The sequence below is a fragment of the Scomber japonicus genome, chromosome 4 (genome assembly GCF_027409825.1).
Source record: "Scomber japonicus isolate fScoJap1 chromosome 4, fScoJap1.pri, whole genome shotgun sequence".
In the NCBI taxonomy this organism is placed as follows: domain Eukaryota; kingdom Metazoa; phylum Chordata; class Actinopteri; order Scombriformes; family Scombridae; genus Scomber; species Scomber japonicus.
In genome coordinates this window covers 25,116,298-25,248,075 of record NC_070581.1, presented here as the reverse complement: position 1 = coordinate 25,248,075, position 131,778 = coordinate 25,116,298, and the positions used below count along the sequence as shown (strand labels likewise).

Here is a 131,778-nt window from a genome sequence, read left to right as displayed (position 1 = left end):
CTGCTCTTGTGGGTTTTTTTATACCAAATGTCTGAAATCTTGTTTATATGTGAATAATGGTGAAATATTTTATCTCTCAAAAAGCAATGAGAGTGACTTTACGATATATTTTTTTTTTACAATCTCCAAGCTGTGGTTTTTGTGATAATATGTAAGTGAACAGATGTTTGCTAACTGTGAAGAATAAGATCAATGTCTATATTTGAATCATCAAAAACATGACATGAGGATCACCTAACATATAAAGTGAACCATTATGATTTGTCAAATAAAATTAATTATACATCGTTAAATCCCAAATGTTAAACTTTTAAATTTAACACTTAAACTGGACCCAACATACAAGACTATATACAACTGAGGCAACAGAGAAAAAAAAACACAAAATCTTTTTTTTTTTATATCTTCCTGCAACGTACTTCAAATGCACCGAAAAAAGGCAGATTTCCATACATCAAAAATGGTAACATCTTCAAGCATGTTTGTGTAAAAGGCAACACAATAAATAAAACAAATGGCACAGAAGGTTTGGACAATCTAAACTGAGAAGCACAACGTCGTGTGAAATATTCACAAGAAACTAAAATACTAAAGCAAGCACACACACTCACACACACGCACAAAAAAAAAAAAAAAAAAAAATCTTCCGAGCCGACGTCCCTGCAAAAACACAAGCTGGACTAAACAGAACTGAGATAAACAAAAACAAAAAATTTAAAAAAATCACAACCTAATTACAGTGAGAGGAATAAGAGAATGACATTTATAATTCAATATAGTATTTCTATTTACAAGCATTTATACAACTGAGGACATTAAATGGGGGTTCAAGCTTATCACTATATTTAGGACAAGGAGCAGAACAATCAGATCATATAATGCACTAAATATAAACCTTGTAAACATCACATCTCACCTTTTATCTTGGATATCAGTCAGATTATGTTACTATTTGCCAGGTTCATAATGTATTTGTCCTTACTTTAAGGCATAGGTATCAAGCTTAGGAGTGAGACTCTGATAAGATTTTATTTTTTAAATAAAGCCAGATTTATTCGGAAGGTTTCACTCCAGCGAGGAAAAACCTGCTCGTCACAGCAAACCCCCCAAAAAAAAGCAAAACGTCCCCACTTGTCTCTGGATGAGCTCAGCTAAGCAGTACAGTTATAAGATCTCCTCCACACCGTGTGCGAAGATCATGACCAGCCCGGGCTCCAGGATCATATCCTCCCCCATATGCTGATTCTCGCAGGCCATCACCACTACCGCCTGCTTGCCAGGGATACGCTTGGCAACGTAGTTCTCATAGTAGCGCCTGTTCATCTGCCGTGTTTCGAGAGTGGCCAGTCCCTGCGGCCAGTTGCGCTCATGGGCGTTTTCGATCAGGTCGTTTACAATCGATAGAGGGCAGCCGCTGTCGATGAGGGAGCGCTTGATGACTGCCTGTAGCACGGCGTCTGGAGTGGAGATCATGCCGCCCCAGCGTGTCACCCTGGCAGGCTGCATGGAGTTGACCCACCTGTGGATAAGATTTAAAACATGAGGGAGTGAGCTGTGCCTCCTTGACTAAAGTTGAATACCAAAAGGGAGAGAAAACAGATGTTCACTTACTCCAAAATCTCATTGTACTCGATGCTCTCCTCGAGGTTTTGCAGGTTGGGGTTAGCACTGCGGATTGCTCTCATATAAGCTTTTAGCAGCTGAATGTCCCGTTTCTGGAGTGGAAATGCGCCATAGTCAGTGAAACAAACACTCACAAAAATCTCCAAAAGCTTAGCAGGGATTTATTTATAACTGGATAAATAACTAGCCAGGTGGCCACTTTGAGAAGTTGCACAAATCAGGATGTAACACATTTTTATCTATTTCTTTGGATCCAGTATTCTGCCCTTAAATCTCTTTTTTGGGGACAAATACTAAAACCTCAACTGTTTCAAAAAGGGAAGACTCAAAAACCATCTCTTTGGAATATACAGTATGTTATATACCTGTACCAAAAATTTAAAAAATTGACCCACAATCTCAATAAAAATACTGTAAATATTAGTCCCAATTTTCTCCATATCTCCCACCAACACATATTAATACCTCTTTTAGAAATATATTCATGAGAGAAATAATGCTGTAATAAACACAAACAGATCATAAACACAGATGTCTTTCAACATCACAATACACATCAAACCCAAACACTTTAAATAGATTTCGTCATACAAATTATCAGATGTAACCACATGTTTCGAGACAAAAAGCCCTCAAGTATCAGAGAGAGAGTTAGTCAGACATTATAAAGTGGTTGTTATACAAGATAAATATGCTCTTGGCTGTTTCTAAATGAAGTATTTCGTGGTAAATGTATCACTGAGTAGGAAAAATGTTCTTACTTGTTCGCCCAGCTGGTGTTTATGCTCCGCCACAGTTTTCTCCAGGTCTGAAATTTTAGTTTGTTGCTGCCCGACGACGCTTCGCAAGTGTTTGATACAATTATGGTTGGGGAGCTCATCTTTGGGCATCTCAAGGCTGCCCGAGAGAAAAAAAAGAAACAATAACGAGAGAGAGAGAAAAAAAGAAAACTGAATACATTTTTTCCAAATCTTCTAGCACAATATTTAATAGTGAATATTTATTGCTGAGCAGCTGTTGAGTCATAATCTGCCACACCTTAGAAACTGGTTCTGAAGGATGAACACATAAATTAATAAGTGCACCCAACTATAACAATTTTCACACGACTCAAAGTCACTCACCCACATCCATCCTCGCAGTTGACTGGCCGTTTGGGGTTGTGCTCGCAGTCCTTGAGGTGTGACTGCAGCTGGTCCAGTCGTAGCGTGGCCACGCAGCCGAAGCTCGCGTTGTCACAGCTGATCTGCAGTTTCGACAGCATGTTGCGCATGATGCGTGGCACAGGCCGGAGGTGGGCTAGTGTCACTACTGTGCGGTCAACAGGACAGATCTGCTGCTGGGCGAACCACTGTGTTATGCAGGCATTGCAGAAGGCATGCTCGCAGTGTGGGGCCTGAAATGAGAAAAGAGAACAAATATAATGATATAGTTGTCGTGTTACACTCACTGGTCTCTTTATTAGATACATCCGTGCAATCTAACTCAATCCAATATAACAGCTCTGCTTTAAAGTCTACATTTATGAAGGTTATACATTTCCAGTTTTTGGTGCCATTGTCAAAAAGGTGATAATTCTGCTTTATGTTTATTATTGAGGTCATAGTGGGTGATGGTGGTGTATTAGGGTGCTTTATATTGACTAGTGTTCCTACTATTTTGTCCACTCCATTAACATACATGAGAGGGGCAAAATATTAGGAACACCAGTCAATATAATGCACTCTAATACCAAACTACCACCTAGTACAATCTCACTAATAAATATAAAGTAGAATTATCACCTTTTTGACAATGTTAACAAAAACTGAAAATGTATAACTCTCAATAAAGTAAAATTTAAAGCAGAGCTGGTGTATTGATTGAATTAGATTTACATAGGTGTACCTAATGAAATGTCTGGTGAGTATATATTTGCATATAAGGATTTTAAGAAGATAATTTAACTTTTTGTATAGTTAAATCATGTTAGACACACATTAGTAGTCAAATTACAGTATTTTATACACATCTTAAAACACATCTGGAAGGGCATCTTTAATTTAAATCCTATTTCATGACACATTGTTGACTATATTTCATGTATACACTACAGAAGAGAAACACTCTACTTCAAAACAGTATAATTTAAAGCAGAGCTGTTGTATTGGATTGAATTAGACTGCACGGGTGTACCTAATGAAGTAGCCGGTGTGTGTATATATCAGAGGTTAACTCACCTGCACAGGTTCTTCTAATACTCCACTACATATAGGACACAGCAGGTCTTCATCCACCTCCCCTTGGAACCTCGTAACGTCGTACCCCATGGTACATTACTAGGAGCCACGACCTCCTGAGCGACACAAGCAAAATGATATTACATCCAGACAACTAGATATGACTGCGGATATATTTCAACACAAATTCCTTTAATGGGAGGGAGAAAAACATTTTTGAGCCCACCTCACTCACAAAAGGCCTCAAATGCTTCCATTCAGCTCTGGATGTGCTGCTGACGGCTCACATTGGGCACAGGTCATCTGTCTGGTGGAAGAGACACAGAGACTCCCTGCAAAAAACAAATAAATACATAAAATAAATATATGACACACTAACAATTTCAGTTTTTTTAAAAGATGAATGGTTTCTGATGGTTTATATGAAGCTGAGTTATGCTTTGTCATCCTGCCCAACATCATTAACAACATCAATGCAGACATATTTAAAAAGCCTGAAGCATGATCTGTAAAAACCATTCACTAAAATCTACGTAAAGGTAAGTAATAGCAGAATATTAATATCTAATATACACATATTTGCCACTATTTGTCCTCGATCCTGGTTTTCTAGTGTTTTATCATCGACGTGTGAAAGCTGCCACATCTAAGCAGAGGATCCTGTTGCCCCTCTCTAACTGGTGCCTGACCTAATTTCTGATGGAGGCAACAAGCGCGCGCGCACACACACGCATACACGCGCACACACACACATACACACACAAACACACACACACACACCGGTCTGGAGGCGAATTTTCAGACCCTTTTTTTTCCTCCCATCTCTCTCCTCTCTCAGCATGCCTTTGCAAACAAGCGAGCCTTTCATGCTAACGTCAGGCTACGTGTGTGTGTCCTCCATCGTTAACCCCTTACACCAAAACCACCATGTCATTAAAAAGCCCAAACTGGTGCCTCGGTGCCTACGTAAAAACACAATTAAGTTTAGGTTTCGGTCTAGTTTGCTCGTCATTAAATAAATATGGCTAACTTAGCTTTCCTCTGGATGTTAGCAACCGAGCTAACCAGACAGAGCTCAGTCAAAGCTAACTAACACCGACTCACGACCCTTTACGATCAACCACGACGGGATGAAAATATCATAACCGAGTCATTGACTTACTTCAGCGTGTGGCAAAACAGATCCCGGTCACGATTTTTTAATGTAATTTTTTTCGGACGTCCTACTCTTCACTACTAGCTCGCTAGCCACGTCCTGTGCTACATCCTACACTTGCGTCGTCGCTACGCAAGCGGGCGGTGACGTCATGACGTAAATCACGCGCTTTGGATAGGTCAGATAGTCAGATCTATCTATCTATCTATCTATCTATCTGTCTGTCTTACTCTTACTTTAACCAAGTACTGTATTTAAGCACAATTTTGAGGCACTTGAGTATTTCCATTTCACTCAACGTTATACTTCTACAAGGGAAATATTATACTTTTTACTCCACTTACATTTATCTGACAGCTTTAGTTACTTTTCAGATGAAGATTTGACACCATATAGATAATATAACAAGTTTTTGTTGTTTTACAAAAAGCAGTGTGTAGTCTGGCTCACATTTCAGATGTCTATGAGTTGTTAACAGCTAACAATTAACAGCAAATAGTGTTTTTTCCCTCTACACTTCTCACATGGTTTCATTTCAATAAATGTCCAAAAGATCCAATATTTCAGCAACATTCACAGATTAGAGAAAAATTCCAAAAACTGAAAACAGTTTTGTGTATCAGAACTTTGTTTTTTCTTATTTTCACAACCCCTCAGATTTATGTGGTGACCCTTTGGAGAGGGCCAACCCTAAGTTGGGAACCACAGGACTTTTTGTCCTTTGACATCTTACAAAAAGCTGTGTGTAGTCGGGTCACATTTTCAGATTCTATGAGTCTATTTCCAACACATCAGCATTTTTCAAAGCATAACTTGTGTTTTAATCAACAGATCTTCATTTTTAGTAGTAGGAGTATTTATTCACTATAAAATACTTGTACTGTATATCCAAAACAGTTTGAACTCGAAGTCCACACCCTTGTTTTCAGTGTATCTTAATATATCTCATCCAGACTCATCACTGCAACATCAAACAGCCCACAAAGACAAGAATAAAAAGACTGAACCATGCACAAATAGACCTGAAAATAATGCTGAATGCAGAGTACAAAGGATGAATCAGTACTTTTTCTTCAAATGTCAAACACCAAAAGGGTACCAAGCCCTCATCAACTTACAAAAAAAATATTTGCATTACATAGAGAGTGTGGATAATTATATTTGAGTACTAACAAGACCTCACGATTTGTTAAGAGTACTCATGCAATGTGATGACATTGGTTTTTGGCTGTGTTGGAACATGTGATCACACTGGTAGTGAGTGATGACTCATGTTTTCAATGTGTCCTTCTGTTAAACCATGTCCTCGCAGTCTGCGTGCTGGCTGCTGTTCTTTTCCTTCCTGTGTAGCTTCTGTCACACACTGAGCTCTGCTGCAGTGCCTGTCGGAGAATTGCTTTTATATGTACATGTGTATAAACAGTATGTATCGTGTTTTGGTGAGTCAAACCTGTCGTGATCCTTTACTCAAGTATAAGTGCCAATATAGCGATGTAAAAATAACCCATTACGAGTAAAAGTCCTGCATGAAAAATCCTAAATATTAGCAGCAAAATGTATTTAAGTATTACTGTAAAAGTAGTGATTTGGTCCCTCTGACTGATATATTATTATATATGACATCATTAGATTATTACTAGTGAAGCATCAGTGTTAGAGCAGCATGTTACTGTTGTAGCTGCTGGAGGTGGAGCTAGTTTACACTACTTTATATACAGTTAGCTAGTTTAGTCCAGTGGTTCCCAACATAGGGGTCAGGGCCCTCCAAAGGGTCAGCAGATAAATGTGAGGGGTCATGAGATGATTAATGGGAGAGGAAAGAAGAAAAAACAAAGTTCTAATACACAAATCTGCTTCCAGTTTCTATTTTCAGACTGTTTCTCTTTTGATTTCTCCTAAAATATTGGATATATTGAAATTAAACCACGTGAGAAGTTTAGAGAGAAAACTCACTATTTGGTGGAGCTGTTAACAACTAATAGACATCTGAAATGTGACCTTGACTACACACTGCTTTTTGTAAGACGTCAATAGACAAAGGTTATACAGATTAAACCACTGGCTTAATCTTTAACAATCAATCAATCTTAATCAACCAGTCTTTATTTACATAGTTCCAAATCACATCAAAAGTAATCTCAAGGCACTTTTCACATAGAGCATGTTGTGGAGAATTTGTTTGTTAAGCTCATCAGTGGAGAAAGTTCCCAGGAGTCCAGGATGTCTGAAAATGTTAATTAAAACTTGGCTGAGGAGAATCAAATATTATCAATACATCCGTCTGATGCAGGACGCCACCACGACTCTGAGAAAACTGTCTTCTGTGGATAGTCTTTAAACCTTCACAGATAGTACAATAGACACTCTTTTCTCGTTAATAGCCAGACTCGATGCATTGACAGTAATTTGCCCACTAGTTCCTTATTTTCGAAACAAGGAAACACCACTTACCCGTCTGTGGTTTCAAGGTGTCAGAAAGTCATATCCTCTGACCTTGGCTTCCACGGCGACGCTGCACCACCGTTATCAAAGTGACTCCTGCTTTCTCCAAAACATCACAGACAGTTGCCTTCACTGTCTCAAGGAGAGAGAGAAACAAACACACTGTGGGACTGCTCAATGGTTCTGGAAATCTTTGAAAAGTGGCTCAAAATAACTCCACTGCCATTATCTCCACAGTTATGTTTGTTAGTGGACAAAACACGTGCCACGAGGCCTTACTAAAGCTTCAACTAATGTTTACAGGTTTTGTTTTGGCTGTCAGGCTTATCCTACGTAATTGGAGGAGAGTTTACAGTATGGCGTAAACTTATGACGGAGACTGCTGCTTTTGAAAACATGATCGTATGATGACTCAAACATAAACCAGACATGCCAGACTTTCATGGCTCTTATTACAACATCTTGAGAGAGGGTGTAGGATGTTAAACAGATTATGACTGTGTATGAGTGTACAATGAACATAAAGATACTGGGTTGGGTAAATGTGGGGTAAATGTGGAGCTCCCCCCCCCCCCCCCTTTTTCTTTGTCTATATGTTGTTTTTTTCTGCAACTTTCTCAATGACTGAATTCACTATGGTATTCTTTGTATCAAGCGTGTTTTGTCCTCAGTTGAAATTAATAAAAATTTAAATACAAAATTAAAGGACAGGACGCGCAGTTGGTCGAGTGGTTAGAGCTCATGCCATATACACAGCCAACCCCAGTTCGAATCCCGATTGGAGGTCCTTTGCTGCATGTCACCCCCTCCCCTCTCTCCCATGTTTCCTGTCTGTCTACTGCTTAATAAAAGGTGTCTATGCCAACAAAAATAAATAAATAAAAGGACAGTGACAGTATGTCTCAGTATCTGCCCAGATGATAGTGCAGCTTCTACTATGAACTCAAGGACCAAGCTTTAGCCTAAATATGAAAAATTCCCTAAACAGAGCAGCTCTAGATTATACTCTTTAAATATTGGCATTATATCCATTACGTCATATCTTCACCTGAAAACTAAATAAAGCTGTCAAATAAATGTAGTGGAGTAGAAAGTATAAACTAGCTTCAAATGGAAATATTCAAATACCTTAAAATTTTACTTATGCACAGTAGTTGAAATGTTCTTGGTTACTTTCCATCACTATAAAACACCTCTGTGATCACAAATGTTGATTAATTAGTAAAAAAAACAAAAACAACTCCAGACACAGTAAATATTTAGCAATAGCACTTTATTGAACACAAACAACCCTAAGCCACAATACTGAATGACAAGACCAATTGGCTGCAGCAAACATTTTATAAAATAGATTCAGGTTTAATGTCACTAAATTGTTTTTTTTTTCCTTTTCTTTTAACGTCAGAAAGACAGATGCAGGTTTTTCCAAAACAGTGAATGATCTTTTACATATTTAACATTTTTGTAACAAATTATCATTCACATGTTCACACAAAGGAATAACAAGGCAAAGTGCTTTCAGGATTGCATTGTCGAAAAAACAAAACAGAAAAATGAATGGCTTGAGGTTTAGGTGAGACAGCGGGGATGGGGTGATGATGGTGATGGTGGGGAGGTGGGCTGGTCCTGTCCTGGAGTGGGCATGGGTGGGGAGACGGAGAGTATGGTGGTTGGGAGGAGGAGGGGGGGGGGGGGGGCGCCTGGTCAGAAAACCTCAAACCTTTCACCTTGTCCTGTACCCCTTGTAAGTCAAACTGAAAGTAAAAATGTCGGGGCAGTGTGGAAAACGAGACGCCTATGTAGCAGATTTTGGTTCAGAGTGGACAGATGGATTCAAAAAGGCATACGGCTCGAGGGGCTCAAACTCGCCCTCGTACTGAATTACAAATCCACCTTACATCATCATCATCTTTTTTTTTGTGTATTATTCTCTTTGTGACAACCTGTGGTATCGAGAGTCCAAACTGCAGAGTAATTAATGGCTGACCCAGAATGAAGCTGTAAACGTTGAAATACTGTACACTATAGGGCTAGACAGGGAAGTATATGCACACGAGGAAATCAAAAAAGTGATAGATGGTATTTTTTTTTTTAAAAACAGAAAAAAAAAAAAAAAAAAGCCAATGTGTGGTTATTCATTTTCTAAACAGATGACACTCCTCTGACCATTCGCCACTGAATGTTAAAGGGGATAGACTATCATCATAATCTGCATCATAACATTGTCTGGCTTCACATTCCAGTGGTATTTTGTCGTATAAATGCTTCTCATAAATATTTTTTTTTATTATCATCATCATCAACGTCAAATAGACATATACACATACAGCACAACCAAGCACACCTTTTTTTTTCTTCTTTTTTTTTCTCAATGTAATAACTACCATTGCTTTATGATAAATCTGTTGTTTTTTTTTATCTTTGTGAGAACAGGTGGAGAGACAAACAATACTCAAGGCTGCAAAACAAGGAGGTAGGAGAAATGCTACTGAAAAAACAGTAAGTGATGCTAACATGATCGTTTGCTTTAAATAAAATCGTGAGATACACCAGACTTCGGCTGGACTTCTTTGAACCACGCTAGTACCCCCACAGTTGCTACTCCAGACAGCCTTTTTTTGTCCTTTTTTCCCCCCGGAGGAACGCTTGATTTGACAACTCCCCCCCCCCCCTCGCCAAATTAAGACAAAAAAAAAAAAAAAAAAGTGTCATTGCTTTTTTCCTTTTAGCTCATGACACTAACTGGGATAGCAGCTGTGGTGATTACTAACTGAAGAAATCTTAGCGGACCATTCGGCTTTACAAAAAAATTTTGAATCGTGTTTTTTAACCCTCCCACCCCCTTTTTTTTTTTTTTTTTTTTTTAAGTCTCCAGACTAGTCATATATCAGATTGGCTAAGTTCAACAGAGTAACTTCATTGGTCCTGTTGTCATCACAGGTCTTGAGACCACGCTGCTGGTGATGGCATTGACTCCTTTACACACAGTAGAATAGTATATTTGCAGATTTGTAAATGAGGTAATCAGCGTTAGGCTAAAATAGGGAACCCTGTCATTGACACACATGCCCACTTCATTCAACTAGCAAAGCGAAAAAAAAAAAAAAAAAAAAAAAAAGATTTCCTCAATCAGCGGGACAGGACTGTGGAAAATGAAATCAACTTTGGAATGTTGGGTGGACGAGCCAACGTTATTTTTTTTTTTTTAAAGGTTTTTATTTATTTTTTGTGAAGGTGCGCTGTGAAACTATTTGATTGTAACTCATCACATGCCCTGATTCAGAGTCCTTCTACTCATGATAAGGGCTCCTTTGTATTTCCCCAGATAAGCCACTCAAAGTAAAACAGGCAACCCATTATCTATCGTCATTTTTTTCTTCTTCTTCTTTAATTTGCGATGAATTAAGGCTGCCTCAGCAGCAGATCAATGCCTGCTTTAAGTCCAGTATTGAGAGGATTGTTAATAGCTTGTGAGTTGCAATGAGGTGGCAACATCTACAGTGAAGCGGACTAAACATAAAAACATGAAAGGGACTAATCACTACTAAAATGTCACAGAACATGCAGTATACATCCTTTCCTACAGTAGGCTATTCCTAATAGCACATTCAAAGGGGGGCTCCTAATGGGCAAATTCTCTGATATGGCTCTGCTTTAGAGTAATGAAGCTTGGTGTGAGACTACTTCCATCGTGGGCTCACGGAAGGAGCAAGTCGATAAGGTGCTCCGTCAGAAGATTGCTGCCTTACTTTCACCTACACAAATACTTTGTGTCATTCAGTTCGACGACAAACACCGCAGAGTGTTTGTGAACATTTCATTTGTTTTTCCTTCGTGTAAATACTACATTTATTTCCCCCCCAGACATATCCTCTGCTGGTGAAAACAAACGGCACTTTTCAAGGGGAATGTTTCTCTAAAACCACAATCACAGGACCTCCAAGTAACAAATTCTGAAAACACATAGGCTATACAGTAGATATAAATCTCATGAGTTTAACTGTACAAGCTTTAGGCTACACGCTGAAAAGGGAGGGACACATAAGAACCCTTAATGCTTAACATTGAAAACAAATATAAGGCATTTCATAATTCCTTTTATCCGCATACATCACTGACAGCAGGTCTAAATATTTTTGAGAAAACATTTCATTCAAGGAGGAAGAGGATGCATATACATCTACACATGCAAATGAACATGTCTACCGGCTATAAACCAGAATTCAAGGAATTAGGTCTAAGTCCAAAACTACAATACCATCAAAAGTCCATCCATAAAGAAGAAGAAAAAACAAAAAAAGCACCTACTCATATCTATCAGTCAACTTGTGCACGGTCCATTCTCTGAGCAGGCAGCTTTTTAAAGTCGGATATTGATCACAGTTTTTTTTTTTTTTAAAGAATGGAATATCACACACTCCACTATCAAACACCGCCTCTCTGAACGCAAACAAGAGGACCACTGAAAATCCTTCATTTGCTACAGACGAGTGACTTTTGGTGTTCACAACAAAAAAAGAAAAAAAAAAAAGAAAAAAAAAGAGCATATTAAATAATTCTTTTTTTTTTCAACTGAGGAAGCAATGATAAACAAAAGGTTATTGCACTTTTATCTTTTGTCTATTTCAAACGAGGTCAGCTTGAGAGAAGAAGATGATTCATGCCTTAATGTTGTAATAAGACAACAAAATGTTACGTCACTTCTATTAGTATGATCACACCGTTATTAACACTGCACACAGCTACTACTGCAACCCTACTTGTGGTCAGTCTACCCTAAAAAAATAATAATAATAATAACACAAAACAAATCTCCACAATCAAAAACTTTTTTTTTTTTCGCAACACAGTCACAACAAACAGCTTGCCTAAATGTAGTCACTTGATCTTGAACGCAGGTACCGCATCGTTTCACAACTCGGTTCGGATTGTGAAAGTTTTTACTAATCGTCGATGAATATACCCATAAAAATAAAATACAGTTTTTTTAGAAGAACAATCAGAAGAAGCTCTGAAATTCCAACTTTCTACAGTTAATGTGTTACTGACAATCAAACCTCATGTTTTCTGCACTTTAGAGGAGTCAGATGTTTTTTTTCCCCTCCTCACGTCTGCGCCTAAATTTGGTCTATAGGCTCCTTCACTCCGTGGTGTTTAGGAGAGCCAACTGAGCCCCGTGGTGCCTTCTTTGGATTTGTGCTTTCATACCATTGATCCCCTTTCCCTTCAAAATGTTTGATGTGCCCTAAATCGCATCAGTAATGTGCAATTTATTCTGCCACCCTAAAGGGAGCACTCAGTCACTGGAAATGCATCATGAAAATCCAGATACAGAAGGAGGAGTTATTTAGGCTTTTCAAAATAAAATAAAAAAAAAAGAATAAGAAAGAAAAAATACTTAGATCACGTAGGGTTGAAATGATCATCTCAGAGGGAATATGAGCCTATCTACTGTAGTCGTTCAGTGTAATTTCTTTTTTTCCCATTATAAGGCTTCTGGGAAATACAAATGGAAGACCGTACCTTTCGGTAGTAACAAATAAAAGGCACCAAGCCACCACTGTGCTCGATATTACACAGGTCCTATTGGTGGGGGGAATTAATAACCAAGTGTTCAGGCAGGGAAGGCGGTCAAACTAGCATTAGTCATACAGTAAAATTGTATTGTTTTGACTTGCAGAGGTAAAGTTAAAATAGCTACCTTCATTTCCCACCTTGAAATTAGACCGTACCCTTCATGACTGCATCTTATACGTACATATAAGATCCAGTCATGTGTGTACCTTATATATGACTTGCACCAGGTAACAGACTCATCTGTTGCTCGTTGTAATGAAAAACATGTTCAAACAAGGTAACTATGCTCTTCCGGACTTAAAAAAAGGGACTTGTGCATGTTTTAGGATCGACATGCATATTGAAAAGTCACTCATACACACGCGCACACACTCACACACACACAATAAAGAGAGAAATCTACACGACTGGCATCAGGAAAACAAGAAGAAATCACAGGAGGATCAATGTCAGCGTCGTCACACAAAAGATCATTGATGAGGTAAAACTGCAGGTCCAATAAAAAGTACAAAGTGCAGTTGGCTGCCCCTTTGTAAAGGTAGGAAACATGAGATATCCGCCGACACTAATCTAACACTTCAGCGTAGATACATTTCTGATTTAGGCTGGTTTAAGCAGAATTACACTACCCCACGACAAGATGGATCACAAGATTTTAACTCTTTGTTAGCATAGCTGTACAAGCATTTTTCATAAGAACTTCCTTTCCGTCTGAATTTTTTTTTTTTTTTTTTTTTTTGAGGTACACCACTTTAATCCCCCAGTGTCATTTGGCTCTGGATAGCAGAGAAGCCAAAGTTGATTGTTTACGAGTGAATTCTGAATTCATTCATTCATTCACAGTGGCAAATATGGCGTTATCCTAACCTCTCAGAACAATCTCTGCACCATGGCAACCTTGAGCTATGTGCTACCTCAATTGATTCGTGTGCTTCTCGACACCTGCTGATGTCTGTAAGGACTAAATGAGCCAAAATTGTTTTTTTTGTTATTTTTTAAAATAAGCGATCTAACCAAGTAGCATAACTCTACAGAGGTGATGCGACTTTATCAACAGGTACTGCCAGGTTTCATTTTCCTTTTTTTTCAGCTTTTAAGGCAAAAGGTTCAACAGTGGATCAGAGAGTTGAATTGAAATTTGCCATTTATCAGCGTTACTTCAAGTAAGAACCGAGACATCCATTGAGGCAAATCAATTCTATACTGTACACCATGCTTCTTTTTTTTTTTCTTTTTTGGACATCAAAAACTCATTTCTTTATTTTATTCCTGGTAACACACACACACACACACACACACACACACACACACACACACACACACACTCACACTCACACTCACGCACACACACTTTATAAACCATCTTGTTAAACAAACACACAACCTAGGGATTGCTTTGCCAATACCAAAGGGACTAGCTATGTTATTCAAAAAAAAAAAAAAAAAAAGTCCAATTATAAAATAGACTTCTACCAACACCAATTTTTTAACAGAATACTTGCATTTTGAGTGATAATATTCCATGCAAATATTTATAGTTTTTTTTTCCTTTGACTAATATAATTGGCGAGCAGACATGCAGCTCCTAACACAAAACTGTAATAATCCTGCCTACGTCTGAATAAGTTACTGACCAAGTAAAATGATTTATGTCTAAAGGCAAATAAAGGTTTCTATGGCACTAAATGGGTGTAGCTTAGGTGCATTTTTGTCAAATATAGGCTATTTACGAGTATGTGTGATCATATCTACTGTAGACCTTTTTGTCCCTCTTGTTTAACTGTGCTGTAAGGCAATCTCAATGAAATGGATGAACATGTGTGTTAATATTCGTCTTTAACTCCTTGTCCTCTGTTCACCTTGTAGGCTACACTCCACACAAATATATATAGATATATGTATAGAGAAAGAAGAGTGATATTTTACAACAGCAGGCCTATACTCCCGACACTAATGCCAAAAAAAAAAAAAACCCTAATCCAGCCTCTCAATGCAGGAAGACTACTACACATACTGTATAATATGTAGAGAAGTAGGTTATTACATGCTACCTGTATAATCATATCTATGCAAGACAAATGAAGAGCAACAGTTTTAAAGTCAGGAGAAAGCAAATTGTCCTGCTCCAAACTGACCCTACATTCATTTCAGTCAGAAAAATTCATGGCTCAGATTTGATGGTCAGACTGTAAACTGCTTGAACATATGCATAAATCCATTGCTGCTTTACTAAGAGGTTTGGTTTTTTTTTCTCCCCCACCTTGCCACACATTTTGGCAAACAGGCCTTAATTGTGACCAAAGATTATAACATCCAACCCGCATTTTAAAATCTTCCATTGGCATTTATTATGCTATGATTTACTGAATTGGCCTAAAATGGATGGCAGTGCAATATTTGTGCTGCACACGATTACACACACTCTCTATTGCTACAATTGGACCTTTCATTGCTTTCGGTTTCTGACTAGAGATATATATATATATTTATGTATATATGGTATATGCTCCGCTTGTTTCATCGTCACTATGTCAAAAATTGTGATGTAGCTCCATGCACAATCGCTCAGTTATATCAGGTACACACACACACACACACACACACACACACACACACACACACACACACACATATACATACATACATACATACACGCGCACACATAAAAAGCATGTATAAGAATACTGTGATACAACAAAAGGATTCAGTTACAACTTGTGTAGTTGAAAAAAGAGGGGCAATGGCTCCATTTACTGGTAAGATAAGGACATCACGAGAGAGAGAGAGAGAGAGAGAGAAATCCCTGCCTGAACAGACTGGTCTGACAGCACCTACAGATGGCAGAGTGAGTATGAAGAGTATTTTTAGGAGCCTGCCTGAGGTGTCTGTTGGATCACTGGACTGACTTTAAGTGACTTAGGCCAGAGTCTGTATTGTTAAACACAGTAGGCTGGGTAATGTAACCTTGTCACTTTTGTTGGACCGTCTGGCCCAGAAATAGATGCCCCCAAAAAAAAAAAAAAGTCAGTGGGCAGTGGACACTGTCCCAAAGTGCTTAGAGACACTTGTTTTTGTTGTTGTTGTTTTAAATTAATGCATTGAGTACAATTTTTGTTGCAGCCTTTGCTTCGTCTCTTGCAACCCGACCTTCCTGTATTCAGCAGCAACACACATGCATGTAAACATAAGTACATACATTACATCTGCTCTATTTTGCACACTTAGAACCTGAATGTACTAAAGTGCGTGCTTGACTATCTAATTAAGTGCTGTGGGATTCAGGTTTTAAAAAAGGAATTAAATTATGGAACATCTCATCCCCCCAAAAAACACAACAAAAAACAAAAAAAAAACAACAACAACAAAAAAAAAAGGTAGACATATTTATCCTGCTGAGATCTGATTGGATTAATAAATTCTGTCTGCTGCTCCAGCACAGATCCTGAGATTACAAAAAAATAATTAAAATGTACCTATCCCTAATATTAATAACCGTTCTCCTGACAAGAAAATCAAAAAATGGATCAAGAGAACAAAGGCTGGGGGGTCACCAATTAGTTTCATTTCAATTCAGTCAAGTTATGGAGGTCAATTGAAATGCAAACTCCGAATCTAACGACATCAAATCGGTGCTCTGTAACGGCATTCATGTCAGTTTTAGTATATCAAGTAAAATACAACAATGCGAAAGACTGTTTTTTTCTTTTTGTAAAAAGGGGAGGTGGGGGGCGTGGGGGGCATGGCAATTAACGACAAAGCCTAGTCTAGGTCCTCATCTCTCATCCAGTCAACTAATGTGTGCAATTGTGCCACTTCATTACCAGTGGATATGAAGTTTATCACGCCAATGAAAACAATCTGACTCAGTGTAATTTAACCATCGGCGGATGGTCAAAAAAAAAAAAAAAAAAAAAAAAAAAAACACGACAAAATAGCATAGATATAACATCGAAAAGTCACAAACAGCTCTAGTGGTCCGATACAATCATCTTTAGTATGCTTAGTACCAGAAATGGGATGAGGAGACAACAAAATGAACACCAAAAAAGCACATATTTGGATTTCTGCTATTCCTGAAATCTAAACAACAACAGGTATTGGCCTAAGCAAAGATCCCTCTCCCTTTCCTCTTAGCCCTATTTATACTTCTGTAAGGGAAATCAAGTCCCTGGTCATTGATAGTGCCAACACATATAAAAAGGTTATTATATGCTGGGCAATGCTTTTTTTTTTTTGTTTCTTTTTTTTCTCCCCACTAGATACTAATGGTGCAACTGTGGTTCAATGCTGTTGCTTTCAAATATAGGTGGAAACATAAATCAGTCTCAGGGCTCCTCATACTCTGCCATTACGCTATCCAACTGAAATGATGTGTTACGGAAGGCATGGGTCAAAAGGCATTTCATGAGATGCCATAAAGGCAATCCAGTGCATTTGTGTTGACACTGACAGTAAAATGCCCGGCACACACAGAGCCATTCGTTTAGTCTTTAGGTAAATTTTTTTTTCATGAAATATTAAAAAGAAGGAAGAAAAAAAAAAAATTAAAATAAAACAAAAAAAACAAATTAAACACATTCCAGGGAAACAAAAGCCCTTGTGACAGTGATTGTCTATTCAATAACGTTAAACAAAAAAAAGGCCAAAAAAAGAAAATATTGCTTGAAAACTGCCCAATAAAAATAGCAGACAATACTCTTTAGCTGTTCAAATTGATGACCACCGAGAAGTTGAAATATATATATTTGTATATATATATATTTATATATAGCTATTAGATGTTTTAAGACTACTTCACCAGCTACGAGTAATACTCCTTTAGTGAGAGCTTGTTAAAACCGCGACGCTGATGGCCAGTTCAACTTCAGAATTTAGAAACACAAAAAGAACATAATCGTGCCTAAAAGAACAAAAAAAAAAAAAAAATTGGATTGCTCCCTTTTTTTTTTTTTTTTGATAATTAGGCCACTCTAATTCTGAAATCTTCTCCAAAAAAGGAAAGAAAGCTAAAGAAAAACCACTGTTAAAGAGATGGGAAATAAATTGAAATGGCTTGTTCATTTATGTGCTCAGATATATGATGCTTTGATGAGGTGTTGTTGGCAGATATTACTAGTAAAGCCTTCATCTAGAAATAAACAAGGCCTCAGTCAGTCACTATCCTACAGTAGTTCTCTAGTCCTACAAAAAGAGAACATTAGGCCTACGGACCCTGGGTGAAGATGAAGCAGCTGCTAAACGAGTTGACGAGGTATATCAAGATCTATTGTCTTTCTCTATACAGTACAGTTCATCTCAAATAAATAATTTATAGCCATAGTAGTGTTGATCAACTTTGGTCATAACTTATATGCTTAGAAACATTCTAGCTTAACAAACACTTATTTAGCATCTTTAAAACAATTAAGTCAGCATTAAGAACAAATTGATGTTACAACGCTGACCAGCGCATGGCCCTCCTTTGGAAGGAGACACGCTAATGTATTCAGCAGCATTATCCAAATTATCTTAAAATGCCAAACGATTCTAGGCCGTACATTTAAAGTACACTATGGAATTAACATCTTTGTGACCCTTTTCCAAATTTTCGGATTGTACTGTAGTACACAAGCATTGCACTCTTAAGCAAAAAAATTTAGATTTTTTTTTTCTTTCCCTTGTGTGGTTCCTTCATAAAAATCTAGGCTAACGGACATTTAAAAAACAAAAACAAAAAAGGAAAAAAAAAAAAAAAAAAGAGAAAAAAAAAATCTCAACAAACAAAGAAACTCTTTGATCATTCTTTTGGGAAGGCTGTTCCTCTACAAGGTCACCACAACTGATTAAACATGATATGACGTTTATATTGAATGATATGAAGAGAAAAGACAAGTCGAGGATACAGAGATTTCCATGCTCTTAGATGTCGGTTATATAATTATGTTCAACATGGTTTTAAAGGGTTAAATGATTTTTAGAGATGGCCAGATTGCTAGTGTTTGTTTTCGGATGCCACACTTCATCTGAGTGACCTTGTAGAGCAGTCAGCCTCTATGTATTAAGCACTACTAGGAGATGGAGGAATGGGATCTAATTGCATATTAGGTTTGACTGCACCTCAAGAGAAGACCAAACACTCACGCACACACAGACGCACAAACACATACATACACAGAGAACAGACATGTGGGCGGGTGCTCTCCTGGTCCTCTGGGCCATGTTAAAGGGAGTCGCCCCCTGGTGGTGATGATGGTGATAGCAGCTGACTGAGCGGGGGGGGCCACAAAAGACCTCACTCAGACAGACACCCGTCCAGGCCAACCGGTGCACCGTGACGGTCTTTGACGTAGCCGTTGTGGAGGCCGTTGCTGGGCAAGGGGGCGCAGGCGGCGGTGATGCCGCAGTGCTTCAGCAAGTTGAGACCCGGGGAGGGGGAGACGGTGGGAGAGGAGCAGGAGCAGGAGGAAGGGTCCCGCTGGGGGAAAGGCTTCATGGTAGAGAGGATCAGAGCCAGGCAGTCAGCCACGTCCTTGTTGGGAGCACAGGCCAGAGCTGGAGTGTGGCCTGGTGGACGGGAGAGTTCACATTAGCACAAAAGATAAAGCTTCAAAATCACGTGAATTATAACTTTTAAATAATCATTCTTAAAAAGGTTTTTGCTTGTTTAAACACATTTACCATAAATATAGACACCCCATTCTTAAACTCTGATATCAGAAAATCTAACTCAAAGATTAGACAGCAATAAAAATATGGTTGTTTCTTTGATACAAATGTTGTCTGGCATTCGTCTTCAAAGAAGCCAACAAGCACAAGAACACAGATGACTTAACATTTTGCTTTCAAATTTACTCCCACACATTAACTTGAAAGCTCACATGGCTTTTATTTGTAATTGATCATTTATCCCCATGAGTTTCAGGTCTTCACAAGTTCATTTTCACAGCAAATGGCTATGTAGAAGGTAGCAAAATATATTCAACATCTAAAACTACATTATGAAGTGTGGTGAGGAATGGTTAGCAGAAAAAAATCCACATAAACAGAGCTCATATAGTTAACTCACCTTCCTCATCCACAGCCAGCACAGTGGCTCCTCTACTCAGCAGTGCCTGCACCACCGTAGCCAGGCCATTACGTGCTGCAAGATGGAGCGGCCTGGAGGAGAACGAGGGACAGTATGAGACACAGCTGGCAAAGTATTCACCAACTAATCTGCTACTCTAACATTAGAACATGTGGAGAATAACCTAAACCTAAGATCCAGCTGATAAGTAGTGAACAGATATAAATAAATTAAATTGATTGGTTATAGTAAGAAAAGCACAGATCTTAACCCTCCTGTTGTCCTCAGGTCAAGGAAGGAAGAAAGGAGGGAAGGAATGATGAAGGAGGGAGGGAGAGAAGGAAGGAAGGAAGGAAGTGAGGAAATAAGTATGGAAGGAGGAGGGGGCAAAGAAAGAGGGAAGCAGGGGAAGAACGAAGAAAAAAGAAAGAGGGAGGTTGGAAGGAAAGAAGGAACAGAGATGGGGTCAATTTGACCCGGGAGGACAACAGGAGGGTTAATAATCACATTAACGGTGGCTTTGTTCAGGTTCAGCCATCATTTATTTTTTTATGTAACCTGTGCTTTTCATACTGTGACATGTCAAAAAGGCTTTAAGTGTTGTGTGTGTGTAAATAAACATGTCTCCAATAAAGTCAAATACTGCATGATTAAAAAAGAAGATTTAAAACATACATTATTACTAACATTACCCCCCAAAAAGACACTAGAACTTCCATTACAGTATTTCTGAGACTGTTGGCCTCAAAAATTTAGCCTTGCAATCCTCTAAAAACAACCCCAGATAAAACAATATGCTCTTTGTCCTCTTATTTGTTTTTTTGCTTAGAAATGTACTGGATTCTCACATTTGCAGAGCACTGTTGGTGGCATTTATAAGAGTGGGACTGTGAATCTCTCCCAGAATCAGCAGGGCACACATCTCATGAGCCTGAGGGATGAAACACAAAGTCAGTAAAGAAATACAATTGTTTTTTTTTTTGTTTAATATATAATAAATTATTACAGAGAAACTATTTGCTTAGGTGCAGAGGTGCTTTATGATACTGTGAATGATTATGATGTGTACCTTTCTGCAGGCCAGGTGCAGGGCAGTGTTCCTGTTCTCATCCAGCAGTGTCAGGTCAGCCTTGGCCCGGTGAAGAAGGATGGCTGAACAACACAAAAACACACAAAAACACATTTATTTCCTGAGACTAAACATGTTGCTATTTGGCCATTACAGTCAGGTGAGATGCAAAACAGACCTATTCAAGACTAGTGTGAGACATGCAGCTCTGTATTCTGAAGAAAAACACGTTGCTCTGAAGAATCTCTGAGAAATAACACATTGAAATGATATATATACAAAACCAGACAGAACATTCAATCAATGTATTTGATTCAACATTGATCGATCACCCAAAAGCAGACTTACCCACTGTGCCACTGTGTCCCTTATCAGCAGCTACCATCAGAGCAGAGCGTCCACTTTTGTCCACTGCATTGATCTCTGTCCCGTGGCGAAGCACCAGCTGAAGTCCTGCAACATCCTCAGCAAATGCAGCAGCATGCAGTGGGGTCCTACAGGCACAGACCGAGACAGACCAACCAATTATTGTTTGATCGGTGTTACAGCTATAAATAGAAAAGGTCTGTGGGAGCTTTCGATGAGAACAGCTGACAAAACAGAAAACAGGAGGACGAACAGATGCAGGTAATAAATCTGACATTAAAAAAAGTGTTCTGCAGTCTCACCTTCCTTTGGCATCTCTGGTGTTAATCATGTGGACCCCAGCAGATTCAAGCAGCCTCTCTGCAGCACCGCTGTGGCCATTCATCCTACGAGCAAAAACAGCCGAGCTTGTTAATGAAATGATGGCTTTATCTAAACCTACAGAAGGTTGTTTTTTTTCTTTGAGGAAAAAGGTAAGTAGTTGTGACACACTGACACACAAGACGAGAAGTTAATACTCACAGAGCACAGTGCAGGGGGGTGAAAGGGTTTCCCTCTTCATGGATAAATGTTTTAAATTCAAGTAAAACCTCCAAACAGTCTTCATGCCCTGAGAACAAACACACTCAGCATCATAAACAACAGATGTTACAGTGATTAATTACAACATTTATGCTCGGGGATCAGGCAATTTCCACTCAATCAAACTGAGCAAACCTTTGTAAGCAGCCCAGTGTAATGGGGTGTATTGTTTGTTGTCCAGCAATTTATCTTGTGGGTCTGTTGCCATGGCGGCCTGCACCAGACTGGCCAGGATCTCCGTGTGGCCTCTGGATGCTGCGTAGTGCAGCGGTGTCCTACCCTGGATGTCCCGACACAGTGTAGAAGCTTTGTGCTCCAGCAGGGCTGTCACACAGTCGTCATGGCCCAACACCGCCTAAAAAAAACAAAAAAAAAACACCAAGGAGCGATGAGATCATTTCAATCTACACTAATTTAAACAACAAAATATGATCACAAATTCTTTACTATAGACAGTTATGTATTTTGCTCCTGGATTACAGCAGTATTAATTAGATCTGCAATACTTTCCTGGAAAAGGACTGAGTCTATTCCTAGATCAAGAATGTTATTCACTTATGAATCATCCCTGGACCTCATATTTGTTTTTTTTCCCTGTGTTCGGTATTTGTTTTTTGTTTTGCTCTTTTTAGTTTCTGTATTTAAAGCTTGAATTATGTCTCTTAATAAAAAGTAAAAAAGAAAGAAAGAATGCTATTTAATAGATGCTGAATCTTAATTGAGATTTCTTAAAATCTAAGATCACGATCAAACTGGCCACCAAGTACACCTGGGCTCTGTTGATTTGAACATTAAGACTCCTGAGCAGATGGCACTATTAGAGATAGTAATATTGGATTGGATTGATCTAATATTTTCCAACTTCTTTGGACCGATTGCTGGGGTACCAGCTATTCCTTATTGTAGAGACAGTCTCAGCTGCTCCTAAATAGTGAATGGAGAAATGTCCGGCTTCTAAGTCTCCTGAGTGTTGCTGCTGTGGTGGTTGTAAATTTGTTTTCATTTTTAAAGACATGCAGAAAATGATTTATGTGTGCATAAAATATATACATATTTCCTTTGAGGCATTACAAACACACTCTCCCCTAATATATAAAGGCACCTGATGTTTTTAGAAATCTAAAATTCTCCCAAAAACTCTTCAATCCCACTAGTGTACATAAGCTGGGGTGTGTGGGCTACGTACAGTGTTTCCCCTATAATTATACAAGCCTGGCGAGCTGCCAGGCCGATGAGATCCTGTCAAAAAAAAGTGGGGGTGGTGGGCAAGTCATGTAATCGGTGCATGTCTGAACATCGTGCATCACTGGTAACAGCTTTATACATATACCAACATCTTCAGAAGCCTCATGTGTTTTGGAAACAAGTGCTGTGGACCAATGAAGTTAAAATAAAGCTCTTTGGCCTCAATCACAATCAATCAGCAAAGGTATGTTTGTTTAAAAAAGGAGCAGCATTTCATGAAAAGAACACCTTCAAATTGTTAAACATGGGGGTGGATCTATCGTGCTTTTCGGTTGTGTTGCAGCCAGTGGCACAGGAAGCGTTGCAGGGGTGGAGGGACGAATGGATTCAACTAAATAACAGAAAATAATTCTGGATGCAAACATCAGAGCATCTGTAAAAAAAGCTGAAGCTGAAAAGAGGACAGCTTCTACCTCAGGATGATGGTCTTAAACATACCTCAACATCCAAAGAGACACAAGCTGAAGGTTTAGGAATAACCCTCACCATCATCTGTTTTTAACATAACTGAAAATCTGAAAAGCCAGAATATGAAAATTGAAACAGACTTTTATCCGTCTGCATAAAGTGTTTGCAAGCTGTGATACAGAAGGTGTTGATAAGTATTGACTACGTAGGCTGCCCAAACATGTGCTGATCCCACAGCTGATTTTGTTAAATCTATGACATAAAAAGTAACTCCATTAATGTTTGCTGAAAATGTGGCGTTTTATGTTCCGTGTCAGGGTTATAGTTGTGGTGTGGACGCTGCCATCCACATGAATTAGAACGACTTTTAAAACTATGTATTTATAGTTATAGTTGAAGTTCTTGGTGTGGACAGGCCTTAATAATCCACAAGTAAATTGGGGTTTCTCATACAACACACTGCTTCTTCACTTTATTATTGTTACCTGTCTGAGCATCCGGAGCATCCTAACCCTAACACTGTTTGAGTCCTTTTGGGTCCTGCTGGGTTTTTTTGTGCACTTTGAATGATGTAGATTTAAGTTTTAGCAGGCATTCAGCACCGGTGCACACACTGACTGAACATTAATATAAATCACTGTAAATGTGAGCAGGAATTATAAGTGATAGCTTTGCATGCAACTATGCACAATGCCCGCATTCTACACTGAAACTCAGGCCCTGCATGTGCTGCAGAGGCTGTTTACAACATTATTTGTCAAGTGCCACAACTTTTGCATACAGCTATATTAGTCAAAGTGACCAAACCACAACAGTTACTTTCATACTTCAACTACATCAAGCTGACAATACTTTTATGCTCTTTTGCTTGAATGCAGGACTGTTACTTGTAATGGAGTATTTTCACACTGCAGTATTGGTACTTTTACTTCAGTCGATGATCTGAACACTTCTTCCACCTCAACATTAAAGCTGGATAAGATCCAGAGACAGTCAGTCCTGCAGCTCCTCCACGCTGCACCAGTCAGTGCTGCTGCTGCTGCTGCCTGTTTCTATCATGGAGGAGAACTAAAGCTGCTCATGTTAACTACTGACAACAAAATAAATTCAGTTAATCTACACTGTTTGATCTGCGGTGTTATGGAGATTTAAATAAAGCTGACAGTTAATATTTCCTTGCAAGCTGCCGCATTCAAAGCCATCACTACAACAATAACACTGAGAATGGATTTAGCGCCGAATCTTTCTCAGGACATTATGCAGGAAAAAGCAGGGAGAAATATAAGCCATATAGATTAATCTTGCAGTTTAACTTCATGCATTAAACCCCTTTTTCCTCTTCGCCTGGCAGCCACATCCTCATACATGAGTCCAGCAGCACAAAGCTAGCCAGCTAATCAGAAAGGAACTGCTTGGTTACGCATATAAATAACACAGGAGTAGAAATCCTCCGGGTGCCTCCATTTCGCTGCTTTTTAAATAGCAGACTTGGTGATAACATCTACCAGCAAGAAGCGTGTTTACTGGACAAGCAGTTTGACAGTTCATTGGGCATTTAGTCAATGGTTTGCATCACATTCGTATAATTAAAGTACCATTTTATTGGCATGTCATATTGACAGAAATGTTCATTCTGATATGACTGAGATTTAATTTTAAAGACTTAATCTCCTGACACCAATGATGTGCCGATATCATTTTTATGCCTAAAATTAAATGTTTTAATTAAAAAAAAGGAAAAAAAGGGGAATTTTAATCTTCATTTCATTCGCCTCTTCATTTTTTACTCCTTTAATAACGCAGCTTTACAATTGAGGTTTTTAAAACAGGTACCTATGAGCGAGAACAAAGGTTAAAATACCGCTCATGTGCATATAATAAAAGCACCATTTTATTGGCTTGTCATATCCAAAATCTAAGATGATATGTGGTCTCATATTATGATATAATATCAATATACTGCCCAGCGCTAAGTGCTTGTGTGACTTCTACTGAATAATCTAACACTTGCACTTTACCCACCAATTATTCTTGAATGGATTTTGTCCTGCTGCTAATTACTCTTGTATTAAAGCTGCAGCCACAGTACAGTGCAGTGGTGTGTTGGACCTACCCCTCTGTGCAAAGATGTGCTGCTCCTCTTGTCCTTGGCATCTGGCAAGGCACCCTTCTCCAACAGGTAGTGAACACAGTCAGTGTGACCTCCCAGAACAGCTAACATCAGAGGGGTCCTGAGGGGCACAGAAGTGACAATAAAGAAGTGTTCTATCCCCTCCACTGTGGGCTCATTGATCAAAACAGCTGAATATACAAAGTGAAGCCATTCTCTGCAGAATAAACAACTTGTAGTAGTAACACAAAGAGAACCACTCACTGGCCAAATTTGTCTGCGACGTTGGTGAGATCCCCCTCCTCCCCGTAGTCAATCATCATGCGCAGGCAGTCAGAGTGACCATTGGCAGCTGTTATGAAACAAGGATTCCTTTTAAAATATGCATTTATCTATATCATGTTATTTACTCTATCTGGGTGGTATGAAATCTTCCAGCGGGGGTTAGCAGCATACCTGCAACATGAATTGGAGTCCACATGAGACGGTTGTCATTGAGGAGACAGGAAGCCCCCTGAGCCAACAGCACCTCCACACAGCGGGCGTAGCCTTTCTGGGCGGCCAAGTAGAGCACAGAACGGCCTGCGGCGTCCTGCATGTCCACATAGGCTGCAGTTTCTGTCAGCACACGCAGAGCCTGCCAGTGACCCTTATCAGCCTGAGGGAGCAGAGGAAGAGAGTCACAACTTTGCATTCGGTCAAGATTAAGAGGCTGATTAGAATCACTGACAAAGCAGATAGTTGTTAAAAATGTGAAACATTTACAGCAAGATGCAGAGGACTGACTGGTATACTGCTCTCTATGTCTCCTAGTGCATTAAAGGACATCTCCAGGAGCTGAAAAACATGAACCACAATGATGGATTTAGTGTTACTGAAACAAAACTACACATATTAATATCAATTAACACTTCCTTTACAAGATGTATGAAGTGTGACATTTGTGACACGTGATGTTCGTGATTTAAGAGAGTAACGTACCAGCTCCAGGTTTTGTTTGTTGCCATGGTAAGCTGCATAGTGAACAGCACTGTAACCCTTTGAGTTGACCATCGATGGATCAGCACCATTGTCCAAAAGATGCTCCAAGCAGCTGTTGTTAGAAGACAACATATGGATGAAGAGAAAGGGGGAGGAAAGTGGCAATTAATTTGTTTTTCCCGCAAGCAAACATTGTTTCAGTTCATTGAATCATAAGCCTTAATCACATTACAGCCATGGAAAAACTCACAAGTATGATTCCTTGGCCTCATCCTCATCATTCTGATGGTTCCCAGAAAAATGACGATCAACTCTAAAAAAAGGAGAGAAATTACTGGGTGTGTGATTTCACTATGGAGCCAAATATTTAGAGCATTTATGCATTCATGAAACTTTATTTTAACATTCTGTGAACTAAACAGACTAAAGAATTGAGAAATACACCGCAGGAGGGTAAAAGAAACACAAATTTCAAAATCCACCAACCAAACTGACAGTTTTACAAGTCAATCTGTGTTCTGTAACAATGGTTGACTTTCTGCCAGACTTGGAACAGTCTCGGACTTCGAACATTTTGTGGCTTGTGTTCCTTCTCCCGTTTCTGGGAGAGAACACATAAGGAGAGAGGTTTTGTCCCAACCTGCTGAAGGCTTGGGAGGCGGCAGAGTAGTGCAGGGGAGTACAGCCTGTCTGGTCAGGCTCGTTGACCTCAGCGCCAGCGCTCACCAGGGTCACAGTGCACTGGTACCTCCCATTAGCAGCCGCATAGTGCAACGGAGTCCTAAGGCGAGGAGGGAGAGAATACAGTTAACCTTTAGTTCAGCTGCACAGACATGTTGTTACAGCATCAGTAAAAAACTAAACAAAAGGTGACACTCACCTTCCCATTATGTCCCTCTTATTCAAGTCGGTACCGCTACTTAAGAGCAAGTTCAGACATTCAACATTTCTGTGGGAAAAAAAAAGATGACCAGGGAGAGGAAATTAAGTTGGAGCAACAGATGCCATGTGACAGAAGAATATTTTAAGCAAATGCAAAGCAGATTCTGCATCCTACCCTCCAGAGGCAGCAGCGTGTAGACAGGTCCTCCCAAAGTTGTCAGGGGTGTTTATGTCAAACCCAGCAGATAGTACGTGCTCCTTACTCATGGATGAAACTATACTATACAGCTGACCTGTAGGGTAATGAAAAAAAAGGGGGTGAGGGTAACAGCTTTGCCCAAGTGTAAATACAAATATGGGAGGACATAGTTAATCAGAGACAAACCTGAGGAGAGTAACTTGCGACAACAGTCTGAAAACCCGTACAGCACAGCTAAGTGCAAGGGGAACATTCCGTGGATCCCACGTCTGGAAAACCAAAATAAGGGCGTTAGAAGCCAAATGGTCGATATCACGAATGTTAACCCCACTTAAACCCGACAGTATCACAGCATTAAGCAAAACCAAAACCACTTGGAGGCTTTTTCAATACCTGGCTGTGTCTGCTCCGTTGGTCATCAGAGTGCTGATCAGAAGTTCATGGCCGTACTTAGCAGCAACGTGGAGAGGAGTATTGCCATACTTATCCACACAATCAATCTCCCCACCTGATGGAAAGTGAAGAAGAGAGAATGAATCAAAGAGCCTTTACGAGAAGAGAAAATCCTGCACCATCAAATTGTTAGCAATAAGTGAGACAGCACAGTCATGGTTACCGTTTTGGATGAGGATCTGAGAGCGTGTGAAGCGTCCGTGAATGGCTGCCATGTGCAGGGGGCTCTTCCCTTCTTTGCTCTAGATAAAGGTGAATGAATCATCAGAATAATTCATTTTAAGTGTAGGTCAGAGATCATAAAAATACTGCTACAACAACAATATGTTTAGTTCAAATATCAACAATCTTTCTCCAGAATAATGTACTCTACCTTTAACAATCACCAGATTTCCTGATTATTAATAGCAGGAACAGAGAAAGGAAGTAAAACTATAATAAAATGCTTCAGGTAATTACATACCTGCTGGTTGACATCTGCCCCATTGTTGACCAGCAACTCCAGACAGAGGGCACCGTTGGTGGAGACGGCGGCCAAGTGCAGAGGGGTGTAGCCGCACTTGTTGGGCTGGTTAACATTAGCTCCGTGGTTCACCAGCTCGGTAGCAACAGCCTCCTGTCCCATGTAGCAAGCCACATGGAGCGCAGTGTTTCCAAAGCCATTGGGCTCATCAATCTGACACGGCAAAAGACAAACGTGACGTAAGAGTCAGACTGTGCCCTGAGCCTGAAAGGAAGGATTCTCAGAGATCTTAAAATAAGAGTCCTTTGATCAGAGGTCAGCTGCTGCCCACAATCAAAGACTAATTGTTAGTCCCTATGACATTTAATGACAACAGACAAGGAGAGGGGGGGTGGGTTACTTTTAAAATGTTCTGTTAATGAACTCACCTCAGTCCCCATCCTCAGGAGGTACTTTACAATTTCGATGTGACCACTTGCAGCAGCAGCGTGGAGAGGTGTGTAGCCCTGCTTATCCTTGCAGCATTTGTCTGCACTGCGAGACACCAGCAACTTCACAACCTCCACATACCCTACAGGACGCAACACAAAAAAAATAAACAGGAGAAAACATGTCAGCGTTATTTCTAGAACAAATTCTATTTATTTCCACAGATTCAATCCAATAACATCCACAAGCAGAGAGGTTTAAATAAATGAAACACAACCCTCAGTTCTATTTGGTTATTGTGGTGTCCTTTCGCCCACAGACTGTGACACAAGGACTTCTCCATGTTATTGCTTTTTGTTTAAGTAAAACTTGCTGTGAACAATAGGAGCTTTTACTGCTATCTGACAATGGGAATTTGTGTTGTGCAGCACTGGCAAGAGAATGAAACTCGCTTACCCAAGTAAGCAGCACAATGGATAGGCTGTCTCTCCCTCTTATCGATGGCACTCAGGTTGGCCCCTTTGTTCAGCAGCAGCTTCACCATCTATGAGACACATGAAATAGAAGTCATCATTTCAGGAATCTAAAAAAGAAAAACGGGAAGCGATAAAAAGAATAGATGAGCGATTGTGCCTCGTCTCACCTCCTGGAACCCGCTCTGAGCTGCGTGGTGCAGCGCAGTTCTGCCGGTGCGATCTGCCATGTTCAGGTTGCTCAGCTGGGTTAGCAGGGCCTCTGCGCAGCGTGTGGCACGGTTGGCAGCAGCCACATGCAGTGGTGTCTGCCAGAACTTGTCTCGTGCATTTGCCTCTGCTCCGCGCCTCAGCAGCAGACCCACTGCCCTCTGGGGAGAGGGAAGCAATAGCAAGTGCTTAAAGCATATATCATATCTGCGGTTTGCTGCATTTCTCATTGCAGTCAGTGCAATATTTTGGTGCATGAATCTAAATGAGATCTATAATCATTGTGGAGGAATACATAATAGAATTAGAGAGTGAAGTCATCAGACAGAGAGATAATTAGACTCTAAGAAATGACAGAAGAAGAGTTTATTGCTCACTTCATTCCTAGAGGCAGCCGCCCTGTGCAACGGGGTCAACCATACATGGTCTTTAGCATTTACACTGGCACCTGGAAGACAAAAAAATAAATAAAATCAACCATTATTGAAAATTAATCTTGCAGGTGAAAGGGCAATGCTGCTGAACTGGTCATGCAGGGGAATATTTGCTGGTGTAGTGACAAAGATTTAAGTATGCATCACATTTCTTTAACCCAGTAGAGGTTAAATTCTCACCCAGGGGTCAGGCATGCATGCAGCTCACTCACCTGATTCAATGAGGAGGTCCATTATATGGACATCACCCACACAGGCAGCAGCATGAAGTGGCGTACGGCGCTCTTGGTCCTGTGGGGATTAAAACATATAGTGCTTTAAATTTCCCTGTTTAACTGATAAGTACCTGGGGCCCCAAATCCTCCATGATCTGGCCCCCATTTTGCATTTAAACCTAAACGCACATCATGCATACATACATACCAGTGCATTGACATCCTCCTTTTTGTGCAATAATAGTTGAACTTCTTCAGCATTACGATTGAAGATGGCCTGGACCAGAGGAGGCTGCAACACACAAAATACCTGCTCAGTTAACGCTGCATTAAATCACGTTAAAGCTGATCCTGCAGCGACCATCACCGCTCCGTCTGACTCCACTGAGCGCGTCATTATCCCTCATTACGACGATTAACTACACGGTGAAATGGTTAAAACGATAAATAAGCATGCTAATTGTTATATCTGATGAGTTTACTGTAAATAAACCGAGTGCAGTGCTTGTTTTCCCTCCAGTAAATACACGGAGCCCTGGCTGAGGCCTGCAGCACAGGCCGTTGTCTTACGTCAGCTAGCTGAGCGGCGGTGGCTAACATTAGCTGGCCGTGACCCAGAACTGGGCCTGCACCGTAATAATGAGCACCGAGGATCACTAGCTGTAGGGGAGGTCTATCATTATGATGCCTGATATGCAATTAAAAAATAACATGCACGGTTTATCGGGTTAAAACCGAAAACAAGCAGTTCGGCGGTGAAGACGTAGTACGCTGCGCACAAGAGCAGGAATGTTCCCAGCAATTAGACTGCGCCACAAACACGGAGCGCTTTCCTTTCAGCGTACCTGGTCTACAATGTTGAGTACTCCCATCTCCCAAACTCAGCCAGGACGGAGCTCCTTCATGAGGATGAAACTTCGAGGTATATTGCGGTGCGCTACTGTGTCCACTTTTTTTTTCTTCAGACTGCACCCATAGCTGGCTGCAAACTGTCAGAAATGCGGTCTTGATCTGTCACTGTTGTTGTCTGTATCCGATGTCTGGTCTGACGAGTCTGGCTACGACGCTGCCGCTCCGCCTACAGGCGTGGCGGCGGCGCTCTGCTCCCCGCTGGGGGGGAAAGAGCGACACCGTGTGGCAGGAAGCCGCATAGCATGGTGCTCCTTTTTCTGTTAAATCTCTGCTATGACTATACAGTTTTAGACTAGCTTTTATTACACTTTATGTCTTTTAATTTAATTTTACTTTTCTTAAGTCTTTTTAATTTATTTTAACCTAGTTTTTTACTCTAACTTTTGAAAAACTTTTTTTTCTCTTATTTATTTCTTATTTACTTTTGTACCTATTTATTTATTTATTGTATTTACTTATTTTTATTTATTTATTTTTAAATTTTAACTTACTTTTTTCCCATAACATTGCAACATTTCAAAATATCATGACCTTAATGTTCTTCCTCTCAGTGTGACCCCAATAGTTCACCATACTTTACGCTGCAAAAGATGGAGGGAAATAAACATATGTTGTTATGATGGCACCAATTTTCTCTATGATGTAACTTTTTGGGGGGTTGTGGTGCATACACAATATTAAAGGGCAGGTTCACACTTTATCCAAGTCTGTCTTAAAACAATACTCAGGTGCCCAAGTGAACATTAAATCATGTTTTTCTTGCCACAATCATTCCTCATTGTGCTCATTGTGCTCATTGCTGTATACCTACTTTTACTAATTACTAATTTTTTTAATTAATATTTTTCATATTTTGTAAATAAATCATGAGTTATTTGGAGGATACATGGGTTTAAATGGGTTTATATTCTGGTCACTTTCACATATGTTTGATTCAATTTGATGCTGTAACAAGTGAATTTCCCCATTGTGGGAATAATAAAGTACAATCTAATCTAAAATAATCTAATCTGTAACCTATTACATTTCCAAAGTAACCTTCCTAACCCTGCATTTACTTGAAAATCACCTGAATTTAGATGTTGGTGCTTAATGGGTACACTTACCCTAACAGCTGAAAACATTTGTTGGACTTACTTTAATTAAGTAATTGAAATGTATTATAAATAAATCATGGCATGGGTTTAAATGGTGTCACAGTACCAATTAAGCTCCATGCCAGACATTTGACTTTTTTCATATCTTTATTTAGTTATTACATTTTAAATAAAGTAAAGTAAAGTAAAGTAAGTAGAGGATCTGAGTACTTCTTTCAGCACTGTTCAGAATGAAATAACATAAAATAAAATAATATAATAATAATGTTAGGTTAATTTACCCTCCAGTACAGCAGGGGGAAGCATTTCACCCCACAACCTTAAACTCAACCCTCAGACCCGAAGAAAGAACAGTTTGTCCCACCGGCGTTTATTTAGCAGCAGAAGGTCGTCCGCAGCTGGGCGGTATTTCACAAAAAAAACTCCAAAACCGAAACTAGCACAAATAATATAAAACTTTGCAGTACATTTGGGGGCTTGAGAGTTGGAGTGATGTGAGTATCACTGGGTAAAACAGAGGACCGCGGCTGCTCGTCGCGTTTGATCGGACTCGTTATGAAACCCTGCTAACCTCAGCTAGCTATCGTTAGCTAGCAGTGAGCTGTCGTAACTAAGGCTAGTAACGTTGACAACCGGCCGGAAGCTGCTGGTTAAATCAACCGGGCCATTCCTAGCAACCAGTCCTAGTTACCATTCCAAGTGGTAAGGAGCAGAAGGAAAGAGCGGGTTGTTGTATCTGGAGTGGAAACACCAGGACTCCGCTTCACAGAGACAGTCCAAAGGATCTGCCCCGGTTTGATGGCAGCCACGGCCGGTGCCCGGAGGTTACCCATGGGTGTGCGGACATTCAGTGACTATCTGCAGATTGCCGCTGTGGGCTCCTCTCGGTCGGCTCGGACAGCGGTGCCGAGAGGATGCATGAGACAAAGCATCAGGTGAGCCGGGACAAGGAGACACTGAGTCTGTTATTTTAAAGGTGTTACTGTGGTTTGAGAAGTGGGGGACACGCAAAACAGGGAGTCCTCCACCAAATAACTACTACTACATACATTTAGGGACTATGTTGTGAGACAAAATCCAGGAAGTAATGAAAGTATAGCACCTACCAAGACTGATCAAATCTGGACCGGATTATTTTAGAGAGGCTCAAAGTGTCTTTAAAACACAGTTTCAGAATTGTGAAAGTTTTATTCTGTTTGTGAAAATGCAATAAAGGCACATTTCACTGGACACTGTGCTTGAAGCAGCTTTGGAATTAGGTTTAAGTCCAAAACTACAATACCATCAAAAGTCCATCCGTAAAGAAGAAGGAAAAACAAAAAGCACATACTCATATCTATCAGTCAACTTGTGTACGGTCCATTCTCTGAGCAGGCAGCTTTTTTAAAACTGAGGAATCAATGATAAACAAAAGGTTATTACACTTTTATCTTTTGTCTATTTTCATATGTAGAAACTTTAGAACATGCAGGAATAGATGAAAAAACAGTGATCATGTGTGGAGGTGACACCATGCAGTTAAAAAATAATAATAAATGAAGGGGACACAAACAGGCATGTCCCCCCTGTCCGCAGTGTAAATTACACCCCAGTATTATTATACATGACAGACAGCAAGTCCTTTTAATGCATAGTGACTGACAGACTCTGTTGTTTCCTGTGGATCAAACGGTGTAAAAGAGGAAAAGGTCACTGGATAATGTTATCAGGGTAGTCATACTCATGTTTTCATGTGTAAACAGAGTGACAGGGCAGGAGGGTAAGTGACTGTTACACCCTGGTCGCTACTGTAATTTCACAGCTTACCCTTTATTACCACTAAGAAGGAAAGACTTCTTAGTGGTAAACCCTTACATACTGTTCATATTCTGACTCATAATTAGTCTCTACACCAATTCACATTCATAAATCTCACGTCAGTCATTAATAAATGGTTGATTAATCATTCAAAATCACTATATTTATGGTCCGGGAAAACATTTGAACACATTTGAATGCTGATTTTTGAATCAAATTTGTACATTTACGTATATAAAAATGTGTATCAGCTGCACACAAAAAACAACAACAACATGCATTTTATAAGCAGTTTTGAGCACCGTTGCATAGAATAGAAAGCTATGTTGTCATTATATTTGACCTATAATGAGATTTACAGGTGCCGCTGTACTGTGAGTCACATTAGGAAAAGTCAGGCTAAAAGAAATGTGTATAGGTGTTTTTTTTTCTTATAGCTCTCAAATGTAAAAATGGGTCCAAAGTTGACCCTAAACAATATGTAAGGGTTAAGTAGTAGTTGTAATAAAATATGTTGTAATGATTATTCTATGATATATATTTTACTATTATTGTTCTTATTCTTATTGCTGCTTTTCTATTCTACTGTCCACTTGCTGCTGTTGTAACGCAAATTTCCCCATTGTGGGACTAATAAAGGGATATCTTATGTTATTAAAGCCATTATCAATATCCAGTACTATCTTATCAACAGCCGATGATATTGGAGATACTATCACAAGGTGTTTAATTGGTTTGCCTAAAAAAAAAAGATAGTTTAGAAGTTTGATTATCAGATAAAACAACTATAATACTGACATGATCAAATTAACAACAATCAGCTAATTTTAAGGGCTTATACAATAGTACTTGTTTAACCTTGCATCAGCTGACAGAGTTAGTATACTGATGCACTGATCCAGAGTCAGTATTGATGCATTTTTCTAGTCATATGCGTCATGACTCATTAGCTCAGTATCTACAGGTCACCTACCAGAAACCACATTGTCTAAGTGGTGCAACTAGAGTGAGTGAGGGTGTGACTCTAAATAGCTTTTATTTTTCTATTCATAACTAAAGGCCCTTCTCAGAAATTACCAGCACACTCACAACATGTCACGGTCCCAGCATAATACATGTGTACTTAGTGACATTTGGTGGCTGGAAACTGGAATGTAGTGGGCTTGTTTTGTTGTGTTTTTTTTTTTGTGCCTGGTTGGGTTGGGTTTTTCTCTTTCCAGAATGAGGCTCATGGGATATTTCCTCTTAACTTTTTTAGGCACTTGTCATCATGTGGCATTTTGATGACGAGAACTCCCAGGCTGCTTTGCCTCCAAGATTGGGACACAATGGCGGCTGTTTCCCAAAGCAGAAACTTCATCAGCCTTACCAACAAAAGGAAGGAGTACTCCGAGCGTAGGATACTTGGGTAAGTTTCCAGTTTAAGCTACTAATTAACTGTATCTCTGTGTTTTTTTTTGTTTTTTTTTAATTTAATTTTATATGTTAAACTTCTAATACTTGCTGGGGTTTTTTTTAGGTATTCTATGCAGGAGATGTACGATGTTGTGGCCAATGTCGATGATTACAAGCTTTTTGTGCCCTGGTGTAAGAAGTCAGAGACCATCATGAAAAGAGCGGGCCACAGCAAGGCTCGTCTCGAAGTGGGATTCCCTCCGGTGGTGGAGAGATACACGTCTATGATCACCTGTGTCCGACCCCATCTAGTCAAAGTAAGTGCCTACCAGTCTGTGTGGATGGGAATTGTGTTTTAATATTATATGTTTTAGTTGAAGTGTCTCCCAAAATTCCCATTTCTAATCACAGTGTTTGTGTTTTTGGGTGATTTTTAGGCAGTGTGCACTGATGGAAAGCTGTTCAATCACCTGGAGACGATATGGCGCTTCAGTCCTGGCATTCCCGGTTATCCTCGCACCTGCACAGTAGACTTTTCTGTAAGTAGCCAGTAGTCACTTTCTTCTTTGTGTGTTTCATAAAGTCTACCATTTCCATATTTTATGACACGTACGCTAAAAATAGATTGTATTTGTGTGTTTTCACCAGATATCCTTCGAGTTCCGCTCTTTGCTGCACTCCCAGTTAGCCACCATGTTCTTCGACGAGGTCGTAAAGACGAACGTTGCTGCGTTCGAGCGTCGAGCCGGTAAGCTCTACGGCCCAGAGACTCGTATCCCCCGAGAGCTGATGTTCCACGAGGTGCATCAGACGTGATCCCAGCCACTGTAATGTCCTCATCATTTGGCCTTAAGAACCCACACCGCCATGCCAACCTTTTATTCCCCCTCTCTCTCTCTCTCTCTCTCCACTCACACGAACTTGCATGATGCTGCTTAGTCGCCAAACCCCCTTCGAGTCTTCACCGCTGCACAGACATCATAGCGGCTCCTGAAACTCTTGTAAAGCGTGATGTTGGAATATCAATCTTTTTTTTTTTTTTTTTTAAATTCCAGCCTCGACAAATTCTCATTCGTCTCCTCCTCATTCGTCTTTTGTGTTAAGTCTTTCTTTCTACCTCCACTGAAGGGATCCACGTTTAGCTGAAAGAGCCCCGCCATTGCTCTCGCTCCATGGCAGTTATGAGCTGTATTTATGTAAAAATAATAATAATTGAAAACAGTAAATAATTGCAATATCATGTTATCAATGATAGAATCCACTATTATTTTAAAGAACAGCACAAGAACACTGAACAAAAAACCCTTTTTTTATTTTTTTGCACAAGAGGTGCAGACACAGAGGCTCTTTGATCCAGACTTTTGCTCTGGATGAAGTCTTTATAGCTCACTGTGACCTCGCTGACACGTTATCAAGTCAGCCTCACTTCCACACTTGGATCATCTGATTATACTGTATCAGGCAAGCGTTATTCTCTTTTGCCTTTACTTTTATTTTGAAATTTAGGTTTTTAATATATATTGTTTGACATGTAGGTAGTGAGCTCGGAGCAAAACTTTAGATCCTTTTTAATTTATTCAGCGGTGGTTTATGTAAATTAAATGTTGTTATCGGGTTCAAATTAAATGTGCCATGTTTGGGACATTGAGAGAGTGTTGTTACTGTATGTTGTGACAATTTCATTGAAGTGCAACTTTTTTGCAAAGGGGGAAAAAAAAGTTTTTTGTTTTTTTTTCATTAGCCAGCTGTGACCTCAGTCGACATTGAGGTTTTGGGACATTTAGCTTTAACTTTGGCTCTTTTGTTGTGCAGTGAAGATTGTGTTTTTGGACATTGAGACTTGGCCTGCCAATCTTTTAATAATGTTTTATTTTACAGCCCAGCAGTAAGAAACTCAACTTAATCAGAAGATTAACAAACACGAGGGAATCTAACTCTGTTAAACCAAGGTCACAGCACAGTTTAGAGCGAAATCTCTAATAACAAGAAAAAAGTGTGATAGAATAACTTACTTTATATATGATACATACTTTGTTTGTACAAACACACAGCTAAAGATAAATTGTTAAAATTGCATTTCTGTAATTCAGATTATCACATTTAACGCTGCTTTAAATAATGCAGATTAGTTTCATCATCAGTTAATCTACTTTTTTTCTTTTTAAATGAGTAGTTTTGTTTGTAAAATGAGAGAAAACAGTAATATCACAGTTTCCAAAAGACCAAAGTGATATCTTCAAATGCCCAAAAACTCAACCATGTTCAGTTCACCATCACAGAAGACTTAAAAGAAACCATCAAATATTCACATTTGAGAAGCTGGAACTGGAAATCCTGCATATTACATATTAGTCATTACTGGAGAGATCAGCAGCAGCAGCAGCAGCAGCACTGTATCACATGTTGTATTTCATGGTCCATTCATCCATCTGAAGAACAGCGCACGTTAATCTTCTGTCATGTACATTATTCAGTAGTTCAATATTACTGTTGGGCTGTAGAATAAAACATTATCAATCATTTATCATTGTCTATGGGTTTCATGCTTATTACTTTTTTTTTTCTTTTTTGGAAAGTTTTAGCTTTTATTTATATTCATGCATGGATGTAACTTAACACAGAAGCAAATAGTTACTATATACTGTTTCTGTGTTACATTATTAGGGCATGACTACATCATTTTTTGTTGGGATTTATATTAAATATCTAAGCAGCCCTTATTTTATTTTTTTTCTCTCTCGTTATTCCACGCTTAAGGGCTCATAATTTGCCAAAAAAGGTCAATGAAAGAAGTCACTCACAGTGTATTTAAAGTATTGTGTCCACGTGTTCCCAAGTCTCATACTCCAAATAAAACTGAACTGTGGTCGAGCACTTTTTTTTTTTTTTTTTTTCAAAGCTGGATTTTTTTGGCTTCAGTGTTGGTTTAATTTGATCCGTTAAGTGTGAGGTGAAGGGACACTTAATCATCAATGCATGAAGAATGTGTATTAAATCAACGTGGGTCTGTGAATTACTGTTACATAGTAATTAAAAATAAAAACAAAAACAGCTTATAGTGTAATTTATTAGGAGAGTGTTATATTTTTAAGCGATTTTAAAAGAAGTCAATTTAACACCATTTACTGGGATGCTGTTCAGCGGTCAGATATATGGTGTTCACGTTGTCGGTAATGTTGCATCATGCACGAATCTCCACTTTTGAGTTGTGTTTTTTTTTTTTTCCCCTCTCCATTATTGCCACTTACAGATTCAACTTCATGTTTCACTCTGTATCGTTGTTGGTGCTAATTCAGTGCAAATCAGAATCACACAGAAGAGAAATATTTTAAGTTTAAACAGAATAAATGTTTTACAGTATATATAAATATATATAAAAGCAACTTTTCCTGCATTTCCACATTAATTGCAGGTGTATGACTGATCCTCTTGTCTAATACTGACAGCCTGGTGTTTATACTATATATATATAACAGGGCTGAGGAGTTGCTACAATAGAAGATATTGCCATACGTTTTGCAGTCCGATCACTTTGTTTTACGTTGCAGGCTAAAAATGTATCATTGTAAATACTGTCAGTGCATTTCAGAGCTTTTATTTAAATTAAAAAAAACAGAACCGGTGTTATTGTGTGTGTGTGTGTGTTGTTTCTGAGTCCTTTTCCCAAATTGCTTTTAGAGTGACTATAGGTGAGTGTAAATGTGAAGGCTGGACGAGGCTCGGCTCTCTCTCGGCAGGAGGCAGCTGACCAGAGAGAAACCAGAGTGGGGTGCTGGTATGTGGGCCAGTTATTAATAACAGCACACAGGAGAGGTGGGCATGTGGACTGTCCTTTCCTTGAACACGTCCATTGCATGTCACATTAAAAAAAAAATCATGCCCCTCTCCATACTTCAGTCTTGTGATATAGGAAGAGATGTTTGAGGATATATTTAGATTTACACTAGTGGTCTTGAAATGTAAACATTATTAGCAGATATACTTTTCACTTTAAGTATTGCATTCAAAAACTAAATGTATCTTCAAAATTCCACTTTCTGATGAAGTATGTTTGAACTATTTTCCTTAATGTGTCATTTTATCATTTTTTTTTAGGTGGATATTTTAAATAAGCTCATTCAGGTTTTCTGTCTCTCCCTACACTGTAGTATCCATCTATATATTTGTGTAAATTTTAACTTGTGCAAAACAAACTCAACTAAAACAATTTTTTTTAAGAGTATAAATCTGCTCAATAACAAGGCAAGCATGTTTTCAGTTGACATGTCACATGACAGTCGGAGGGGAAAAAGATCATCCATCATTCAGACAGAAAGGACACTGATCTTCTTCTTCAGTGACTGTTTTCAGCTCTACTAATTCCAGATATCAGATAATCACAATTACATCCTGGAGCATAAGGTGAGACCAGATGGGTGTTTATTCACAGGTGCTAAAATATGAACCCTTTCACACATAAATGATGATAACCTCAGTCAAGATGTTTTTTTTACTTCTTTAGGCATGAATTTTAGTTTTGACTTCAATTCTTTAAAAACTCTAATTTTTCACATCCACTCAGGTTGACAGCATGTGTTTGAGTTTTCAATTAAAGATAATGTATTTTACAGAGCACCCTGGTGGTCAAGTGGTTAGAGTGCATGCCATGTAATAGCAGCGTCCCTGGTTTGAATCCAACCAGGGACCTATGCTGCAGATTTTTCTCCTGATATTTTACATACACACACTTCTCCCAATCACAAAAGAAAGAGACAAGACAAGTGTTAATAAAAACCTTTATTATTTTTCATTTTTTGTTAGGTTTTCCAATATTTGCTTTTTGAGATTTTCTTGCCCGTTTGACCCATCCAGCCCCATCCCCAAAGTGTTTCTCTGATGAGTCCTCCCAGTTCTTATTACCATGTACAACCTGTTTACTATGCTCCTCTACGATCAAAATAACCACACTTCCTGAACAGCAAACCCGCCACGTGGAACGAAACACTACAGTAAAAACACAAAAAACACGCCTGGTGAAGCCAGAAGGAAGATGGTAGCAGAAGGAGAGAGGAAGAGAGAGAGAAATTTGAACATCTGAGTGAACTACTGACTAAAACACAGCAAGAGTATTGTTTGTATGTTTTTGGGGAAAGGGGGAGAGAAAAAAGACCCAAGATGCAACTTAAACTACACAAAACTGGAGTGTTGACAAACCCAGAGGCAGCAGGTAAAGATGGTGCACAACTTAAGAGCAAGCTTGAAACATTCAAGTGAAACACCTGAACAAAAAAAAAAAAAAAACAGACAGAGCTAGGCAAGAAATTGTGTGTGTATATATATATACAAGATAGCTGCAATTTTTCTTTTTGTTCGTACTCAAAAAAAAATTTTTTCACAGTGACCAGTGAGACTGAACGCTACAGTGAGACTGGACACCACTACGCTGTTTGGTAAACTATGGTAATCATTGTGGTTATTATTACAAGCAAATGGTCGCACAGAGCTTATACATTCAACCTATACATATATATACCTATGTACACAAAGTATAAATAAAACCACAAAATGAGAACCCAAAGATTATACTTTTTATACATAATCAACACCAAAAAAAAAAAAAAAAAACTCTGTAAAAAGGGGACACATTCAATCTGGGGTTTGTTTTTATTTCTAATGCTACAAATTAGGAAATCCAATCAAGCAAGTGCTCATTTTTGGAGTAGTTGTTGTTTAAAGCGCTCTCCTGTGGGGATAACATAACATACACTCAAATAAGACAGGACTTGAACAAATACAAAGCCCCCCCCCCCTCCCCCTTCTCTCACTTTTTATTTTTTTTAATTTTATTATTCAAGCTTGCTCTTAAGGATTTTTACTACAGACTGCCGATTACAACACCATTTGCTCAAAGTGATTGTTACTGTACATTATTCTTGATTCTCTACCATTCAGAAGACCTCTTTGAGCCGAGAGCCCCGTTAAAAATAGTAAAGCATGTTAAGGAAAAAAAAAAGTGTAAAGGAAAAAGTAATCTCTATATAGACAAGACAGTTATTTTGATCATAGAGGTAAGACATGTCATCATTAAAAAGAAAAAAAAACAACTAAAAGTTGGAGAAAAGAGGGGGAGACCAAAGATTTAAAGGGGCAGTATCTTTTAACTTATTTTCATGTGTTTTCTTTTATCGTGAAGAGTTTGCTAATTTCACTGGTGAGGACCTTTTTATTTTATCTAAACTGGAGTGTTCATTAATGGGAGTGAAACGCGTGGATAGACTGGCTGGGATATCAACTGGGATAATTGCATAGAATAAACTAAATTGAGTCCTATATTGTGGGGGTCTTTTGATTTGGGGATGTGGCCTAAAAACTACCAAAAAAAAAGAAAAAAAAAAGGATCACAGCATGAACCGAAAGCAGCGAAGGTTCAGTCAGGTATTTAAACTTTAAGATCTTGAAAACGAATACAAAGGAAGTGTTAATTCACTCCCACAATTCCCTTTGAATGCCACTGCCTATTCGTGCCCAATGACAAACTTTGCAGGCACTGCTCAAATGTCTCAGGGGGAAAATCTTAGCGATGCTAGCAGACTTGTAATGGTACATAATTTGAGCCTACGATGGGTTACATGTATGTGTGTCTTTAAGTTTTCGCCTCACGTTCTCCCAAATATGGAGACGCGCTGGGAAAACTTGGATAACTAAACACACTCAAACACTAATGGTGTGACGATTTGAAAGGCCCTTCTTTTGTGAAATGACATTAAAAGCGTACTGTCTCTTTGAATCCCATTGAATCCCTGGGGTCGGGAATGACAGGGGGTCAACTTATGTCTGCCTTTTGATATTTCAACCTCCTCCCACCCTTTACACTAACCCCCAACTCCTCTTAGGTTGTTCTTCAGCCTGACTTTACTCCCACCAGTCCCATCAGTCCATCTGTGCTCATGGACTTGGGGCGCTCCAAGGGGAAGCCCAGGGCTCTACTCCATACCAGCTGAGCCAGCACACCGAGGGCTCGGGACACACCGAACAGCACAGTGTAGTAATTCATCTCAGTCATGCCGTAGTACTGCAGGAAGTGAACAGACACACATCAGGATCCATATTTGCCATGAGACGATACAGATGTAAGATTAAAAGCCGCCTTGAGTCTTACCTGCAGCAGCACTCCGCTGTGGGCGTCCACATTGGGCCAGGGGTTCTTGGCCTTACCCTGCTCCAGGAGCACGTTGGGCACGATCTTGTAAAGCTGGGCGACCAACTTGAACATGGGGTCGTTGGGCAGATGCTTCAGGGCAAACTCACGCTGGCAGGCGTAACGTGGGTCAGTCTTCCTCAGGACAGCATGGCCATAGCCGGGCACCACCTACAGCCACGAGAGAGGAGAGATTGTCCTTAATGTTTAAACTGTGCCAGATGCTGCCACTATTAATTTTAATCTTTGAATAGCAGTTAAGAGTTGATGGAATTAAATAAAAGATAAAAGCTAAGTCATAGACAAGTCTGTCATTTGAAAAAACTATTTCTGGGAGTGCAATCCCAGAAGTCCTTGTGGCAAAGGCCCAGTCACCTTTGGTTTTAGAATATATTTCCTAAATTGAGGACTAAAGGCACATTTCGACGAAAGGAACCTTCCCATAAGGGCTAAAAACCTGTTGAAAAACTCATTTCATCGACCTGCCTTTTCCACTGGAGAGACCAGGGTCTAAATTAAGTTCCAGGCAGATTGTTTTAACCCCTAAATGAGTCCCTGCTGAGGGGTGTGGGGCGGTAGTACTTTCCAAAAGTACAGAAGTACAAAAAGCACAGCTGCCTCAACTTATGTACCGCTTCATTCAAAAAACAAGGAAGTATTCTAGTATCGATTTAGGACCATTTATGATGAGTGAAGAACATTTCTCTTCATTTGTTGACATTAAAATTTAAGTTGTTGTCAGAGCAAGAAGAAGAGTGTGTAAGCGAGCTAAGAACACGGTGAGAAAGACAAAGTGCTGCAGCGGTCGAGCGAATTAGAGAGTGAATGAAAAGAGGGTGTGGTGGCAGATTTACTGTTGAGTCACAGACTGCTAGTTTCTCTTCCATTTTCCTTTGTATTTCTCCTTTTCATTCATTCATTAAATACAATTCATGAATGAGTAGATACAAAGAACAACAGGACTGTTTTTCCTCGTGTGTGAATGCTACGTTTCAAGCGTTGCTGTAATTTTTTAAATTCCTCATGTGTCTAATTTGCATGACCGATGTAGTTCCTCAGATTGCACAACAGGGACTTCAAGTTTGACGTTTAGTTCCTCTGGTTCAAAATACCTGGAACTCATTATTGAAACAAGTTCTTCAAAAACAGCGACAGTGTGTCAGATAAAGCAGCCGTCATCCCTACCAGGTGTAAGATTGTGAGATTGCTGAATGTCAGTGACGTTTTTACTGATAACTAGAATCGGTGGAGGACACGGTTTCTCTTTACCCTTCCAGACTTGAGTGTGTTCCAGATGTAATCCCTCATCCTCTCATCAGACACCTCTCCTCCCATCTCCTTCTGCAGGGCAGTCAGCCACACCAGCACCTCCTGTGATACGCAGGAGAAAAACACACATGGATGAGTTATCAGTGTATACAGTTATTCGGCACAACAATCATCATCCTGAATCTAGGCTCAGGACAAATACCCCTGCAGGGGAGTGTAGCAGAAAGTAGAAAAGCCAGTTTCACACTTTCATCTATACTGCGGGTGTTCTGGCAATTTTAACTGTTGGCGTCATATTTAAAAGAAACCTCAAGTCATGTTGCTGTAAAAACTCATCATTATGTGACCAGTTTAGGAATAAAATAAGAGCCAAAACTGACACCTTGTTTCAACTGTAGAGGCTTGGAGGCTGTCAGATGTGTAAACTGGGCAGCAGAGTCATGATATTGAGATGATATGAATGATACAGTCAAATTTGACCCCTTGTTTTGTTTTTTCACATTTGAGAACTTTCTTTTAGCCTGAAATTTGATTTAATGTGACCCAGAATATACAAAAGGTATGTAACACTGGACCATAATATAGTGTCCTTGAAATAGTTTTTTTAAATCATAAAAAATAAACTCTCTCTGAAAGCATAATTGATGATAAATCATGTTTATTTGTAACTGATTAGGTCTTTATGAATGATTTGTGGTTCAGAAGTTTGGTATAATTAATTAATAATTATGTGATGAAATATTGTGATGAGTCACAATATGAACGGTAACATAATACCAGCAGCGTTGTATCTTCCATATGTGAAAGTGATGAGCTGTTAGCTACGAACCTGATTGGCCAGGCCGTGCAGAGGACCAGCCAGACCATTCATGGCAGCGCTGAAGGACAGGTAGGGGTCAGACAGGGCACTGCCCACCAAGTGGCTGGTGTGGGCACTGACGTTGCCTCCTTCATGGTCACTGTAACATTAGAAAAAAAAAAGAATAGAAAATTACAAATGAAGCAATTTTTAAAAAAGCACCATGACATCATCATTATGTCTGTTGTGTTATGTCTGACTTTCTGCCCACATCAACACTAATATCTGAATGAGCTTGAGTTAATAACTACTGAACCTGAATCTCAAATTGCATGTCAAGTTGTTTAAATCTCAATGACTTTTACAGGTTAGGTTTGGGCTTATTAACAAGATGACAACATTTAACCAAAGGAGCGATCCTGAGTCACCACATTATCTCATTATTTTAGCATTTGGTTAAACATTTACCTAATTAAACAATGAAAGGTATTATATATATGCATTTATCATTCTCATGTTTGACTCTCTTAAGGCCATGCAAGAATTTCTAACTTTAATACAGTCATGAATAAAATCTATATCATCTTAGTTCTTGAGCACAGAAACATCAAGAGAGACCTATCTGTTTTAAGTTGTTTCCAACTCTTATAACTCACTTCTCTCGACATTAAATTGATTGACTTTGATCAAAGTGGGACTAGAAACAATGTACGCTGGTTTATAATATAATGAGATGTGTTTCAAAGTCGCACCTGTGGATAGTGAGGTAGAGCCTCATAAGTTCAGTGAACTGCTGGGCTTCACTGTAACCCAGCATGTTGGTGAAGTTGTGGGACCAGTCCAGGTTGGAGTCGATGGCTCCGATGCTGCTGCCTTCACGGTACAGGTTGCGGTAGATCTTGGCAGCGATGCAGGGCAGCTTGGCAATCAAGTCCATGGAGTCTTCATAAACAAACTAAGAGAACCAAAAAGTTCGATTAAGTTTTTATGATGTATTTAAATCATTGTCAAGGTTTAGGAAGGAGAAGATTAATCAGGTTACTGTCATATTTGTGATGCTATAATATGATTTACACACTATAAAAAATTATTTGACAATCCATCTACTGGTTGTCAAGATATTTCACATTTCCATTAGTGCCCCGTCACTAGTGTGCTTTCAGATAAGATAGGTTTTGTGTGTGTGTGTTTGTGTGTGTGTGTATGTATAGGTGTTTGTGTGTGTATAGGTGTGTGTGTGTGTGTGTGTGTGTGTGTGTGTGTGTGTGTGTGTGTGTGTGTGTGTGTGTGTAATCTCACCTCCCAGTACTTGCTCTTGTGGACACCCTCAGAGTAGGCGCGTGCGAAGCTGCTCTCGCTGTTCAGAGCTGTGATGGCAGCACTGAACTGGGACATGGGGTGGAGGTTTGTGGGGAAGTTATCCAACATGGTGACGACGTGAGAGGGAAGCGCTGCTCTCTTCGCCCATTCTTTGGACACCCAGTTCACCTGAGAAACAGGAGCACTCAGTGTAAGTGGGTGACCTCAATACTTCTTTTTCTGACCTTTCTATATAAAGCTTATGCTATGGATGAAAATGATGAACATGACTAGTATTTGGAGCCATTTCTAAACAAGTGACAGTTAACACATTTCCAGTGACGAAGGAACATGTCACCCAGTCCAACGGTGTGACTCACTGACATGTTAATAGCTTTTGGAGAACTACTGAGGTCTATGGCACAGATGAATATGATATATCAGGCTCTGGATACACACACAATACTTTTAAGTAAAATGAGTTCATTGTTGGTTTGGCTCAGCACATCAGATTTGTGTACAATAAGAAAAACACAGAAAATAGCAGATTCATTTAAATAATTTTAGTATCAAATGGGTGAAAGGTATTCTGAGTGAAAAAAATGTATTATCAGCTAAAACAGGAAGGCTTATCAGTATGGTTGTCAAGGTTATCCTGCCCTTATTCAGTAAAGGTTAGATAGCTGGCTGCAATAAAAAGGCCTATTTAAAAAGAGGTACATAAAACAATCTAGTTTACAGGAGGCAGTTTTCTGGAGTCATGGATGATTGACAAGTTATATGCAAAATATCAGCTGCCAAACATCTCGTGCTCCACCTTCCCATGTTCATAAATGTGTATAAATGTGACCTTTATCTGACATTTTCATTGCAGCAATATCTATATTTAAAAATGCTGAAACACAGGGATGACACGTGAATATTTTCTGCCAGAATTTGGATAGCCCTCCCTCGTTATTAGGATGAGTGGAGAATAATGGTGTTTGCAGCTGCAGTGCCCCCCCCCCCTCCCACTCACCTGCTCCTCAGTGGGCACCTGTCCTGTGACCAGCAGCCAGAAGAGGCCCTCGGGCAGCGGCTCCTCGCCTCCGGGAGCTTTGGGCAGCAACTGCTGACACTCAGGAATGCTGTAACCCCGGAAACGGATGCCCTGTGTATCATTGAAGGAAGAGGACAAAGACACAAAACTGAATAAAGTATGTGATTTTTATTTTAAGTTCAGTTTTCTTAAGATGCACAATCAAAGAGAGTGTGAATTTGGACGATCCTATACCGCCTGCTAACAAGATATACGACAGCTGTGACACTCTGCAGCTGAAGGCTCTCAAGCTCAGTGAGGGAGCAATCAAGATAAGTGCTTAAAAGGCAGCCTAATCTCCAAGGTGCAGAGGGTGTTTAACAAACAAAACACAGCAAGAGTGTCTACCATCTTGATGCTTTGTGCTATTTTTGACTATCAGTACACTGACCTCCTCAGGATCCAACACAGAGGTCTCATACACCAGACCCTTCATGCCCCTCATGCCTCCATAGACCTGCGGATCAGAACAGACAAAACATGAGCATATATAGAAGTTTTTTATAAACACAGTTGTACATTTGAAATAACTATAGTTATGTAACGCTTGACCTTTTAAGACAGCGTCAACTGACTGTTTTACTATTATATAACATTCTTGAAACTTCAGTCTTCTGTCAAGTTAACAGGAATGTTTGAGTATTAAACATAATGAAATAACGGCTGCATTTCACACTTATTTTTCATTACCTATTAATCTACCTTTTATTCCTCAATCAGCTGTTTAGTCTATAAAATGGTGAAAAATGTTGATTATTGTTTCTTATATAATATTCTTGAAACTTCACAGTTGTGGTCTCTTTTACATTGAGAGTAGTCATCTTCTTCCTGTTATGTTGTTAACAGCTATTTTATAAAAATGTAACTTCATGTATTTAACAAATATGTAATGAACACTTATTGTTCTTTATCTATTCATCCTTTTATTATTTTCTCAGTTCTTGGAAGCCAGAAAATATTCACATTGAAGGATTTAGAAACAGATAATTTAGAAATTCTTTAAAAATTGACTGAGAACAATTAAATCAATAATCAAAGTTGTCCTAGTCAACAAAGTAACCTCATTGTTGCAGCTCTAATTGAAACACACGTTGTTTATTAATGCCAATGCAAATCATGTTTGTTATGTGGAAGTGAAACAGGGAAAGTCGACTAAAATCCCTGCTGGAAACCCACCAGAGGTCAGAGGTGAAGGCAGTAAATACAGAAGAGGATGACGCTGCTGTTGTTGAGTTTGAGACCAGCAGAGAAAGGTTTGAGTGACTCAGCTAAAATGTGGCTGTTGTTAGAGGAGAGCAGCGTGGCTTCATGTTGTGACCTCTGGAAGACGACCGGGCAGTGATACCTGACACAGTAAATAAGGCTGAGCAGGCCTAGACGGATTAGGTAGACTAGCATGCCACGTCTAATCTTCATCACGGTTGAGGCCTGCCATGCTACTTCCTCTACTAAACGTGTCACACAGGAAACTAGCAAACTTATTATTTAGGTTTAGTATTTAACTTATAATTCTTTGCTATTTTTATTGTTATTGTGTATTATTTCTTATAAGGTGAAGTTTTAAGATTTGCCCAGAGTGAGTTTCTACCTCACCCGCACATGTTTTATTTTTATTTAACTATTTTCCTCTGACTTTTATTTTACAAAATGTGCAAATAAACCAATGAACCAATATTTATGAGTGGTTTTGGAGCTGAAGAGTTACTCACCATGTCGACAGTGATCTGACCTATGTTGGTTTTGCCATACTGCTGCTTAAAGTTCTTGATCCTGGACTGTTCTTTAGGGATAAGGTCTGCCAGGACATCCTTCAAATTCTGTAGAAAAAAAACACACATACACAAACATTCAATCAATAAATAGTCTTAAAATAAAACTTCCTCTGATGTGAACAAGGGTTAATCAAACAGTTTGTGTAAACATTTCAGGGGTAAAAAATTGATCTGTGGCTCCACAAAGGTCAGCGCGTTGAGAATACAGAGGGAAAAGCGCCGCCTCCTCTGAATGCCATGCTCAGATCACCACAGACTTTTTAACCACAGAAAGAAATAAAGCAAGACAACCTTTTAGTGAACTTACTGTTGTTGATGCGCTAGCATTTCTGGCAGCCACGAGGAAGTAAGCGGCATTCTGTGGAAAAAGAAGACAGATTTGGTTTTAGTGGCACAATAAAAAACCCTAAAAAAAAAAGGAAATAAAAGGTCATTTACTGGGCATGGCTGCATTTCCAGATAACTAAATCTTCTTACACATGAATTGAGAAAACCTTACAGCAGCTCAGATGTTACGTCATGTTAGAACACAGCGGATAATTTGGACATGTTGTGACTTCCTTTTACTCCCCAAATCAAATGACCTTCTCACCTTCTCAAACACAGAAAACTGCAGTTCAAACATCTACGAACTGAGGAAATCAATAGGTTTAAAAGTCATCATCATCATCCTTAAGTAACTGGATCATCGTAAACTCCTTTACATCTACGACATTTTACAGCTCTTCACAATAATTTTTTAAAATTCTAGCAATCAATCAAAGCTCTAAATTATTCATCCCTCCTCTCTTATTATCGACAAGCACTTCATTTCTCATCTGTATGTAACCTCAATTCCTCTGAGCGTCTTTTCTAAAGCATATCAAGTGTCCAGTTGCAGTACTGGCCCGTCTTGTGGTCAATTTTTACTCCAACTTTATGGTAAATTTATAGAGATGAACCGAAATGAGGTGGTCGGTCGGTCTGTCTGTTTCACTTTTCTATTTTTGTTTCTTCTTCTTCTCTACATTGCTTTTATTGACTGTGTTTTATTTTGTAATTTGTCTTTGGGTTTTGTTAAAAGTGCTCTACAAAATAAATGTGTTGTCATTAATAATATTATTATTAGTACAATGAGCCGCAGCAAGTAATATCTGGTGACGACTATTCCTGGCTATGCCTCACCTGACACATGAAGAATTACCCTGCCAAAAATAAATAAATAAATCTCTTCAAGAACAGAGAGCTTAAAAACTGGCTGCAAATGATGTGAAGGATGTTGCAGACCTATTGCTCCAACTCTGGGGCAATATCCACTTCTGGGGCAATATTTTTGGGTGCCAGTTAAAAAAAGAAAAAAAAGAAAAGCCACATCATGATCACACCATCAGATCATAATATGCCGGTATGTGCATTGATTTATGTGCTTATGTGGTTCATTCTGCTGCTAGTCTTAAACAATCAAACTATTTTTTCCAATCCAGAGTATTTTTCTACATTTTCTGAAAAATGGGATATTCTGCCTTGGATTTGTTGGGTTATAGTTATCTAGGACGAGACTAGTAGATCATGTAACAGATTAAAATTCATAATCTGCTGCTAGTGTCAAACAATCTAAACTATATTTTCCAATCCAGAGAGTATTTTTCTGCATTTTCTGATACCTTTTCCCTTTAGATACACTGTTACTCTTTTAAATTATACTATAGGCCTAAAAAGTCTCAATTTAATCTGAATTTTATGTACCGGTAGTTAATGAAAAATGGGCTATTCTGCCTTGAATTTGTTGCTACGACTAGGGTGAGACTAGTAGATGTAAGAGATTAAAACTCATATTCTGCTGCAAGTGTCAAACAATCTAAACTATATTTGCCAATCCGGGGGAATATATTTTTTTAATTTTCAGATTTTGTCCTGATTCTTTTAGATATTTAATGAACTTTTTTTCATTTATATAATTGTGGACACAGTTATAAATGTGCTAGTCAACATATGCCCCTTTTACTCTTTTAAAGTATACTATGGGCTTATCATTCAAGGCATCCCAGGTTCAAATTTGGAGTGCGCCACCTTAAAAAGTCTGCCTTAGATTTCTTGCTACAACTAGGACCAGACTTGTAGATGTAAGAGATTAAAACTCATACATTTAAGGCCTGCCCAGGTTATGAAAGCGTTGGGAGGCTTGTAATCTTGTTGGAAGCTCAGTAACAGCAGTAAGAAGTCGAGCCTGCTGCTACTGCTGCTGCTCGCCACCACCGAAACAGGACCCCTCTCTGTCAGTTTATTTAAAATTTCAATGGATGAGGGAGGAGTCTGGGGAGGTGGTGGGGAGAGAGAAAGGGGGCAGGGGGCAGCTGGCTCTTATCCAACTAGGCTCTCGTCCTCCTCCTCTGTAACCACAATTGGTGGGACTGACACAGGGATCATCCAAACAAAAAAAAGTGTGATCTTACGTCACCACACAGCTGAGAGGAAGATTATGTAACAGCTCAGCGTCTTAAATATAGAGCGGTAGTTTCACTCGGTCACTCCCTGCATTCACCTGCCTGTCTGTCTGAGAGAAAAGGTTAGAGTAGCTACACCTAAAAACAGGAGGATAAAGGAGTGGAGCCAGGGGCTGTGTGTAAAAGAAACAACTAAATGTTATCCTACGGTTACCAAAACTAAACATTGGATTAAACATTGTCAACAATAAACCAGTGAATGTTTATTTGTTGGTCAGTGACACCTTAACTGAATTTATTTAAAAAACATTAGTTAAAGTAAAACAGTTAAAGTTCAGAAAAAATGAACATTTGTTGAATCCACATTTATTTCCTTCACTCCCAAAATAAATTAATTATAGTTTTAACAATGATAAAAAATCTTGAGATAAATCAAACGACACCTTAACTATTAAAAAAACAAGAAAGAGAAACAAGAAAAATTCTCAAAAAAAAAAAGTTTAAAAAAAGTCAAAGTTCAGGAAAGATTAAGCATTTGTTGAATCGACATTTCCACGTATTTAATTTCTGCGCATTTAATAACCATAAACCCAAGTTTTGACATTGTATCTAGAGATAAATTAAAGTCTACTTTCTCCTTTAAAAAACTGAAATGATCTGAAGCCTTTTTATTTCTATTTGATCTTTTATTACTTTTATGAGACCATCACATGAACATTTATCCTTGTTCTCAATGTGTGAATCACATGATTTTTAGAGACACACACAAAAAAAATGTTATGGGCAAAGTATGTTATGTAATAAACACACACACAAAAATGCACATTAGTACATCCCCAGAGCAAAGATTACAACTGATAAGAGAGAAAAGGGTGAGTATGACAAAGGTTATCCGTACATAATCGTAATTACAAGGCTTGATAACGGGGACACAAATTACCTCAGAGTTAAGAGAAGGAAGCTGCTGATTACATGCTAGAGGGAGGGTATATCTAGTAAGTTATAATAATAAATTATTCTGTGGTGGCTGATAAAATGATGATATGAGAGTCATAAAGTGGAAGTCGTCTAGGGTTGAGAGGTCAGTGGAGTAAGACAGTAGGTTACAGTCCCTGGAAGGTTAAAACCAGCATGCAAAGACAAAGCTTTCTTTGTAAATGATTGGCAGACAAATGTATATTCAGCCTTGGAGGTGTGTGTATTATTAAAAACACACTCAGGTTATTGAAACCATTCCCAATTTCCAACTCATAATCTAAAAAATGATCCCATCTGTCAACTTAGAGCCTAGGACGTTTAAGCCTTGATATAAGATGTCTGAACCCACACAATAAACTGTTTCCACAGTGTAACTCTTGATGAAGATGACACACATTTTAAGGAGGACGTGATCCAGTGATCAGACGATAGATTATAATTGGGCTGAAATCTTAACGTGAAGGTCAACGAGGTGGTGGTGAGGAAACACAAAGTTGATGCCAAATTTAAAAGCAACTATAGTGTCCGGAAGTTAGTTTAAAATTAGTACATCATAGTGATTCTGATTGCAAAAGAGACAGGATAAGGTGAAGTTAACACGGTCACTACTCAACATGTCCAGGCTGTGACAATACCAGGCCAGCATGTAGAGCAGCCCAAGCTAACATGACAGTTATTTAAAAGGGTTTAACATATTATATCTATATAAGCAAAGCACAACAAGCAATATATAGTAGTAATAAAACTAATTACGCTGTTTTAGTTAATAGCAGCCCACGTTTTTGATGTTTCACAATGTGGCTGACAGAGCTAAGCTAACCATCTTAGCATTAGCAGTTAGCTTCCAGTAGTAGCGTTAACGTCAATTTAAAAAAAAGTGATATCTGGGGGCCGCTTCTCGCCCCTCTTACCTTGGAATTGAGGAGCTTCGGCGCTAGCCTGCTGACTGACAGAAAGGACATAGTGTCTGTGTGTGTGAAAGTGTTATTTCCACTTCTTCTGTAACACTAAGAGGAAGCCGCTGCCGGTGCGCCGCGGAGCTGGTTGAAGGTGCCCCTCCGGAAAGCAGAAGGTTGAAGAGGGATTCGGGCCCACAAGTAGCGACGCTGCTGATTGGACGAGGGGTCGGACCGTTGCAATAGCGTAGACTGATTTGATTGACTAGAGTGCCATCGGTTGTATTCTGATTGGATAGAGGCCCCCTCGTAGCTATGACGACAGCTGATGACCAGAGCCTGTTCAAGATCAAGCCTCATTAAAAAAAAAAAAAAAACACCACACAGAAAGTTTAATGGACTGTCAATTTATTCATTTTACTTTGAGGTTCCCCATACGTCTCGCTCATCCTTTGAACTGTTCATGTTTTAATTTGAAAAGCATAGGATAAGATATTCCTTTGTTAGTCCCACAGTGGGGGCATTTACATCATTGCAGCAGCAAGTGGATAGCAAGAAAAACAGAAAGAGCATCAATAGGAAGAATAAAGAACAATAAATAAGTACACAAGTAATAAAAAGACAATAGTAGTAAAAAAAAGTTAATAAATAGTAACATTATGTACAAGAGTAATATCTGTGGTGAATGATAATATACCTGAGTTATATATTGTTATTGCACAGATTTTAAGGTAGAAAAATAAATATATATACATATATGTTGAACTGAGTAATAGTGTAATTATTACTCAGTAATTATATTTTGTGTCTATCCACCTTATAAACAATAAGAGATGCGCACATACACTTCGTATGCTTTTAAGACTTTTTTTAAAAAAGAAATTTGATTTTATTGCTTACCTTACCTTTTACCCCTTGTCCTGCTACCACGTTGAATGTATCAATCAGTTGAAAGCAAAGTCATGTCAGTTATGCTATTTTGATGCTTATGTGTTTCTGTACTTGTTTTAATGCCACATGCTGTTTGTGATGGTTTCTACAACTAAAGACTAAAGACTAAAGACTCTACAACTAAACAAATAATGTATTAGCTAATAGCTATGTTAAGAGCAATGGAGCTAGAATATAGAAAATTGGGGGGGTAACTTAATTAGCTTTTTGAACCAAATGTTATGTTCACAAATCAATATTCTTAAGCAAAAAGGAGAGCTGACTGGTTATATCAAACAATACATTTCTTCAATATCTGAAAGGTGCTGTAAACTTGTTGAATACCTTTTTCAATAAAGCTTTCTAATATAAAGTCTCATATTACAGTTCCATGCAGTTCCAGTAAAACTAATATATCGAGTGCTGTTGATAAAGCACCTGGTCCAACAATACCTGGATGATTAGGATGATTACAGGAAGAACATATTTTAGTTTATTTGGGCACCTGACTGTTGTTGTAGGACAGATTTAGGGTCTGTCTTCACAGGTGTGGTTGAAAGACAACTTGCATATGTGGCTCTAGCATACCTAAAATGTAAAAGTCTCTCTAATAATAAAAATGTGTTAACAAGATCATTGCAGGACATTGCAATGGACACAGAGTGACCTGATTTTCTGAATTTAATTATAGCCTAATCTCTGACGGAGATTATCAGTATTGGTATATATAAAAGAAATGGATCCCTTTCAGAACATAATATCAGTGGCCCCTGATCTTAATAGCCATTCAGAGCAATAACTGCAGATAATATTTAATTAAGTGAATGCCACAGTTGTACCCTTCAGAGATCAAAGTCGGTCAGAACATGACACTTTCTTTTTTGCACAATCATCCTCCCAAATGGCTCAGTCAGAAAACATCCATGACAGTTAAAGAAACAAAAATACATTTTTGCTGTAAAACAAGAAGTTCAACCTTTATTGTCAAGGATTGTTGGAAAAAAAGGAGTAGCCTGTTGTTTAGAGTCAAAGGCATTCAAAACAACTGCATGCAGTTCACCAGTATGGTTTGGCTGATAGTTTTATGGTCTGGCACGCTGCCTTTGTGGACTGTAACATAATTGCTCAACAGTTTGTCCAATGGAATAATTTAATTCTGCAATATACAGTACAATAAATGATAAAAATGCAGAGATGTATCAAAACAGAAACGTACTGTTCTTACATATACAGTGGATAGACAGAACTACGTACATCAATAGAAATCTATGCTTGTTTGTTGTTGCAGTCATTCTTGAATCTGAGCTTGTGGTCTATATAATCTCAGTTGCATATTCATTCACAGTAATGCGAGTAATGCTAATAAAACACGTGGATAAAGTCCACAAAATGTATTTGGCACATTTAGAGTCTAACTAGCTTCATCTAACTTTATCTTAGCTGGGAACACACTGTAGAAAAGACCTATAATAATCTAAATGACATCTTGAAGATCGTGGAGAGTATGCACTGGGCTGGTTGTGATAGACAACTTTATTTCAAAGTTTAGGATTCAAAGCTTTTACATCAGAGTTGTCTAAATTGCTTAATTTGTTTGACAGGAATCTGCACGAATCTGAATGTGATCCTGTAGTCTGAGCTGGTTTATCCAGAAACCTGTATGGACAACTTTAGTTGTTTTATGGAGTCATTAAAAATGTGATGCTGATGCCAAATCTTTTCATACATAAGCATCAACAAGGATTATTTACAGTATGAGTCAAACGTTTGAACATGCTTTCTCATTCTGAATGGGAAGGTGTGTCAAAATGTTTGACTGTTACTCTGTCTTTTAGTGTGTTCCCAGCTGTTGGCAGATTTTGCACTTATAACCCTGATGGGCGAGATTTAGACCTGCAAAACACAGAAAATGCAATGTAAACTACTCCACATCATGCAGCCATTACGACATGCATGTCTAATCTTTGTAAACTTTTGGCAGAATCAGTAGCCTACTAAAACACATCATCTCATGTGAATTTTGTAAACAAATAGGGCCTCAAAACATATAGTGTAACAGCAGAAATAATTGTGTGCAACAAGGTATACAGTACATCAAATTTTCTAGAAGTTGTAGGAGGTGATCTGATGTGTTTGGTCCCCACTCCTGTGCTCTTGTGCCTGGTAATCTGACCCAAGGTAATGCATATGATGGCATACAGTCCAAAGAGAGCCCCTCCAAAAGAAGGGAAGGGAAACTCTGGGCTCAGTCATCTTCCTCCTCTTCGACTTCTATGGGCTCTAAGAGGACGTTGTGCTTGAAGCAGCTTTGGAGGTAGTTCACCACTGTCCGCTGGAAGTGCTGGATGCTGCGCGGCTCTCTCAGGACGTGGCCCTCGTCAGGATACAGCTGCAGCGAGTAGTTGGCTTCCACCTTTACCAGTCGGCTCAGGAGCTCAGCGCTGTGCTGGAAGTGTACCCTCGCTTTGGCAAATAGATAAACAAACATATAAACACGAGAAACACGAGTAGTAAAAATGTAACACTAAAACAGAATAATATATAAAAAATGATAAAACGCTTACCATCTGCAGTTCCATGTAATATAAGAAAGTTCTCATCTTTCAGCTTGTTAACCTCCTCCAGTAAAGAGGCAGTCTGAAAAGATAAACCATCGCAATGTGAGTTGTTTATAAGCTATCACTACCTGGCTAAAAGTAAAGCAGTCTGCAATAAATCCCACCTTCATAAAGGTTTAATGTTCCGTTTTTACTGAAACTGTTTCAGTGAACTTTATGGTCCTTTTGGAGGCTGTTGTGGTGCAGTTCAATTGTACTGTGTCATATACCGAGAGGTGTTTACATTATTAAGTCTATACTGGGGTGGACAAAATATTAGACAACAAAAATGAGAATGTTATACCCATCATGAAGCTAGAATTCATTGCAGGGCTGTTGTAGAGTGCATTAGTTTTAGGTAGTTTGTGGTAAATCCACAACCATGATCATTGTTAACTTGTTAAAACCTTTAAGCATTGGCTTCAGAGCCTCACCGAGTAAATGTGCTCCTCCTTTGCTGGAAGGCCTAAATATCTCTCTGAGAATGCAGCACCTGAAAACAGTGGAATAACTTTCACTGTAATGAATGAACTGTGTGTCTGGGTTTAATCACAATTTCCATGACCTCATTGTACAAATAGTCAATGACATGATCTCAACTCACTATAAAGCCGAAAGTCAGTTATCGGTGCCACAGCCGCTGTGCACTGGAAGAGCTTATCTGTTGCAGCTAACATCTTGAGAGTCAAGTAACCACCAAATGCCTGTAGGTAGAAACAGAAAAGTGCTACAACACACAAAGCATGCTACAGCCTTGTAGAAAGAGTTATTTGGAGCAAGGGAAATGCCAAATTTAGAAAGTACTGTAACCTTGCCATAAAGGGCCATCCGACGATCATCAATATAAGGCAGCTGCATCAACAACCTGTAGGAACATCATGAAAGCCTGTTAGCTTCATATACTCTAACATATATCCGTCATATGGCTTCATGTTGTTGATTATAAGTGTACTGACTCCACAACATCCAGATGATCTTTGACTTTAAGTGAGCCAAGTTTGCGTGGATCCACCGCGATGGTCTTCTGTCCACGTCCGACCCCACTCCTGCCGTCCACCCAGGCCAAGGCCACATTGTGTGAGCTGGAGAGGACCTGAGGCCAGTCGAGGGCAAATTCCTCCGTCACTGACTGACTGCCGGGGAGGCCATCTCTGAGCAACAAGACGAACAGGATCAGCTAGTATGGTGACAGGTGTTCTGCTTGTAATGGTAAAGTAAAGGCTAGGGATCATAGGTTGCAAAGCAGGTGACATCAAATAGCCCTCAGCGGTCAATGACACTTACACAATGATGAGTAGAGGGTGCAGGTTGGCCTCATAACCCTGAGGTAGAGATAATTTCAGGTGCAGATCTGAGAAGGGCAAACAGGTTGAACAAGGTCAAATTTCTGTTTACACCAGAATAACTGGAAGCATTTCGAGCTTCGCTTGAACCTCTGAGAAGACAAACTTAATCTGAAGAAAAACACAAACAAACAAACACAACTGCACTCTGAAGGAACACTTGGTGCTTGCCCTTGAGGGCATGACTCACACTAATAAGCTAATCACCAAACAGAATAAATTACTGCTTTGTTAATTTCGCCCATGTGGTGATTAGCCTGGAGGGGACTATATTTGTCCCATCCAGACTGAAATACTAGGAGCAAGTGCTCAATTGTCACCGCTGAATTTGTCTGACTACTTAATTGTTTGAGAAAATGCATTAAAAGGAATATGTAAGCAATCACATATTCCTGGCTGTATTTGTGTAACCTTTAGCCCAGAATATCTAACCACAGCCCTCTTGATTAGAGAGCAGACTGATTGATTAGGAAGGTGGGAGCAAAAACAAAAAAATATAGTCAATATTTTTCTTGATGTACCGTAGTTGTCAGCTGGAAGTGTCCTGAACAGCGTCTCAGGAAGCCTCTTATTCTCCAGGGCTTTAGACAGAGCGCTGTTATCCTCCAAGACAACATATCCTACAAGAGATAAAACACCAGTGTGTCATTTTTTAATCCTGAACATCAAGATAGACACAGTAATCCATCAAATCCTGATAGTGTTTGGGGAAATGGTTTTAACTGAGAGTCACAGACAGAGGGCAGTGTTCACAAACAGGACATTAAAGAATCTACATTGTGGTATGCTTGTATATAGCGCCCTCCTCAGGCTGTCATGGGAAACTGTTAACAGCCTGTGTGTGTTTTTGTGTATCTCTCTCTGTGTGTGTGATTGCATCATTAGTCAGACAAGCAGATGTAACACTCACTGGAGGGGTCCTTTGTACTGTGAAGTGTCACTTTAGGGATTCCCGGGCCTGGGGAATTTTTCAAAAGACAACATTGTAAAAAAAAAAAAAAAAACAACTGTCAGAGCTGCTTGAAGCTTTCACATTACATTCAAATGTGTGTCTTATTCACCAAGGCAGTAGAGGGTAAAGTGGGTTTGGTTGGGGCTGAATTCAGCTTTAAAGAAGCCACATCCATCGATGAGACTACAGGAGATGCACTGGCGCTGAAACACTCCATCCAGGTCCACACTTAGAAATAAGAGAAGAGGGTTATTGACACACAAAAGAGGAATTGGATAGTCTAAAGCGGTTTGATTTGCTCCAGGAGAAGGGCGATTGATTGCTAAGATATTAAGCAAAAGTCAGTGTCAAGAGACAAACTAGTTGGGCCAGCTGACTTCTCAGAAACAAATGGGCTTAGACATAAAAGCCATTACACTGATTGCTCTGTTAGGCGGTGCCCAGTCTCTACATGTCCCTCTACACAAAGCTGCTTACAAATTTCATACTGGATTTATCACACAGGCAATTTTTACAAGCCAAATTCCCTCCTCCATAATACCAATCTATCTCCTGAAGCCAAAGAACATATGAAACCCGCAGAGCTGATGAGGAAATAGGCAAGTGTGTTTCTCACAGAGAGGTCGGACCATAAGTCTCAGTGACTCAGGCCTCAGCAGGACGGAGAATTCGCCTTGTCGTCTGAATTATAAATGTGTAAATTCAGCTGTTGGCCTGGAGCATTTATGGCACACAAGAATAAAAGGTTCACACATAAACAAATGAGTGTGGGGTCTTTTTAGTTATAATAGCAGCATGGATGGAAATATCTGTGTGGTTTGGTTCAGGCTGAAATATCTCAGTGGTTCTTTAATTGAATTGCCATAAAATTTTCCTTGAAAGACATTCAAGGAGCCAAGAGGGTGATGCCGAATGACTTCACCATTTGATGCCACCATGTATCCCAATAACTTTGGTGAACCCCAGACTTTTCCTCTAGCACCATGACAAGAGTCACACTTGTGGTTTTGAGAGAAATGTCTCAACATTTATTGGATGAGTCAGATCATTTTGATACAGGCAGGCATACGAATACAGCCAACATAACAAATACAAACACTTCAATCAGTCATGTGATGACAGTTAAAGGTTGAATATGTACAATATTTATTAAAAGCTATATTTTTAAAAAAATAATACCGCCACGGGGCGTTTTGAGGGGTACATAATGAAAGTATTGCTTTTCCATAAAAAAAAAAATTTAGTCTGAATTAATATTTTTAAATTTTTTTGACGGATTCGACAATGACGTTCTGACACGTTCTGTGTACATTGTACCAGCCATTTAGCGGCCGGAATTGCGGGTTGCCAGGGTTGTCTGTTGTTCCGGTGCAGCTACTGTAGGCTGGCACTGGGTGAAATGGAGTTGTAAACAAACACGGCCGTGTTGGACTTACTAAAACCAGCGTTTTTTGCTCTCAAGTACAACTTTTCATCACAAAACTTCGAAGGTAAGACAGAATATCTGTTAGTCGCTGTAAATAAGCGGTTGTTTACCTTTGTATGCTGCTGGTTCACTGAGTTTTTAGTGCAATAATAGTGGTACTGTTGAACTCGCCAGGGTCTTAGCTTTCATATGAGATGCTATTTGTTTGTGTACCATGAAGTATCAAAACGGTAGCAATAGAAATGTGGAGAGTGGGTTGACTTTCTGACGCTATTCGGATTTTGATATTTGATCATTAACCTCTTAACGCACGCTGTTCCGTTCACGGGACGGGACGGATGTTAGGAGGTAGCCACATGTTCTTCTGAATGTTTTAAACACCAACCCGTACATTGTTGGAAAGCTTAGATTGTTCTGATTCATTCAAGACCACTCACGACTTATATGGTTGCTCACAGCCGTAATAGTATTAGCGATTAGCTTGGCTAGCCACTCAGCTAAGTGAGAAAAGCTATAATATCTACATACCTTCAAAGTCTTCCCTTTATCCACAACGATCATCTTATGACACAGGACTTTATGTACAGCTCGCCAAGTATCCATTCTTGTGAAATATGAAATCCGTTTCCATAAAACCGGAATATTTTCCTCAATATGTCCATGTATTTAGTCCAACACGTAATGTAATAACCCAAATAACAAACCATATACGGTCCGTTTACGTCATTTCCTGACCTGCGCGTCCATCTCAGAGTACACGTGACTAGATGTTTACGACCGTGAGCCTCTTCTGCTTCTGACGACACCACACACAAGCCAATCGGTGTTTAGGATTAGGCAGTACATGCAGAGACATTGCTGCTACTCCCACTGGCGTGTTACAATGTAATGTACATCGGTGGTTTCAAGCAAGTCAGTTATAGCAAATAGCGAGGGTATGTTTCTTCCTGTTTTCAAAATAAAAGCACCAACTCTATCGTTATGGTTTTCTTAATAATAAAAGGCAACGGGTGTTCTATTTTGTGAAAATGACCGGAAGTGCATTACTCGCTACGGCTAACTTGAGTGGCTCCGAATTCGCAGGAACAAAACTTTAAGCAGATGTTATTTGGACAAATTAGCGTCACATTGTGAATCTAAAGGGCTACTTTCTCGCCTAAAAAGGTTAGACATGTGGATAAAGTGGTATATTTACAGAATTAGAGCTAAAATAAAATCCGGCACCCGACCTGGCAACCCGACTGCTGGAATTACTTTTTGGTTGTTGCGACTACGATCTCGAGACATTAGATCGCATTGTTCTGCTCATTCTACATATTCTACCTTTAATCTCTACTCAGTAGCTCTGTATGACTAATGGACCACTAATTGATCTTCTAATTACATATGCAAATAACATTCAGTTTATATCAAAATAGTGTAATAATGACACACATCTAATACAATATTAGACAAAGATGTGTATATATCTTCATGCATATACTGTACATAATCCAGTGTATGCACTTATTACATCCTCATATTATTGGCACTTACTGTACACTTAGTTTACAATCACAATTTGACCTGTGTTGTTGCCCATACATATATATACTGTATACACTATTTTATTCTTATTTATTGTCTCTCTCTTTATATAAAAATATTATGTTTCTTCTTTTTGTTTAGCTGTATATCCTCAGTGTGTATATCCTTCAAGACATTGTGTCTGAGTGCATTGAGAGTCATTAGAAAGCTGAATTCTTTGTTGTTGCGTGTACTCATATTTGGCCAATAAAGCTGATTGTTTTTGTGATTAATGTCCCTTTCAGAGTGAAATATAATAACTTGCCTTCACTTTTTCCCTACCACCACATGTGGGCCATTTTTAAAAATCTGATGTAAGACAAAACACTTTGATAATAAATGGCATTCCCAAAATACTCAGCTTGAGTCTTAAAACTCAATAAATAAGAAAACAGAAGTCTAAGTATAAGTAACAATAATGCTAGTATTGTATCTGTTTATAATATTGTATAGAATCAGTATGTGGTCAAGGTTAGGGTGTTTCTCACAGGAAAAAGTATGCTTACCTGTAGAGGTGTCTACTTTGTCTGGACTCTTCTGTGCTCAGGAAATATCTGTTGATGAGAAAAAGGAACCACAGACACAGCGAGTTATTTCTCACTATTCGAAAACCGCAGATCACCTTTGGGCATCTTTACTTCATCATAATTATTCTGGTTATCAATTATTCATGACAAGAATCAATTTGCACATATTTACATATTTCAGTTTGTTGATAAATTCAGGGTATCCCATTTCATTTCAAGAGCACCGTTTGTGATGTTGGATTAAATCATTTGAACAGTGTTTGCTGCTTTGTTCTTGTTGTATACTGATTGTTTTTTTTTTTTTAAATCTTGTGATTTATATTATGATGTGTGCTGCTGCCTTTTTGGCCACGTCTCCCTTGTGAAAGAGTTTCTTGATCTCAATGGGCTTCATATCTGATTTAAAGGTTAAATTAAAATGTACGATATTGATATACATTCCTCTGACTACTTCTTTGTTAATGTACAGATAGTCATTTTGAAGAGACATGTTTGGAGGCAGAGTGATGTCTGGCACTGAAGATAACTGGATAGATCTTTGATTGACTGTTTTTTCTGTGACACTGAGGTCAATGTGATCATGAGGCGTTTCTGCCCCCGGCGGGATAAAGACTGATTTAAGCAATAATGTGCTCTGGTCAAATGTAAGTAATCCTTTGTTTCCTTCAAACGCCAGTGTATTGCCACAAGCAAAGAGAGATTAAAGCACATTTCTTTTACCAGGTTCACCAAGATCAATTCTACTGTACTGTATTGGTTTTTAAATTAAGTGTACAGTCCCCTGAATCCGAACAAATGAAGGAATTTTCTCCCCGGCAGCTGACACATCTAGAATTCGCTCGAAAGCTTAGAGCAGGAAATGATCATTTTAATGATGGCCACTATTCTGCTCTTGCTTCTTATCACTTGTACTTGTACATTCATAGTAAGGAGCTGTGAGCCGATAAAGACGAGAGGCGATAAAGGATGATTCAACCCCGCTCCACACACACACTGCAGCTCTCACGCACATCTTTCCAGCCTTCTCGTCTAGGGCGCAGAGCAAGGTGACGTCCCAGATCCCCGATGTCAAGAAGCGAGGGGGAACAGAAGGGATGGCAGGCTGTGTTACAGAGAGAAACAGAGATGAATGTGGGAGCAGGGAGATATACAGAATAAAAATAGGTGCAGTGATACAGTGAGTACATGTCAGAGGATGGGAAGAAAATGAAGAAAAGGTTAATAAACCAAATGAAGACACAGATGGCTGGAGAGCGAGACCAGAAAAGTACTTTTTATCTTTATTTATTAATCTAGTTCATTCTGACGTTGGGTGAACTGAGTGGGCCGATAGGTGTGGGACTCAAACAACTTAATTCTTCGGTGAGAAAGAAAAAAAAGGAACAGATGTAATTTCCTCCCTCATAGTTTATGTTTATATTGAAAAAAAAACAACAACATTATTCTTCTTCTTAATTTTCCTTGTGGGGATGAATTATTAAATTGAAATGAACTGAATTGCTTCAAAAGAGTAAAGGGCAAACAACCATGGAAGTATTAATGAGAGAAATGACTCCTAAGATAAAATGGTGTTTCAGTAATTGTTTGCATAAATAGGGAGAAAATAAATTCAAACAAATTGCTTCGACAGTGAAGGAGGAGGAGGAGGAGGAGAGAAAAGGGCTCTGTGCTGCAGAGATCTGCAATCACACTCTATTTAATGTGACCTCCCGTTGAAATGTTAACGACCAATTTTGTCAGATATTATTCAATGGTGACATGAGGGATTAAAAGTTAACTACCCCCCAAACTGACCTGGGCTGAAAGACCAGCGATGTGGTGAAACTCTCCACGAGCTCCCTGTTTTGCTGGCAGGATCGTATAAAACATAGAGCCGTCTGCCGAAAACAACGGCACGTCCTGTTGAGCCGAAGGAAAGAATCGAGTCAAGAGACATAAAGCAGACTGCTGACTTACAGTAGAAGTTATAAATAATGATAAATAACTTAAGCAGTGTGTACCTGCCGCTGGTTTTGCATTATATCCATGGCCATTTTGTGTTTCTGTGCATTTCAAATCACACAAAACAGACACATTTATTCATCACAGCATTTTGAAACTCACTCTAAAGCTGATTTTTAACAGCACTGCATAAATAAAACGTATGTTTATCAAGTATTAAACACAGCATTAATAAGTAATTGGCAACGAGTAAACTGAAATCTGTGTGGATTTACAGAAAGAGAGCAAGAAACAAAATACTGCAGTACATCACTGAAAATTCTTCTCATGCAGCAAATGACCTTAAATATTAATCCAGCCAGTAGAGATTTGAGAGCTTAAGGAAATCAATCCTAACTCTCAACACTGTGTAAAAGAAGAAAAAATTCTATTAACGCCGTCCAGTGTAGCCGAGGTGCTTCAGATTACTAATGTGGAACGACGGATGACCGCTCACCTCTGAGCATGCCCCTGTGGTGGCCTCGCACACGCAGAGCACTGATTGGTTCTGGGCGCGGTTCAGCCATCGAACCGCGAGGCGGGTGCTGCTGATCCAAGTCACCATGGAGATGTAGCTGTCTCTGAAGAGGTGATGCAGAAAATACACATACACACACACACAAGAATTGGGAAAGAGTGATGCAAAAGAATGGAGAGAGAGAAAAAAGAAGAAGATTTGAGGAGGGGAGAGAAACCTGGATATGAGAGATCATCTTTGACAGGTATCATCTAAAGTTTTAAAGGTTTATTCTGTTTTTACATTCACAAAGATGTGGACTACCTGGCCCTGAGGGAGTCAGGAGGCAACATCTCCAGAGTGTGAGCTGGACCATACAGATTCACCACAAACAGACTGACTGATGGGATGCTTGAGCCAGCCTGTGAGCACACAAAAAAAAATCAATATACTCATGATGAACTAAATAAATAAACTCATGAATAATGTTATGTGTTAGTTTTGTAAATCAAGCAAGCCTTGAGATCTAAATGTGTGTCGGTTGGTTCTTCCACCACTCTGATCCTGACTGAAATATCTCAACAACTATTAGATGAACTGGCATAAAGTTTGGTTCAGACATTCATGGTTCTCAAACGATGAATCCTAATGATTTTGGTGATCCTCTGACTTTTCCCTCTAGAGCCACCATACCATTGAAGAAAGATCATTAAAAGTGTATCTGAAGCTAGTTTGATGTTTCAACAGTGTGAGTTAAATAAATCAAGTGCATATTTTTTCAATTCCCTCGTGGTGTTTGCTTGGTCAGTGAATTCTGTTAAGCTGAAGTATAAGGATTACAGCAAAAAGGAGGAATTTGGTTTAAAAAAAAAGACAATACTTTGAAATATATCCTTAATTTGACTAATTTGGATGGCTGAAGTTTCGTAATAGCTTCAGGTACATTTTGAAAAACAGATTTGCAGCTTATTAGGAAGAGATCTTCTAATGGTCAGCATGAACAGGAGGAATGATTACAGCAAGAAAATGTGCTTTAATGTTCATTTGAGCCCCTGACTGTTTGTTTTAAGAAATATGATCCTTTAAGCTGTACCCCAAATCCATAATACACACTTATTCTATACAGCATGTACCACTATGACTAATAGTACTTATGATCATATACAGTTTTAACAGTTAATATGCACATGTCAACATATTTTATCATTTATATTAACATTAAATTACATAAAACTTAATGTGTGGGATGTTGGCTGTCAATCAAATTGTGACTTTCAAATGTCACTGCCAATTAAACTTCAGAAATAGAAATAAAAACACTTGGAACTGTTTCACCTCCACCCACAGTTTATCTTAATTTTGTCCAAATATTGTGCATCAAGAGCAACACCCACAAATCCACCATATTTAGTATGCATTCTGTCTGCTTTGAGTCTATTGAATATTGTCAGTGTCAACACACTAAATACTGAAAACCTGCTTGGAATCAGTGAGTGTGTTTACATGCACAGTAGTATCCTGGTTATGATCAGGTTTTTAACTCCTTACATACTGTTCATATTCTGCACCGCTGCAGTATGTTCTGGGTCAGTTATGACTTGCTCTAAGAATCCCCTCAAAAAAAGTGTCAATACCAAATTTTGTACCACAGATCTGTTTAGAAAGCATCAATAGTCGATCTGACTGTTCAATAAATGGGTGATTAAACTCTGATTAATGTTTCAGAGACCAGAGAGAGTTTTTTTAGGTTTTACACCACTCATTTTTGGAGAAAAAACACCTTTTACCTAAGACATGAAAATATAACATAGCAATAAATATTTAAAATGTATCTGACTGATCATCATTGCTACATCATAAAAATAAATCCTCATAACTACTATCTTATAAAAACTATTAACTATTCATTTAACAAAAAGCCATGTCAATAGATACAGGTCAAATTTGTAGCACCTATACAAAAGTATAACATTTTAAAATATTTTCATTTGTATGCATTTTGGGCCACTTTAGGAAAATTTCAGGGTCATAATCAACATTTTGGGTGTTTTTACAGCTGTCAAAGGTCAAATTGGGTCAAATTGGGTCAAACAGTATGTAAGGGTTAAATGAGCACATTCAGAAACCTCATCTTGATTTCGAGAAATGTGGACATGCTACTTGTAGAACTCTAATGATCAAAACCAGGAAACTCATGTGCATGTAATCGCATTGAGTATGGAGTATGGATTTGGGATGTTAGTTTTATTTGAGTTAGTTTTCACCTTGGGGTAGGGGAAGAACACGTTGGAGGGGTAGAGACCACCTAAGAAGTGCGGTATTTCCATCACAGGTGTGACAGAGTTGTTGATGGTGAGGTACGCCAGCCGTGCCCCGTCCATCGACCACCAGTGTGCAACATATGTCAAGAGCACCTCCTCTGTTTTAAAAGACAGAAAAAGTTTTAAAATTAAATGTACACAATTTGTGTTTCATGATTATTGCTGGCAGATTTTCACAACTCTTTTTGTGAAGCTGGACTAAATCCTACCCTCATAAGTCCAGTCAGTGAGCCCGTTGACCACATTCTGCTCCTGGTCAGCGGTGGTGAGACGCAGGGGTTTGCTGGTCACGCTCGGCTTGTAATAGATATCTCCGTCAAACACATAAACCTGGCAGAGGGAGCACACACACACACACACAGCGCCAATCCATTATCAAAGACAGTTCAGTTGCAGGCCTCATCGATGGCTGTGTGAATCCAGCGTCGGACGCCATCCAAGAGCAAATGAATCATTAGCCAACACACGTGGGTGAGAGCCAATACAATCTGTACTTGCCAGCTAATATGCTGCAGATGAACACCAACATAGCAGCAGACGCCAAGTACGAGAGATGGAAGGTAGATGATTTTTATTATCAGTGTAAAACAAACCCATTATTTCGAAGCAGTCTCTGCAATAACCTCCCAGCTGGACTTTTATCTCATAATGACAAAGACACAGCACCATTGATGTTATCATTATGAAAATCTCATCAAAAGGAGGTTAGACAGACTGCTTTTTTATGGACTGGAAGAGTCTACTTATCAATAACAGGTTATTTAATGCAGTTGACAAACAGAAACGGTTTGATCAGGTGAACAAGGAAGCGCCTAGCTTACCAGTTGGTTCCCCTGAGGCCCCCAAGAGGCATATTGTAGCACTGCCTTCTCAATGTCCGGTGGGTTAAGCTCCAACAGATCCCTGGAACACACACACAGCTCAGACATAAGCCCTCCATTAGAGACAAGCGTACTATTTAAAGCCCTCTGAGGTCCATCCATGCCTTGGCCTTGAGCTTTGGTTGAGAGAGAGAGAGAGAGATTGCACTGTGAGGACAAGAGAGCAAGATGCAAAGAAGAGGGAAGACCAAACAGAAAACGGGGTTGATTCATGCAAGAGTGCAACATTTCTTTGCCCATATTTTTAGCCACACTTTTTCACTTCTTCAGGACAGGCAGACATTTCTCCTCCAAGGCATACTCAGGCAATGATCAATTTTGTAGGTTGCTCTTGAAATCCTTTACGGGGAACCATTCCTCAGAAGTTCCAGGGGATCATCCAAATAGCTATCACAGAGTTTCATCACTGATTTAATGCTGTATATGAATCTCAGGCAGTGAAATCTGAAGTACAGTACAAACCTCACGCTGGGAAATGGAGCCTGGAACGATCACTGACGAATGAATGCATGTCTGACAGAAACACGAGGCTCTGATTGGATGAGACACACTTGAAATAAGTTTTTTTTTTTTTCAATCCTCAGGTCTGCTTGCATTGGTAACGCTCATGCCCAGTGCAGCCCATGCATTAGCATTCATGATTCCACCTACCCATTAGCCACATTGTAGATAGCATAGGAGGCTGTGAAGGACTGAGAGAACACCTGAAAGAGGTAGAGGATATCATGCATACAGGTGCGCTACACTTAAGATGACAACACACACATTTTAGTGCTCACACATGCTCATACGTACACATGTATAAATAAGGTCAAATGAAAGTGAAACAAAGGTTATGAAGGACGCTGCTGAGGCCAATCTTACACGTGAGCGATAAGCAACGGGAGGCAGTGTTTGCATTTTCTAGGTTTTTTTCTATAATCACTGCAAAGCACTGCATCAAGTGGCTTATTGCTGTTATAAAAGGGTAGCAACACAGGATAAAGATAGAAAATTAGAAAGAAAAAGGTTCAACAAACTTCAAATAATTTTGTTGATAGTGGTTTTATATGCAATAATTTAGTGTTTTTCTTTGATTTTAAAAAAACAGCCTCTTACTGTAAGTATCTGTGGTCATTTTCAGTCCATCAAGTGTTTCAACATTGCTTTGATTGCTTCTGAACTTACTAGACTTGATTTATATCAGAGCACTGGCAGCAATTTCATACATATTACATCATTACTGAGATCACATCTGAATAATAAAAAAAATGGATCACTGGGACTCTTCTTAAGCCTCAGTAGAAGAGACAACGAGATACGAGATTGGAAAGGAACGTATAAAAACTAAGACAGACATTCCTATTAAATAGCATCATTACAGCTAATACCCTTCCCATTGACATCTATTGTGGTTGGCAAGTCTGCCTCAACACTGACACAAGCATCAGCAGCTCGATGAATAATTAAATTAACACACTGAAGACGACTAAAGACCCGAATCAATGAATGTGTATGTGTGTGTGTGTGTGTGTATTAACCACAATTGATCAAAGCATTACCTGATGAATTCTGCGTAATATATTGATTTAGACCATTCTTTTCTTCTACAAGCAAAGAGTTGGAAACAGACTATTTGCCCAGTGGCCTCTGAAAGCCTGAGCCTCGGAGAAAACCAGTCCCTAAAGAAATTAAATGTCACATCCTCTATATAGCACACTTAGCAGTGAAATTGGATTTCTCTCTGTGTTGTTTGTCTGTTGTTGGAAAATGCATTGGTGGAGTGACGCAGGGTTAAAGCTGCAGGGATAAAGAAGGGGAAATAAATTCTAAGGCTATCTAAATGAAATTGAAATCTGATTGCAGTGTAAAGTCTGAGCATGAGGGGAATGCGGTGTACAGGGAAACAGCTACATTACAACAGCCTATAAGAGTAAGATCAGGAAGGGGAAGGAATGGATTGACCAAACACTGAAGGGAAAAGTGTCAGAGGGTGATGGAGAGAAAGAAACAAAGACAGGAAGGGAGGAGAGGATGCAGAGAGGGTAGAGGCACTGGCTGACAGCCAGAGTTGACATATCCTGACTTTCAAAGAGACGATCACTCTTCGGGACCAAAGGGGGCAGCATTGCCATAAGCACCATGTTCGATCAGCTGTTTATGATTTGTTAAGGAACGCAACGATTCTGCTCGTGATTTAACATCATGAAGCCGGCGGCAGAGACTGTACGTTATTGTGTGTCTGTGTGATAAACAGTCAGAGAGAGGCAGAGTGAATTCTAATGTGGCTGCCAGTAGCATGTCATAAATCCTCCACATCGCTCTGCTTGTCATCCCCATTTACTATCTCGCCCGTTCCCCAATCCATACTGCCAAAATGGGGGGTTGGGGTGGCCACAACACATAGATGAAACACTCAGAAGATAGCGTGGGATAAATTGACAATGGGAATTATGTGCGCCTGCTGTTCATTGATTACAGTTCTGTGTTCAATACTTTATTTCCCATCACACTGGTCACCAAGCTCCTCACTGTGGGGTCTGAAGCTTCCTGATTGACAGACCCCAGGTGGTGAAGGTTGTGTCATGGGTGATCTGCTCTATTCTGCTGATTGCATAGCCACACACAGCTCCAAAATCAATGTTCCAACCTATCTAGAAGAGGTGGAGATCCTGTCATCATAGTATAAGGACTATCATTTTGACCTGAATGTCTACAAGACCAAGGAGATAGTGGTAGACTTCACTAGGGAGAAATCTCGAAAGTGGAGAAAGTGAGCAGCTACAAATATCTTGGAGTTGAGCTGATATTGTCTACACACATCATCACCTGCTGAATAAGTCAAGGCAGTGCTTTTATCACTTTAGACAGCTGAGGAAATTCAAGATCTCCACAGTGCTGCAGAAATCCTCGTACACTGCCACAGTAGGCTTTATACTCTTTGGAAGCATCTCCGCCTAGTACAACAGCAATCGCAACTCTCAGGATAGGAATATCCTTCACGGAGTGATCCGATGTGCCCAACGCATCAGTGGGACAGCACTTCCTTGCCTCCGGGACATTTACACTAGGCAGTGCATGTCCGGGGCAAACTGGATCATTAAGGACACTCACCACCCCAATCACAAACTGTTTCAGTGGCTGCCCTCTGGCAAGCCTCTCCTCTCCATCATGGCCACACAGACCACCAACACTTATAACCTACACAACACACATCCTGCACTGTTTCCTACACACTGCTGATTGTTTATAACTTGCTATTTATCTTACTTATTTTATTTTGCACCTTATTTTTTATTATGTACATATATATTATGTGATATTCCATTAATTTCCCCCTGCATATAGCTTTATATTGTTATTACATTCAGTTACTTTTCCCTGTATGTAGCGTTATATTTATGTTTTTAATATTCATGCTGCTATATAAGCTTTATGTTGGCTATTTGCACAGTTGTTGCAGTTTCATTTCACTGCTGTTGAACATCTACAACTACGCATGTGACAGATAAATCTTTTGACTCTTGAGTAACAAAGGAAACATATAGTGATTACAACACCCTTCGCCTGAGCACAGATATTGTCTAGTGTGCGCAGCAAGACAAACGATACAGAGACGGCAGTATCCTTCCCTCTCAACATTGTTCCTGCCTCACAAGCATTTCTTAGCAGCCCCACAATGCGCTGCCTTTGATAAGAGCACCCATCAGCATTTGCTGCAGAGTGGAGACACGACTCTCTTGGCATTTTATTTGTCCCTAAACTGCGCTGTCTTGACAGGCACTGGTCGGTTTGCCTGAGCTCATCAATCCCACAAGCCTCCATCTCCTTTAAACTTTCTGGCCATGACTCTTTTAAAAAAATATGTAGGTCTCCCCTTTCTCCTTTTCTCCTCTTGCACACACACACACATACACACACACACGCACACACGCTCGCACGCACGCTCGCACGCACGCTCGCACGCACGCACAAACCTGCTTAATTTACACAGGCTTTGAGAAAAGACATTTTCTTGTAGGGAATCTGCTTTCTGTTGTTCCTATGTGACCAAATCCCTAAGTCACTTCTATGTATACCCTCTATCAAAATCCATTTATTTTCACCCACCAGGCACAAAAACCTCCCTAAAGCCTCCAGAGCTAATACAAAATCCTGAGAAGCCTTTTAACTTTACTCACAGCCTGTTCATCCATTTCTCTCCACTGCAGCACTTTTCTTTAGCATCTCTGTCATTCTTTGATAGCCGTTCTGATTGATTTCAACTGGGCAGTGTATTTGGGCAAATGGTACATATCCCATTTTTCTCCCTCCCATTCCTCCATTGCAAGTGGCTTTCCCTGCTGCTCACTCTGTTTTTCTCTCTGGTTCTCTGCCACTCTCAGCAGCTCCTCTTCCGAACAGCAAAGCTGGTGCCTGGTGCAAACTGCTTCAGTCAGCACAAATCCCTCAAGAGATAGACAGAATAAAGTGAGTGAGAGCGAAGAAGATGAAGCAGGAGAGAGAAGGAGGGAGCTAGAATCAGGGGGTGGGGGGAAAGGAGAAATAGCCCCCACATACAAAATGACAACCAAGCTCACACACTTATACATTTCTAAGTATTCACATGATTCAAGGTGGCATGCTGACTGTCACTGATTTCGTTGAGTGTGTGTACACGCTGAGCATACTGATGAGAATAGACAATGCCCAGAGATATCAAAGGAAGTATGCTAATGAAATGGCATAAATAAACCAAAGCTGCCCATAAATTGGGCAAAGGTGTGAGCCCTTTCTGTACTGAGATATCTGAAAACTGATGGAATGTATGTAAAACACTCAATAATTCAGTTAGAGTGGATCCAATGTCTGTGTGACGAATGTTGTAACACAGCAACAGGCTCATTCCCCCCACACACACAGACATATATGACACGCAGTGATTAAAGCAGAAGCAGATCTTTAAAGAAAAAACCCTGAGAGGGAGAAGATAGGCTACTGAGCGAATGAGAGCACGAGAGAGCCAAACAACAGTAAAAATCTGTTTTCAGATTTTTAATAAAAATGCAAGGAAAATGTGCTGAGGGCTTTCATTTCCTTCCTAATTCAGTTTTCTTCCCTCGACGATTACTTGCACATTACACAACTTGCCTGCCCTTTGAGGAAAGAGTCAACTATTTATTAACGGTGCGGGTATTTGCAGAGTGTGACGGTTGGTGGGGGGTTGGAATGGGGCTACATGGTGCTAAAGTAAAGTGAAAGGATCTATGTGTTGTGTGTAACGCTAACGCTCATCTGAAACCACCTGCAGTTACAATTCTCGTCAGCTTCTCATTAAAATTCCCTAGCAGGGCGATTTCATTACCGCCACTCCAACTTTACCTCTTCTCGTCTCCTTGATCTCCCCTTCCCCCCATTTCCACCATCTACTTCACACTGATCACTCACTATAAGCTTTCCTCAACCCCCCTGCACCTTCTTCCTTCAACCAGTTTAAATATTCAAGTCCCCATATGTTATCCCAGCCATTTGGCTTGCTGCTTTACAGAGCCAAGGACTGCTGCAGTAGCAAAATCAGCACACAGACACACACACAGACACACACACACAGACACACACATAGACACACACACACACACACACACACACACGCACAAACACCCCGCCCACCCCTTCTCTTCAACCTCCTCCTTCATGTTCACACTCCTTCTCGCTGTTGTTTCTTGTGGGGCTCTGATTAAGATGCATGTCACTGTTGTTCCACAGTCACTAGTGGCCTGCCAGACATGCAGCGGTTTGTCATGAATAACAGCTTGTCTTTGATATTAGAGGATAATTTATGGACCTGAATGTTCCCTGAAGGTAAAAGTCTTGAAGGTGTTTTCTGGAATAAATCTGAGTCAACTAGGCATTCAGTAAAAACTTACCGGTCTGATGTTGTACGACAAGAGGACAAACCTCTTGTCTGCTGACACCTGGAATTTAGTAGAAGTCAGGTCCTGTAGGGTAAAAAGAGCAACATTAGTTAATCAATCATTTGCTGTATTGTGGGGGAAATGTGTTATGGTGACGGTCCTCTTTATCTAATCATAAGGTCTTTATATCCTTTGCTGATTACTTGTCAGATTGTGCTGATCTGAGCTGTGGAGTTCCCCAAGGGTCAATCTTGGGTTTACTGTTATTCGCTATGCTGATGATATCCAGCTTTGTATGTGAAACCTGGGGAACTTTCAAATCTGACCATGTGAGGAGAGGAGTACTCATATTAGACCCTTTTTTAGACATTGAAAATGGAGCATCGCTGGCTTCATCAATTTGTTGAAGTGATGTTTTGTTTTGTCATGTTCCCAACAGCTTTATTCAGACAAGAGTTGCTGAAACCTTAATTAATGGCCGTTGTGAACATGGCGATGAGGAATGATCACCCTCATTTCTCACAGTAAATCTTTTCTGGCATCAATTTCATCATTTAGTTTCTGCCTTTAAAAAATAAAAATCCCAACTGTGTACAAGCATTGAATGACAGGAAGGGAAGTTGAGACCTATAATCATGTTTTTCTGGATATCCATGTAATGATCCCTGTAATTGACATGAATGAAAATTAAAAACTGAGTCAGATTATTACTGAGGCTGTACAAAGGCTTTTCAACCTATTTTGTCACAATCACACTGCATGGGGAAAAACGAGACACACATGTAAGGTACGTGCTGTGTTTAAAGTATTATGGGAATGTTATTAGATTCATGCTACTAAGATTGTCATCTTTAAACTCTTACGTATTGAGTTGCCATGAAGTTAGGTGTAAAGTGGCAGTTTAGTTTCCTGCAGGTCACAGTAGACCTCTCTCTTTGCCCTAAATCAAACCTTTAAAACTTTACAACAGCACTCAAAGTTGGTTTCTAGAAACCTAGAGGTCCTTTTCAGTCAGTTATTCTGGCCTGTTACTTTCAACTAAGACACAAACTAACAGCGCTGTCAGATGTACAATAATTACTGTATTTGTACGATAATTTTACCCTTTCTATGATGCAAGATCAATAATGCTAAAAGTCCCATAATGTACAATAATTTGATCATTTTGTGACACTTAGTATTAGTTATAATCAGTTTTAACTATCTCATTTTAATTCATTTCCCCACACAGACAGGATACTAAAATATGGATCCCATATTTATGTTCATTAGCTCTTCTCACATGATGTCTTTCCAGACAATCCCGCTTGTTGAGATGATGAATATGATTCACGAGCACGGCTGGCATTCATTTGAGGAGGGTTTGCACAAGAGATAGCTTACTGATGCATACATGTGAGAGAAGTAAAGTAAACTGAGCACTGAATCAGACCAATGGAGTTACATACACATGGAGCAGCCTGTTTGAAGATTGCACAGCTGTAGGCTATGTGGAACCTGAGCTGATATGGTAATCATGTTATTTATTTAATTTCCATATAGATGCTGAAAAGACTTGTGATGTTATAATTGAATACTATAGCCTTCAGTTTATTTAACAGCTTTGCTTTAATTTTTAATGTTGGGACATTTTTATTTGATTCCTGCAAGACTGTGCATCATATAACAACATCAGCAATTCTTTATTTTTCTTAAACAGCGTGGCTACATTTGTAATGTGGCAATGAGTACATGTTTTTGTTAATTTTCCTCAAAATACAATAATATTAAGACTCTGGGTGCAACACTTATGCAATTCCCATCTGACAACGCTCCAAACTAAACCCCTTCTTGTCTTTCCACCAGCTTGAATGCATCCTCCATTATTTTGTCTCCTCACGTCTTTAATATTTGTATTCTTGTTTAATCCACGAGGCTGCAGCATGATTACAATTAGTTTGAAACTCTGCTGCAGTATTACTAACTAAAACTCCCCAGTGTCCCCATATTAACCCCTGATGGTTTCACTACACTGGCTAAAAGTCAGGACTGAATTCAAAATCCATCTAAATTATTAACGCTTCCTTGCCCTGGTTTGTTCTTTTTCTTTAACATTATTTGTTTGTCTATGATTGAACTATTTATTCATATCATCTTTTTTTTTATGCCTGTAAAGCACGTCCAAACCCTTGTTTTTTAAAAAGTGCTACTGTGTTTTGTTTGTGCACTGTGAATTCTAATCTCGTATGTTGACACTATATTTAGCTAAAATTGCCTCAGCAATTCATTTATGTAGAGAAATCCAACGGTTGGTGTTCACACAAGAAAATATCTTTTTCTGGAACTAACAAGAGCACCAGAGATGACACGCCATATCACAACAGCGCGGAGAGACTTCTTCTCAACCTGACAACACAACCCTGCTTTAAGCTTCATGGCAATGACCCATATAAGTCTGTCAGTGTCGTGCAGAGGCGGTGTTCAAAATGATGCCCTTGCTTGGGAAATTCTCTTTGAAGGCACATGTTGGGGGCTCACAGAGCAACCGGATTGGGGGTGAAATGAGCCAATATTGTCACTCAGCCAAATCTTTTTTTGTCTCAACTGTGGGATGTGAACCAGTGGGGTTATACAGCCACTGACTGTCTCTCAATCTGGGAGCATTAGTCTATTGGCCGGTCAATTTGTCCAGCTGTCTGTGGGCATAAGCCAATCAATGCTGAAATCTGTCCTTTGTCCTCATAAGCTGTGTGGCTACAACTCACCAGGGAGCTGTTGTCCAGCAGGGTAGTGGTGAGGTTGTTGTTGAGGCTGAATGACAGGACGTGTCCCTCTCGGGTACGGAGAGCCACTTCGTGTTCTGACAGGGTTAAGACAGTTCAGGGAAGAGGGTCCTGTGTTATTAGAGTGACGACATAAATCCACAGAGGCAGCGACGGTGGCTTTGTTTGCAAACTGTTGGCTCACTTTCAGACTACATCATTAAAGTGGTTTTAAACTGTCGTGAGCACTTTGTCAGTCAGGAGTCTTACCATTCAACCATGTCGCGCAGTGGTCATGAACTTTGAAATCTTCACTCTCCAAATCCTCCATGGTGAGATGAGAGCGGAGTAACAAGTGAGATTCATCTTCAAAAGGTAAACAGACAGAGTTAGTTAGTTAGCATCAGAAAGTCTCTCTTGTTTACAGAAAAGTCAATTCTGAGAGTGTTTGCAGACTGAGAGGCTTTTTTTTCTGCTTCAGTCTTGGATTAAGTTCTTGTATTTTCTTTGCAACGTGACTGTTGATACCTTTATGCATTATGCCTCCTGCTAATCTTCACATTAGCTTAATGGATACGGCTGGTGATTCACTGTATTTTTCCTCTAATGTGCAGAGCCAAACCAACAATTAAAAACACATCAATGAGCCACACCGTTGCATTGGGTGACATGTTTTCGCCCTGAAGAGTTGGGAAGGGCATGTATATTTGTTTAGAAATGTATCTGTGCTTCTTGACTTTGTACTACATTGTAAATTCCTCAAAGAACTTTAGTACCTAATCAAAATGCACAGTGGCATCTGCCTTCCATGGAGCTACTCTCCGGCAATTGAAGACATCACCGCTGTGTTATTAGCCTCTTGAAACTTTTCGAAACAAACACATGCCCAAAACTCTTGAAGGAGCCTGTCACCCAGTGCAGCGGTGTGTCTCATTGTGTTTTTATTCGTTTTTTGGACAACAATGGAGGTCTAGGGCATGGAGGAATGCAGTGTATTAGGCTTTTGAATACACTTGTAAGTAGATCAGTCTGTTGTTGTTTTGGCTCTGCACATGAGATTTGCTGACCATAACAAAAATGTGGAAAAAATGTAATAGCCATATCCCTTAACTGTACTTTAGTCTTCCACTCAGCTCTTCACAACCTTTTCCTCACGTCTTTTTCCACATTCTTACCAGGCGTGAGAAGGATGACGGAGAGAATGACCAAAGACATGACGCCCAGGATCACCACCATGGCAATTCCTATGCCCTTCCAGTTCCGCGGAGGACCGTCTGAACTCCCCAGGTCCTGACATGGAAAGCACACACATACACACACACACACATACACAAACACACTGTGATGAATGCGAGCACGGCTGAGGAGGGGGAGGACATTAGTGCTGCTTCATTTCCACAGTCTCACAGAAATTTCTCCCCGACAGGCACATCAGTACAGCGAGCCTCAGGGGAATTGAGACCAGTCTTCAGCTTCACAGAGATATCGCTGAATTACCCAAATTTTCCATATGAGAACTGCATTAAATTGTCGTATATGAGAAATTAGACTATAATTGCGGCAGCAATTTTGCCTGCACCATAATTTCTCCTCACCATCGCCTCATTTCACCTGTTACATGACTGATGGGACATGTGGTACTGCTATAATATGGAGGGTGGAGTGGGAAAAATGTTTGTGAAATGTGTTGTGTCTGAAAATATAGAGTACTTTAAAAGAAAAAGAAAGCTAGTTCGTCTGCAAAGAAGTGATTTAGTGCATTAAGATTAATTCAACAGCTTTGGATGAAGTCGTTAACGAGGCGATAAAAAAAAGGAGAAAAACAGCAAAACTTGAAGTTTAGATTCAAGTCCTTGTGTACCCTCTGGATGCGATCAGGGGGAACTCATGGGTTGAGGCAGCATCAGTATTAGTCACAATTAAATACAATTGCGTGCTGTTCCCAGACTGCGCTCCACTCCCTCATAATGAGAACCTGGCACAGCTGGAGCCGCGTGCCTGCTGGAGTGTGAGAGTTCAATCACAGAGCAGCCATAAAACTCAGCCTTCCTCATGGCTGGTCACCCCTTTAGTTTTGGCCCTCACAGCCTCCCCTGTCCCACTCACCTCCCTCCAGGCCTTTGGGAGGCGGGCAGCGGAAGGAGGGCATCTATGCGGTTCACTGGTCAACAGATTGCTGCTCCTCTGTGCTCCCTGGGTGATACCAGTTGTCCCTGAATCTGTGTTATTGGCCCCACTCCCCTTAATACTTCCACCTGCACTTCTTCTTCTCTGCACACATAAACATACGTTTCTTTATCTCCCTTGACCACCTGGTACTTTTGGTGTATTAAAGTGCTAAAAAAAACTGACAATGTACTTACATAACTCGAGTCAAAATGTCTTAAAAACCAATTTCAGAAAAGTGAAATATGCTGAATTCTCCAAGATAAGAGGTCATTGCAGTTGAACAAGAATCAGTGGTATTTCTCTACTTCCTTTATGGGTCCATATGTCATCTATTCATTGTAGAGTAAAATCCTTGATACTTTTTTTTTCACAAAATTCATTTCAGAAGTCTCATTGTAAGGACTTAACTTTATTTATTTTTTAGATGAATGGAGGACGTACAGTATGAAGTCTGCTTTATCTAGACAAGCAGCCAGCACAGGACTCCTGCCAAGGTCTCATCTTTAATAGATCTCCTTGGCTTCAGTATCATAACATGTTCAAATTAAAAACCACTACCAGTTGCACCTGCAGGGACAACCTTTAAGTGATGTTTGAACCTTTGGTGCAGGACAGAGCAGGGTGATTGATGTCCAAGCCGCTGTATCTACTGGCCTTTCTAGCACCGGCCTGTTTTATCTTATTCTCTATCCCCCTCAGCACACAATCTCTCTGAGAACCACCATTATCCTTCTATCAGAAATGAAACCTACGATAGTCTATGGGAGCTTTGGGAGTATGAAGTCAATACTGAATCATACTGCAACTTCAGCACTTTCTGTATGACTGAATTTTGCATTGAACCTCCTTAACAAAGCAATGCTGTATAAAAATTAGCATTAATAGCGGTGGTTGCGTGTCATGGTTACATGTCATTTTAACATATTATAAAGAATTACACAGCAATTCCAAGATCTCATAGCAGAAAATGACACTTTAAATTAAATTCCTCTACGTGACTGATTCCACCACATTGTGTTTTCATTTCCAAGTCCTCCCTCTAATTACTCTGTGCAACGTGAGAGCTGGAACATCCTCCTAATGTAATGCACAGCTCCTATCATTCCCTTGAGCCCAGACATTAGAGCACACTTCCAATTAAGGTTGCACCGTTGTTAAGACAGACAAGAAGAATCACACATTTGGGTGAAAGGAGTTTTGTCACACTTGTAAATGAGGTGCTGATGCGCTGAGCACAATCCGGCAAAGCTGCTGATGACAACTGGCTGCTGGTCACAATGCACGGGGGAATGTAATGTAGTCCAAACTGCTGGCACAGGTGAACAGATGATGAGCTGAGCAGGGTGACGGACCGGACTTATCTCACTCAGCACACTGATGGACAAGCAAATATTTCCCCGAGCAGGATTTCTGCTGATGAAAAATGAATTACACGTAGACCTTTCTCAGAGAGCCATCTATTTTATTCAGGCGGCATGATCCCTCGGGAGTTGGAGCGGGCGCCCAGATGAGGTGTCAGTCAAACACCAAAGAGTGCCAGAATGCAAATCAAAAGGTCTTTATGTTTATGGATAACTTTCCTGAAGGAATCCCCTTGAGATGGTATTTTGGCCAAGCATGCAAAAACTACATTAGAGAATAGAGAGACTTTACTTTACACTAACAGAGCTCAGGGATTTTCAGTCAACCAAAGGAGAGAATCGATACGGTGTACAGTTATACAACGTCCAGAGGGAAACAATTAATAGAGGGGATACAGCCGTAAAGGAGACTTTTAGATAGGCGGCCTCTGCTGAGCACATCTGTGTCGCAAAGTGTGACACATCCATGTGGAATACTACGACCTATTCTGACCTTTCTGCTAGTTCAACTTAAAAATCACACTTAGCAGGCTGGTACTGTTTATTAAACTCTGCACATATTCCAGCTAACTGGCAGCTTCTTTTTTTTCTGAGAGTACACAAAATCAAACAATTCCAATTGTATTGATTGAAATTGCAGCATGAGAGAGCAAAGCACACCAAACACGTTTACTCAATCTGCGCGGCATGCACCACAACTAGGTTGCAGAATCCAGGCGATGCTAAGAATTCATAAATTAGGCTCAGGAGACCTCCTTAACTCCATCTTCTGTGTCTTTGAGGCGCAGAGAATCCAACAATAAATCACATGCAAGGGGAATGAGGGAACCAATGTTTGTGGATACCGCTTGTGTATTTACATACCTCTAGACCCCACTTTAACATCAGGCAATGGTATTTATTGCATACCTGACATTGGCAGAGGCATCAAAAATATAACCACCACAATAAAAAAGGAGGTGTGTGAGGAGGTCTATTGGGAGACACATTCAGCCCTCAATATACTCTATATGCACCTGATTTAAATGATTCATTGTAATTGCTCACAAGGGAAAGCTGTAGATTAGCAAGGTACCCACGTATGTATTACCTTGTCAATATCTCTCACTGCCTCATTTGGAATGAAGGTCATCATTAGAGCAGGCTGTAACTTTAGCGTGTCTGGAATAAATGGTAACCAACCTGCTGAAGTAATGAGACACTACAGCTAGGTATTGATTCATATCGAGGCTATATTTCATCACATCCAGAGCTATAACTGTGACTGTGCTGCTACTCACTGCACACACCATTTCTCCCTTTTCTGGTATTTCTTATCTTTCAAAAAAAGCAGTCGGTGGTATAGACACCATATGGGACTAACTGGGCAGATTTTTTTTTTTTTTTTTTTTGGGGGGCCTCGAGGCTATTGCCAGACAATGCAGCACAAGCCTTAGTGGAAATAAAAGACATGCCGCTTTAGCCTCTACTGCTGCAAGGCTATACCCTGTCTTCTTCTTCTTTTCATGTTCACCATCACGCATAAGAAAATTACAGGAGAAAAGGGTCTTGTAAAAGGGAGAGCTTTTCCTCGGCACATCCAGCCACTCTACACAGTGGCTGCGTTCCTGCCTTAGGAAACAAGCAGTGACAGTAAAACACACGCGGGAGAGCAATGTGTGACATGATGTATAGTTAGAGTAAAATATGAGACAGGGAGCTGAGACTCTACTGAAATACTCTATCAGCAAATGATAACCTCCAGGTATGCACTACATGTGTGATATTGTCACATCATCAGTGTCAGGGATTAAAATGAAAACATGATTGCCTTTGAAAAAAATAATCAATCACAATTCTCAATTCAATTTTACTTTCTTAGATTTACTGGACCAGAACCAAAAGTTTTCTAGCATGAAATTGTGTCATTGTGTTATATCACAAGACATTTATGTGGACTCTGCAATGCACTTTGTCCACACTGATCATAATGTGTCTAATATTACAACTCATAAATATACAACGCAAGCAGCACCCAGATGTATATCTCATAAACCGTTGCATCTACTCAGCAGAGACACACAATGTAGCTTGCCTCATTAATTGCTTCACTGTGTAAAGCATATTGATTGGATACTGTGGCATGAGATGTTGCGACATTTGTAGGTAATGGATTGTCTGTATGCCTCACAGCCTTGTGTGGCCCTCTCAGGGAGATAACAGTGCTGCAGGATTATCACAAAGCTGCTTCAGAGAAGTTTCACCAAGATTTCATCACAAACTAACCCCATGGTTAGTGTGTCACTTCATGTCAAACATCACTTTGCTCAGCGTCATATTACATACCAATTAGACTTAATTTAACTAATAATCCTTACAAGTGTATCTGCTCTCTCACACAACACTTTCTTCACCAGGGCAACTGTGTACTAATGATCTCATGATTGAAACTCTTTCCCAAGAAGGCTGACAGTTTGATTAGATCTGTTAATTAGTCGACTTGGCAAGCTTTTAAATCGTTGCACTGCACTGTGCAGAAACACAAGCAACACAGAGCAATTTCTGGACATATGCATCCGATGCATCATAAAGAAGTTTTATACAAAGAAGGAGATTATGCATATTTGTTATGTGCAGGTGTTAGTCATGTACAGAAATCTAAGTGTAATGATATAACACTAGTATCAATATTATCTCAAAGAAATCTATACACCATTAAAAACTAATGATTGTGTAAAATCCACATACTGCTTAACAATGAATCTCAGTGATGTGCTCACAAGTTGGTTCTGACATATAAACAAATGTGAGCTGCCTCATAAATAAACCAGAGAAAGTCTCAGTCACACTGTATCCGACATGTATGCCACAATTGAACAGGAGAGCTGCATTAAATAATAATATACAGACTATTAAAGAGATTTGACTAAATGCAATGTGTGTTGTACTCAGTAAGGAGTGTGTGAGTGTGTGTGTGTGATCAGAAAACAGAAGATGTTGGTCTACAGTCTTTTGTTCATTGACAACACACCTACACAGCAGAGAGAGATAATCAATCATACAGTGCAGGCTGTAGTTTGGAGCCCCTTTGTGCGGGACCAAGCTGGAGGAGACAGTCTCCTGGGACAAATTCTTATGTGTGATTATCAGAGAAGATCAGCGTGTTATTGATGCAGATATGGTGCTATTAAAGTCTGCATGGGACAGAGAGAGAGAGACAACAGAGTGAGCAGGACCGGACGTCGAGTTACTACAGCAGCCTGCACCGCAGTGCACAGAGTCAAGCTTGTCCAGGAGATGGATATTGATGAAGAAAAGTCTGAGTGTGCCAAACAGCAAAAAAAAAAAAAAAATACTAATCGATGGTTATTGCATGCAGTGTGACCATGCATGAGGAATTCCCCACTGCACACCAGAGGATCTCCCCTCCATCTCTCTCCCACACACATATACACACGCACACTTATCTGCGCTGAATCTGAGGAAGTGAGGATAAAACAATAATAATGACAACAACAAAAAACTCCCCCCCCAAAAAAACACAAACACATACCAGGTCCGTGGTCATGTTTTGTTGAGTTGTGGCAATCATTGTAATCCGCAACAAGGTCTGCCGCCTCTAGAGCCTCAAAACCCGCCGAGCAGCTGCACTGTTGTCTTGCGGAGCTTTTTCTGCATGCCCCGCTTCTTTCAAGTTTGTCCTCACTGGGTTAGTGGTCTCTCTCTCTCTCTCTCTCTCTCTCTCTCTCTCTCTCTCTCTCTCTCTCTCTCTCTCTCTCTCTTTCCCTCTCCCCTTCATTAACTCGCTCTTTTCCAATCTGTTTATAGGCTATTGATTGGCTCAGAAATAAATCATGACAGTGTGACGGCTGTATATAGACTTCAGCATGCTTCACCATTCCTAACAGTCAGAGCTGAGTAATTATAAGACAATATAATATTTAGTGAGCCATTAACAGCCAATTTTATTGATAAGCTTTTTTTTTTTTAATCTTGCTGCTATAGCCCAATTCAATACTTGCTCATTAAAATATCAACGCTAGTAGTGTGTGTAATATAATACAATAATGTAGAGTATAACATTGATAGAATATAATGAATTGGAGAAATGCTGCAGTGCTTTAATTACTCAAAGACCTTTAAAGACATTTTAGCACATCTATCGTGTTTTACATGCACAGATGGACACAATGAGGTTCATTTGTGGATATAAAACGTTTTATAAAACTAAATACTAATTTAGCAAAATGGACAAATTAAGAGTTAGACCATTTTGCAAAATGAGCACTTTTACATTTTACTTTTTGCTGACAATACTTATGCAGTTTACTTCAGTAAGATTTTGAATGCAGGGATTTTACTTGTAATCGAGTATTTTTTCATTGTGGTATTGATGCGTTTACTTAAGTATCTGAGTCTACTTCCTCCACCACTGAAAATCAGGTATTTTGACACATGACCATAATTTTGAAAAAAAGTAACGTTATATAGTTTTTGAAACAGAGCCATAGATGCAGGTCACTTTTTCCTCAGTGATGCATCATACTATAACATGCCAGCTTGGCCACATGGAGCAGACTTCCTGTGGTCGTTATTTTTCCACCATGACCTAAGAAAAGAAACAAAACGTCCCATTGCTGGCATCATAGAGCAGTGGTTCTAACTTTTTTCATCCCATGGTACCCTAAACTGACACAAATTAAACCATGGACCCCCATTTGATAAAAGTGTGTTCCAGGGTCCCCTATTTGAAAAGATTTTTGCGTTTAGATGTTTTATTATAGAAAGAGAGTATGCAACTCATGACCAACACAGTCATACATATTCATATTGTGATAAATACTTGAGGCTTTGGCTGGATACTAAACTCACTTTCAAGATCCATGTGGAAAAACTATTAAGCAAACTAAAAGTTAAATTATGATTTCTTCTCTTGTGTTAGTTGTAAAACAATAGTGCAATGTACAATCTTGCCTTTGCTTGATTATGGTGATATTGTATACATGCATGCCCCTCCCTTCACCTTAAAGCTTGTTCATTCTGTATATCATAGTGCACTTTGCTTTATAACAGGTGATAAATGTCTTCACTACTGCCTACTCTACGAAAAGGTGTGTTGGTCTACCTTGACAGAAGGGAGCCTCATGCTGTTTATCTACAAAGCCTTATTGGAAAAACTGTCCAGTTACCTTTGCTCATTAATTCAAACACAACACCTATGATGTCAGGTATCAGGATGTTTTGACTTTCTGTGTACCTCTTGTACACACAGATTACAAATATTTGCTGCACACAAATTGAATACGCTCCTGAAGATTTTAAAACTGGATTGTCTTAATTCATTAAAACTTTTTTAAAAGGTTGTACTTGTGCGTTCATGTTTGCACATTTCTCTTCATTTGTAATATAAGTGACTTATTTATTGTCTGATGTGTGAACTGTGTATTGTTGTAGGCCTTATGTGTAAATTTCTTACACAGGTGTCTCTTGAAAAATAGATTCATATCTAAATGAGACTACCTGTTTAAATAAAATATTAAATACATACATTCTGTCATTATGGGAAGATTAAAATTAATTATTCGTTTTTTTTCTGCTGGGGACCCCCCAAAACCCCTCAAATAGAGCTGGACCCCACTTTGAGAACCACTGTATGACTGACATGGATTTAATTTTGAAAGTTGTGACCGGAAGTCAAGCTTTTTTCTTATTATTGATTCCCATTTATTCCCGTCTAATTGTGACAGATTTATAGCTAATTTGTAACTTTATATACTCTAACTGATATTTATCAATCGCTTTGTTGTTGCCTTTTTAAAGCTGTTTGTGAGTACAGTACGCTACAGTGCTTTTACTTTGAAACGCGCTCTGTTTGCTTTGACGCATCAGCGTGGTGACGCAAGAGCCCGATTACGCGGCTTCTGATTGGCTAGCGGCGAAATTTGAAATGCAACGCGCTCAGGATGCGGACAAAGGTGCAACACAGTGGTCACTGAAAAAAAAGACAGAAAAGAACAGGAAATAGGCAGTTTGCTAAACTTTACCGAGGAGGGTTTGAACTATCCAACATTTCTCCAGAACAGAGGTAAGTAAGTGTTGTTAATTATTTTCTCAGGTGTTAATAAATAAAGTTAATAGTAGTCGTCAACGTCAGATGCAACGTAGCGCTTACCGCCTTGTTATTTTTCAACCATAAGGATTATTGACTTTGAGTGTGTGTAATGTTATTCTGCGGAGAAGCTGCAAAATACAAACTAAATAATCCGATTTTTATCAGATCAAAGTTAGGAATATTTATCAGTAATAGAGCTGCAACTAACAATTATGTTCATTATTGATTATTTTCTTGATTCATCCAATAACTAAATGGATTAGTCCAGAAAAATTGTGAAAAAAATATGGCTATCACTGTTTCCCAAAGCCAATTATGCAGCATCAAATAACTTCTTTTGTCCGGATTGTCAGTCCAGTACCTAAAAATATTAAGTTTATCATCATAGAAGACTAAAAGGAAGCAGAAAATATCCACATTTGAGAAGCTGCAATCAGAGAAATTGTATATTTGCTTCTTTTAAAAGACCTAAAATGTTAATTGTATATAATAATGATTGTGTTAAGAGATACTAGATTGTATTTCCAAAGAAATAGAGTTGTACATCCAAAAGAAATTTTGAAGCAATGGCTCAAAATTGTACAGAATATTAAAGAGCTGATATTAATATATAATTAATTTCAACCTTTGGGTACAGTTGGGAATGTTTTTAGGGATATTTTAAGATATTGTTTTCATTGGAGTTACAATACCAGTCAAAAGTTTGGACACACCCTCCCATTCACTCAATCTTTTGGCTGGTACTGTAAGTTTATACATGGCTTCCTGTTAACATTTGCCAGATGTCTCAATTTAGATACACTGAGAAGCAACAACACAATGAACTTGTAAATTATTATTATTATTAATATTATTGTTATTTCCTTTCAGGGTCGGAACCAACAGAACATCATGGAGACGGCTGTGCTAAATCTCCTGAGCTTATATGATAAGCTGAGGATGCAAGCTGATGTTCTTAACGAGAACATTGAACCCAGTGAGTAGTTTATGGTTCTTTATGTTATCTTTACTGTCCATCATTTGAAACAGGTGTGTTAAATCCCTATACAAATATCAGCCACATAACTATGTCCTTTAAATCTTTCTCAGACTTCATTCAGATGGCACAAAACTTTGATGACTGCCGTCGCAAATGGTTGACAACAGAGCATGAACTTGAGTCTTGCAAAGAGGTTCTGACCAAAGCCGAAACAGAGAGGGGATCGTTGGAGGTCAAACTGAAACATGCTCGCAATCAAGTCGACGTGGAGATCCGGCGCAGACAAAAGGCTGAGGCTGATTGTGAGAAGTTGGTATGTCGGATGCAAATATCAACCCTCGTTTGCTTACATATCGTCATATATTCTCCTCTTGTTAGTCCCATCATCTGGTTCAGGTAGTGTCTTATTTGTGCTTTTCTGTTTCTGTAATGCAGGACCGTCAAATTCAGTTGATAAGGGACCTTCTGACCACCGAGGGATCATCAAACAGCATCCAGCTGAGTGCAGAGCAGCGCTCAGCTCTGGCCTTCCTGAACACAAACTGTCAGGCAGCAACCAACCTGAATACCAGCCGAAGGTAAGAAACTCTCATACAGTCATGTATTGTAGACATGTTTCTATTTTTGAAACCAGCCTTATCAGTGCTGCATCTCATACAGTAGCTGTTGGTTGAGCCACATGGTACAATACAGACTGCAGTAGTCCTGCTGTGTGTGTGGGGGGGTTCATTTGCACGTGGGAACATCTGACACTTAGGCCTGAGATGCAATTCAAGATTGTTTTCACAAGCGAACTTTAAACTCGGGAGTATTCCCATCAGCATCCATTTAATCACTCTAAAGCTTTCAACTGCATTTCCTTGTAGATTTAAAAACCAAACATAAATTCTACATGAGGGAAACCCTGCAGACTCACTCTAAGGCACATTTTCTTCTGCTCCATACAGACTGATGACAATCGATGAGTCCGCCTCCATCCTGTCAGATATCAGCTATGATAAAACTGATGACTCACTTGTAAGTTTGTTTGAATTCAAACTTGTACTCAACAAACAGGAATTTAAAAGAGTTTCCTTTTCACTGTGATTTATTTATTTATTTATTTATTTATTTCAAATGAAACTTTGGCGTGTTTGATCTGTAACAGGATTGGGACTCCTCCACTGTGAGGACGGTGCGACTCAAGAAACGAGAAAAAAGGGTATGTTTAGTTACTCTTAGTGCACTTTTTCCTCTATCAAACATTTAATTTTGAATGTAAAACCTCATGTTCAGTGTAGGTTTAGATGTCAATGTCTTTCTGTCTGGATTTCAGCGCTCCTCCCGAAACCATATCGATGGTCCTCCGATAGCCTCCAAAAGGGTTCGATCAACAGGCAGGACTTCAGATAGGGTGAGAAATCTTTACTCCAGGCTGAATATCTTCATCACTTTGTCATGAAATCTGAAATATGTTGTTTTAAAGGAAACTAAAAGCTGATGGAACCCGTTTTAAGACTTGGCACTGACATGGTTATATGTGATATCTTTCCGACAGGGAAATGAGACTCTTCTGACAAAGACCACAGTGACTGTGCCTGTGAATGGAGGACCTATTGAGGCAGTTTCTACCATTGAGACCGTTCCCTATTGGACTCGTAGCAGGAGAAAGACGGGTGAGACTGAAAAATCTATCGAGCACTAAAAGACTAATTTTCTCTCAGCCTGTTGGAGATAATTATATAGTGCTCAAAATCAGTGTGGAAACGTTATCACTCTGTCCCAGATTAATCTGTTAATATCAGATGAAATGTAATCAAGTGCATGTGGCCGATATGAAATGATGGCATTATGATAAACTTTTAAGTCACGCTGGAGGAACTGAAAAATATGGACTCTTGACAAATTATCAGTCACAAAAATCAGTCTACCGTTACTCAATTACCCAGATATCATCAGGACCCTGTTGTGATGCAGATAAACATCTAATCACAACTTAATTAAAAGGAGATTGTGCTCATCTGCATATTCATCACAAAGAAGAAAGTTCTGACTATTTTTATGGGTTTCTTGTGTCTGAATGTACTTAAATGTGCCGCAACAGTGACTCTACTGTATATTTTCTTCATAACTGCAGAATACTCGTGGTATATAACACACAGGTGTCGTCTTTTTTTCTTTTTCTTTATCTCTCCTGTTCAGCTGCCATGGAGTGGGACTCTGAATCTGTCAGGTCTGAGGATATCTTCAAGCAGCCTGGCAACCCTGTGGGAGAGAGACAAGCTGAGCCGAGGACTCCGCAGAGCCAGGGAGGAGTCCGTCATCACGAGTTTGTCTCTAAAACTGTAAGAATGTCACTCCTCTGAGAACTGAGTGAATTAAAGAAGAAAATATCAGTTTATTTTGGATCCAGGTTTCTGGTTTCTGGTATTCTGTTTATTTTATAGCCTTATTTTTCCATTGTGCCAATAGTTGTGTTAAAGTAGGAGGCTCAGAAATAGATGATTATCGTCATGGGCATCAGCCAGAACGCATAGGAAGAAAGGCCATGAAATGTCATTCCTCCTAAAGGGTTATTTTTAGCACATCAGAGGTACTGCACTGCTGGAGGAATAAAGAAAAAACCCCACATGGTTCTTCTAGTCTGAAAGAAAAGAAATTCAATATTAAACTGACACAACAAATCAAATTACCGTCATAATGTTGTCAATTAAACTAACATGGATAAGAAGTAAACTAAAGATTAAGACAGAAACCTCTAACTAAGTCTGCCGCCTCATCTAAAGGTGAAAGACAACGAGTGAGAGGGAGTGTAGTCCTTAAATAAGGGTTGAGTGGACCAGGTGAACTTTATCAGGACAGTTAGGGGTGACGGAGGGTGAAAACACGAGAGCCAATTAGTGAGGAGGAAAGGGAAAAAAAGGAAGACAGGAAAAGAAAGTGGAATCGATAAAAGAGAAAATAGGGAATCTTTATTTCTGTTGTTTGTTTGTCCATCACCTGGTTTTTGTATCACAGTTTAATTTCTTAACTTTGGACTTATTTTGGTGACTCTGCAGTGTATTTACTACTCGAGTTATTTCCCAAAAACAAAGTTGAGTTTTTTTGTATTAGTTAAATATAAATGTGTCCACTGACCCACTATCTTGTCTTTTACAGGTCATTAAGCCTGAATCCTGCGTACCCTGCGGAAAGAGGATCAAGTTTGGCAAGATTTCTCTCAAGTGCCGTGACTGCAAGGTGGTCTCGCACCCAGAGTGTCGTGAGCGTTGCCCTCTGCCATGCATTCCCAACATGGGTGGCACACCCGTGAAAATTGGGGAGGTGTGTAACATTTTGCAGATTCATGTGTTTTTTTTTTTTCTCTCTGAATTCACTTTATCACCGTGCTGACAGTTCACTTCCATTTTGTCATTTGTTTCCAGGGCGTGCTTACGGACTACGTCCCCGACACGTCTCCCATGATCCCTCCTCTCGTGGTCCACTGTATCAGTGAGATTGATCAAAGGGGGCTGCATGAGGTGAGTTCCTGTCCTAATGTGAGACTTTAACTCTCATTTTATATCTCAGTTGTTATCTTTAATTTCTTCCCCTTAAGCTGAGACAGAGAGCTGTAACTAAGATTTAACAATTTGTTCCTGGGGGGATTAAAATAATAATTAAGCGGTGGAAGGGCTCCAAATCTATTTAATATGAGTTAACTATGCCTGCTTTGCTGTGGCGCTGTCTCCTCTCTGTCATTTATTGCATCTCACTTTCCACTTGCGCCGCTTCATGGCCCAAACCTGACAAAGACTTATTTTTTTTAGGGTGATTATTTTATTTATTTTTAAAATATTTTTGGGGGGTATTTATGCCACTATTTGAAAGGAGCTGACATAGAGGCCGAAAGATAGAACTGCAATGAATAGTTTGACATCCTGCAAAATATACTTATCTGCTTTCTTGTATAGTATGAAGCCAGAGCTTAGCGAGCCACTTCTTAGTAACTAGTGACGTCTCAAAGCTCCAAGATAAATCCAACCATGAGTAGTGAATAATTGCATTTTTCCCTATTCAGGCTGGACTGTACCGCTTGTCCGGTTCCGATCGCACAGTGAAGGAGCTGAAGGAGAAGTTCCTCCGTAGCAAAACCGTTCCCGTGCTCAGCAAGGTGGACGATATCCACGCCATCACCGGCCTCCTCAAGGACTTCCTGAGGAACCTCAAGGAGCCTCTTCTCACCTTCCGCCTCAACCGTGCCTTCATGGAAGCAGCCGGTATGTGTGTGTGTGTGTGTGTGTGTGTGTGTGTGTGACTAAATGAAATGAATGTATAGCTCTATAGCCGCTTCATATTAGAAGCTTTTAAATGACATAACAACGGAGACTTTTATTGTGAAGAATTCATAGTAAATGAAAAAGTTGTCCTGGCAGAATTAGCAGAGATTTGTCAGTGTAGGTGTTGTTGAGGAGAAACCAGTCGACAGTACAGGATGTGGAGATATTTTGAGCTCTTTGTTCAGCAGATCAGTTAGAAATAATGCAGGGAGGAATAGTGCATGCAGAGAGAGCCTCATTGATGACCATGTCGGATGATGAGCTGCGGACGCCCAGCATGACTTCAACAGGTAGACTACTTATTTCACTTTGTCGTGTTGCATAATGAAAAACACTGACAGCGTGCCAGCTCAAACACAGCCCCCCCCCCCGCCCAAAACAACGGAAAAATGCCGTAATGTTAGCGAGCAAGAGCAACTGACCAACACATGCAGCAGAACCTGTGGGCGCACAGTGCCTAGAGCAGATGACCATATAAGGAAATCTGAGTTCAGCTTTTCTCAAAAGTGCAAAAACACATAGGAAATGTAGTATTCAGAGCAGCTGATGCTTTTTGCTCATGTTTTACTTACATTTACCCTTGTTAACCTCTTTATTTGAAACATTGGTTCAATATAAACATCAGACATAGTAACTACACATATAAGGCTGAAAAACCTATTATAATGTTACTTATTTTACATTATAATAGGTTTCCTTTTTAAATAACTCCAACCTGTGTAATAGAAGAAGCTTCCCCAACAGACCCATCAAATGCAGGATTCATAAGTGCCTCTACTTTGTTTTTTGCAATTTTCTTCAGAGCAGTGTTGGAAACCTCAGGTGGGAAGTAGCCTGGAACAAAAAGAGAGAGATTGATCTTTTTTTCTTTGTTCGCCTGTTTTTAAGTATTTGTTGTTTGAGTCTGATTCATTTTTCTTTTTCCAGTTAAGAAAGCCACACAACCTCTAGGTTTTTGTCCCAGCTGACAAATTTGTTTCCTTTTGTTCTCTCTCAGAGGTTTCAGATGACGACAACAGCATCGCTCTGATGTACCAAACCATCGCTGACCTGCCGCAGCCAAACAGAGACACGCTGGCTTTCTTGATGCTCCATCTTCAGAGGTTAGCGGAGACTCTCTTCTGAGTATAATACCTAATAGAGATATGCATGTCACGACGCGGCTCATTAACGAGTACTCACTGAATTTGTAACAGAAATAGGCAAATCATCCAAACAGCGTTGGGATATGCTGATATTCACATAACTCTCTCGACCTCTTCTGAATTTTGTTGTAACATGTAGATTTAATTGTATTAAATAGTTTTAGGCAGAAGTGTTCCCCCAGCATCTCAACTGTGTCTAATTTCCTGATTTTTACAAGAGACAATTTGTTTTCAACTTGTTTTCTTGGAGAAACCGATTTTATTTCCATAACGATGAAATGATGGATATCTTTTTGTACATATACATCAAAGAGACTGAATGATCTCATCTGAATCTAATGAAATCTTTTAGAGTTGCGGAGAGTCTGGACACTAGGATGGACATCAGTAACCTGGCTCGGGTCTTTGGTCCAACTATCGTGGGTCACACAGTTCCCAACCCCGACCCCATGACCATCCTGCAGGACACCAAACGACAACCTAAGGTACATCTGAATGATTGATGGTGTATAGTTGTATGTCACGTTTCTTCAATTCTCAGACTTATCATTTACCTCAGCACAAAACGTTAAAGTCATAATTCAGGTGTCAAACATGGTTGATTTGGTGATTCCTTCACAGTGTAAGCTACAGTGTGCGGGACCTGCTAAAAATGCTTTAAATGTGAGCTGACTAACTAATGAACACACCGAGGCTGATGTCAATTAGATAAAAAATGACCAACAGTAACAACAGTAATTATATGCATCCTTTCATGTGAATCCTTGATGTGTAAGTAGGAATATGCAGGATGGATCCAGCACTAACAGGGAAAACTACCATGTAGAGAGATAATCACAGAATGTAAATGAGATGTAAATTCACCTTTTTTTTTTAAGATTTATTTTTGGGCTTTTTTGCCTTTTTTATTTAGACAGTAACATGGCAGAGAGGCCAACAGGAAATAGGGAGAGAGAAAGGGACGCTGCAGTTGCGTGACATGCGCTCTAACCAATTGACCACCAGGGTGCTCCAATTGACCCTTTACAAAAAAAAAAAAAAAAATTCCTCCAAAGTCATCACTACAAATATGAGTCTGGATGTAAGCTCTTAACATCCAGACTTAACTGGATGGCAGAGGCAAATAACCTTGAGGCTGTATTTATAGCTCTTAATGTCCTGTGATACTACTTAAAAGAAAGATATGTCATTTCCCTCGGTGCTGTGAACCTCTGTTGTCCGAAAACGATTAACCCTTACCGTGTTTTTCATATTCAAGCTTTTCTCAGTATCCCCTCTTAATTAGAACTGCACTTAAACATTTTTAGAAGTTGTGAAATATTAAAATTTTTTGGCATATTCTGGGTCACATGAAGATAAGTCATCAAATTTCTGGCTAAAAGAAAAGTTTTCTTCTCTCAAATGTAAAAAAAAAAAAAAGGGTCAGATTAGACCCTGAACAATATATAAGGGGTTAAAAACATGTCAGTGAGTCACACTGTTGCACTCGGCGACAGAGTTTCTTAGAGTTCGGGAATGTGAGTTTGTTTAGAAACGGCTCCAACGACTAATAACAGCGACCATGTTTAGCCTGCCAAGAGTGCGGCGTGGCATGTGCAGGAATGTAGCTCAGTTTCTGCTTTTTCTTATCTGATACTACACATCGCAACCTCTTTACTGCATGTTAAAGTTATTTACAATGTAGATTAACAGTCTGTGGTCGCAGTAATCAAACAAAAAAATATTTATTTAAACTGTACTGTATAATACTAAACTGTCTCTAAAGGTGGTCATCACTAAAAAGCTCATAACTGTATAATACATTGAAGAAAATTATCATAATTTTAGTAATCCCCCCCCCCCCTCTGTCTTTGCCCATGGCATCTTCATAAGCATTTTGCTACTGTGGGAAGAGGATGAGGCAACATGCTGAAATGTCCCCCATCCTTTTTTTTTTTTTTTTTTTTATAGTGCATTTCTTTCCTAATCCCTTTATGTTCAGGTTGTGGAGCGTCTGTTGGCTCTGCCTGCGGATTACTGGGGCCAATTTGTGATGGCAGAGCCCGAGCATCCGAACTTGGATCACCTGATCATCGAGAACGCAAACTGCTACGCCACCCCCGAGAGAAGTACATGCTCAATAAACTTTATCTTGTGTGTGTGTGTGGTGTGTGTTGTTCTGCAGTGCTCATACCAGTCTGTGCACATTTGAGGTCGTAATAATGATTTTGATCTGTTACAGTGAGCATGCTGGGACCCTTGACTACTCCCGAACACCAGCTCACTAAAACCCCCTCCTCCAGCTCCCTGTCTCAGCGCATGAAGTCCTCCCTGACACCCAGGTAAAAACAAACACAAGCACACACACAGTCCTCTCCTGAACTGCTCCAACTGTTTTTATATATAATCATAGTCATTATTTGACTCTGATATTTACTGAAAAGCTGTAACATTTGTAAAAATTTACAGAATAGCTGACTCCTTCACACATCTTTGGTTGTGGTTAATCTACTGTACAGTATCTCATTATCCTTCATGACTCCCCTCCTTTTTATTGACTGACTCCTAATTCCATTAAATGTCCCTTTTTTTGCAGATTTGGGAGCAAGAGCAAATCGTCCGCATCAGTCGGCATGTCTCGCCAAGGGAAATTCTTTGCATCTCCACTCCTGAAATAATCCAAAGCAGCTACACTTCATCCTTTCTTCTTCTTCTTTTTTTTTTTTTTATTAAAACCACAATAACAGACGAGCAAAGCGTTATTTTTCCCACATTTATGCATAAAACACACACCATGGTACTGCTTTGACCTTAACTACAAACAACTCCATCTTAGTCTTCCTTCATGTACTCATAATAGTTTTAATATTCCGCAGTGGTAAGAGTTGTATTTTGATAATTTTATATGTTAAAAGATCATTTTTTTGAACCAAATAATAGCTTTTCTTATCTATGGCGCACTCGTGTGTGTGTGTGTGTGTCTTTAGAGCTGATTTTTGCTTAATGTTTAACACGACGTTCTTAACAATCGAGAATGTATTTAAGCTTTTTAGAGGATTTAACGCATAGGTGAAAATATTACTGTACATGAAGTTTTCTTTGTGTTGTGATGCTTCTAAATTTAATCATTTCTCTTGTTTTTCAACTCATGTGTCACTCAGAGGTTGAAAAGCGTTTATTTTTTTTTCATGGCATTTCATTTTAGGCTGTAATTGTGAATGTTTGAGTGCTTTGTAAAAATTATGTTTTTAGTTTTGATGTTTTGTATTTGATTTGTATTTTCTATTTGATTTTGATTGTCTTTATTTCCCCTCATCCTACCAGAGATTTGTGTTGTAAATGTTTATAATCCTTTAGTTTTAAGACCTTTCACATCACGTAGATCTCTTAATTATCATCTACAAGCGTGACTCGTAAGTGGTATAGTTTGTGAAAGGGGGGGGATGAATATTCTTCATTGTCCCTTGTTGTTTTTTTACAGTATAACGTGCATTGCCAGTGACCATCAGGAACATTGTCCGGTGGTTTATGTCAGGGTTTGTAATCCCCGGCTCTTTCAGATCATTTATCTCCTTCTGTGTTTATTGCACTGTGTAATGTTTGTACTGTGGGAGGTTACTCATGAGCAGTTCTGTGCAAAAAGGCAATAACTTTGTAAAAATTAGCCAGTACAGTTACCCGTGGCATTATTACATTAACTCTTGGCACAAATTTTGTACACAAACACACACACTCTAAAGTTCATGTAACTTATAAAATACATTTCTAGCATTTACAGAAAGTGTCTGGTTTCCTTTTTGTTAAATGTTGTTTCCTAACTGTGAATCCTGAGTTGGAGGTTGGAAAAAGGATAAGAAACACGTGGTGGCAGGGTGTGGAGTTATATATTAAAAGACTAGTAGTACTCTCGGTCAATCTAGAAATGCTAAATCAAAGGCAATTACATGTGCTTTAGATTCTTGAAGATGTCTCACCTGCCATCCAAAAAGCTTTTAAAATGTTATCTCTCCTATTTAACATCTTAAATGTTCGTTCACACCTTGAGTGGTTGAGGTCACACGTGGGTCATTAGTTCACCGAGCTGCCGTGAGATTTGCCAGAATAATGAGTCATTGTGCGAATTAGTTTTTAAACTGCCTGCGAGGATCTCAAGATAGCACTGTAAATGGTGTGTCATCATGTGGAGAGATGGGTGTTACAGTTTGACACAGATGGCCTCCTTCACTCTGCCTTTAAAAAGCCTTTGACACGATTCAGCAGCTCACATGATTGAGAATCTTAACAGACGTCTTTACTAAAGACAAAAATCCCTATCTGTAAGATTTAGGGACTTAAAGGTAGCTTTTATAGTTCAATCCTGTCACTCCAGTAAAATGTATTTATTGGTCTAATACATAATGATGATTTGTGAAAACCAGTAATGATACATTTATTTAAAAGAGAACTTACACAGTGACAGCACATGTGAATTTCGACCGTAGTGTTCATAGCACTCAAAAGCCCAACTAAAATTAGATTTCATGTTTTTTCTGCTACAACAATCATCTGCTCAGTCTGCATGTCCTCATTCAACAGAAAAAAGGGAAGAAATGTACAATCTTTGGTTTAATTTTGATGCCACATTTCTGCATTCATTCAACAAAAAGTAGTTATCCATGTATGTAGATGGAAAACTTTACATTCAGCAAATCAAATCTTGCCCAAAGCATAATAACGTGGTGTCTTATCTTCAGCAGACTAGACCGTTACACTGAGCCTGATCGCATCCTGATACACAAGGAGACACAAGACTCTGAATGACCCACATTATATCTTCCCTGCTAAAGTCTCCTTATCTTACTTAAACATGAACATATGTCTTGTCCTGCACTGTAGCTTGTTGAATGAGCCTCTAGACAAACATTCACTGGCTTGATAGCTAATTAGCTGCAGCCCATTAAACAGCATGTAAATGTACGTGCAAATTTTGGTCTGACTATATTCTGGTTCCTTCACACAACACCCTGAATGTCCATGACTTGTAGTTATACTACAAATGTATGGCTCTCCTCCTGCTGGACGAAAAGGAGCATTTCTGATATTTTCTCTAAAGACCTTTTTAATAATGAAAAACTTACTACATTCAAAATCATATACATTTCAGTTGAGAGTGTATTCTGTCTTTGAGGTAATTATTGGTACATGAAAGTTTAAATATCATGACAAATGTTTAAACATCAAAATTTAGGCAATGGCCAGAGAAGAGGAGTGTTTTTGATGTAGTCCTGGAAGCCTGGGTCAGATCCCCATTTCTTCATGGCCTGCTTCTCCAGGATGGGGATGCCGCTCACGTAACGTAGCAAGAACCAAACGAAGAGAGGTGACGCCACGCTCAGGTACTGGTGACCCTGCATGACCGAGGAGGCTGAGAGCCACAGACCTGACCACTGCATGATCTCTCCCAAATAATTTGGGTGTCTGCTGTAAGCCCACAGTCCACTCTGGATGAATTTTCCCTGGAGACACAGAAGTCAATTGGGGAGTTCAGTTATTTCACTCTGATGCAGTTTGAAGAGGCAAATCATGAAGTCTGTTAACTTACTGCATTATCTGGGTCACGCTTGAAAAGCAATTTCTGCTGGTCAGCAATAGCCTCGGTGGCAAAGCCAAGGCCCCATATAGCCCAGCCGACATAGTCCCTCGTTCCCAGAGGCACATCTCGCGTCTCACTGTTAAGCATGAGGGTGGGCAGGAGGGTCATAAATACCCACACAGCTGAAAGAAATAGGAAAAAAAATGAATCATCTTCAACCAACCTTGACTTTATACTGCACACACTGAATGCAGTAAACTTACTTTTAATTCCTACAGCTCCTACTTAGAATAAATGCATATAAAAAGCTATAAACCAGACAGTGATTTACACAGGAGCCTTTAAAAGAGTTGGTCAAGGACTATGGTAATGAGAGCGAAGAAGGCGTTTACATCACTTCCAAGTACCTTGAATAGACCAATATACAAAGAAAGTCCCTGGGCTGTCTCTGACATTGTTGAACCTGCGATCATGACCGTCCTTCAAGATCCGCATGAAGAGGAATGTCCCCAGCCTGCAGGACAAAAAAACACGGTTAACAGCCGCTCACATTAACCAAGACATTATTCATTAACTTGCCTTTTAACGTTTTACATTCATTAGTTCCTCCTCTGACCTCGCCAAGGACCCGTCATGACTGAACTGACACAAAAAACTCTGTGGGTTTTAATGCAACTAGTAGATAAAGGAGGAATCCCTGCATGCCTCTGCTGGAGTTTTAGGTGTCTGTGGTGTGTGTGTGTGTGTGTGTGTGTGTGTGTGTGGGGGGGGGGGGGTTAAACTGAGAGGTCAAATACTGCCAGTTTACCTGAGTCCCCATGCTGTCACCAGCCCTGTCTGCACATTCTGGCGGACATGCTTGGCTCCTCCCCAGATCCGACTCAGGTGGGCGAGCAGTATAAATGTACCAGATCCTAAAAAAAAAAAAAACACACACACACACACAAGAGAGAGAGAGAGAGAGTGTGTGTGACAAAACCTGCAGACTCAGGGTGGTTGGGACACGGGCATGGCGGATGGCGGGTGGCTTTACTTTGTCACAGTAAGGCGTGTTCAATAAATCTTCTACCCAGGTTACTGCAGACAATTGGTTCCAAAGTTCAAGGGTAAGATAGAGCCGGGAGCACCGCAGACAGTGTCTCACCACAAGAGGACGAGTGACAGAGGAGCGTCAGTGTGATTCACTTGTGAAATTATAAAAGAAGTAAAGTCATCGATTTTGACAGGTAAGCTACGCTGGTTTGCATGCAACAAATGATTTGATCATTTACTGAATTCAGATCTAGATGCACCTAATATATCGTAAAACTACAACTTCCTTTTTTGTCGCTATTCATTGCTCAGAAGTCGCAGAAATGTTAATTAAAACTTGCTGAATGTTACGGAAAATGGTGGAAAAGTGAACAAAAATGTGAAATTTAAGAATGAATTTTGATCATATAGTAATTAGTATTTAATCGCTTTCTACTACGGTAGCTATTAATGACATGACCTATTTTTTTTTACTACTGTCAAGGTGGTTTCAATTAGAAGTGAAATTGTTTTTTAACCTTGAAAACGTGAGACTAGATAGTGACAAAGATGCATTATGATTGCCAGCATACCAGTGAAATCCCTACTGTGGTGTTGGTGTTGGTTGTTGGGGGGGAAGGGTGGTCACTTTTTGACAGGGGCCCCCAATAACCCCATTTGCCCTATAGCCTACGCCCCTGCTGTAACAAGCCCATTGAAGTTAAAGCTTTAAGCTGATTGGATGCTTATGCTGCTTGTTAATCTTGAAGGAGGAGCTTTCAGGCTGTTTCACAACAAATCGGTTTTAGATAACACAGGTTTTGTAATGATGACCCTTCACCATTTAAATAGCAGGGCAAAAAACTCATTGTTTTCTATTACCTAATGCAACCACACAGCTCACTATTAGTTTAAATGACTGAAAAAGCTTAAATATGATTCGCCTTTTATGTAGATTTGAGTTTCCACCACCACCAATTATTTGAGCTGAATAACAATCTACAAAACTAATCAACACATGGCAGCTGATAGAAATGCACAAAGGGTTTTAAATGATTTCCAGTCAAGTTTTGCCCAGTTTTTTACCTGCCAAATCGTAGAACTTCTCAGTTTTGAACGCTGCAGCCAGAGCCCATCCGGCCCATTGGATGCCGAGGTCTGTGGCTGCACATCTGGCCAGAGTGCTGCCCATGATCGCGTCCTGCAGGTCGACGAGTACCTCCGGGATCTGAAAGTTTGTCATAGGACCACTCCCCCCGACACCCACACAATCACATAAACTGTTGGGTGAAAGTCCACCGCTGCCATACTACTTACTGGGAGTGGCTTCACCTTGCAAAGGACGCTGGGTATTGTAGTAAGTTAGTGTGTAAAGAAACTCATTGAGAAGCAAGGGTGGACAAAATCACCTCCATAAATCCAAAATCCTCAATTTTTTAAAACACTTTTTATCATTGCATTTGTACATCACTTTATTCAATGTATTAGTGATAAGAAATGTGCACAAATTGCCTACTCCAATATATATTTAAAAGGGGTTTGAGTTAGGTGTCTTACTTTTTTGTTAATACATTTATTTGTTTAGGCCTACTGTTGTATTTTTATTTATTTATTTAGTATCATCATTTTATTACTTTATATTCTTTAACAGTAACCACATCATTTATATCACCATTTGAATTGATTTATGACATGCCAAGGGTAACAGATGGGGTTAAAGTACTAGACATTATTCATAATTAGGGTCCACTTTTTTCCACTGTTACTTTCATTTCATATCCCAATGCATTTCAGAAGGAAGATATTTTATTCCATCACAATCACCTAATCTATTCTAGTTAGGCTACTAGTTACTTTACAAATATAATTTTACATATAATGTAATGTTCTGAGGAAAATTTGTTTACTTGGTTAGTTTCACCAAATTCCTGGATGCCTCTGAAATCATGATTATATCATTTGATCCCATAGCGATCAACAGTTGAGCCAAGATAACCTGATACTGCTGTTTGACAGACACTGTGGTAAAGTGGGGAAAAACTATCTCTTTAACCAAATCACACACATTTACTTTATACATGATCTCCTTTTGATAACTAATTCAATAGCTAATGTAATATGTAATATGTTTTTTCCCTGAAACTGTTTGCAGCCCCCCTGCAGAGACCCGACCCCCACTTTGAAAACCTCTGATCTAATGACAAACCCAAATAGAGTCATAAAATATACATTTATTCTGTTTTATTTATTATATTTGTGCAGTAAAATACACACTATACTGTACAATAATAGTGCAATACTATGAAATATCTATAAAGAATGAATAGAAAAAAGTAGAGTTATGCAGCATATAATATAAAAGTACAATAATAGTGATATATGTGTATGTATATATGCATGTATACAGGATACAAACAGTGCACAGGTGTTAAGAGTGCATGGAGGGTGCAACATTAACCCTCCTGTTGTCCTAGAGTCAAGGAAGGAAGGGAGAAAGAAGGAAGGAAAGGAGGGAGGAAGGAAGGAAAGAAAGGGGAAAGGAAGGAAAGGAGGAAGCAAAGGAGGAAGAAGGAAGGAAAGAAGGAAGCAAAGGAGGAAGAAGGAAGGAAAGAAGGAGGGAAGGAAGGAAAGGAGGGAGGAAGGAAGGAGGGAGGGAAGGAAAGAAGGAGGGATGGAAGGAAAAAAGGAGTGAGGGGGAAGGAAGGACAGAAGGAAGGAAGAAAGGGTCTATTTGACCCAGGAGGACGATACGAGGGTTAAGGCAAAAAGTGATCTATCTATTGATGTTGATGTGCAAAAGTCACTATGGAGGCCAGATAGGCTTTAGAGTGTGGATGATTTTATTTAATATTCAGGATAAATGTGTTTATTTGTCTGAGCTGTACTTGACAATCGTGGTATAACAAGCCATTGTGTATAACAAACTCTTTTGTCTCTGTGTACCTCTGTGTGTTCATCTCAGGAATAAACACAAAGACATAAAAAATGGCAGAAAGCGCATCTCCAAAAGGCAGCTCTGGCGTCTTTGCTAAAAAAGTCCAAAGACAGCTGAGCAGAGGCAAAGAAAAGGTAATACTCTGCAAATCCTTTTTTTCTTTCTTAAATTACAGGAGAAGAAGATATTATCTCTTTATTGCTGTCACTTTGAGATATGTACTCCTTTTATTCTGTAGGTGCTGCAGAGGCTGGGGAAGAATGTGGAGTCCAAAGATGATGAATTTGAACATTTTCTCCAAAATTTCAGTGACCAGCAGGTAATCTTTCCCCGGCTTAATTAACAACATAAAGTACGGTGTCACTTCTCTGTGTGTGTGTGTGTGTGTGTGTGTGTGTGTGTGTGTGTGTGTGTGTGTGTGTGTGTGTGTGTGTGTGTATTTGTGTGTGTTTATTTGAACAGTGAATCGGCTTCAAAGATTTGGACAACTGATAAAGATTTACAGTAAACACTTTAAAAAAAATGACTTTCAGTTCAAAGCAAACACCCTTCTAATGCTGCTTTACTGTGTAGGAACACTGTGATGATTTATATACTAAGTGACTCATCATGCAAACCTCCTGTCTGTTTGCAGAGTGATGGGAACCGAATACACAAGGACCTGAGGAGCTATATTAATGCAGTGAGAGGTGAGACATCTTTTTAGCTTGTAGATGCTGCACAACTATAAACTCTAGTGTGCTTTTTGTAGGTCACATACAGACATTTCTGCTTTTTACAGACATGCGTGAAGCTTCCAGACGCCTCTCCCAGTCTTTGTTTGATGTTTATGAACCCGACTGGGCCGGAGAGGAAGACTTGGGACCCATTGTAGAGGTAAAATCTATCTAGGATGTGATCATCCAGTTTAAAATGCAGAGCAGCTGCAGCTCTTCCACTGCTCATTTTTGTTTAACAAGTATTAAAAGCTGAGAAGATTCATACATTACCAGGGGACCAAAAAAAAAAACCCCTTTCTTCTCCTTCTCTTCGTACATAATTAATGCAATATTTATGCTGTGCCTTTTAATAAGGGGGAGGACCTCCTGTGGAATGACTACGAGGTGAAGCTATTAGACCAGGCCGTACGAACCATGGAGTCTTATGTGAGCCAATTCCCAGATGTCAGGGTAAGGCGAGAGACAGTTAAGTGTGCAAGCAAACAGCATGCAGACAGACAAAAGGCCTGAGAGCAAACAGGCAAAAACCAACAAAGGCGTGCATATAGTTCACACACTCATACATACACACACACAAACACACTCTCACACAGATAATGCATCCGGATTTTCTGTCTTTTCCAATCTGCAGGAGAAAGTTGCCAAGAGGGGAAGAAAGCTGGTCGATTATGACTCTGCCCGTCACCACCTGGAGGCACTGCAGACTGCTAAGAAGAAGGATGACGTCAAGATAAACAAGGTCATTAAATACGACTTGCTTCACTATGGATTTAAACTGTCATTTGTTAAAAAAAAAATACACATGAAAAAATGAATTTCTTTCACCCTTACAGGCAGAGGAAGAGTTGAACGCTGCCAAAAGTGTTTATGAAGGCATCAACAATGAGCTAAAAGACGAGCTCCCTGTGCTCCATGAAAGGTCTGATGGGATATTTTTCTGTTACCGCATCATAAGTGTGAATATACACATTTCTCACCTCAGGTTTTTTACTGTTTTATTTTCCTTTTCTTTTCTTTTTTTAGCCGCATCGGATGTTATGTGTCAGTCTTCTCATCCGTGTCAAATTTACGAGACATCTTCTATAAGGAAATGAGCACGGTAGGTTTTGCTCTGTGTTGGCTGAGCAGCTTCATTCAGTTGGCACACATTATTCAATTTTTAAAAGTGGGTTTTTTTGTTTTGTTTTTTTTTCTTCTCCCATTTTTAGCTCAATGTCAATCTGCAAAATGTGATGAAGGAGCTGCAGGCCCAGCATCCAGACAAAGTGTTTTCTCTCAAGGAACTGCAACGGTATAAGTTTCCCTTCTCTTTTAGCTTTGGATTTAGAAGTCATTTTATCTTAATGGTTGGTAATTTAAAGACATACGTTGCCTGCAAAATGATGTCATTTACTCAAGACGGTTAAAGCTCCACTAAATTTCACACATCACAAAACACTGTATATATAAACTCCCACAGTCTCTTCTCAGCCTTCTCCCAAAGTATTGATGATAACACGGTTGATTTTTTCCAACTTTTAAAAGGCATTTAATGTCAATATTCCAAATGTTTTGCAGCTTCAAAGCTCCAATATTTACTATATAATTATTTGCTATAATTTTTCCCACTGGCAATGCCTTAGTAGTTGTACACCCTGCAGCTCTGACAAACTGTGTTCCAGTGAACCTGCTTCTATTCTGGGTTTAATTATCCCTTTTATGAGTTCATGTCTGTGTTTGGGGAATGAAGCTAAACATCCAAATCATCTCACCACTGCTTTTTATCTGATATTACATTTGCTAAATATTTCAGGTACGGCTCCCTGAAGAGACGAACTCTGTCCCCTAAGTTATTGAAAGTGGGCTTCTCAGAGTTTCACAGGAGCTTCAGTCCTTTAAGCTCCCAGAGATTTAGTTTCCGCTCCCCGGACAAAGCTCGTTCTGGCACGCTATCCAGAGAGGGAAGCACTCGTGTATCCTCCCAAAGATCCTCGACCAGGGATGCGGATGCAGAGCTGAAGCCAGAGGAAGGCAGCAGTCATGTGGATGAGGAGAAGGGCCTGAAAAATGAAGAGTCTGAGCCTCCTGCAGAGTCTGATAATGAGAGAGGTGCAGAGAAAGCCGCAGAGAGTGGCAGCAGGTTTGAACTGAAAAACTCCTCTGATTCAGGGAGTTTGGAGCTCAAGCATTCTGCAGTCGACAACGGCCCGCTGCACATTGAAGAAAGTGAGGACACTCCCAAACCAAACGGACTGGATAATGGAGAAGTTTCTGGGTGTAACTCTGACGCTCAGGAGTTGGACGTTCCTCAAAAGGTTTGTTTTTTTGTTTTTTTTAAATTGGCACACAGCTGAAATGTGGTGATGCATGATTTTATGTCATGATTCTCCTTTTTTTCTTTTTCTTTTTTTTTACATTTTGTCCTCTTTTTTGTGTCCTATCTAGAATGCTGCTGCAGAATCAAAAAACACAGTGGTTTAAACTTCTAAGGTTTGTGCATTTTTAAAACTTCTTATCTGTCACATCATATATTATTCATCTTGTTGCTCTTTGATTCTTGATTGATTTTTTTCTTTCTTTTTAAATCTGCACCTGCTCCCATGTTGTCTTGAACAGGATAGCTCAGGAGAGATTGAAGACAACAGCTGCAAAAGAGAGAGAGAGAAAAAAAATCTGTCTGCACTCAAGTTTCCAACTGTGGTGTCAGAGCTTCACTACTAAACTATGCATTGACTTGTTGCTTCTTTGTTGTTTCTTTTTAATGTATGTTTTATTAGAATTATTTGTACATACAGTATTCATTATAGGCAAATCTTAAATTTACAGTTTCATTTTAACCTTCCTTTAAAAAGGCAGGGTGGTCTTTTATAATTAGAGTACCGGTAGTTATTTTATGTGCTTGATATTATTCTACATAAATACACTAATAGGTTTACACTGTTTGAACACTTACTAACTACAGCATGGTCTTGTGTTGTGATCTCAGTTTCAAAAGGAACTGAGCTACAAATCACTCTCACGTCGTTGTTTTAAATCAGTTATTTGAGAGGATCCCCATTATATATGCCTTAAAGCACATCTTGTCTTCCAGGGGTCTACATTTTAAAATCATACATTAAACATTTACAGACAGAGAATAACATTATATTATGTATGAATGAAACTTACACAGCAAAAACAAAAACTACAAATCACAATCAGTATATGCATAACATCCTACAATCATGTTCCTATAGGAGTTTGCATATTTGCTTTTTTTAAACATTGATTTCTGTGTTAATTTAGTCAGTAACACTTAAAGGATTCCATGTTTTCATTGCTTTATATACTTAAGGGAGCACGCTTGACTGTTGGCATATGTATATGACTCTAAATCATGTTTTAATTGACTGTACTGGTATGGATTGAATGAATTTTGGACTGTAAAACTTTCAATGTTGAGACCAGAAGTGCAGCTATCAGCCTGTTTTCAAATTGTATCCATTTGAGACATAAGAGCAAGCTATTGATGAAACTTCTGGTCCCATTTCAGCTTCATATAAATGAATGATTTATCAGTTTTACTCACAAAATTGGAATCTGTGAAGCAGCTGCACATTGTAAAGATCTTTTTTTGAATCATATTTGTACTTAAACTTCTATTTTCTCTACTGTCCTGTAATATTTTATTACTTGATTACATATACACACACATATATATATAAGGCTACAATAAATATAAATTATTGTGAAATATGTTCGCATTAAATAATTAAAATGCATTCAGTATAAAACTTGTGTCAACAGCTGTGGTTGCTTATCTGCCAACTGAGATTGAAAATGAGAAAAGAGGCCTCACTCAGTCTAGATTTCACTGCTCTAAATATCTCAGCAACATGACTTTGACCATGACTAAGAGCTAAAGTTTTGGGTAATAGTCTGGCTGAGAGAGGTTAGTATCATAAAACATAATGTGTGTTTTTAGTTGAGCTTCATTCATTGTAGGACAGCTTCCTGTAATTTAGTGGCGGTCAACTGATCCAACATGTTTCTCACTTCTTGAATTGTAGCAACGCAAATGTTCATTATGCTGCTTCGTCAGACTGCACAGGTGACTGAAATATCTGCTTCCTTGTGAAATATTTTACTGAGTGTGTGACAGACAGAGGTGTAAATGCTGACTAAGAACAGCCACAGACATTTTGGATGACAGCTTTTGAGCTCATTTTAGCTTTGTGGTTTTGCAGAAATTTGAATAAGTGAGCTCTCTTTCAAATCCTTTATTTTAACTGTCAAGACATCCGGATGTTTGTTCGTCTGCAACACCGGGCTCTGTATTATATCTGTCACACAGTTAGTTCAGAGCCAATATACCTGTGTAAAAGAGAGCGGGAGGACCGGCAGATATGTCAATATACAGTATATCCATGACATCCTCTTACTGTGTTTTTAAACCCTGCCAGACAAGCTTCTGCCAACTTCCTCATCACACATATGCTCCGCTTTGTCTACACACAAGGATCAGTTTACTTGTCATCAGCCTGTGAAAACACCTTTGCCTTTCCAGTGGAGCTTTTGTAAACTCTGAGAGAATAACCCAGATGGTGTTGTTAGAGTTATCATCTCGGCCTGGGAGTGGAGTTTGATAGATGTTTGTTTTAATTTGGCACCGCAGAAGGCATATGCTGTTTTTTTCTGACCTGAATCAAACAGAATTGTAAACAGACTGAACTCATACTTTGCAGGGCTTGTTGAGGCAGGATCCAGATGTTAAAGGTCTCTACCAATACTTCAATTGTAAATGAACTTCATTTAATCTTTGTGTCGTCCTTCCGGGTCAAATTGACCCTGTCTGTTTTGACTGTTCCTTCTTTCCTCCCTTCCTTCCTTCTCTATTTCTTTCCTTCCTCTCTTTCCTCCCTTCCTTCTTTCCTTCCTCCATCCACTTTTCTTCCTTCCTTCTCTCCCTCCTTCCTTCCTTTGTTCCTACCTTCCTCCCTTCCTTCTTTCCTCTGTCCCTCCTTCCTCTTTTCCTTTCTCTCTCCCTCCCTCCCTCCTACCTTCCTTCCTTCTTTCCCTTCCTTCCTCCTTTCCTTCCATCTTTCCTTTCCTCCCTCCCTTCCTTCCTTCCTCCCTCCTTCCCTTCCTTCTTCCTCCCTCCCTTCCATCCTTCCTTCCTCCCTTCTTTTCTGCCTTCTTTCTTCTTCCCTTCCTTTCTCCCTCCTCCCTCCCTCCCTTCCTCCCTCATTTCCTTCCTTCCTCCCTTCCTTCCTTGACTCAAGGACAACAGGAGGGTTAAAGTGAAAGTTTACACTGCCAGCCACGTTCACCCACTCACCCCCTTCTTACACTGATGGCAGAGGCTGGCATGCAAGGTGCCAACATGGTCTTCCATGGACGACCTCATCATTCACACACACTCACTCACCAGTGCAGCAGATGCTATGAATAGTCCATAAATGCTGTGAAAAGATTGGATTAAAGTTTACCTGGTTGTTGATTATCAGCTGGTAGAGATTTAACAACATATCTGTCACTTCTTATGTCACTTGTGCTCCATTTATTCATGTTTCCCTTTTCTTGCTGCTAGGTAACAAGTAGCACACAGACGCAGACACACAGCAGACACACAGCAGACACACACAGACACTTCCACATGTCATATTAGGACAATCACTACAGTTACAATGACACACATGACAGTTTAACAGGAAGCCAATGTTTTTTGCATATTCATAGATTTTGGAATTTTTCCAGTGAGGAAGTACATGTCTTTTTTCATGTCACGATAAGTTCAAAATTTTTCAAATCTGTCTTAACCCTTACATAATGTTCAGGGTTAAATTTGATTTGATACACTTGACAGCTGTAAAATCAACCTACACACTTTTCTTTTAGCCAGACTTTGCAAAAAAATGTTCTCTATATATGCAAATATACAAGTTAAACCTGTGTTTATTAAAAGATATTCTAAAATCAGCATTCAAACATGTTGGTTTCATCATATTCTATTAAATGTTTTCTCCTGGATCATAAAATAGTGATTGTGAAAGTCTTTTAAAACAAACATGTAAACTAATTATGAGTGAGAATATGAACAGTGTGTGAGGGTTAAAATAATAATTAGGTGTCCAAATGAACATTAACACGTTTTAGTTTTTGCTGTAATATTTCTTGCTGCTCAAACATATCAACCAAAAAATGTTCTTAAAGTTTATTTGAAAATTAGTCAAATCAAGTCAACATCTTTTAAAGTCGCTACCTTTTTTAGTACCGAATCCATTCAGGTTCGTCTGACAAACATACAACTGAAGTATCAAGTAAAAAGTGTCAGTATCAGTCAAAAAAGTGCATCGTTTATTTTCACTTCACTCCGGTGTTTGACCTTCTCTGTGCAGAATGATGTATGTGGTGTGTTTGACATTTGAAGGCTGTTTTCATTTCTGTTGACTAAAAGTGGAAAGTTTCTCTGAGGTCACTGAAAAAAATCAGATTTAACGGTGTCCCAATGAGCATGATGCATCACAGTACAGTTTGAATGCCAAGTGTAGACCATTATTCAACCTACACACAAGAGCGCTGTGGAAACTTGAAGCCTCCAAGCGCACAAACACTGAGAATGAACGTTCCAGAGAAGGAGGACACATTATTTGTCCAGCAGTTTCACTTCTGATATAGCTACTAATAATTTGCATATTCACAGATTGGGGAATTTTCAGTGAGGGAGAATTTAAAGCATTGTATCAGACACACTTTATTGTTCCAAACAGAGTCTTTATATGTCTTTATATGGTGTTTTTCAATGTTCCCACAGTTTAATAATACAATAAAGAATTTCACCTGTCTCTCAAGCATTTATTACTTATTGTTCATTTATATGCACTGTTTTTATTATTTATTTGCTCTACATATATTTTTTATTATATCTGGCACTTTAGCACTTTTCTGTTGAACTCTCCTTCTTCTTGGTGAAGATGATGATAAATTGCCCTTCAGTCGAGTCAAGTGCAATACTGTGTAGATCAGGAGTGACTGAGTACACTTTCCTTTGTTGTTATATTTTCTGTTCACGTTCTTTGTTGGTGTTTTATGTGTCTGTGTTCGCAGCCCCTGTAGTACTGCTGTTTGCAGCCCACAAATGTCCTGCAAGGGACAATAAAGTTTATCCGCAATATTTATTTTCATAGATGAAACATATTATGTGCATGAGGGAGATTTGGTGGAAAATCCTTGAGAGAACATAAGGCTGAGGGAGCAGAGGGCCAAATTTCTTAGAAATGTGTGATCATAGGGATGACCCCGTTTTCAATCCTGGTCCTGGGAGATCCCCACCCTGCATATTTGACATATTTCCTTCTTCCAGCACCTCTGATACATGAGCTCATCATCAAGTGCTGCAGAAGCCTGATGACCAATCATTTGAGATCAGGGGTGTTGGAGCAGGAAAACATCCAAAGCATGCAGGGCGGGGAACACAGTCTTTAATACATAAGGAAACAAGTTTTTAGGCTAACTGCACTTTTATTGGTGTGAAAAAGCACTAGATATAAACTCTAATTCAAAGCAAAGTAGAATTGAATATATATTTTAACATGCTTAGAGAGGATCTATTAAAAATAAAACACAGATTTTCCAGCAAAAATAGTGAGAAGTACTCGTGTTTTTTTTTCAGTTCCACATTTTTGTTTTGGAGTGAGTCATCACGCTTTGAAGACGATCTTTGAGGCGGAGCGAGAGAGAGAGAGGAAAGGGAGGGGCGGAAACAGAAAGAGAGAGAGACAGAGAGCTCCGCATGACTCTGAGAAAGGAAAAAATAACTCCTGTAGCGCATTTCACACTTTCAAACCTCATTTTTTAAAACACACTCACCACCCAGCGTTTTAAATCCCCATCTTTTTACAGAGCAGGGTGCGTTTGTTTTTCTCCACCGGTAAAAACAAACCAAAACAAAAAAAAAGTGAAGTTTGTGTTTGCTGGGTTTTTTTTTTGTGACGTGCTCTGCTGCGCCCAGGTAAGCTCACTCCTCCACAGCTGTGATGTCTGATTGTTCACTCTTTCTTTTTCTTTATCTAAAAAAAATAATCGTCTGCAAATGTATCTCACACGTGTGTTTATCTCTGGTAAAGTTTGTGTTAAATAAGGGTGAATACTTCTTTAAACAAAACAAAGGTCAGGATAAAAAGGTCAGGAGTTGAGTTAAAGCAGACAAAGACAGCTGATCACTGATCAGTGAAGATGTTGCGAACAATGGAGGAAACTGTCATTTTCAATTTGTAGTAATAAAGCCCACATGGAGGCCCACATTTCCTAGTATGGTTAGAAATCCTGCTTAGGAAGTGTTTAGAGCTGTTTAGTGTTGTTATTTGTTTGTATTTTTTAACTATGGTGCGTGTTTCTGTGTTTCTTACAGCTACACACTGAATTATCCAGCTAATAATTAACCATGAATGGTAAGTTCACCTTTCTTCTTCAATTAAATTAAGTTTTTATTTGCGTCCTATATGTCTTCTATCTGGTGGTGGAAAGTTCATTTATTCAACTTGTACGTATTTGTAGTTTACGATTTCCATTGAATGCCTCTTTATACTCTCACTCCACTACATTTCAGAGGGAAATATATACTACTTCCCACTAGGGCTGGGCATGTTGATCTCTTGTCATAGATATTGGATAGTGTGGTCTTTTCCTGGTTTTTGAAAATGATGTAATTTTCTTAAACTTATCTATCTTGTTCTACTTGTTCTCTTACTTTACCCACTTAGTCATTATATCCACATTACTGATGATTATTTATCAAAAATCTCATCATATAAGTATTTTGTGAAAGCACCAATAGTCAACCCTACAATATAATATAGTCTAGTCCTAATTTCTAACATTCATTTGACAGCTTTAATTACTTCTCAAGATGAAGATTTGACACAATGGATAATATAACAAGCTTTTAAAATACAACACATTGTTAAAGATGAAACCTTGTTTGTCGTTTGGCATCTTACAAAAAGCAGTATATAGTCAGGTCACATTTCAGATGTCTATGAGTTGTTAACAGCTCCACTAAATAGTGATTTTTCCCTCTAAACTTCTCACATGGTTTCAGTTAAATAATTGTTAAAATAATCCAATATTTCAGCAAAAATCAAAGATTAGAGAACAACTGAAAACACATTTGTGTATCAGAACTTTGTTTTTCTTCTTTCCTCTCCCATTAATCATCTCATGACCCCTCACATTTATCTGCTGACCCTTTGGAGGGGCCATATCCCTATTTTGAGAAACACTGGACTAAACTAGCTAACTGTATATAAAGTAGTGTAAACTAGCTCCACCTCCAGCAGCTACAACAGTAACATGCTGCTCTAACACTGATGCTTCACTATTAATAATCTAATGATGTCATATATAACCTAACTACATTTTAATGCTAATACTTAGCTATACTTCTACTTTAGCAGGATTTTTCATGCATGACTTTTACTTACAATGGAGTATTTTACATCAGTCTTTTGGTACTTTCACTTAAAATAAAGGATCTGAATACTTCTTCACCCCAGCTTGTGTACAATGTGGTCTCTGATTAAATCATTGCATCACAGGCTAATCAGACATTAATAAGCGGTTGACAGGTTTGTTTCAGTCCCAGCCCTTAATAATCAGATTTACTGTGTCACAACACTTAATATTGCCCTGTGCAGCCAGGCCAGCAGCTAAGTCCACGATAGAGCCCCCGTGACATTTTTAACATGCTTTTTTTATCTTTGGGCTGCAGATACGACGCCTTTGACAACACTCGCCTCAACAATGAAAACAGCAGAGGGTAAGCACAATGTGTGTTTCTGATCAGATCTGATCTTTCTTTTTTTCTGTTTTTGAATGTACTCAGTTGGTTTTTTTTGGAAAGCTGAGTCATAGCCAACAAGTATTCAGATATCATAACCTTGTAGTTTGTGCTGTTTTATCACTGCATGTATTGCTTTGTGTTGTCTTTCAGCATCAGATCCGGGGCTTCTCACATCACTACCCACACAAGCAGACACCACCTTGATTCAGGGTAACGCCTACACTTTCTTTATGTTTTCTATTACTGTACTGGTGTCTCTGCCTGGACTCACCCAAGACATCTCTTCCTCTAACCTTGTTTTAAATTTGTGTTTTCCAGCGGTAACAACAGCAGTCCCCACAAGTACAGACTCTGCAGTTATCGCAGGTAAAAGCTTGCTCTTGTTACATTGTGCAGCCATGCCTCCTTTTCTTAAATGATGCATTATTACTATTATTATTTTTTTTCCCCCTTCCCTCTCAGTTGTTATTGTTCTCATCCTGCTGACGGTGCTCATTTTGGGCGCCCTGCTTTATCGGTACCTCTGCCATAACAAGGGAGACTACAGGACAACAGGGGAACTGGCTCCAGGAGAGGACCCCGATGAAGAGTACAGTAACCAGGCCGCCAGCGAAAAGAAGGAATATTTCATATGAACCTGGTGGATGTGAAGATTTAAGGAAGAAAAACGGTCTGTGGAAGGAGTGAAAAGTTTTTTTTTTCCACTATCCACTTGCTGCACACTGGTCAGGGTAACAGATTTTATAGTTAAAAACAGAGAAGTGTAAAAAAAAAAAAGAAGTAAAAACCAAAGAAGAGATTATTAATGGAAGAGTATAATATTGATGGACATGGAGCAGGTGACTGACAACATATGTGACACAGAGCAGCAGCAGCTTGAAACAGGTGGTGGGACCTTTTTTTTTTTTTTTTTTAATAAATGTCCAAATTAGACAATCAGTAGCAATAAAAGATTAGCTTACTGCCTACTACACTATTTATCAGCCATGTTTGTTTATCTCTTCAATTATATGCACTATCTGTTTTTGTTTTTATTCAAACATACTGTATATCTGAGTGCCTTTCCCCTCACCTCACACACCTTCTATATAAGACATGTTCAGGTGCTGCTGGGGGCTGTTTCTTTTATTTTTTTATTTTAGTGATTTTTAAAATGATTTTGAGTTTTTTCTATGCTATTCTTTTATAAGCTAAAGCCAGAGAGAATATCCTCTTTTTTTTTTTTTTTGAAATCCCAGACAGCTAAACATTGTGTTTTGTATTTGATAATGTCGTACCTGGCTTTTTTGTTTTTGTACACTTCCAGATGTGGTTATTATTGATGACTTCCCTGTTTTTTTTTTTTGAAGATGAAAAAATAAGGAAGGCAAATAAAACTTGTTTTTGGACTACTGTCATTACACATTGTGTTATTCGCATTGCTGCACATGATTGGACTTTAAATAGACACACAATGCGTAAAAATTTTTAAATGCTTGAGAGAACATGCTGCACGTTACACTGAGTTGCCAGCTTGTTAGATACACAGAGCGACACACACACACACACACACACACAATATAATCCCATACAAAAAAACCCGCAATTATGAAGCTTCTGTTGAGGTTTTTTTTTTTTTGACATTATAAGCTGATAAAAATTCATGTGGACAAAATATAAACACATCTCTCAGTATTAGTAATCCCAATACAACACACCACACCCTCAAATGATTACCACAGATGTGAATTCAATCCTCTCACACACACACACAAGACAAACAGTGAATATAATAAAGCTGAATATAATAGCCCTTATAAAAAAAAAGGTGTGCTTCATTGTGGGTTGCTGGATTAAGAGCCGCAACAGATGTGTGTAGGTGGACAATGATCAACCGGCAACTCAGTGTAAGCTAGATGCGGAGGAAGGGGAGGGGAGGGGGGGGGAGAAAAAAACATCCATATTTTTTTTTGACTCAATACCTTTTTTATATCAAAGTGGCAAAATGTTAGGTATGATTGTTGGTTGGTTCATACAGTACACATACTAAAATTACAACAAATCTTTATAAGGATATTATAATATGAAGGTAAAGTAAGTAAGACTCATTCGTTTATCTTACTCACCTTGAACATTGAAATACCTGTCATGTGACCCGGCCAAGGAAAAACATGGTAGCTACTCTCGCCCGGACACTTTAATAGGAACGCCTGCGGAATCTTATCATACAACATTTAATACATAATTCTACATTGAGGAAGCTTATACAGTTTCAGAGAGGTGATAATTCTACTTTATGTTTATTATTGAGGTTGTAGTAGGTGGTGGTGGTGGTGGTGTGCTGGAGTGTGTGATATTGAATGGTGTACCTAACAAAAACTGAAAATGTATAAGCTTCATTAATGTGTAATTTATAGCAAAGCTGTTGTATTGGATTGTGAAGGTGTTCCTAATAAAAAGTGACCGGCAAGTGTAAAAAAAAAAAAAAAAAAAATCATAACATATCTGCCCCAGTTTTAATACATCGTACATATGAATGAAATTAAACAAAAACTCGCAGCTTTTCAAATTTCCAAAATAACCTTTATTCTAAACTTACATTTTAAATTTTAAGTTTAGTATAAAAAAGTTAAGTGCACCTAAGTTCTTTTTTTTTCTTTTCAAAGTATTCCATCTTTGACATGTCTCAGCAAACTGTGGTGACGCTCGTTTCCTTTAGTAATCTTAAAAGATAGAATGGTGTACCAAAGTCCCATCACATCACTTTTAGTACATACATACTATTTTACAAAATATTGTAAAGAGAGAATCCCTGAACTATAAATGTCCATAATCCTTCAACAACAAAGAGTAATCCTTTTTGCTGGCTGTGGTTGGCATAGCATCTACTGGTCAGCTGTAGTTTACAGTACTTCATATTGCTGGGACAAAGCCACCATTATGCTGCTTTTACAAAAACACAATAAGAGCAGAGATGGAAAGAAAGAAAGAAAAAAAAAAGAAAAAACACATTTTTGTTTCAATCAAATTTTTTTTTTTTTTAAAGTTTTAATAGCCGTGGCCTCTTCTCCAGGAACGTCGCAAGAAAATGACAGCACGGTAAAATGCAGTCTGGTCTAGTAGCTCTCTTCGCACTCGCTGCCGAGAGGAGTTTCATCCAATGAGTGAAGCAGGTTTCCAGACAGCTGGTCTTTCTGACCTCAATAACACTGAAATAACTAAATGTTGGTTGACAGCAACAGCATGTCTTTTCTGGGGGCCACAGCTGTTAAAACTTGATATGGTATGTCGGATACCCAGTTGACACGTTGACGCTACCAGACACCAAAAAATGAAGAATATCTACAAAGATCAGATGATGGTATCCATACTGACTTACCTACTTTCAGATACTTTGTTTAGAAGTTTATAAGATATATATAACGTAAAAGATTCTAAAAAAAAAAAGGAGAGTTTCATTAGCAGCACACAAATGTCTTGGAAATGAACAATTATTATACTGACAGTGACATAGCCTCATAGCAAGTCTGCATACGCGTTCAGGCTTTCTGAACAACACGACACGTCTTGATGTTACTTTTTAAAAATGGACTACATTTGATGTTTAAGTAGCATCTTCAAAATCTAAAAATGTTCAAAAATCTCACAGCTTTCTTTAAAAAGACATGAAACCAGAATAAAAAAAGAGAGTAGCCCCTTGTCTGCAACTTCTCAGATTTACTTAGCAGTGCATCTCAGATAAAAAGTATTTAATCAAATTTGTACATAGCAAAGGTGCAAAAATATGCAACAACTTAAAAGATGCATTTAACTCACTTTAAAGTGACGTTCACTAACAATTGCAGTCACGTCAGACTGAAGGTCCGACCGACGACCTTGTGACTGTTTATCCGATGATATGTTTGCTTTTAAATTGTGAAGTTTAAAATTTCAAGTCACAACCAAACACAAGTGCATTGTAGACCAAATCTTTGGTACAACCAGCTCATTGGTTATACTAACAAATTGATTAGCCTATCTACTTATGTAAATCACTTAAAATGTGGAAAAGTAATGAAGGAGAAAAATAAACAAACAATGATATTTCTTTATTTAAGTCCACTAAACCTTTGAAAATGTTGACTAGAAACTAATGCTATCCTATTTGTTCTACAGTGAATAAATACTTTACTTGAATGATGACACCAAATTATAATGTGTGAAAAGAGAAACAATGGCAATGGTGAGTTTTTTTGAAATATGTACATTAAAACATTTAGTGTATAAACTCTGGGTATCCGACTGTGAAATAGAAACAGGAGACAAAAAAAAGCTAAAATGTTACACCAACCACCCCTTCCCACTCAACTTACTATTTGGATTTACTTAATTTCTTTCCTTTAAGTTTACTGAAGTTAATTTGCTTTAAATTAGGGCTATCCCCAGTGCTCTTTGGCACTTGACTATGTTCATCTACAAGTTGCCCAACAAGGTACAGTAAACCACTTTGGATATTGCATGGAATCTTCTCATGAACTATTTGTTTTAATTTAATTTGTTTAATTTACAAGTGATTTAAATGTAATAATCTGTCAGTAGACAATCCACTATGCAACAGATTTGCCATGGTATTTTGGATATTGTGCAAAAGACAAGACAATTCTAGCTAAAAAGCATCCAAGATGCTGAGTTTTTTTTTTGTATAGCTGAGACGTAATTTCTCATGATCATCATACTGGTATTTACATGGAACTATTACACATCTAGTAATTTAACTACACTAAAAGTTTTCAAAAAAGACAAGTGGAGACTTCTTTTTTGCGCTTTAACTGCCACTTTTTAAACTGCGTTTCACTTTCACCATAAAGCTGCTAAACTATATAATGCGGGTCTGATATGTCAACATTTCATTTACGTAGCTTTACAGGTATACAAGAACATCTCAATGTAAATTTGTGATCCATTGAATCAAAAAGGAGACGAGGTCTCTTGAACAAATACAGATGCCTGAAAGAGGTCCAATCTGGAATGACCAAAAAGGGTAGACCCAATGAAGGTTTATGGAATGAATTCAACATTAAAAATTTGCATTTGTCCTCTCCAGGCAGTGGCATTCATCGTTTGATCTCTACGTCAGAAGTGGAGTACTGTACCTTTCACGAGGGCTCTAAAATATTACATTCCGTTAGGTGATATCAGTATTGTGGCATGGCCAAGCAGCCTGAAGAGGGAGGCATATGGGATGGGGAAAGAACTGGGGCATCATTTGGGACGGGGACACGGTTTAGGCATGAAGGAGGAGTTGCTGTTACCAGATGGTATAACCTCCACTGGATCCACCCAGGAAGAAGTTGTTCTTGCGCTGTGTCATTACAACGTTGGCACCCTGCATGGCAGCCAACTGAGCTGCGTTTGGGGGATGTCCAGGAGGTGGGGGCTGGAAATAAGCACAAACAGAGATAAAGAGCTGATCAAGTTTGGCATTTGCAACAAATTTGGCATATTCATTCTGTCCTGCTTCAGACATAAGATAAGATGACATCTCAACAATATCCTAATTCCTTTGGGTCGTTTCAGTGGGTGGATACTCACTGGGATGGAAACACTGCTGCCTGCTGTGAAGCGAGCACCAGTATCATAGCCGCTGTCCACCATCACTGTTGAGCCATGGGGGTACACGGCTCCCATCGGATAGTAGGCCATGGGGACATTTTGGCCCACATGCCCAACAGACATCGGTGGCTGCATGGGCATGAACATCTGAGCACCAGGGTAGTGAGAGGACATCTGAGGCACCTGACCAGGCACCTGAGGTGGAAGCACATATCTGGGCTGGTATATCTGCAGATGAAAAAAACAACACAGGTTTGAAACCACTTAAACTCTTACAATGATATTATTTGGTGTTACTTGAGTTATTATTTGCCTTGTTATATAAATGTTATAGTTACCTCAGAATATGCAGGTGGTGTGTCTGTGTAAGGAGGTGCCTGAGGAGACATTTGCATAGCAGGAGGGTATACAGGTGCAGAGCTCTGCTGAGGGTACACAGCCTGCTGTGGATATGATCCTGCAAAACAACATTTAACTTTAAAAAGCACATAAGCGTCCTCAAGTATTACAACGACTGACACTTAAATCCCAGGTTGAGTGGATGTTGGTGTTTTTGTGACACAATGTTGTGAAACATTTCAGCGGAAAAAAGAAGAATTTTTGTGGTCAAACATGTTTTTCAGGGAATGAATATGCTAAAAGAGGACACAACAAAGATGTCATGTTTAATGGCAGAATACAGAAGAGTAACACAGTTTCATCAGTATTCAAAAATCTTCGAAGGAGAATTTCTCACATTATAGCGTCTATAGATGAAATACGGCTGCAACTAACGATATTGTTACCGTCAATTAAAAAGCTGATTACTTTTTCTGGTTAATCAATGAATTGTTTTGTCACAGTGTTACAAAATAGTGATGTCTTTAATTTGCTTGTTTTTGCCAGACTAGCTAATCTGAAACCTAAAGATATTCAATGGACTATGATTAATGACAAAGAAAAACAATAGTCACATTTAACAGGCTTGAACCAATGAATATTTGGCTTTTATTTGCTTGAAAAACGACTGAATCAACTAATCATTTGTCAAAATAGTTAAAGATTAATTAACTAATCGTTGCAACTCTACAGTGAAATGTACTTTCAGAACCAGGCTCTAAACCTGAAACAAAATGAAACGATAAAAGTATTAAATATCTATATAGAGCTTAAACGATTGGTCAATTAATTAATTAGCCGACTGACACAAAATTAACCTGCAACCATTCTGATGACTGATTAATCACTAAAAGAAATGTTTAGACAAAAAAAAATCGATTAAATTATCCGGTTCTGGTTTCTTAAACGAGACTAATTTCAACATGAGCTTTGGAAAAACACGCTGAAATGTATCTAGATCAAATGGTTGATGTTAAAATCGTTAAAATAGCTGGTAGATTAATCAATGTTGACATTAATCATTAGTTGCTGGTGTTACACTGTATTTGGTGACCCATCAGATTCTGTGACCTTTAGTGTTGACAGAAAAAGGCTGACCATTGACACTTCTGCTTGTGCAATAAGTCATTGCATAAGCATCATTTTAGAATATAATAGAATAGAAAGTCTTTATTATCATTGTACAAAGCACAACAAAATTGAGATGCAGTCCTTAAAGTGCAGAAACAAAAATAAATAAATACTTCTAAAGAAAAAAGGCCATTATTTAATGCAGTTTAGTACATTAATGGCTTTAGCGTAAAAGCTGTTTTGTAATCTATTAGTGTGTACTCTCAATATCCAGTCACAGTCTGATTGGTACTTGTACTTTACTACGTTAAGTAAATTTAGCTGGTAAAATACTTCTATATTTATAGTTAATTATTAACATTTTTTTTTTTTTATTACATTTTTTTTTTTTTTTTTTTTTTAGTTGTCATTAATAATGTTTACATTGTGGTTTTGATAAGCTTCTTCTACTTATGAGAAGGATCCTCAAACACTGCAGGTCACTGAATCTGACGGGTCACCAAATACGATGTAACACCGGCCTACATCTAAAGTGAATGGGTGCAAAAAAAAAAAAATCTGCACACAATAGAAAAAAAAGATGAATGTTATATAAATAAACGTGCAAATAACTGCGTAAACCAGCAACTAATAATGGACTATGAAGCCTGACATTGTGAACATTGACTGACACAGATTTTTTGGGGGGTCTTTACAACACAAGAGGAACCAAAACAGTGAAATCATGTTAGCTTCGCCTTTAAAACCTCGGCTGTATTTAATGCTCTTTATCCACCTGAAAAATTAGTGACTTGACCATAAACGGTGAATACACAGTTACGGGATGAATTTAGGCGTTCATTAATATTAACATCTACCGTGTTTGACCATGATAAAAGATGCCAAAATTTAAAAAAAGGCTCAACGTGAATGCTACACGGCTATGCAGAAAACGTCAGTTTATTGTCGTGTACGTAGCTAAACGTGAAGCCCGCTTCAGATTGAGCCATAACGGAGGCTCTTCGTGTCTTTTCTCTCTCTCGTTTTTTTTTAAAACGTCAGCGCCATGTAGCGAACACAGCCGGACTATAATAACGTCAGGAGAAATATACCTTTGTTGTTCATTGTTCTTTGCTGATCCGGAGGCTGAGGAATTTCGGATTAAACTGAGCTCTGCGTATCTTGTCACGGCCTTATTACGGTTTACAATCATCCACTTCCTTGTTTTTCAGCTTCTTGTTGTTGTCGGGCGGTGACGTCACGCGTTCTCTATCTTGAGGGGGGAGGTTTGTGCGCGCTCTCGCGAGGTCGGCAACGCGCACGCCGCCTACAGGCCGAAGACGTGCATAACACTCTCCCTTCAAAACGTTGGAGTGGAAGAGATTTTAGACCCTTTTTAAATTTGATATAAGCAACCCTAAAAATAAGTAAATTATTATTGTTTTTTTTCTAAAAATGATTTTATACTTATTATAACTTAAATTATTTTGTGAGACTGTCTGTTAGAGATGGGACAAACATCTACAGGTTCAAATGGTTTTATTTTAACAGGTTTAATGTTCTGTCATTAATATCGTCTTTCCCTCTGAGTTCATTAACTATCTTAGATTATTATTATACAGTATAGTAGACCACTCTATTATGTATTGATGTAATTTACATTATCCACTGAAATGAGTAATTTAGCAGAGGGTTTGAACACTTGCAGGGCGTTGTATGTCATATTCTCATTGGGAGCTGAGCCCCCCTAATGGTCTGATCCTAGAATCGCCCCTGTTGGGGAGTTTAACGATGATTGTAGTAAAGATTCACTACTTTTTCTCTTATTTATTCCACTTCCTTTTTAGATTAGATTAGATGAACTTTATTGTCCCGAAGGAAATTTGTCTTGGGCTAAAAGTGCCAGGTGCAGCTGCACATATACAACAATACATAATAAGCACACACAAAAAAAACTACATGACAACACGAAATCAACAAAAAAAGTGCTTCAGACCTAGTAAGATGTTTTTATCATCTTTAGTTTACATATTCTTTCATTTACATTTTATCCTATGTACATTTTGTTTAACTGAAAGCTTCATTTACCATTTTTAAGAAATAGGGATAATTTTATTTGTTAATTTAATCTTGTATCTTTGTCTTTCTGACTTTGAGACCGGTGTACGTCTTTTTCCCCCTTTCATTCCCACGGCTCTCCATTGTCCCACTTCCACCATAACAGACGGCGTTAAACATGTATTACATGCACTTTCTGCTGCTGAATAGACCACTGCTGCTGCTATTATTTATTTATATCATTTAAGCTGCACTCACACTTTTTTTTTTTTACTGCTGCTGCACTTAACTATTTAAAGATGTCTTGTATGTGTTTCTGATGTGTGCCTTTTTAAATGTTCTATTTTTCTCACACTGAGAAAGTTCAACGGAGTTTCATTGTGCATTTTGTATAATGACAATAAAGATTATTTCTTTCTCTCTTTCATCCCTTCTTTTTTTCTTTCACTGCTGCACCAATACACTCCTGATTATTGAAATACATCTCTTGGTAACAGTGAAGTCAAGTTTCATGGCCTTCCTTTTCTTCACATCCTGACTAATGCCTATGATGATAGTCTGCGTTTTTTGAACCTCTTACTTTACAATGACTTTTTGAGGCAAAATAAAGATTTGACTCTAGTCTTACAGTCGAGTGTATATAAACGTTTCTAAGAGGAATTCAAAAATATCTGGGAAAATATAAAAACAAAAAAGGATTAGCCTGAATGATCTTGAATATCTGTATCAAGCTAGAGCCAGTCAGAGGGCAAAGGCCATTCTGGCGAACCATCTCCATCCTCCCCTGTAGGGCCAAATCAAACATGTATCTTAAATCATTTGTTCCATCTACCATTAGGTTTTTTAATAAGCTGTAGGCGAGCTTGTTGGGAATGATATACCTGTGAAACTGTGTATAAGATTTATTGTGTTGTTGTCATGCAAGATATAAATGTTTTAACTTCTGTTACAAACCAAATTGCCCTTCAGGGACATTAAAGATTTTCAAATGTCAAATCAAATGTCAGAAGTATTGCATATCAGGAAGTATTTGTCCCTGCCTACTTGTAATCTACCATTTATTTGGAAATGTGCTGATGTCTCTTCACTTCATAAAAGAAGAGATTCAGTAGATCTTAATAATCATAAAACAATTCATTTTATTTGCACTCCACCTAAAACATTTGAGAAGTTAATTTTTAATCAGTGATCAAAGTATATTAATAATATCAATATTTACCAATGTAGCTATGATGTATTCTGTAGACAAAGTTTTTTATTGATTTAACAAAGGCTTTCTATTTGGTTGACCATTATCTACATGTTTCTCAACAGGCGGTTCTTACCCTCATAACCCTTGTCAAAGTGTTTCTTTTCATCACAATCAGATGAATTGTTAAAACATAGAAACAGGCAGGTTTACTGCTCTCTCTGAATAGAAAAGACTCTGTGATTTAGGTGAGACTGAAATCCATTTTATGTTTTATTGCTCATTATATGATCATTTACGGCCTATATTATTTAGTAAAACATCCTTCATGTTTCAGGAAGGGAAACCTTTGTGTTGCTGATTTTATTTGTAGAGCTTGGTACAAAATAGCTATTACTACTAAAGATATAACAGTAAACTAGAACACAGATATATGTCAGAATACTAGTTTAAATTCACCAAACACCAGTGTTCATAGGCAGGCATGGTGAATTATCTGTGTTGCTCACACAATGTGTTGATTCATTTTGTGATTTATACTGATGATATCTGTGGAGCAACAATAGAAAACAAAAGGCCTTTCACAGCAAGGTAAGGCAAGATTAAATAGCACCTTTCATCCACAAGGCAATTCAAAGTATACTTTACTTAAGTTATAACAGACAAGGAATAGATTTACACTTGCTTTATTCATTTGGCAGATACTTTTGTACAAATTAGGTTCAACACAGGCCACAGTAGATCAATAAGAAGCCTCAGTTACATTGTCTTGTCTTGATTTGGAGCAGGCCTCAAGTCTTCTGGCAGTTTGTTGAAGATATGTGGTCCGCAAACGTAGCAGCAAATCACAAATATATATTTGGCTGGAAACCGTAAAGTTACTTCTAAACCAAATAATGTGATCATCAAGTCATTGACAAACTAAAAACTAGTGTGGCAATCTGAGAACAGTAGACCCGTAAAGGGACCATTAAAGAAGGGAAGCCTAATGAGGAAATTAATGTAGCCTGAATTTGTGTGACTGCCTGAATGTGGATATTAAGAGTCAGGTAAGTGTCTTCAACTACGTTACACCAAGATTTCTGGCTTGGTCTGTGGCCTTTAACATTTAATTGTGCCTTTGCAGAAGGATTAGATGGTCAAAGTATAATTAGCCTGTTAGCTCTACTATTTTTTCATTTCCACCACTTAACATTTACAGATATTGAACGCAGGTGCTACGGGCATGCCCAGATGCTAAAAGATGAAAGTAATTCACTCATTTATTATGTATAAATTCAGATTCATGAATAATAAAGAATAGGTTTATACTTTTTCAGCTTACAAATATTTAGTTTTCAAATCATAAGATAGCAATTTCTTTGACAGACAGAACTATTGTAGTAGGTGAACACACGTACACTAGGCCTAGGTCATACAGAAAAATGTGACCAGTTTTTCTTCCATTAAAAAAAAAAATGTAATTGTAGAAACAGTTAAAATATATTAATCCAATCAGAATCATACACACAGTACACATTTTTCTTTTCATAACATTTAAAAAAACCCATAGTAGACATGAGACAACACAACCGTAGTCAGATTGTTAGTTAGGTGGAAGGAATGAGGGTCCATGAAAAGGACTGTGTGTTTGTTTGTTGTTTGTTTGTTTATTAGTTTACACATATACAAAATGAATACAAATACACAGTAATGATGAGAACAATGTGAAGGAGAATTGCCGAAAAAACCCTCAAGGGGCTTGCAGAATGACATTCTCCAAACAAAACAAAGATCACAAACACACAAATTACATTACAAGAAATTCATCCAGGTATACAAGACATCATCATTTTAAAAAAAAACAAACATTTGGTGGACACAGACTAGGTCCAAAAGGACAACACTGGCCGTACAACAAAAGTGACTATATTTGTTGAGTTTTCAGTCAACAAATATAAAACGAAGACCAGCAGTGCATTAAAAACAATCCTTTTTTTTTTTCGTTCTGAGGAATCTTCAAATATTGTTGCCATGGTGCGATTGGTGAAAGGGTCAAAAGGGGGATGTTTTTGAAAGCGCTTGGGGGGCTCCTTCATACCATCAGCCATCAGACTGTACAATACCACAGCTCCCAGTACCTCCCACTCCCACTAAAAAAGATTGATGCTATCCTTACTATGTTAATCCCAGGAACACTGCACACATGTATATAATCTCAGGAACTTCTGCATATTGCACATTTATATATTGCACATTTATATATTGCATTTATTTATTTACACAGAGATTGTTTACTGTGTATAGTATTTTATTTTATTTATTTGATCACTTTCACGAGTACGCTGCTACTTTTTTCCATATACTGCTGTGTCAGTTTCAATTTTTCTCAAGGGGGATCAATAAAAATACATCTTATCTTATTCATGAAAATAAATCTGAATCATTGTGAGCCTACATACTATTAACCACACTGCAGCTTTAGTACTACTATAAAATAATAATGAATTTAATTTGTTTTAAAAAAGAAACTAGATTTTGAACGCTTCATCTGCAAGAACATTTTAGTCAATTTATTAAAGAATTTATTTATCAAGTGATATTGATGACATGATATTTTCACTCTCATGGATGTCATGTGATGTTCACGCCTTTCCCCATCCAGACATAAAGGAGATAGGATGTGACAAAACAAAAAAGGTTAAACGCTAATTTAAACACGCTATTTAGCCAGTTTTCATCAAATCAAAAATGAAACCTTGAACTGGATTCAGGGGCCTCGGGAGCGCGCCCCGTGAGCGTGCTGTGTGTGACGTTTTGTTTGTGTTCTTCTGCGCATGCGGGTTAGTTCAGGACCGGTGACCCGTTCACATACTGGTGACACTCCTCATGTAAAAAGGTAATGTGAACAACCAACCAACGAACCAAACAAACAAATAAAACAAAAAAACAAAAAATAGCAATAGAAATAAATCCATATTGAACGATAAAGCCTGATTTATGGTCGGTAGCTCTTCACTTAAAGTAATAAGTAGGCTATATAAGGTAAGAGATAAGATAAAAGTAGCTCAAGAGATATATGTTCTCAATTAAAGCTTGGAAAAATGTTTAATTGTCTCCATGGTAACAAGGCACTATCCTCCAGCTGGTTTGTTTAGTTTACATTAGCCTCTTCATCCTCAACTAATTTAAAAAGGATGTTATTTACAAATTAGACCAGACTATCTAAAGTTACACTATTAATACAGTTCAGTGAAACTACAATCTCCATGGCAACACTAATCAGACACATTCCTTGAGAAAATATGAGAGAATAATTTTTTTTTTAGGTGCCATATATTTATAGTTTCTTTTCTGTCTAGCCACATTTAACAAAAGTGTCCAGCTACCTACAATAACTCAGCTAAGGCCTATACAAAGCACTTATAGCAATCATCAATATTGGACATAAAAAGTGCATAAAATACAACATGCAATGGCTCAAAGTGCTGTCATCATATAAATAAATGGCCTACAGTATCTGCCTACTTATCTATGAAGAAAACAGTTCTGCTTTGACTTCTGTCTTCTTTTCATGCTCTGCTGTGGAGGGGTCATCCATCACCTTTGCAAATCTCCTGAAATTTAAGGCGGCAACCACTTGTCCATCATCACACTGTCTGTCATCTCTATTGTCACTGAGGGCAGACAGTGAAAGTCTACTTCTGACTGTCCTCAAGTTGCAGCATTTCAATTAGATTTTTACAAGCAAACAAACAAACAAACAAACAAACCCCTTATATGTATTTGTTTGAAACATTTTTATATAGTCTCTATGTGAGCCAGCATAAATCACTATGAAGGGGATACATTTTTGTCCCTATAAATAACTCAGCAGAGGCAGGGATATGTAGACCAGCACCCCACCTCCCCCTCCTCCCTATAAATTGCACCCTCGTTTTTTTTCATAATTTTGCACTCATTAACAGAAATAAACAGGTATAAAAATCTTGTTCTAGCTAAACAAACACGCGTAGGTGGACTATTGGTGAAGCAGCAACTCATTTCATGTATTATTTGCATGTGTCAGAGGCTCCATTGCTGCTGTGTGTGTGGAGCTTTTATTAAGAGGCGCGTCCCCTTTAAGAGAACCATGGCACCTCTCAAGTCCAGGCAGACATTTTTCAATGCAAGATTTTTTCTTGCATAAATTATGTTCATGACGTAGTGCAAAAGGCCAATTTTGTTGCAATTTTGCGCGACTTTACAGCTCAAAAAGGATCTTGTGTGACACCTCGAGGATTTCTGATTGTCTGAACTGTTGCAGAAAGGGCATCGTCATTAAATATTAAGAGAGAGGAGATCCTAACATTGCAACCCTCCTTATCAATGCAAATACCTCTTTTGTGTGCAGTCACAGCGCCTGTCTGGGAGCTGAGATGAATTTTTAATTATGTGTGACTGAAACAAACTGTGACAAGGACCTTTATAAGAGCCGGGGATTACAGAAAATAAGCTGCATTTACGCGGTAAGTTGAATTTAATAACCGGACTGTGTTGTCGCCTGCTGTTCGCGCAAAGCAGCGAAATGGCGAGAGGAAATGAGTTTTGGTTAATATGCAATGTTCGTAATTAGCATAATTTATATATTTATGATAAAGAGAGGGAAATACATAATATTCGGTCTCTAGGCACGGGTCGAGAGGATTTCTGTCGCCTGCGCTCGGTGGTTACAGCTTGTGTCCAAAAGTGGCCGACGCTGCGAGACTTTTATTGGGCAGGATGGGGGTGGGGAGCCCATCAACACCCGCTGAAGTTTTTGACAGATCCTCATTTCTAACGGGGCATTGCAGCAGGAAATGCATCATCTCTGCTCTTTTTCGATTCTGTGATGAGTGTGGAAACACTTCACGTCCACGATCAAGCGTGTTTCACCACGTTTTCTGCTGCTTAAGTGCAACACAGTGTGGCCTGTTTATAGGCCCCTCTAAATAGTGTGGTCCTGCAATGACAGAAATAGCCATGAATAAAAAAAAAAAAAAGTCCTTTGCATGTGTGGGTCTGTGTAAGCCAGTATTGTCTCTAAAGTGTGTGTGGGGGAGGTCACAGTCATGACACTGAATATATGTTTTTATTTCTCAAGTGGCTGCAAAACAGATTAGTCTTGAAGATAAGTTTCTCAGAGTTTATTTAATCCTGTTTTTGTTTATACTCAGGATGCCAGGAAGACAGTGAGCGTGGTGGTGCAGCGAGCCATGAACTCCCAGGATCTCCCTGCCAAAGATGCCCCACTCACTGTCAATGAGCAGGTAACACTCACCTGTCTGTGAAAGCGCAGTGAAAGGGCTTTCTCCTCCCACCATAAGCACACACTGAGCCGAGCCAAACCTTGATAACTCAGGTTGTCTTTGAGGTTCTTTGCTGCTGTTTGCTTTTGTCACCCTCCATGTGCCAACAACATGCCATATCATAATGGAACGATTAACTCCACACAGCAGTCCATTGAGATCAGGGCCCACTTTTTTTGTGTGTGTGTGTGTTTTACCACCTATTAATACCTGCTGGTCTTTTGCTTGTGAGGGTTACCGATCTTTAAAATGCCATGCTTAATAATTGATTGTGTTTTTTTTCTCTCTCTAGTAACATGCTGTGTAGACATAGTCAGCAAACAAAAGCAATGCTCTTCACGGATGCACAGAGGGCAGCTTGAAGAAAGCATTGCTTGAGCTGCTTGTTGGCTGATGCTCTTTGTCATTGTTTTGTTGTACTCATGTTCTCTCTTCATTTGTGTCTTTTTTTCTTTTCTTTTTTTTTGTTTGTTTGTTTCGGGTCATTGTGTCCTAACATGTGCTTGGCTTCTCTGTTCTCCTTAGCCATTCACTGTCTGACTGCAGAAGTCTTTTTTCAGCCATTTAAACCCTGCACTTTGAAATTCCCTGCCAAAGACAACCAGGTATGCATCTTCCTCTCTCTTCCTGCATTGTCTCTCTGCATCTTGTCCCGCAGCCCCAGGTTGTCTCTCGCTGCCTCACCTCTAGGTCGTTCATGATTACATACCATCAATCACCCGTCAATTATAAATCAGATTTACTACATGACGCTACATGTAGTTAGACGGAGAAGTGATAGAGATGGAGAAATACTAGGTGTTGCTATTTTCGTGACGCTTCAGGTGGTTGATCAAGTCAGATTTTTACCATATTAAAATGTTTTATTTACTTAAACTGATGATGTGTCAGAAGTAGAATAAAGAAGGCAGCTCCCTCTTAATTTGAGTCATCTCAGCTTTTAACTACTGATTGTTGTGCAGGTGATTGTGATGTCTGGCCATGAGACTATTCGTGTGCTAGAGGTAGAGGTCGATGCATCTCTGCCATCATCAGTACCTGATGGGAAGAGTGAAGGCAAAGCTGAGGAGGGAGCGGCTCAGGCCACAGAGCAACCTGACGATGGCCATGCCGTATCCCAGAACAACGGGGGAGTAGGTGAGCCATGGATAAACTAGCAGATGATTAATTACACATACAAAACATGACACAGCTGTAATACAAATGTGAACGACAGCTGTGAGAAACACTGCAAATGTCAGTAAGAGCCAACCGTGTCTGTGCTCCCTGTGCTCCTGCAGTGCCGGGTGAGCAGCAGGTGGTGTCTGTAGAGGCTCCGGCTCCTGCTATCCAAACGCTGACTCCTGCTGTTCCCATCAGTGTGTCCTTGCCGCAGCCCCAGGCCACCATGCCCATCACAGTACAAGGCTGTCCACAGGTATGAATGTGAAATTAAGCATACACTGCTCTTTCTATATTCATCTTTAGCCATCAGAGACAGTTGTGGTCGTTAGTTTGGTGGTCTCCAAGTCAGAAATTAACAACGGCTTTGGTTGCATTGACATTGCAGGAAATGTCCGTAAAGTACAAATAAAGGGGGGGCCAAAATAAATCTTAAGATTGATATGGTGTCCTTTGCACATTTCACCCTGTTCACATATTATTTCTTGCTTAATATTCAGTCTGTCAGAAGGATTAATATTACTATTATCAGCCACAGGCTACTGTAGGTGATTTACTGAAGTCTCTAACTGAGGTAGTTGTCTCTGGTGCATCGTCTCTGTGATAAATGGAACTCATTTAATCCCAAACACCTGAATACATAGTCTGAGGTTGTGCAAAGTGTTGGAAAAGCAAAGCCAACATCTGGAGAAAATTCTAACTAACACATACCACCTCCTCACCAAAAATCACAACATACAGTAAGGCAAAAATTAAACAACACAAAGCACTCAATTAAACACATGCAATTAAAAATGTATTACTTTTTAGTTCAGAAAACTTCCTCCTGTAAAAACACCAGAATGCCAGTGAAAATGGGTAAAGGAGGTAAAAAAATACAATCTGAGTGTTCATCCTAGTCACAAATGTTGATGTAAAACAAATATCTTCCTACACTACAGGTGCTGACCCAGGAAAGTTTGGCCACTCTGATGACTGGTATGATGGCCCAGACAGGGTCACTGGGCCAGCCTCTGCTCATCCCCATCAGTATGGCGGGCTCCATCGGTGGCCAGGGCGGTCTGGCTGTTCTCACCCTCCCTACCAACAGCGTCGCCACGCTCCCTGGGCTCACAGCAGCTAACACGGCTGGAAACCTCCTCAAGCTGCCTTTCGCTGGCCTCCAAGGTAAAACACAAAAAACATAACAGTAACCTCCATTAGGTTTCATTCCCTCAGTGGAGCAGTAAAGGGTTTCACACCCTTTGTGACATTTTCTGGGCCTCTGTGGATTTCAGGACATCTAGAAACATTTAAATCTATCTGACACATCTTTCTGTTTCTGTCTCTAACATAACTTTCACCACACATCCATTTCATACAGCTCCGACCAACTCCAGCAGACATGCTCTTGACAATATATTCCATCTTGCATAAGGCCTCCCGTAAGCCCCTATCTATTGACAGATTGTGGAAGGCAGACCTCTCCTCAAATAGCTCCCACCCAAATTGGAAACTAATCTGGCAGAACATGCAACTAACTTCTAGGAACCCCATCCATCATGTCATTCATTTTAATTCCAGACACAGATCATACTTCACTCACTGCACATTGCACTAAATGAAAGCTTTACGCAATCAAAATACACTGGGAACATTTTTTTTCATGTGGTGTGGGAGTGCCCAAGGGTTACAGAGTTCTGGAAGAGGGTTTCAGAGATACTATCAAGCATATTGTCCAAAATGATTCCTTACTTGCCAGAAGTCCTGTTACTTAATGACAGCTCCAACTTGGATCTCTGTGTTAAGCAGAGATATCTCCGGCTTGCCTTACAGCTGCCAAGTGACTAATAGCTTGTAGATGGAAAGCTCTTCTTTCTGTCAATATACAAAGTGGCTTCTTGACTTCAGAGATGTTAGCAAGCATGAAAGACAGAGAACAGAAAATACTTCACACTGGA

At 39.1% G+C, this 131,778-nt stretch overlaps 10 protein-coding genes across 12 annotated transcripts in view; 4 read left to right on the top strand and 6 right to left on the bottom strand.

Annotated features, from left to right (window-relative positions):
* Positions 1–387: 387 nt before the first annotated feature.
* On the bottom strand, positions 388–5,125 carry rnf41 (ring finger protein 41). The gene is made up of 7 exons (XM_053317358.1): positions 5,005–5,125; positions 4,069–4,174; positions 3,843–3,958; positions 2,748–3,019; positions 2,385–2,520; positions 1,612–1,715; positions 388–1,519 (listed from the first exon to the last, which is right to left on the bottom strand). The coding sequence occupies exons 3-7, from the start codon at positions 3,930–3,932 to the stop codon at positions 1,165–1,167; spliced, it is 957 nt and encodes a 318-aa protein (XP_053173333.1). The 5' UTR covers positions 3,933–3,958; positions 4,069–4,174; positions 5,005–5,125; the 3' UTR covers positions 388–1,164.
* Positions 5,126–18,595: 13,470 nt separating this feature from the next.
* On the bottom strand, positions 18,596–31,611 carry ankrd52a (ankyrin repeat domain 52a). The gene is made up of 28 exons (XM_053317432.1): positions 31,427–31,611; positions 30,790–30,873; positions 30,579–30,657; positions 30,310–30,380; positions 29,893–30,093; positions 29,706–29,793; positions 29,249–29,391; positions 28,821–29,033; positions 28,521–28,599; positions 28,298–28,412; positions 28,091–28,173; positions 27,881–27,998; positions 27,704–27,772; positions 27,464–27,604; positions 27,074–27,136; positions 26,824–26,935; positions 26,608–26,679; positions 26,299–26,500; positions 26,107–26,194; positions 25,846–25,963; positions 22,215–22,434; positions 22,020–22,107; positions 21,800–21,883; positions 21,480–21,625; positions 21,132–21,214; positions 20,911–20,993; positions 20,063–20,154; positions 18,596–19,560 (listed from the first exon to the last, which is right to left on the bottom strand). Exons 1-28 carry the CDS (start codon positions 31,451–31,453, stop codon positions 19,289–19,291), a joined length of 3,234 nt encoding a protein of 1,077 aa, XP_053173407.1. The 5' UTR covers positions 31,454–31,611; the 3' UTR covers positions 18,596–19,288.
* A 1,777-nt stretch (positions 31,612–33,388) lies between these two features.
* coq10a (coenzyme Q10A) lies at positions 33,389–39,114 on the top strand. The gene is made up of 5 exons (XM_053317431.1): positions 33,389–33,525; positions 35,646–35,795; positions 35,907–36,099; positions 36,220–36,321; positions 36,431–39,114. Exons 1-5 carry the CDS (start codon positions 33,389–33,391, stop codon positions 36,596–36,598), a joined length of 750 nt encoding a protein of 249 aa, XP_053173406.1. The 3' UTR covers positions 36,599–39,114.
* A 2,457-nt stretch (positions 39,115–41,571) lies between these two features.
* On the bottom strand, positions 41,572–53,644 carry cs (citrate synthase). Its single transcript, XM_053317346.1, has 11 exons — positions 53,489–53,644; positions 49,484–49,534; positions 49,114–49,221; positions 47,796–47,861; positions 47,345–47,476; positions 46,327–46,515; positions 45,780–45,982; positions 45,058–45,187; positions 44,229–44,330; positions 42,921–43,130; positions 41,572–42,833 (listed from the first exon to the last, which is right to left on the bottom strand). Exons 1-11 carry the CDS (start codon positions 53,537–53,539, stop codon positions 42,663–42,665), a joined length of 1,413 nt encoding a protein of 470 aa, XP_053173321.1. The 5' UTR covers positions 53,540–53,644; the 3' UTR covers positions 41,572–42,662.
* A 3,004-nt stretch (positions 53,645–56,648) lies between these two features.
* Positions 56,649–84,168, bottom strand: LOC128357060 (inactive dipeptidyl peptidase 10). The gene is made up of 26 exons (XM_053317293.1): positions 84,130–84,168; positions 81,780–81,782; positions 78,243–78,357; positions 77,338–77,433; positions 77,071–77,165; positions 74,339–74,410; positions 69,105–69,157; positions 68,394–68,475; positions 67,782–67,902; positions 67,516–67,670; positions 65,576–65,673; positions 65,252–65,375; positions 64,815–64,856; positions 64,609–64,713; positions 63,825–63,916; positions 62,794–62,841; positions 59,405–59,523; positions 59,254–59,301; positions 58,865–58,963; positions 58,285–58,351; positions 57,957–58,151; positions 57,811–57,865; positions 57,605–57,704; positions 57,435–57,493; positions 56,968–57,040; positions 56,649–56,866 (listed from the first exon to the last, which is right to left on the bottom strand). The coding sequence occupies exons 1-26, from the start codon at positions 84,166–84,168 to the stop codon at positions 56,649–56,651; spliced, it is 2,373 nt and encodes a 790-aa protein (XP_053173268.1).
* Positions 84,169–86,647: 2,479 nt separating this feature from the next.
* Positions 86,648–96,036, top strand: racgap1 (Rac GTPase activating protein 1). Its single transcript, XM_053317637.1, has 17 exons — positions 86,648–86,661; positions 87,559–87,664; positions 87,778–87,980; positions 88,103–88,245; positions 88,615–88,684; positions 88,815–88,868; positions 88,983–89,060; positions 89,205–89,322; positions 89,849–89,991; positions 90,806–90,970; positions 91,072–91,167; positions 91,707–91,905; positions 92,963–93,068; positions 93,463–93,595; positions 95,092–95,218; positions 95,332–95,431; positions 95,686–96,036. The coding sequence occupies exons 2-17, from the start codon at positions 87,580–87,582 to the stop codon at positions 95,765–95,767; spliced, it is 1,902 nt and encodes a 633-aa protein (XP_053173612.1). The 5' UTR covers positions 86,648–86,661; positions 87,559–87,579; the 3' UTR covers positions 95,768–96,036.
* A 1,512-nt stretch (positions 96,037–97,548) lies between these two features.
* On the bottom strand, positions 97,549–100,915 carry si:ch211-210c8.6 (uncharacterized). The gene is made up of 5 exons (XM_053318003.1): positions 100,759–100,915; positions 99,470–99,575; positions 99,069–99,175; positions 98,671–98,843; positions 97,549–98,584 (listed from the first exon to the last, which is right to left on the bottom strand). Exons 1-5 carry the CDS (start codon positions 100,913–100,915, stop codon positions 98,306–98,308), a joined length of 822 nt encoding a protein of 273 aa, XP_053173978.1. The 3' UTR covers positions 97,549–98,305.
* Positions 99,584–105,786, top strand: bin2a (bridging integrator 2a). The gene is made up of 12 exons (XM_053318001.1): positions 99,584–99,887; positions 102,635–102,741; positions 102,846–102,926; positions 103,242–103,296; positions 103,389–103,483; positions 103,681–103,776; positions 103,958–104,065; positions 104,160–104,245; positions 104,350–104,425; positions 104,535–104,617; positions 105,119–105,620; positions 105,751–105,786. Exons 2-12 carry the CDS (start codon positions 102,658–102,660, stop codon positions 105,784–105,786), a joined length of 1,302 nt encoding a protein of 433 aa, XP_053173976.1. The 5' UTR covers positions 99,584–99,887; positions 102,635–102,657.
* A 9,879-nt stretch (positions 105,787–115,665) lies between these two features.
* Positions 115,666–121,372, bottom strand: dazap2 (DAZ associated protein 2). Its single transcript, XM_053317409.1, has 4 exons — positions 121,237–121,372; positions 119,035–119,153; positions 118,676–118,924; positions 115,666–118,520 (listed from the first exon to the last, which is right to left on the bottom strand). The coding sequence occupies exons 1-4, from the start codon at positions 121,247–121,249 to the stop codon at positions 118,392–118,394; spliced, it is 510 nt and encodes a 169-aa protein (XP_053173384.1). The 5' UTR covers positions 121,250–121,372; the 3' UTR covers positions 115,666–118,391.
* Positions 121,373–127,597: 6,225 nt separating this feature from the next.
* The window catches only part of pou6f1 (POU class 6 homeobox 1), a 9,855-nt gene continuing 5,674 nt past the window's right edge, over positions 127,598–131,778 (top strand). For 2 of the 3 annotated variants that reach the window (XM_053317445.1, XM_053317444.1), the window contains exons 1-5: positions 127,598–127,858; positions 128,546–128,638; positions 129,640–129,814; positions 129,958–130,094; positions 130,780–131,005. In XM_053317445.1, the coding sequence (XP_053173420.1) occupies positions 128,585–128,638; positions 129,640–129,814; positions 129,958–130,094; positions 130,780–131,005 (592 nt within the window). In that variant the 5' untranslated portion in view covers positions 127,598–127,858; positions 128,546–128,584. Of the gene's footprint in view, positions 127,859–128,545; positions 128,639–129,639; positions 129,815–129,957; positions 130,095–130,779; positions 131,006–131,778 lie in introns of those variants that run through there. The other variant, XM_053317446.1, reaches the window with a different exon arrangement.

Bases quoted from the DNA above. Each gene is read 5' to 3' on its own strand.
- si:ch211-210c8.6 (XM_053318003.1), bottom strand. From the start codon at position 100,915: ATGACAAACTTTCAGATCCCGGAGGTACTCGTCGACCTGCAGGACGCG. The intron at 99,176-99,469 runs GTAAACTGGCAG...TTTGTCCTGCAG, and splicing joins GTGACAGCATGGGGACTCAG to GCTGGGGACATTCCTCTTCA. The intron at 98,585-98,670 runs GTAAGTTAACAG...CTGTGTCTCCAG, and splicing joins AGCGTGACCCAGATAATGCA to GGAAAATTCATCCAGAGTGG.
- coq10a (XM_053317431.1), top strand. From the start codon at position 33,389: ATGGCAGCCACGGCCGGTGCCCGGAGGTTACCCATGGGTGTGCGGACA. The intron at 36,100-36,219 runs GTAAGTGCCTAC...GGTGATTTTTAG, and splicing joins TCCGACCCCATCTAGTCAAA to GCAGTGTGCACTGATGGAAA. The intron at 36,322-36,430 runs GTAAGTAGCCAG...TGTTTTCACCAG, and splicing joins CCTGCACAGTAGACTTTTCT to ATATCCTTCGAGTTCCGCTC.
- rnf41 (XM_053317358.1), bottom strand. From the start codon at position 3,932: ATGGGGTACGACGTTACGAGGTTCCAAGGGGAGGTGGATGAAGACCTG. The intron at 3,020-3,842 runs GTGAGTTAACCT...TTCTCATTTCAG, and splicing joins TATTAGAAGAACCTGTGCAG to GCCCCACACTGCGAGCATGC. The intron at 1,520-1,611 runs GTAAGTGAACAT...TCTTATCCACAG, and splicing joins GAGTACAATGAGATTTTGGA to GTGGGTCAACTCCATGCAGC.
- cs (XM_053317346.1), bottom strand. From the start codon at position 53,539: ATGTCCTTTCTGTCAGTCAGCAGGCTAGCGCCGAAGCTCCTCAATTCC. The intron at 49,222-49,483 runs GTAAGTTCACTA...TTTTTTCTACAG, and splicing joins ATGCTAGCGCATCAACAACA to AATTTGAAGGATGTCCTGGC. The intron at 42,834-42,920 runs GTAAGACTCAAG...CACTTCCTGCAG, and splicing joins ACAGCGGAGTGCTGCTGCAG to TACTACGGCATGACTGAGAT.
- bin2a (XM_053318001.1), top strand. From the start codon at position 102,658: ATGGCAGAAAGCGCATCTCCAAAAGGCAGCTCTGGCGTCTTTGCTAAA. The intron at 102,742-102,845 runs GTAATACTCTGC...TTTATTCTGTAG, and splicing joins TGAGCAGAGGCAAAGAAAAG to GTGCTGCAGAGGCTGGGGAA. The intron at 102,927-103,241 runs GTAATCTTTCCC...GTCTGTTTGCAG, and splicing joins AAAATTTCAGTGACCAGCAG to AGTGATGGGAACCGAATACA.
- LOC128357060 (XM_053317293.1), bottom strand. From the start codon at position 84,168: ATGATTGCCACAACTCAACAAAACATGACCACGGACCTG. The intron at 65,674-67,515 runs GTGAAAACTAAC...GTGTGCTCACAG, and splicing joins TGTTCTTCCCCTACCCCAAG to GCTGGCTCAAGCATCCCATC. The intron at 65,376-65,575 runs GTAGTCCACATC...TCACCTCTTCAG, and splicing joins CCTGACTCCCTCAGGGCCAG to AGACAGCTACATCTCCATGG.
- dazap2 (XM_053317409.1), bottom strand. The intron at 118,925-119,034 runs GTAACTATAACA...TTTCATCTGCAG, and splicing joins CACCACCTGCATATTCTGAG to ATATACCAGCCCAGATATGT. The intron at 118,521-118,675 runs GTGAGTATCCAC...GCTTATTTCCAG, and splicing joins GCAGCAGTGTTTCCATCCCA to CCCCCACCTCCTGGACATCC.
- racgap1 (XM_053317637.1), top strand. From the start codon at position 87,580: ATGGAGACGGCTGTGCTAAATCTCCTGAGCTTATATGATAAGCTGAGG. The intron at 88,685-88,814 runs GTAAGTTTGTTT...GATCTGTAACAG, and splicing joins ATAAAACTGATGACTCACTT to GATTGGGACTCCTCCACTGT. The intron at 91,906-92,962 runs GTATGTGTGTGT...GTTCTCTCTCAG, and splicing joins TGCCTTCATGGAAGCAGCCG to AGGTTTCAGATGACGACAAC.
- ankrd52a (XM_053317432.1), bottom strand. From the start codon at position 31,453: ATGGGAGTACTCAACATTGTAGACCAG. The intron at 28,413-28,520 runs GTAACCATGACT...ACTTTCCATCAG, and splicing joins TCAGATCCTCATCCAAAACG to GTGGGGAGATTGATTGTGTG. The intron at 26,195-26,298 runs GTATGCTGCTAA...GTTTCATAACAG, and splicing joins GACTCCAATTCATGTTGCAG to CTGCCAATGGTCACTCTGAC.